Genomic DNA, 144,179 nt, shown 5'->3' on the forward strand with positions numbered 1-144,179 from the left:
GTTAGACTAAAAACACTTTCTAATAATGTAAGGTTAACAATATATGAGGTAACAGAATAAGTATTCCCAACCTGCCACTTAGGCAAGTCCTGGCTCCCAGAGTTCATCGAGAGTCTCTGGTTATTCGGAGTTTAAGCTCTCCTGTTGGTGTAGAGGTCCGTTTGTCCTGATCTCACTCTGGTGCCTTCTTTACTCTGGTGTAATGGATTCAAGAGTTGATCCCATTTAGCCTTACTTCAGCGTAGGTCTTTAGCAGCACAATATAAGGTCCTCTCCACCTTTCTTTCAGCGGTTCATCTTTCCAGGTTCGTATGTAGGCCTTTGACACGGTCCCCCACAACATCCTTCTCTCTAAGTTGGAGATACGGATTTGATGGGTGGACTGTTCGGTGGATAAGGAACTGGCATCCAGAGGTCAATGGCTCGATGTCCAGATGGAGAGGGGTGACAAGTGGTGTCCCTCAGGGATCCGTACTTGGACCACTGCTGTTCAATATCTTCATCAATGATATAGACAGTGGGATCAAGTGCACCCTCAGCAAGTTTGCAGATGACACCAAGCTGAGTGGTGTGGTTGACAGGCCAGAGGGACGGGTTGCCATCCAGAGGGACCTGGACAAGCTAGAGAGGTGGGCCCGTGCAAACCTCATGAAGTTCAACAAGGCCACGTGCAAGGTCCTGCACTTGGGTCAGGACAATCCTCATTATCAATACAGGCTGGGGGATGACGTGATAGAGAGCAGCCCTGAGGAAAAGGACTTGGGGGTACTGGTGGATGAAAAGCTGGACATGAGCCAACAATGTGCACTTGCAGCCCAGAAGGCAAATTGCATCCTGGGCTGCATCAAAAGAAGCGTGGCCAGCAGATCGAGGGAGGTGATTCTGCCCCTCTGCTCCTGGAGTTTTTCTGGTTTGTATCCTGAGGATAGGAGCCGTTTTTTGCCTAACAGACATGCAAATACCTTTATATAACTTTTTAGGAGTACTCCTATGAGGAAAGGCTGAGAGAGTTGGGGTTGTTCAGCCTGGAGAAGAGAAGGCTCCAGGGAGACCTTATAGCAGCCTTCCAGTACCTGAAGGGGTCCTACAAGAAAGCTGGGGAGGGACTGTTTGCAAGGGCATGTAGCAGTAGGGCGAGGGGCAATGGTTATAAACCAGAGCAGGGTAGGTTTAGATGAGACATTAGGAAGAAGCTCTTTACAATGAGGGTGGTGAGGCACTGGAACAGGTTGCCCAGAGAGGTGGTGGAGGCCCCATCCCTGGAGACATTCAAGGTCAGGCTTGATGAGGCTCTGAGCAATCTGATCTAGTTAAAGATGTCCCTGTTTACTGCAGGGGGGTTGGACTAGATGACCTTTAAAGGTCCCTTCCAACCCAACACATTCTATGATTCTATGAAGTTGATAATATGTTGCCTTCAACTACAATATAATAAACATCTCTAAGAGACTTCCCTTGATTTGCAGATGGACATAGAGCAATAGATATAATTTAGCCTAACTAATATTTTCTAAATGTTAAAACAACACTTTTCTTTATTTTCAAGGCAGAAGTAAATATAAACTGAAAGCACTCTATCCCTTTTCAATAAACCCACTTGTAGTGGTGACTGAAAGGATTAATCACCTGTGGGACCTCATGCCTTTAAAGTTCATAAGGCTGAGTTCAGAATTCTCCATACTACTCTGTAGTCTGTGTGAAACGCTCTGAAGTGTGGCCCCCTTTTCTTAATATCTCCACATAGATGTATGTGTTGGTATTATTGGTGTCTGTCAAAACAACATAAGAACTTAGCACTTAACTTAGAACTTAAGCTTTACAGAGTCAGTGTCATCAGTGCCCCAATCTTCCAGGTAGCCAGGTGATTTCCCCCCCCCAAGTATGATATGCCAGTTTGAAATTTGTATCTGAACATCTGATAATGAACATTTGATGAATTTCAAAAACATGGTCCAATGTAATGTCTCAAGTAGATCAGTCCTTATCTTCTTCCTTTTTTTTTTTTTAATGTTTTTCTGTTTTGTATCCTGAGGATAGGAGCCGTTTTTTGCCTAAGACATGCAAATACCTTTATATAACTTTTTAGGTAGGAGTAAAGTAAACACAGTGCTATAAGAAAGGGACAGATGTCACTCATGCAGCTGTTTTTTCCTGTTAAATGTGTATCTTTCATTTAATACTTTCCTAGATCAGGAGCAGATGAATTCAGCTAGCTTGCTTCCTTCCTTCCTTCCTTCCTTCCTCAGATTCCGCTATAATATTGCATTAGCTCATGCTATAACTCAGTGCACACTTCTACACTGTTCGTTGTATTTACTAGACATAACAGAATTGTTGCATAATGCTAGTCTTTTGCATGGCATTAGTCTAAAATGATAAGGGTAATTAAGGAGGCTTATATTAGTATGGTGAAGAGTTTGCACTATCTTTTGAAGTTCCTCTCTTATTCCCAGAATGTGAGTTTGACAGAATAAAATGGGCCTTGTTTTGGTATATAATTGCTGAACGTGTGCATTGCTGTTCTCAAGTTCAGGACTGTGCAGGCTGAGTCTGACTGTGCTTTGATTCTGTGCTTTTCTCCCACGTAGGTAATATTTGCAGAATTGTTTCAGCTTCCATCTCCACCACACATTGAGGTTATGTACACAGCACTCCTCATTGAACTGTGCAAACTCCAGCCTGGCTCTTTACCACAAGTTGTATCCTTTTCATGCTGCTAAAGAGCCTTTTTAAAATGGAGTATTTTTTTCTTTTGTTCTGTACAGGATGGAATAGCAGTAAATGTCAGCAGTAATAAATTTTCCTTCTTTCCCTATTTAGCTGCATGAAACTTTGCCAATAACACTGCTCACATGAAGGAATAACACAACTCAACAGTCATAAGTAAAGCCTGCATTCACATCTAAGCCTGTTCTTTAGCTTGCAGACCAGGCAAACTGAGGAACCTTGTTCTGATTCCTCTGCAGATCTTTTTGAGGAGCCCTCTTATAGCCAAGGGACAGAATAAATAACTTGCATGATTCTGAGCCCTGTGTTTACATTAGGGCAGCTTGTGGCATGGTTATAGTCACATTAAAACCTGGAAAAGGAAATTAATTTCTTAAATCTTTTGTTGTAACAGTGGTATGAGTGCTCCTAGTCCATTTCACTGAAAAGTGTAGTAGATAATTTGAATTAACCTGTTTGAGTTTGCACTGAAATGGACTAGGAGTATTAATAAAGTCAATAATAATCCCTCAGGTCAGAGAGTAGCTAATGATGAAGAAGGAAGTATCAGCTCCTAGCTAATTCTGAGTGTTGCATTTGGCCCCTTTTTAGATTTAGTTTTAGTAGGTTTAGATTGTGGCTAATGAGCTACGGTCACTGAGAATGGAGGACTGACAGACATACCTACTGGTAATTCCATTCCTAAATTTTTATTCTACTGCTTGAAATTACCCACCCAGTGATTCTAACCATGTAGTCTAAACTCTCACTAAGACTATCCCTAAAATTGTGGGGACCTGCTTGCAGTAAGTATCAATAGGGATACAGCAACAAAGGATCAGGGTTGTCTGGCCATGGCCTTTTGATCAGGCCAGTGTGGATGTACTTTCTTGAGCTGTTAACGATGAGCAAAGATGGTCTGTTGATTAGGCAGCAACAGGATCATATGAAGCTAAAACTGTGAGAATAAAAATGTGATCCATAACAAGGTTGATGTCCGTTCATATAATTAGTGTACAGTTTTTGTTGTCTCATAGGGGGGATTCTGGATTCCAGTAATAGCAGCTAATGGTCTCACTATAAGCAATGGAAGAAAACCAGACTTGGATTAGAGAATAGACGTTACTTATTGGGGAAAACTGCATGCTTCATTATTTATTTATTCCTGTGGCCTTTTCAAAATGGGGTAAGTCATGATATAGAGACAGGGAGCTGTCAGTAGAGAGTTGATGAAATCATCTCTGAAAAATGGAGAGAGTAACTCACAATTTCAGATGCTTCTCTGTTAACTTTAATAAGAAACTTTCAGCTTGCACAAGCCACAGAAATGCTTTACATGCACTTGGATACAATGAATACTACATGTATAGACAGGTAAGTATATATTTTGGGGACAACAGAAAATGTTTTTCATTTTTCTTGTGCATTGGATATTGATGCATTTTTGAAAAGGATCATCTAAAATCCTTGAATAAACGGTTTGATTCTGTACAAAATGTTTTTGGGGCGCTAGACTTGAGCCATCTGAAGAGAAGGTAAGGGACGGACTGACCGCTTGCCTTTCTTCCCCCAGAAACTCTTTCCTTCAAATCACTACTCTGATTAGCTATACAGTGCAGCTATAAAAACTATGACAACTCTTCCACTTCCATACTCCCTTCTGTTATGTACTACTTCCTCCTCCCTGTTGGCCTGAGGAACCAAAGGGTTGGAAGTAGGTTTATGGGAAGGTTGACTAGCTGGAAAGGAGCAGTGGCGTTTCTGTGGTTTGAGTGGTCTGCATTACGTAGAACTAAAATTACCATGCAGAAATGTGAAAACCTGTAGACTTGCAGTAAGTTTTTTTTTCACTGCTTATTTTAGTAAGTCATTAGTCTTGTATATGCACCAGAACAAGACAGATTGCACATTCATCCATAAAGACTGGCTTTTGACTCTCAATTCAGTCTTTTTGTATGAGTCAACACTGATATCTATTTAATGCATTAATGACTACAGATTAGAGAGTTTGGGTTTATCTTTGAGATTTTCTTATAGATGTATTCTACTTGTCAATTAGTAAGTTCGTTGGGATTTTCTTTGCAATTCTGGTATTTAATAGAGCTTTCTTTTTTAAAATGTTTATTAACTGGTTTTCCCACCACCTGAGTAACTTTCAGTTCTGTTGGAGCTGGGAAGATTGGTAAGTCAGTCTCTGTCTCCCATCAGAACTTAAATCTTCGAACTTATGCAGCAAATGTCACAATATAGTGGTTTTGTTAACTGCTTTCCACTAATGCTTTTGGCCCCTCCCTCCCACCTGTTTAATAGCATTCCTTGGTAGACAAGGTTGGTAATCTTTAGGCACTATATAAACAATCCCATTTTTCTGTAATGAATATCCAAGCAGTACTGTGTTCTACAAACAGTGGAAACCTGATTTGCTTGTGATTTTTGTCCTTATCACTTCAGTCAGTTGTTTGCAAGCTTTTCAGAAGGGTTCTCCTACTTATCAGTAGTTTGCCTTGACTCTCCTTCCCTTTGACCGCCTGCATTCATACGTGTAACCTCACTCTGAGTGCCATCCTAACATGACACCCCCCACCCTCCCCCTGAATCTTGATCTTTTTGCTTCTAGCAGGAGCTCCCTATACCCCCTCAGTGCCTAACCATAGCTTTCCCAAACCCTTGTATTCCAAGTACCATGCCTTCTGCTTACTCCCATCCTCTCCTGCTCCCACATATAAAGAAAGATTACTTGGGGGCTTAGTCCTCCCTACAGTCTAACTTCTGCAGCCTGCTCATGATCACGAGAAGACAGAGTTCAGGATTGTGGGTAATATGCACAAAACAACAACAAGTAGGATTGCAACCTTGGACTTCAGGAGGGCTGACTTTGACCTCTTCAAGAAACTGCTTGGAGAGATCCCGTGAGCTAGGGCTCTGGAAGGCAGGGGGGCTCAAGAGAGCTGGTTGGTATTCAAATAGCACTTTCTCCAAGCTCAGGATCGGTGCATCCCTGAGAGCAAGAAATCAGGCAAGGGACACAGGAGACATGCATGGCTGAGCAGGGAGCTTCAGAAAAAACTCAAGTGGAAGAAGGGACTGACCACTTGGGAAGAGTACAAGAATACTGTCAGAGTATGGAGGAATAAAATGAGGAAAGCCAAGGCCTCCTTGGAATTAAACCTGGCAAGGGATGTCAGGCTCAACAGGAAGGGTTTCTTCAAGCATATCAGAGGCAGAAGGAAAACTAGAGAAAATGTGGGCCTGCTGTTGAGTGAGACAGGAGCCATGGTGACAGAGGATGGGGAGAAGGCGGAGTTACTGAATGCCGCCTTTGCTTCAGTCTTTACTGCTCAGCCCAGCCCTCAGGAGTCCCAGACTCTGGAGAAAGTAACAGGGAAAGTCTGGACAAAGAAAGACTTCCCCTTACTTGAGGAGGATCAAGTGAGGGATCAATTAAGTAAACTGGATATCCACAAGTCCATGGGCCCCCATGGGATGCACCTGAGAGTGCTGAGGGAGCTGGTGGAAGTCATTGCTGGGCCACTCTCCATCATCTTTGAAAGGTCCTGGAGAACAGGTGAGGTGCCTGAGGACTGGAGGAAAGCCAATGTCACTCCAGCCTTCAAAAAAGGCAAGAAGGAGGAGCCAGGAAACTACAGACCTGTTAGTCTCACCTCCATCCCTGGAAAGATGATGGAACAGCTCATTCTGGGCATCATCTCAAGGCATGTGGAGGAAAAGAAAGCTATCACAAGTACTCAACATGGATTCACCAAGGGGAAATCATGTCTGACTAATCTGATAGCCTTCTATGATGGCATGACTGGATGGATAGATGAGGGGAGGGCAGTGGACATTGTCTACCTTGACTTAAGCAAGGCATTCAACAACTGTCTCCCACAGCATCCTCATAGGGAAGCTTAGGAAGTGTGGTGGATTGAAAACTGGTTGAAAGATAGAGCTCAGAGGGTCGTGATTAGGGGCACAGAGTCTAGTTGGAGGTCAGTGAGGAGCGGTGTTCCCCAAGGGGTCAGTACTGGGTCCAGTCCTCTTCAATATATTCATCAATGACCTGGATGAAGGGATAGAGTGCACCCTCAGCAAGTTTGCTGATGGTACAAAGCTGGGAGGGGTGGCTGACACACCAGAAGGCTGTGCCACCATACAGAGAGACCTGGACAGGCTAGAGAGTTGGGTGGAGAGAAACCTTATGAAATTCAATAAGGGCAAGTGTAGGGTGCTGCACCTGGGGAGGAATCACCCCATGCACCAGTACAGGTTGGGGGCTGACCTGCTGGAGAGCAGCTCTGTGGAAAGAGACCTGGGAGTCCTGGTGGACAACAGGATGACCATGAGGCAGCAAGGTGCCCTCATGGCCAAGAAGGCCAATGGCATCCTGGGGTTCATCAAGAAGAGCGTGGCCAGCAGGTCGAGGGAGGTCATCCTCCCCCTCTACTCTGCCCTGGTGAGGCCACACCTGGAGTACTGTGTCCAGTTCTGGACTCCCCAGTTCAAGAAGGACCAGGAACTGCAGGAGAGGGTGCAGCAAAGGGCTACCAAGATGATTAGGGGACTGGAACACCTCTCTCATGAAGAAAGGCTGAGGGACTTGGGTCTTTTTCACAGAATCTTCATGGTTGGAAAGGACCCTTAAGATCGAGTCCAACCAAGCAGCCTACAATCTCTGCCACTAGAGCATGCCCTGAAGTGCCACATCTAGACATTTCTTAAATACCTCTAGGGATGGTGACTCAACCACCTCCCTGGGCAGGCCTGACCACTCTTTCAGTAAAGTAATTCTCCCTAATATCTAATCTAAACCTCCCCTGCCGCAACTTCAGACCATTTCCTCTGGTCCTGTCATTATTCACCTGGGAGAAGAGGCCAACACCCACCTCTCTCCAACCTCCTTTCAGGTAGTTGTAGAGGGCAATGAGGTCTCCCCTCAGCCTCCTCTTCTCCAGGCTAAACAACCCCAGCTCCCTCAGCCTCTCCTCATATGACTTGGTCTCCAGACCCCTCACCAGCCTGGTAGCTCTCCTCTGGACATGCTCCAGCACCTCAATGTCCCTCTTGTACAGAGGGGCCCAGAACTGAACACAGTACTCGAGGTGAGGCCTCACCAGTGCCGAGTACAGAGGCACCATCACTTCCCTACTCCTGCTGGCCACACTATTCCCAATACAAGCCAGAATGCTGTTGGCCCTCTTGGCCACCTGGGCACACTGCTGGTTCATGTTAAGCTGGCCGTCCACCAGCACCCCCAGGTCCTTTTCTGCCGGGCAGCTTTCCAGCCACTCTTCCCCAAGCCTGTAGCGTTGCTTGGGGTTGTTGTGACCGAAATGCAGGACCCGGCACTTGGCCTTATTAAACCTCATACAGTTGGCCTTGGCCCATCGATCCAGCCTGTCCAGGTCCCTCTGTAGAGCCTTCCTACCCTCAAGCAGATCAACACTCCCACCTAGCTTGGTGTCATCTGCAAACTTACTGAGGGTGCACTCAATCTCCTCATCCAGATCATTGATAAAGATATTAAACAAAACTGGCCCCAGAACTGAGCCCTGAGGGACACCACTGGTGACCGGCCGCCAAGAGGATTTCACCCCATTAATCCCAACTCTCTGGGCACGGCCATCCAGCCAGTTTTTAACCCAGTGAAGAGTACATTTGTCTATGCCATGATTTGCCAGCTTCTCCAGGAGAATGCCGTGGGGGACGGTGTCAAAGGCCTTACCAAAGTCCAGATAGACAACATCCACAGCCTTCCCTGCATCCAGAAGGCGGGTCACATGGTCATAGAAAGAGATCAGGTTGGTTAAGCAGGACCTCCCTTTCCTAAACCCATGCTGGCTGGCCCTGATCCCTTGGCTGCCCTGCACTTGCCCTGAGAGCTCACTCAAGATGATCCTCTCCATGATCTTTCCTGGTACCGAGGTCAGGCTGACAGGCCTGTAGTTCCCCGGATCCTCCTTCCAACCCTTCTTGTAGATAGGCATCACATTAGCCACCCTCCAGTCATCTGGTACCTCCCCTGTTGACCAAGATTGTTGATAAATGATGGAGAGGGGCTTAGTGAGCTCTCCCTCCAGCTCCCTGAGTACTCTTGGGTGAATCCCATCTGGCCCCATAGACTTATGTGCCTCTAGGTGCAGAAGCAGATCATTGACTACTTCCTCCTGGATTATGGGTGGGTTGTTCTGCTCTCCATCCTTATCTTCCAGCTCAGGAGGCTGAACCCCCTGGGGATAGCTGGTCTGACTATTGAAGATGGAGGCAAAGAAGGCATTAAGTATCTCAGCCTTCTCCTCGTCCTTGGTTGCAACTTTCCCTCCCCCCCGCATCCAGTAAGGGATGGAGATTCTCCCTGGCTCTCTTTTTGTTGATGTATTTATAAAACCTTTTTTCTTGTCCTTAATGTTAGTGGCCAAGTTGAGCTCCAGCTGGGCTTTTGCCTTCCTAATTTTCTCTCTGCATAACCTAATGAGATCTCTGTACTCCTCCTGAGTTGCCTGTCCCTTCTTCCAAAGGTGGTAAACCCTCCTTTTTTTCCTAAGTAGTCCCATCAGAAGTTCCTTGCTCATCCAAACTGGCCATTTTCCCTGCCCTTTAGACTTGCGACACTTGGGGACAGCCTGCTCCTGGGCCTTTAAGATTTCCTTCTTGAAGAGCGTCCAGCCTTCCTGGACCCCTTTGCCCTTCAGGGCTGTCTCCCAAGGGACTCTCTCAACCAGTGTCCTGAACAAGCCAAAGTCCGCCCTCCGGAAGTCCAAGGTGGAGGTTTTGCTAACCCCCCTCCTTACATCACTACGAATTGAAAACTTGACCATTTCATGATCACTAAGCCCAAGACGGCCTCCGACCACCACATCTCCCACTAGTCCTTCACTGTTTGCGAACAGTAGGTCTAGCAAGGCACCTCCCCTGGTAGGCTCGCCTACCAGTTGTGTCAGGAAGTTATCCTCCATGCACTCGAGGAACCTCCTAGCCTGCCTGCTCTCTGCTGTGTTATATTTCCAGCAGATACCCGGCAGGTTGAAGACCAGAACAAGGGCTGGCGATTGCGAGACTTCAGCCAGCCGCTTATAGAATACTTCATCTGTCTCCTCATCCTGGTCGGGTGGTCTCTAGCATACTCCCAGCACAAGATCATCTCCCTTATTTGCCTTCCCCTTCATCCTTACCCATAAACACTCACCTTTATCATCACTGGAATCTAGCTCTATCCAATCAAAACACTCCCTAATGTACACAGCCACACCCCCGCCCCTCCTTCCTTGCCTGTCCCTTCTGAAGGGCTTATAGCCATTCATCACAGCATTCCAGTCATGACAGTCATCCCACCACGTTTCTGTGATGGCAACTACATGATAGCTGTCCTGCTGCACAATGGCTTCCAGCTCATCCCATTTGTTGCCCATGCTACGTGCATTCGTGTAGATACACTTGAGCTGGGCTACCGATTTCACCCCCATCCTTGGCCCTTTATCCCTAGGCTCAATACTAGTGGGCCTGGTTTTATCCCCTTCCCCCTTCATTTCTAGTTTAAAGCCCTGTCCATGAGCCTTAACTCTTGGCCTAGTACCCTTTTCCCCTTTTGGGATAGGGTTTCCCCATTCTTAGCAAGTAGCCCTGGTGTCCTGCAGATCAAACTATGATCACAGAACCCAAAGCCCTGCTCGTAGCACCAGTTTTGGAGCCAGGTGTTGATCTGTCTGATTTTCTTCTTCACCCATTCGTCAGTCCCCAAAACTGGAAGGGCAGAGGAGAACACAATTTGTGCTCCCAAACCCTTGACAAGCCATCCCAAGGCCCTGAAATCTTTCTTCATTGCCCTCAGACTTCTACTCTCCAGCTCCTCACTGTCTGCCTGTAAGATCAAAAGAGGGTAATAATCTGAGGGCCATATCAGGCCAGGAAGCTTCCTGGTTACATCCTTAACACGGGCCCCAGGGAGGCAGCAGACCTCCCTGTGGGAAGGGTCCAGCCTGCATATGGGACCCTCAGTTCCCCTCAGAATGGAACCCCCTATGACTATTGCCCTCCTCCTGCTCTTCACAGAGGCAGTCTTAATGTGTGGAGCTGGCTGCTTTGACAAGTCCCTGGATGAGGCTTTATCAATATCCTTAGTTCCCTCCTCATCTATCTCCAGAGGCCCATATCTGTTCTGTATGGGCACCTGGGGGGGTATCGGGGGTCTGGAGGGGGCTCTCCTGCTGCCCTGAGCAGGTACCTGCTTCCATTCCCCCCATCCTCTCCTAGTTCCCCTCCTTCTGCCTGGTGACAAGAGGGCAGGGGATCCTCTGCCTCTCGTGGAGCCTCCTCCTGCTGCTTTTTCCCTAAGGATGGCAGGGTGTGGCTCCACCAATCAATCTCCCTTTCACACTCCCGAATGCTCCTCAGTCTTTCCACTTCCTCCTTAAGCTCAGCAGATCATTTACCTGGTTGCAGCGCACACAGGCACTGTCTTTGCTGTCCTCCTGCCAGAGTGACAGACATTCCATGCAGCCCATCGCCTGGACAGCTGCATGTCTCTCCATCACATCCATTTGGGTTGCTTTATTCCTTCTGGCTTTGGCTACAGACCTGGTGGAGACCATGTCCGCCGCTAGTGTCGCCTCACCAACGTACACCCTTCTTTGGTACTCCCAGGTGATTCCGCGGGTGACACCCAGGGAACGCCCACTCGCTGCTTGTTTGCTCAGTGCGCTCCCGAAGGGCTGCTTTTGTGAGAGGGGGTGCTGGCTCCACCCCACTCCTCCTCAGCTGCTACCACCCCCGGAAGCGCCAGGCACCGGTTCTGGCTGGCCGCTTTTTCCCGGCTGGAAAAGCCTCAAAAACGAGCCCCTTTGCCGGCTTTTTTTGCCGCGATTCCCTTCCCCAGCACAAACTTACCTGCATTGGAGCTGGTCTTCTCGGCGAGTGACCGTTGGTGTGTTTACGCCTTGTTTAAATCTCCCGCTGGGGGTGCTGGCTCCGCCCCACTCCTCCTCAGCTGTTACCACCCCCGGAAGCGCCAGGTACCGGTTCTGGCTGGCCGCTTTCTCCTCCTCATCCTCCCATCTTAACTAACAAGCTCTCAATCAGCTTGTTGCCCATTTCATAGAAGTCCATGTATTCAATTTTGGTCGATGCTTATAAATACTTAAAGGGTGGGCGTCAGGAGGATGGGGCTAGTCTTTTTTCAATGGTGCCCAGTGACAGGATGAGAGGTAATGGGCACACAAACTTGAACATAGGCAGTTCCACCTAAACATGAGGAGGATCTTCTTTACTTTGAGGGTGGCAGAGCACTGGAACAGGCTGCCCAGAGAGGTGGTGGAGTCTCAGTCTCTGGAAAGAAAAGGATAAAGCAGGACAAAAGGGCCCCCTTCAAGTGCCTGTGCATAAATGCACACAGCCTGGGAAACACACAAAGTGCTAGAGCTCTGTGTGCGGATGAAGAACTGTGATGTGTAGCTGAGCTGTGGTGGGAGAGCTCATATAACCACAGTTCTTCAATGGATGGATTCAGACTCTTCAGGAAAGACAGGCAGGGAAGAAGAGGAGGGGCGTTGACCTCTATGTGAAGGACCAAATTGAATACATGGGCTTCTATGAAATGGGCAACAGACTGATTGAGAGCTTGTTGGTTAAGATGGGAGGAGAGGCCAGTGAGGGTGACATCATGGTGGGAGTTACAAACTACCTGATTAGGATTAGAAAGTGGTCAATTGTTGGAGTGGGAGACGGACACGGAGTAACGATGGAGTCTCAATATGAGTATGATCGTTCTCCCTTTATTCAAGTTTTCACAGAGTATATATAGTCAGGCAATAAGAGCACGCGCTAGCGGCAGCTATAGGATTGGCTTACAGTCTCTGTTCACGCACTGTCCATGCAGTTCATTCACAGATCAGATTGGTTACAAGAATTCACATAGTAAATTGCTTAGTCATTAGCACAACATGTTTTCTACCTTCTCAGTTCCCGTTTTTCCCATGTACTAATTCCATCTTCTACCACCTGTTTTGCCCTTAATCTAATCTCTCATAGTAGGGAGGCTGGCTCACGTGACCATTTTCTCTCAGACACATTCCTACAATCCCCCCTTTTTCTTCTTGAGCCAGCCAGACCTTATGCATGGCATTTTCTATCATGTCAGTCACTTTGCGGAGAACACACGAGGCTACCATAACCAATAATAATATAACCAACAATAGCATGAGCCCTTGCTTTAGTAAGTCTGATAACCATCCTGTTATACCCCATGAGTTTGACCAATCATCGAAACCATTTTTAACTGCTTTTAATTTGGACATGTTATCCTTGTTGTGACGCTCTTAGCAGGTCATATACTAAACACAATTAAAAACAGAATCAAAAAGAACCCTGCTAAGGCAATAAATACCCAGATTCCTAAATTTAGCCCAGAAAGCCAATTTCTTTGGATTTACCCACGAGAAATCCTTTTGTAATATTTCAAATACATTGCGGTTGCTGACAGCACAAGCGACCCTGGAAAAACAATTGTGGTAACATTTCGATCATCATAGTTACTGGTTTTGAAAAGGTACGTGGCAAAAATACCCACTCTAATGCAGTCAGGCTCTTTGCGAGTGCATCATCCCACTGTCCTATCAGGGCGTAAGGTTGAAATTCTTGTAGGAAGGTGTTCAATGCGTCTTGCAGCAGTAGTAGACTATATCTTATCTTTCAACATGCTGTGATGCCTTCTGAGCTGTTGGGGTTAATGAACATGGAACTTATGGGGGGGGCGGGGCCAGACACAGTGCTTCAGGGCATCCCCTGTATCTTCAAAGTGTGCTCATGTCTCTCTCCCCCTCTCTGACCCGAGACAGCCCCCCTTATATCCTGCACTGGATTGACTGGAGAAGTACAGGCTAGAGTTGCTGCATGCATGGCCAGTGCACGCAGCGAGTCCCACCAGACTCTCCTGCGCTGGATCGAGTAGAAAAGTACAGGCCAGAGTCGCTGCACACGTGGCCAGCGTATGCAGCGAGTCTCACCAAACTCATGATCCAGCTTTGCTAACAGCAGCTGTCTGATACGTGACTACATTGTTGTAATCCCTTCTTGTTATCTTCTTCTGTGAAGGTCGGGTTCTCATGGATACACACATAGTTTTGAGAGCAACATATTCTACAACTCGTACAAGGGTACGATGCAAAGCGGCATTTACAACTGATCGTATAATGCTTATTAAACACGGCAAACAGCATACTAAACATAACAGACAAATTCCTTCCCCACAGGCGATGAGTATAATTTGCTTCAACCAACCCCACCCCCAAGTCCATCCAGCAAAGACATTTCACCCAGTGGTCTCCACAAGTTGCTGGTTCGGTCGGTGCAGTTCCTGCAGCTGGGCATGGATGGATTTGGAGTGGTCACTTAGATTCACACAATACAGTCCTTTAAAATCATGACAACCATGTCTGTGAGCTGAAAGCAAAAAACCAGTAGCAGTTCTGTTTTGCAACATCGCATATCGAATACTATCTACATCTAGCAATAACTCAGAAATAGCGGTACTAGTAGCATTGTTAAACTTATCCTTGGCAGCAAGAGAGTCCTTGTTATCAAGAATCCTTGGCAGCAAAAGAGTCCTTGTTAGCAAGAGCGCATGCGGACTCCCTGTTCTTGCTGGTACTGTGCTTTGATCTTCTTCCACAACAGGCCAAGATTCTCAAGCAGCTGGATAAGGTGTCTGTGAGTCCATTACAGGCTTATGTCATCCAAATGTTTTTCTTGCAAGCACCCGAGACTGAATAACAATTGGTGTGATATCTGTGTTTTCCAGCACCCAGGTGCGAGTCCCTTGCGTGTATTTACAGTCCTCCTCACCGATCTTCCGTTGCTTTCCCATATTCCACTCCCTTGCTCAAGAGACCGCTTCTGCTGGGGTTCATTTTAGTCTCGCAGGGTATAACACAGAGCAATCTACTAAGGCATGCAATAACATAGACACATATAGGAAAACCCCAAAAAACATATCTCTATGGTACTGCTTTGAATCAGGTGTCCTATTTCTCTTTTTCTGATGCTTTCTCGTAATGCGTATGGCACACTTTTGTGCTAACGTGGCACATTTCCCATCTAATTGTTCCTGTTTGGTTTCTTTTTTTTTTTTCTTTTTTTTTCTTTTTTTTTCTTTTTTTTCTTTTTTCTTTTTTTTCTTTTTTCTTTTTTTTTTTTCTTTTTTTTTCCCATCACTTATGACTGACATAAAAGTCTGCCTTTGCAACAAGAGCTCAGTTTCTCATTTTTCCTTAAGTTTCTCATTTTCCTACAGAGCATCCTATAGATTTTGGCTCAACTCCTTTTCCCAATCAACCATGACCTTATAGACAAACAACAAACAACCTGCACGGGCGAGCTGTTCCCGAGAGTGTAAACGTGTCGGCTGGTGAAAACTCCCCCAATATTTCAGGACTTCCATCGGTTCTACAGCCCATGCTGGTCTATCTACTTGGGGCGCGCTCGCCTTACGTCTAAACACTGTGTATATACAAGCTTCTTCACTTGACGGAGTGTCAGCCCTAGATGCATACGAGAACAGTACCACACCGGGCAGAACACCTGCTCAAGTGGAGTCACCTAACGACACTGCACACAACAAAAAGCAAACAGTAGCACACATGCTGATCAGCAGGTATAAGCTGGCGCCCACACACACTTACACAGCAGACATACAAAACCAGCACTTCTGTCTCAGGGAGACGACTGGGGAGGGGAGGGGGCGAGGCGGGTGGGCAATGTCAGGAGCAAACAGCTCCGGCTCTGTCCTTCTCTGCTGACATTCTGCCTCCTCCATCAGCCTCAGGTGGAGCAGAGGGGATCAGCAGGGGATCGTCCCAGACCTTCGGACCTGGCCTGTTCGATCCCCCTCCCGTGGGTTTTAATGCTGCAAAAGCCCCGGCTGCTGTGGCTCGCTCCGCCTTCATATCTTGTAAGGTCGATAACACCAACCACCATGTCGTCGCTAACGGTGATGCCTCTTTGTCTCCTTTACTTATCACTTCCCACAGTTTTTTCCCAACAGCCTCCCATATTTCTGGTTTAAAAGCTGTCTGGGGCTCTGGTGCAAATCCGTTCTCTCTGCACCAGGTTAACAACCTTCGGAGCATACGCTCATTGTATTTCACCCCTCTCTTAGAGAGGATATGCAGGAGAAGTCTTAATATAGCCCCTTCTTCTTTTGTTACTTGTTGCCCCATCTCCTGCCCCGGCTTAATCAGTTTGAGCAACAGTTTCGCTGGTGTTTCAATCCCTCTCTTAGAGAGGATCCCAGCGAGTAGCGTGGCCGCAGCTTCTGTTTCCATAGCTGCGCCTGGGAGGTGAGGAGCGACCCCACGCCGTTGTCTGCTCCCGCTGATGCGCCCAAGCAGCACGTCTCCCAGCCGAAGTTTCCCACTCCCCTCCTCTGGCTGCTTACCGCAGTCTCGGAGAACTCAGTCGTGCTGAACCATCCTCTGCTACCAGATGTCGGAGGATGTCGGAGTGGGAGACGGACCCGGAGTAACGATGGAGTCTCAATATGAGTATGATCGTTCTCCCTTTATTCAAGTTTTCACAGAGTATATAGAGACAGGCCATAAGAGCACGCGCTAGCGGCAGCTATAGGATTGGCTTACAGTCTCTGTTCACGCACTGTCCATGCAGTTCATTCACAGATCAGATTGGTTACAAGAATTCACATAGTAAATTGCTTAGTCATTAGCACAACATGTTTTCTACCTTCTCAGTTCCTGTTTTTCCCATGTACTAATTCCATCTTCTACCACCTGTTTTGCCCTTAATCTAATCTCTCATAGTAGGGAGGCTGGCTCACGTGACCATTTTCTCTCAGACACATTCCTACAGTCAATCATCTTTAAACAACTGGAGGAATTTTCTGGATCACAGACCCTGTTCTTTATGGATGCTTAAGTGTCCCTGACATCTGCTGGAAGGGCAACACAGAGGGATGCAAGTAGTCAATGAAATTTCTGGAGGGTGTCAGGAATAACTTCTTGATGCAGGTACTGGATGGGCCAAACAGGAGTGACATACAGCTGAATCTGCTATTCACTAACAAGAAAGAACTGGTTGAGGATGTGATAATCAATGGCAGCCTTGGCTGCAGCAACCATGAAATAGTGGAGCTCAAGATCCTGAGGGGAGTGAGGAAGGAGAGTAGCAGAGTACAGACCCTAGACTTCAGGAGAACAGGTATCTTATTCAGGGGACTGGTAGGGAGGATCCCATGAGAGGCAGCTCTGAAGGGCAAAGGAACTCCAAAGAGCTGCCAGGTCTTTAAGGACACCCTCCTCCAAGTACGTGAATGGTCTATCCTGATACTCAGGAAACTAAGTAGGCCGGCTTAGCTAATCAGGGAGATCATAACTGAGGTCCAATGCAAAAGGATATGCACAGGAGGTGGAAGCAAGGACAGTCTACAAAGGAGGAATTTAGAAACATTGCCTGGGCATGCAGGGATGGTATTAGGAAAGACAAAGCTCAACTTAAATTGAGATTTACAAAGGACATAAAGGGCAATGAGAGCTTCTGCTGCTATGTTATCAGTAAAAGAATAAACAAGGAGAACGCAGGCCTGCAGCTGAATAGAGCAGGTGATTTAGTGACAGCAGAGATATTTAAGGTACTCAATGCCTTTTTTACCTCAGTCTTCACAAACATGGTCTCCCAAGTCTCTGTGCTTAGTGTTCAAGGAGGAGAAGAATTACCAGTAGTGGAAGAGGATCAAGTCGCGATTCTCTTGAGAAATCTCAATCCATACAAATTCATGGGATCAGATGGGATGCACCTGAGAGTGCTGGGAGAGCTGGCTGATTTTATTGTGCAGCTACTGTTTTTGAAAGGCTGTGTAGATCAGGAGAGGTCCCTGATAATTGTAGATAGGTAAATGTTACACCTATTTTCAAAAACGGCCAACAGAACAATCTGTGGAACTATAAGCCTGTCAGTCTCACTTTGGTCCCTGAGAAAATCATGGAGCGAGTCTTCTTGGAATGCATTTCTGAGCACAAGGGATAAGAAGGTGATTGGGAACAGCCAGTATGGGTTTACCAAGGGTAAATCATGCCTGACCAACCTCATTGCCTTGTATAATGAAAGGACTAAATTTGTGGATGAGGGGAGAGCAGTGAATGTCATCCACCTTGACTTTAGAAAAGGTTTTTATGTGGTCTCCTACAGAATCCTTGTATCCAAATTGGATTGTTATGGTCTAGATGGTTGAAAACCTGTCTGGTTTGTCAGGTTCAGAGAGTAGTGGTTAATGGTTTATACTCTACCTGGAGCCTGGTTACAAGTGGAGTACTGCTGGGGTCGATCTTGGGACCTGTCCTGTTTAAGATCTTTATCAATTACCTGGTGTCATGGTTTAGCCTCAGATGGCAACAAAGAACCACGTGGCCACTCTCTCAACCCCCCCCCCCATGGCTGGGGGAGAATCAGAAGAAAAAGGCAAAACTCATGAGTTGAGACAAAGGCAGTTTAACAGAACAGCAAAAGGAACAAGGAAACAACTACAATAACACTGAGAGAGGAATGTACAAACATGATTATGGTACCACCGCTCACTGACCAGACCCAGGACACCCCAGCCCACTCCCAGCGAGGACTTCCTGCCCCCTCCCCTGGCAGCTCCTGCCTACAGACTGGGCATGGTTCACATGGGATGGAATACCTGTGCCCCTGCCAGGGCCTGGGGAGAATTAACCCTATCCCCACTGGAACCAGGACACCTGGAGAGGCAGAATGCACCCTCATCAAGCTTGCAGACGTTACATATGGGGGTGTAGTTGATATGCTTGAGAATAGGGCTGTCATTCAGAGGGACCTACCTATTTCAGCTGGAGAAATGGCCTGAGAGGAACCTTCCAAAATTCTACAAGGACAAACACAGAGTCCTGTACTTAGAATGAACTAATCCCCTGCAATGGTGCAGGTAGGGGGCTGACTGGCTGGGGAGCAGCTCTGCTGAAAAGGACTTGGGGATCGTGCTGGAGAATAGGCTGAACAAAAGCCAGTAGTGTGCTTTGGCAGTGACAAAGGCCAAACAGTATCCTGGGCAGTGTCAACAGGAGTGCATCCAGTAGATTGAAGGAAGTGATTATTCCCCTTTACTTGGCAGTTGTTAGACCTCATCTAGAGTACTGTGTCTAGTTTTGCCCCCTCCAATACAAGACAGACATTGAGAAACTGGTAGGAGTTAATCAGAGGGCCACCAAGCTGCTACAGTGCTATGAGGAGAGGCTGAGGGAACTGTGCTTGTTCAGCCTGGAGAAAAGAAGGCTTCAGGGGGATGTAATAGCAGCCTTCTAATACCTATGAGGAGGTTACTGAGAGGATGGGGCCAGTCTCCTTACTGAGCCTCCTGAGATTCTTTTCAACCTGAATGATTTTATGAATTGTGATTATCCAGTGAATGTTCCCTACCTGTTGTATCAGACCAAAACAGATTAAAACACAAATACATGTGTTAAAAATTATCATGTGTGTGGTTTTTGGGTTGGGTTTTTTTTCTTTGATAGGTCAGACTGTCTTACTCAGGACCTTGAGAAGCCCAAATCCAAATTTGTGAGAGAGGTTTTGGAAAAATGCATGAGGTAAGTAAGACTTCTGAACATCTTGCTTTTGTAGTTACATTAAATTGGAGTTTGGCCATTGCTTCCAGGTAATGATGCATTCCTTTTAATGTGGCCCTTGTCTTAAGCATACATATTTTCTCAGTTAACTTTTTTAGCTGAAGTCTGTTCTGTTGACTTGCTCATTTTTGTTCTAGTGTATCTGTTGTAGGGCACCGCTTTTCTTAGTGGACTGGGAGACAAATAGGTGGAGCAAGTGGAGGTGACATCCTTCTAGGTACAAATTAAGAAGGCTTTTTCTGCTTGAGGATAGGTAAAAAGAGTTGATAATAGGTCAGGCAGGGAAGGAAAAATAGTTCAGGTAATTTGCTGGAAAACAGTGGTTATTCACAGAAATAGGGGGGTTTATTATATCCCTAGTTTAAGATAAATAAATATCTTGATTGTTCTGGGCATCTCTGATTCTCATAGACCTTAAAAAGAAGCTGCAAAAGCACAACAGCTGTCAAGATTGGGCTAATGATTGTGGAAATGGGGGGTATAGGAGAGTGCAAGAGCAAAATGTTCAAAGAACCTATGTAATTCAGTATTTTACATGGAAAAAGCTTACCTTTTGTTTTGTGAGAGTTTAATATATGAAGTGTAAAATTGTTGTGCTACAAAAAGTTTCACTTTGTCTGTGGCTCCTTTTAATTTTACTGAAAATTTATTAGAGGAATTCAGTGTTTGTAAGGTAAGTAAGATGGAAGGTAAAATGAAGCCATTTGGTTTAATCATATTTTTTTTTCTTCTTTTTCCTCTCCTCCCCCCACCTGCACTTTTAATACCAGTATTTTACCAGTTGTCCCCATAGCATCTTACACTTGTGCGAGGATGAAATTCTAGTATTAAGCATCTACTAGAAAGTGTTACGTTAGCTCTTACTATCTGTCAGGAACTCCCATTGCTTTGAATAAACGTTTTGATTTTTTTTTTTTTGCTCAGTCCAAATTAAAAAAATAAGAGAAATACTTTAAATCAGCGAGTTGAGTCAGCCCTGATGATGATATGCCATTATAATTCTACTGCTGTGAAATTTACTTTTGTAGGCTTTCCTACCATCAGCGAATAATAGACATTGTTCCTTCAAGCTTTTCTGTCCTCAGTCCTGCAAACCCAGCGTGTATTTACAAATATGGAGATGAAAGCAATAGTAAGTATTTAAGTTACTGAAACTTCATTTCTAAGCAAGGGAATGTCCTAGCTTTAGTGTCAAGTCACTTAACTTCATGAAGGAGAACTCAGCTGAAATAAATACATTTGATTTTGATCTAGTGCTATGTCTGGATCTTTCTAATCTAAACCTTTTTTTAAAAAAAAAAAAAAAAAGTCTAGCTGTATGAAGTTAAATCACGCTGAGGTGACTGCAGTCTAGGTGCTACAGCATTGCTTTGGTTTTCCAGGAGTCTAAAAAAAGAAAATTTCATATGTTTCCATCGTTCAGGCAGACTACTGTGCAGAAATGAATGCAGCAAAAGATAATATGAACTTGTTTTTGAATGAATGGGGCACTTAATAAAAGATTTACTAAACAGTTTTGGTGTAATGATGCAAGCAGAGAGGCAGCAAATCATGTGAAGGATCTGTTGTTATCAAAGGCAGAGATAAGTGAGAAAATGCAAGTACGTACTGTATTTTCAAGAAGCTGATGGAAATTAGAATGGAATTTTAATCAGGGGAGTTATTTCCCCCTCAACTCTGAAGGTGCTAGAAAAGGGCTTGAATTTGTGAAGAATAGGAAACCCACTGATGAATTTTATGGAATGGTCATATGGACAGTGGTATTGGGAGCAGCAAGTTTTGGGGGTAGCTGGGAAGTGTACATGCTTCTCTGAGAAACATGCTGATGTAAAAATATTCATTCCATCCTAGACTTGAAAAGGACTATATGAACTTTCTGTTTTCATTTAGGGTCTCTTCCTGGGTATACTGTAGCACTCTGTTTAACGATTGCAATTAAAAATAAGGCCAGTAATGATGAAATCTTCGACATTTTAAAAGATGTGCCTAATCCAAATAAGGATGACGATGATGGTAAGGACATCTGATAAAGCCATTGTAAGGTTTGCATCTAAACCATTTTGCTGTCCTGTAGTTATGGTTTCCGCTGCTAATTGAACTGCTTTCCTTTCTAATAGTTGGTTTCAGTTTAACAATAAATGGAAGTAACATACAGCTGTCAGTGTTTCTTCTGTTCTTGTCACGTACAGAGACAGGTCTGTTTTAGTTAATAGAAGAAACCTGGCCCTTGATGTGGGTTCTGCTAATTATCCACAGAGGTGGCATGAAGGATTTTTAACATTTTCCTTTGCCTTCAACATTAGAGCTCATTTCATGGTATCAGCTTTGTCCCAAAGATCTAGTGCCTTTACCCTACTTAAGAGCTTGCCTCCTGTTGATATAATCCCATAGCAGTTAAAGCTAGCACCATGGCTTTCTTAGCTTTCTCTAGATTTAAATGAAACTAGCGTTCTCACAATAGGACTTTGCTCAAGTTCTTTCCAGCTTTGCTGTTGGTCCAGCCACACCTAATGCTCGATTTCCAAAGCCATTGTGCTCTTGGGGTCTGAAAGGAGTGTGAGCTACAAGTTTGAGGAGTAATACTGCAATATTCTGCAAGTGTTATGCATGCACCAGAGCAGCTGTGAGCCTTTTTTTGCTTGAAAGCCAGTATTGTTTTCCTTGATTTGCTATAAACACCACATAGTAATCGATGTTCCTTTTCTTACCTGTTTGTTGCCAGCAGGTCTATAGCAGTGTCCAGGGGATTTAGAACCATTTACTTCAAGTGTCCCACATCCCCTATGCATAGTCAGTGCCCCCCTTCCTCATCCATTACAAATACCCAACCTCTGTATTATAATCATCTGCAGCTTCCTCTCTTCTCATCCATTCCCCCTTTCCCGTGCTCTGTGGCCTGCCTTGTCTCCAACCCAATGCAGACTTCTGCAGCGTCTTCAGCTGTTGTTCCCTGCTTCTCTCCATCAGTGCTGTGAGATGCGACTAGCATAGCTGTCCCTCTGCTGCTATTTCTCATTAACCTGGAACTATTTCTACATGTTTTCTCCATGACAGATGGAAGTCACAAGATCTGCACCTTTTAGAAGATATTTACTAACTTTCTGTTCAGCCTTACAAAATCCAGTTGCTGAAACTTAATTTATTGTTTTAATTCATTTTACAAAAAATTATCATTAAAGATTTTGGAGCAACTTAAAACCTCTACTTGAAGTACTTATTGTTTTAACTTTAAATAACTTGCAGATGAAGGATTTGCCTTCAGTCCTTTGAAAACAGAAGTTTTTGTACAGACTCTGCTCCATCTAGCTGCGAAGTCTTTCAGCCACTCCTTCAGTGCTCTGGCTAAGTAAGTGTGGTATGTGCATTATTTTGGGCTTACAGAACCATTTCATTCTGACAGTGAAGTGTCTGATAAAATAACTCATTTACAGGCTTCAGTAACATTTTAGATGCTACACGATGTGATGGTGTGTTTTGGGCAGAAGCGGTAACACTATTAAAAGGAAGGTAATGTGAAAACTAGGTTACATAGCTGAATGGAATTATTAACAAGACCATACACATCTTAAACATGTTGATTGCATTAGGCTGAGGGTTCTGTCTGCTTTAAGTCTCTTGCAAGTATAAAGGTACATATCAATTTGGGGTTTTCCTGTTGTCACATTTGGGCGTATCAGTGTTGTTCACCTGAGCATGACTCTGAGTACATCCTTGAATGTCTGTGATTCTACCAGTAACCCTGTAGGGGTTCTAAAATAGAGACTCTTTGGTACTCAGTCACTGCACAGTGAAGGTCTTTCCTGGACCAGAAGAAGGTCTTTCCTGGATTTTAATGTTGGTAGACAATGCGAGAGGGAACATACATCTGTGCAGTGGAGAATGTTGTAAATATCTGTTATTGAAATAAAAAAAACCAAAAATCTTTGTAGCTTTCTCAAATGCAAATGTTACTCCTGAAATTGAGCTGAAATAAATCCCTTTGTAGCCTACAAATATGTCCTTCAACCCAGCTCTCACCTTGTTTTTGTTACTAACAAAAGATATTGTGCTATGAGTTAGTTGCCTGCACAAGCATACTGCTCTTGGGTTGTGCTGTTGTGTTTAAATCAATCAATCAATCAATAGCATGCAAGTTAGTTAGTTGGTTTAAAAAAACAAACAAACAAAAAAACGGGGGGAGATTTATGTGGCAGTTCATCAACTCATTAAGTGTGTAGATATTTCTATATGTGACTCCTAATTATGAAAACTACCTAAAATATAAAGAGAGTTAATAGGAAGTCTTAAGTAATCTTTCTAACAAGTGTGGTGTGTTATGACTCTTTGTGCATACTATTGCAAAGTCTTGAGAAACACACACTGCGTAATGAAAAATATCCTAGCTAGTGTCTGGATTAGCTACTTGCAAATGTATTACATCCTCTTAATGATAGTTTCTAAATCAAAGAAATGAGGCACTCTGTCTATACTTTCCTTTGAAAGAGGAAAGTTATTGCTCAAGCCATGTGTTCTCTGTTTTCAGTTTCATTTGCACTACTGAACTTTATTTAGACTTGCAAAGTCCATGAGACAAAGAGCTGTTACCTGACTGGAAGAAAAGTTGGAGCTGAGAATGGTCACAGTGCAGCAGATAGCTTATTGCCTGTTCTGGACCTGCTTGCAAGTGCTTGACTGCTTTGTGAGGCTAATTAATTTTATGTTTAGAAGACCCCAAAGAATAATGGGAGAGGAGTACTGCTGCAGCTGGCTTTAAAATGTACTTACTGTAGTTTGCCCTGCTTTTTTTCTCTCACATCAAGCCTTACCTATTCTTCCTTAACTGTCCAACAGCACATTATGCTACTAGTATCTGAAGTGCTGGGAAGCCACCTTAGAGTAGATGAAAATAACTTATTTTTGACACTGCATGCTTGATGCTGTTAAACCGTCTCAGTATGAAAGAGGTGGTCATGTGTCTTACTGAACAGTTTTTCTATTTATACAACTTTATATACTTTACGAATGTAAAAGCTTGATTTTTGTCTGCACATGGAAGATTTACGATGACAGTTTATAAAAAACGATGGTCACTAGCCTACAGTCAGTAACATAAGGAGCAGGACTTTGTGTATTCAGAGCTATAGTGGTTTCACTGCTGCATATCAACAGTGATATCCATAAGGTCAAAAGGAGCCATTTAAACTTTATAGCTACATTACATAAACTGAGCTGCAAATACTGATATAGGAGTCAGCTTAACTCTACTGAAGTAGATGCTCTCAGTGCTTTCCTCAGTAGAGGGGAGATTGAATAATGGTCTACGGTTATGGAAACACCTATCAATAGACAAAGTCCAAGGCACAAAAAGCAGCAAATTTCACTCTGCCTGCATGTAGATAAGCACACCTAGCAGCAGGATTCTCTCCTGCATTTAAAAGCATGAGAACTGTAGCCTAGCTTTGAGTTTGCCCCTGAGGCAGGGTTACATTGTTTTTAGGAGTTGTCTTGTCTCTGCAATCTTTTAAACCCAGGACAGCTCTATTTTTCAGGGGGTAGCCTTTCCAGAATTGTTGCGGATTGGTCAAAAGAAAACGTTGGGACCATCTAAACCACTTACTATGTGCCTCTTGCTTCATTGCCCTGATCCTAACTGCTCCATTCACTACTTATATTTCTTTAAAGGTTTCATGAAGTCTTCAAAGTACTTGCTGAAAGTGATGAGGGGAAACTCCATGTCCTGAGAGTTGTATATGAGGTTTGGAAGAATCATCCCCAGGTAAGAGCATCAATGGCAGATATTTGTTGAAGTTTCCACTTGCAGAAAGTAATGTTAAAATATAAAGCATTGTAATTTCCTTTGTTTACTTAAAAATACTATCTATTGTCTACTTGTATTTAAAAGAATTGAAGTTGTGTTTACTGCTGTTAAGTGCCTTAAACTGGACATCAAATTTATTCTCTGTCAGTGAGACTTTCATGTTAAAAGTTCAGTGCAGAAGAATTTCAGCTTTGTGCTATGCTCTGGTTTACAAGAGAATAACTTAAAAACCAAACCCAACTCAACCCTGTTTTTCTTTGAAATGTCAATATTAGAACAGTGTTCTCATGCTTTATGCTTTTTAAGATGTAGATCTTGTAACACAGAAGTAGGCTGAAGAGATAACCTGGTTATTTAGCACTTGTGTGTTTTTTCACTAGCAGTCACGATGAGCCACAAAGACCAGGTTGGAATCACTGTTATGCACAGATAGAGCAAGTAAATCTGTTCTCAACCAACATTGAGAACAGATTTGTCTGTGACACTACCATGGTTAAAGTTCATTCCTGAGTCTGATGAAATAATGTGCTGAAAGAATTATAAAAAATACCTCAGTTGTTTAAAACATGCAATTTCTTCACAGCAGTTGTTATTTCCCTATGTTGTCGTCATTTTATAAATGGAGATCAGTAAAAAACTTGTGTTCAATTTTTCTGCATTAGTTATTTGGATATTTCTCCCTGGTGTGTTTGTAATATATGATATTATGTCTGGAAGTGATTGGTGCCTCAGTTGCATGAGCCAGACTTCCAAAAGTAATTTCATCGAGTGCTGGAGAATCCTTGCATCTCATCTGCTACTGGGCCTAAGGCCCATTTTCTAGGGTTACTAAAAAAATTGCTTTTAATATTCTTAAAAGTCAGGTCCTGAAAGAGAGGTAAGATATTGTAAAATAGTTTCTTAAATAAAAGAATTTAAAAAAACAGAAATACAAAATAGATATACATATAAAAAAAATTCCTACCTGAAATATCAACCTTTAAATTATGGATGTTCACAGCCTCAACTATTTTCTAGGGACACAACACAAAGGCTTTGATGTCATAAAGGAAAACTTTAACATCAAGATTGAATACTGTTATGGTTTGAGGAACCCACAACAATTTATTGTCATTTAGACAATTATTCTATCATCCGATGGTCCCTCCCCACCCAGGAAGGGGAATCAGGAAAAAAACAAGGAAACCCGAGGGTTGAAATATAAACAGATTTAATAGAATAAGACAAAATAATTAACGTTAATAATACTAAAGAACCAATATCGATACCGATACCAATATAAGATATACAAGGATTATACTCAGCCAATTATATCAGTAGGAAGCTGTGCACTCCCAGCAGTGGACAGAAAATGTTGGACACTGCAAGCGCTATGGCTTCGGGAAGAAGGGAAGGCCTCAGGAGTCCGGCACCAGGGCAAGAAGTTCTCAGGATCTCAGCCATCAAGGAAGAAAGATAACTCCTCATCAAACTTTCTAATTCATATTGAATGTGACGTTCATGGTATGAAATAATCCTGTTGGCCAGCTTGGGTCAAGTACCCAGGTCTCACTCCTCCTCATCCCCGCACCTGGCTAGCTTGAAAACACTGGGACCTTGAAACCCACATACCATAGCTGGCCATAAAGTAAATATTTTCACATATTCAGACACTAGAGTCTTCTAAAAATGTGGTTTTCCCTAGTATTAGAAGAGACCTTACCAAAAAGTAAAATTACTGAAAGAGAAATTAATCCTTTTTTGCTCAAACCAGGACACATACTTTTACAAATTCTTATGTCTGTGTTACATGAAGGCTCAAACTAGGCAGTCTGGATAATGCCAGGAAGAATTTCTTAAGACAAATGCATATAGGAAGCAATCTTGGAAACTGAGAAATGAGTCATGAGTTCTCTGATTTATTCTGTTAATTTAGTTTTCTACCTTAAATTGAGCTTTGTTACACTTCCCTATTCTATTTGAGAATGGATGATTATGAGAAAAAAATATGTTGCAGGTTAAGTTTCTTGGGTATTGCAGTATGGAGTACATGAATACTTAAGATGGGCCCTTTCTTCCGAATGGCACAAAGTTGTTCTAATCACAAGATAGTTTTTGTAGGTACCTGCTTGATTTTCTCACAAGCCTCATCAAGGTAGGGTCCTGTAGTAAATAATACAGTGCTGGTTTTATTCTAAAATGAAGAGGTACTGCAGGAAAGAGCATATGGTTGTGGTTGGGGACTGTTGCAGTCCAAGGAGAGTAGGCTAGCAGTTGCTGTTACCTTATGGTTATGTAACAGGAACATGTCTTCTGGTTGGATACTCTAATGTTGACTATTGGTACTTGCTTCTCTGATGCCTTGTCTCAAAATTCAGTTCTTGTATTTTTGCTCTTGGGAATAGTAGTAGTACTCACTTGAATGAAAAGTGAAGTCATCACTCTCATGAGGAGTAAAGACGACTTGTTAAAATGTGAATGCATACTTGGCATACAGATCCCCTAGTCTGAGCGTTTTTAGGTTCAGCAAATGAGATGTCTGCTTTTAGTAGTACTAGCTTACTGAAGTGTTTGAAATCACCCATTAGTTTGACTAATATATTTGCAAAGTTGCATAAAACCAAACTTGACTCTAATAGCTTTTCATACAACCCAGCACTGCTTGTACCTTAGCCCACAGTAATTTCACAGACTCCATGTTACAGCAGGTAAACTTGACCATTTCTTGTGGTAGGAATGACCATCTTCTCTTTCCCAAAATGTAAATGATTGCTGTTCTTGTGGATAAGATGATTCGAACACAGATTGTCGATTGCGCTGCAGTAGCAAACTGGATCTTCTCTTCAGAACTTGCACATGATTTTACTATGTAACAAGTGTGGAATTTCTGTCTTCAGTTGCTTTTTATTTGATTTTTTATTTTAAATGGTTAGAATCCATTTTTTAACTTAAAATAATTGTAGTTTTCACTTTCATTATTTTGCTTTAAACTGTACATAAAATTGCGTTGCTTCCCTAAAACACAAGCTTTACTATTTTCCTCTGAGCTGCAGTGTGCATTTCTATGTCCTGCAAAAAGCTATGCTAACAAGATTCATGCAAGTAGCCTGTAAGTTTGCCAAAGTGGAAGGAGAAGCTCTAGGACCATTTCTGGACATGAACTATTAACCGTGTTGTATAGCTGCTAGACTGGTTGAGTCTTGGCTTGCACCTAGGGCATGTATCCTGCATCACCCTCAGATATATTATTTACTGAGTGGGGGGAAAAATGCTCAGACCTGGCAGTTTGATGCTAATAGTGTTGCAGAATGATTCTGAAATAAAGCACTGGTTTGGTAATTCAGTGCAAAGTACAGGTAAGAAGTGAGTGATATGCTTTCTTAATATTGAATGCTCACTCCGGTAGATGTCCTAGGTAATAATGATGAAATGTTGTAAATGTCCCCCAGATCAGTGTTGTGCACTTGTTGAATTGTTTATTAGTTTAACTTGCTCTGTAGCAATAGAAAGTTGCCCTGTTTCTGATGGTTTGAATAAGAAGAATTGAGAATTATAGCGGACCCGTACATTTTCTGTCTTGGAACAGCATGCAATTTACTGGTTTGGGTTTTGCATCTTTCCTAGGTTCTATGTCTGGGAAATCTTACATTCCACAATTCGTAAAATGAACAAGCACGTACTGAAGATTCACAAAGAACTGGAGGAGACTAAGGCAAGATTGTCAAAACAGCACAAAAGAGTAATTTGTGTGTTTTTTGTTTTTTTTTTTATATACCTATATTTGACGCTAATCTGCAGGCTGGCACGTTTCAGACTGACATGCAATTGGTTCTTGGAGGGGATGAATAAAAATACTGTTAGGAGGCATGTCTACACATGTTGCCATCTCTAGTGCTAGGACACTAAAGTTGACACATTTTTCGTATCTAGACTACTATTTACAGTGAGATGACTATCAAATATTTTTAGACGCATTGTGTGGACTCTTAAGTCTTAAGTGATAGTAGAAGCTTGTTATTCCTGGATAACAGCAGCTGGTTTCCTGGATTTTGTACTGTAGGGAAAGAAGGTTCTTTCTGTGCCTTCCCTATTTGAATGTTTTATGGCACCAAATACTTCCAATGTCCCTAGCCAGACACTCCAATCTAATTAGTCCTTTTTTAATTCACTTTTGGCTATTTTGGGGCTTCAGGTCTAAAGGAATGATGCCATAAAGTACAGTGAGTGTGGTATCTCCTGTAGCAGCCCCAGAGGGCAGGACCCAAAACAGTTTGGCTGAGTACAATATTTAATCCTGATATCAAATGAAGCCAATTTATAGAAATTATCTTAGTTTCATAGAAAGAAGAGTATTTCCTTGTTGATCTATGGCCTTCCAGTACCTGCACAAAACACTAGGCTACTTCTAAATCTTTGGCCTAGGTTACCATCAGAATTTAGCACAACATGGAACACAGAATCATAGGGTTGGAAGGGATCTCTGGAGATCATCTAGTCCAACCCCTCTGCCAGAGCAGGGTCACCTAGAGCAGGTTGCACAGGAATGCATCCAGGAGGGTTTTGAATGTCTCCAGAGATGGAGACTCCACCACCTCTCTGGGCAGCCTGTTCCAGTGCTCTGCCACCCTCAAAGTAAAGAAGATCCTCCTCATGTTTAGGTGGAACTGCCTATGCTCAAGTTTGTGTGCCCATTACCTCTTGTCCTGTCCCCGGGCACCACTGAAAAGAGCCTGGCCCCATCCTCCTGACACCCACCCTTTAAGTATTTATAAGTGTTGATAAGATCCCCCCCTCAGCTGTCTTTTTTCCAGACTGAAGAGACCCAAATCCCTCAGCCTTTCTTCATGAGAGAGGTGTTCCAGTCCCCTAATCATCTTGGTAGCCCTTTGCTGCACCCTCTCCTGCAGTTCCCTGTCCTTCTTGAACTGGATAGCCCAGAACTGGACACAGTACTCCAGATGCGGCCTCACCAAGGCAGAGTAGAGGGGGAGGATGACCTCCCTCGACCTGCTGGCCACACTCTTCTTGATGCACCCCAGGATGCCATTGGCCTTCTTGTTATCTTCATTTTACTAAAACTAAAAACTAAATTATGTCATGACTTCAGATCAGCAAAACAGGAAAAATTAGTGATACTATTAGAATGTGGATGTGGACTTGTCCTTGAACTTCATTCCTGTACAAACAGGAATGTACTAACACAGAGAGAGGAACCAACATCTACTGAACAACTTATAAATTAGGCAACTCCCAAGTTAATAACAAATACACAGTTTTCTCCTTTCCTTTGTATGTGTATGCATTTCTACTAGCAATAACTTCAGACTTTTCCAAGGATATAGTTTAGTATTGAAAAAGGCATAGTAGACAAGTAAAACTGCATAAATGTGGGTTGCAGTTGGCATATTGATAATATATGTGTACTGTTACAGAAGGAGTTCAATTAACTGTTCTTCTCTCTGAATAGTCTTGTTTAGCATTAGTAGCTTAGCGCTAGTAGCTAAAGTAGTTGAAGCCTTAGGCTGCAAGAGCTGACCGAGAGTAAACGTTTTGATAAAATTAATGCTGCTAACAAAGAACTAGCTGAATTTGTCAGATGCGAGCAGAATGAAGAAGATAAGGACCAAGGAAACAATTCCAAGAGAATGAGGTAACTTCAGAAGGCGGCCATCCCAGCAACAAAGAAAACCAATAAGAAATCAAGAGACCACCAACCAGAATTAAGTGATTGGACTTGGGGATCGGGTGCTGGGTGGTACAGGTATAATTGAGGGGTGCAATCTGGTGTAGGGGTCCCTCTCCAGAGGCACCCAGCTCAAGCTGTAACCTGAGAACTAATAAAAGAGGAATTGGAAACCTTCACTAGAACCTTACATTAATCAGCAGAATCCTAGGGTCGGACCCTGTTACGGTGGATGGCATGCGTAAACCCATAACAATATCAGGGCATATCAACAATATTTAATGAATTATATACATTTATATGTGTAAGTATTACTCCATTGTACCTGTTAGCTTGTACTAGGGCCTTGATCAAGTCTCCAGGAGCCTCTGATACAGACACAGGCAGGCACGAATTCATGATAAAATCAGAGATAAGGAAGATTCCATTGTTACTTTTATCTGTGTTAATCTTATCTGCTTGACAGTGCTCAAAGACCAAAAGGAAGCAAAAACTTGATGGATGTGTTTTCAGAGACTCTCAAAGTAACACATTTCCTTGGAACTTCGCTCTGTCTGCTCAGATGCATTAGGGACAGAGGCTGAAGGCAAAGTAGATGATACAAGTCATGGCATTTAGTCATTCTCAAGGAAGGTAACAATCTTGGTAAGAACTCATTCCTTTCATTCTTTTTATTCTCTTGCCCCAACTAATGTTGAAACACTAGTGACTTTTTTTTTTAAAAAAAAATCTTTTAATTTGTCTGGACAGTCTCCTAAAATTTTGTTAACCAAGAGTGAATGGACTGCAAATCAGTTAAATAACAGGTACTGATCAGTCAGTAGCAACTGTCTACAATAGCATAATGTAATTTATCTGTAGTCTTTACTACAATTTTGGCAGAGTTTTGTGAGTATAAAACCCCAGAAGGATTTCAGGACTAGGGCTTAATTTGGTCCAGCCTCCCTTCTTCTTGGTACGCTGTACTCCTGAAGAGGTTTTTTTTCCCCTTCCTTTTTCTCCTCAGGCTATCCATCAAGAGCAGGGCTCCAACCACTTTTCACACCAAATTGCTTTTAAAAGGGAAATATCTCATGAGAAAATGCTGCACTCTGTACTAGATTCATACCCAAATTTTAAGTGCAGAGGTATAATTTTTATATGGACTTCTATTATACTGTTTTTAAAGCCTCTTCTTTTTTATCCTCTTCTCACTAGTATAGTTTAGTTTTGCAAAATAAACAGCCTATAAAACATTTAACCTTATTTACATGAGCCCTATCATGTATAGCTTCATCTTCATAAATGAAGAATAGAAAAAAAAAAAGGCAATTAAGGTCAGAGACATTATCATCATCTTTGGTATATAGCCAGTGTCGTGGTTTGGGCTGGGCTGGCCACTAAAACAAAGGACAGATGCTCTCTTTTACCTCTCTCCCCTTCAGAGTAGGGAGAGCATCGCCCTTCAGAGGTGAGGAGAGAAGAGAAAATGAGAGAGAGAGACTTATGAGTTGAAAAAAACCTAAACTAATGAAATATTAATAATAAAATAATAAAATGAAAAATATAATAATATTAATAAGAAAATAATGAAATATATACAATATATACAGCCAGCTGAACATGAGCCAGCAGCGTGGCCAAGGCGGCCAACAGCATCCTGGCCTGTATCAGGAATAGCGTGGCGAGCAGGACTGGGGAAGCGACTGTCCCCCTGTACTCAGCACCGCTGAGGCCGCACCTCGAATACTGTGTTCCGTTTTGGGCCTCTCACTACAAGACAGACACGGAGGTGCTGGAGCGTGTCCGGAGAAGGGCAACGGAGCTGGTGAGGGGTCTGGAGCACAAGGCTTATGAGGAGCGGCTGAGGGAACTGGGGTGGCTTAGCCTGGAGTAAAGGAGGCTGAGGGGAGACCTTATCGCTCTCTACAACTACCGGAAAGGAGGTTGTAGCGAGGCGGGGGTTGGTCTCTTCTCCCAAGTAACAGGCGATAGGACGAGAGGAAACGGCCTCGAGTTGCGCCAGGGGAGGTTTAGGACGGATATTAGGAAAAATTTCTTCGCGGAAAGGGTTATCGAACGTTGGACCAGGCTGCCCAGGGAAGTGGTTGAATCACCATCCCTGGAGGTATTTAAAAGATGGGTAGACGCGGCGCTTAGGGACGTGGTTTGGTGGTGGTTTTGGCAGCGTTAGGTTAATGGTTGGACTCGATGATCTTAAAGGTCCCTTCCAACCTAGATGATTCTATGATGACAATCACATCACCAGCAGGCACAGGAAAAGTCCCAGACTGGACTCAGCGACAGACGGGAGTTGAACTCAGGAACTGGATTCAGGAACACACGCATCAGGATCAAAGGCAGACAAAGTCCTCCTTGGACACCGGCCATTGAAGAAAGAGGGTAATCACTTTGATCCCTCAGCTTTTATACTGAGCATGGGGCAGATGGGATGGAATAACCTGTTGGTCAATTTTGGGTCACCTGTCCTGTCCGCTCCTCCCCGCAGGTGCAACCCCTCTACACTCTTCCTCTTCTGACTCTCCAACAGGGCAAATAACAAAGTTAGCTGACCTTGGTTATTATAGCAATAAGTCTAAGCAAGAGCCTCTCAGCATACCATTCCTTGGTATTCACTATAAACATCAAGGCCTTATCTCTGCTAGAAGCCGACACTGTCTGAAAAATATGCCATTAATTTCAGAGTGTGCAGTTAGTTAGAAGAGGCTTAGCTAAGAAGTAAAATTACTGAACAGAAAGTTGGTTCTGTTTTACCTCAAACCAGGACATTGGCACCACCTCTTGTCATTGGCGAGAGCCTGTCCAGAGCTTCACAGCTGGTCCACACATCCATTTCAAACAGCAGTAGATCTGAGCTTCTCGGCACTACCTGACCACATGAGAAAATCCAAGTGCTCAGATCACTCAAATGCTCTTCATGACCAGTAGTAGACAGCTGTGAGGATGGGACACAGGGGATGTAGTCAGAAAAATACCGGTATGAAGGCTGCTTAGGCACCTGAAGGACTGCAATGTGTGGGGAGATGCAGGCTGTGCGGAAACTGCATCCCTAGAAGGGATTCTACAGAGCGCAATGGGCAGCAGCCGCTCATTACTGCTACCTGTGCATCCCCCAGCAGCACTACAGGGAGAAGTGCTGGTCCTTCCCTGGTGTGGGAGAGAAAAGCGAGCTTTTGCAGTCAGGAAATCACATTTACATCCTGGACATTCAAAATTAAATGCAGGGAACAGTGCTGAATTTGGGCAGCTGTAACCCATTCCCAGAGTTTCACAGAATCATAGAATGTATTGGGTTGGAAGGGACCTTTAAAGGTCATCTAAGTCCAACCCCCCTGCAGTAAACAGGGACATCTTTAACTAGATCAGATTGCTCAGAGCCTCATCAAGCCTGGCCTTGAATGTCTCCAGGGATGGGGCCCCCACCACCTCTCTGGGCAACCTGTTCCAGTGCCTCACCACCCCCATTGTAAAGAACTTCCTAATGTCTCATCTAAACCTACCCTGCTCTAGTTTAAAACCATTGCCCCTCATCCTATCACTACATACCCTTGCAAACAGCCCCTCCCCAGCTTTCTTGTAGGCCCCCTTCAGGTACTGGAAGGCCTCTATAAGGTCTCCCCAGAGCCTTCACAGAATCACAGGGTTGGAAGGGACCTCTGGAGATCACCTAGTCCAACCCCCCTGCCAGAGCAGGGTCACCTAGAGCAGGTTGCACAGGAACGCATCCAGGAGGGTTTTCAATGTCTCCAGAGACAGAGACTCCACCACCTCTCTGGGCAGCCTGTTCCAGGGCTCTGCCACCCTCAAAGTAAAGAAGTTCCTCCTCACGTTTAGGTGGAACTTCCTATGCTCAAGTTTGTGCCCATTACCTCTTGTCTTGGTGCCAGGCACCACTGAAAAGAGCCTGTCCCCATCCTCCTGACACCCACCCTTTAAGTATTTATAAGCATTGATAAGATCCCTGCTCAGCCGTCTTTTTTCCAGACTGAAGAGACCCAAATCCCTCAGCCTTTCTTCATAAGAGAGGTGTTCCAGTCCCCTAATCATCTCGGTAGCCCTTTGCTGTACCTTCTCCAGCAGTTCCCTGTCCTTCTTGAACCAGGGAAGGTTGTCCTTCTCCTCTCCAGGCTGAACAACCCCAACTCTCTCAGCCTGTCTTCATAGGACACCCTCCTCTGGACCAGCTCCAACAGGTCCACGTCCTTCTTGTGCTGAGGGCTCCAGAGATGGACACAGTACTCCAGGTGGGGTCTCACAAGAGCAGAATAGAGGGGGAGAATCGCCTCCCTCAACCTGCTGGCCACGCTTCTCCTGATGCAGCCCAGGATGCAATTGGCCTTCTGGGCTGCAAGCACACATGGTCCTTTTCCACAGGGCTGCTCTCTATCACGTCAACTCACGGCCTGTATTGATAATGAGGATTGTCCTGACCCAAGTGCAGGACCTTGCACGTGGCCTTGTTGAACTTCATGAGGTTTGCTTGGGCCCACCTCTCTAGCTCATCCAGGTCCCTCTGGATGACATCCCATCCCTCTGGCCTGTCAACCACACCACTCAGCTTAGTGTCATTGGCAAACTTGCTGAGGGTGCACTTGATCCCACTGTCTGTATCATTGATGAAGATATTAAACAGCACCGGTCCCAGTACGGATCCCTGAGGGACACCACTTGTCACCCCTCTCCATCTGGACACTGAGCCATTGACCACCACCCTCTGGATGCGACCATCCAGCCAGTTCCTTATCCACCGAACAGTCCACCCATCAAATCCATATCTCTCCAACTTAGAGAGAAGGATGTTGGGGGGGCCATGTTAAAGGCCTTGCAGAAGTCCAGATAGACGATATCCGTTGCTCTCCCCTTGTCCACTGATGGAGTCACTTCATTGTAGAAAGCCACCAGGTTGGTCAGGCAGGACTTGCCCCTGATGAAGCCATGCTGGCTGTCTTGAATCATCTCCCTGTCCTCCATGTGCCTTGGCATAGCTTCTAGGAGGATTTGTTCCATGGTCTTCCCAGGCACAGAGGTGAGGCTGACAGGTCGGTAATTCCCAGGGTCCTCCTTTCTACCCTTTTTAAAAATGGGTGCGATGTTTCCCTTTTTCCAGTCACCAGGTTTAAGGCTTTATTTTGGAGATGTGACAAAGAGAAATTAATTGAATGGAAGTGAGGAAAAAAAAAAAAAAATCCCAAACAAGCCGATATTGTTTAAATAATACACTCTATTTTATTTTGTCTTAAAATAGTTTAACCTTTATGCTACACACTTTTTTCAAAAAACAGAAGGTCTCATCTTGCACCAAAAATATATATATTTTTATATATATATATAACACTCTTTTAATTTTTTTTTCTCCAAAGACCATTAAATACTAGACAGAAAATGAGAACTAAATAATGAGTGTCGAGAAGGATCAAATTTTTTAACTAGAGTCGCACATTTTAAACATTTATATTCTAAGCAATGATTTGTCTTCACTACAGAAGATTCCAAGTTCACACTCCAGCAATTCAGGAATTGCTAAACCATGAAGGGCTTGAGCCAATGCACACTGAAGTTGATGGAAAGCCCTGCATCAACTCCAATGGGTTCTGGATCAGGCCCCAAGTGCATTGGTTCTTAGCCATACAACGGCTAACATTTCTCTTTCCTGCTGAGAAGAGCAAAACCATCCAGGCACCTTTTGCTCTCTTAAAAAAAAAAAAAAAAAAAAAAAAGCCCCCAAAAAACCAACCCAAAAACCCCACAAACAACTCCCCGCCCAAACAAACAAAGATCTCCCCAAAATCCCCCAATACCAAAAAAATCCAAAAAACAACCCCCTCCTCCCCAAAAAATACCTCCCAAAACTCCAACAAAACAAAACCCAACAAAACACAAAACCCACAAAACCAAAAAAAAAAAAACCCCCAAAAAACAACCCAAAAAACCAAAACACAAACACTTCCTAGCTATCCAGTGATTGTGGTTTTCAGATCACTGAGAGAAAATATGTAGTGTTTTAAATAAAAGAAAAGAAAACCTGCATCAGACTACAATACATGAATTGTTTAAACAAACACAGTGCACAATTGGAGGAAGTTTGGTTAGGACACAGTCGTTTTTATATATACATGGAAGTCACATCATATACAAACTGAAAAACAAGAGAGTTAGTATGCATTTTTCATGGAAGGACTACAAATGGGTCCCTGCAGCTTTCTTCAAAACTGATCTTTAAAAGACTATGAAAAAGCAGACACACTAAATCACTGTTACAAAGTTACTTTTACAGCATGTGTGCTAACCCACTAAAACAATGGCTGAGTTGTGTGATTAAAATACGAGGAGAAAAGATCAACAGCCACTACTGATATAGTGCCCCAAATAGGACAGGGCTTTTCCCTACTGCAACGCGTACAGGCTCCGTCCACATGCCGCTCCCTCCCGCCCACCCCCAGAGAAAGAAATCGGTCACTAGAAGCACCACATACATTTTTCTGGCCATGCAATACACTTATGTTCAATGTTTTAAAAAGCTTGAAATTGGAATATCAATCCCTTACCTAGTTGTTCTGTAAAGTGCAGTCATAACCATTCTGCTTATTAGAGGAAAAGCTGTTTGTTACTAACTATACCACCACTGTTGGGTTTTTTTTTTTCCTTTGAGTTACGTGACAACATCGGTAATTTTTTTTTTTTAATATTTTTTTGCCCACAGATAAAATTATTGGAAGCCAAATAAATTTAGAAACCAGCCAACACAAAAAGAAAATAGAACTTCCCATGTCCTGACTACCCACTGTTCAGCCTTAAATGCCAAAAAAATCTGATAAGAGCTGTACAAAATTCCCACTAGAAATATTTTGAATAGAAAGGAATATTTTAATTGCACAATAGACATTTAAAGTTAATATAATCTTGTTAAAGTCTAATCTTTGGTTTTTGCCTTGAGAAAGGCTCAATATGACAGATGAGGGGCAGGAATTTCCATATACACTATAGAAACTACAGCCTGCTAAAGTAAATAGATCCACTGATTTTGGTAAATATTCTGGTAGAAAGTGTTTCTTGGATCATACCCTAAAAATAATTGCAAAACTAGGATGAGACATGACCTAAAGCCAGGAAAATGGTGCACATGTAGTTTAAAAAAAAAAAAAATAAAAAAAAAAATCACAGTCCTAAGCCCTGATCCTGCAACATCTTTTAGGACAGAGTTTTAAGCACTTGAATGGCCTCACGAGTTTCAGCGAACCATCCGAGCTGAATGCTATGCAGCTGCTAAAGTGCCATGCAAGGGTTTTTTTTTTTTTTTTTTTTTTTTTTTTTTTTTTTTGAGATGGTCAATGAAGCAAATAAGCAACAGTAGAAATGAGGATTAGGAGCAAAATTTTTCTTTTTTCTCCTTCTCCAGGCAAGACTCGGATATAGGTAAAAAAGTTCAGCTATATTTAAAAAGGAGAGGGATGCTGGGCCTTTTAATTACTTTTTCTTGTGCTTTTGTAATAATCAGCTGCGAGTAAGTCACTACTATTACTATTTTAAACTGTAACAAGCTGTGGGAAATGATCAGTGAAACACAGTAGTAAAGTAGACACAAGACTCAGCACTGAAAAGAGTGTAAACTATAAATTATATTGAAAATAAAAATCCTTTAATTAAAAGCTGTTCAGTGCATATGTTATGGGCCATTTGTATTAAAGACGGTACCTCCTGCTGGTAACGTAACCAAATCAGCCCAATTTTCAGAAGCATTGAATACCCTCAGTTCCACCGAAATCAGTGAGGACACAGCATTTCTCAAAATCACTGATGCTCACACAGCAAAACACTAACTTCTACTAACAAACTCAATACACCGATAAATTAAAAATGGTCTGAAGTTGGAGGTGGGAAAGGGCAGGAGGACATAAATCTGCACACTTCAGATTAACACACACACAAGTTAGTAACTGTAGATGTGTTTTAAAAATTTGGAGCCATTGGCTTTTAAATCTGGGAGGAATACTCCTTTGAGAAGGCAAAACCATTTTTAAATTATATTGAAATTGTACTACATTTTTATGGAAATGAAAAACTTGATGAGTTTGAATTTCGTAATGCCAGGAACAGGGCTTCTGAAGCTGAAGCCTTAACAACGAACTTCTGTGACACAAAGGGGAGAAGGGGTGGGGACAGAAACACAGTGACACTGTGTTACAGTAGATATTTGCGTCTGGTATCCTCATCCAAAGTGAGGTCTACTACTTCTGGGGGTGAAGACCAATTCTGCTGGGGAGTCACAGCTGTCCATGATTGCATTTGCTGAGCGTTAATGTACTGTGAGCCTGAGCCATGCTTCCAGGAAGACACACTCTGAATCACACCTCCCCTGGGATGCATACACCTGTAGCAAGGCAAAAAACCCACAAAGGATTAAAGCTACTATTGAATTCAGGCACAAGATTCTTAGCTGCAGTGGTTTATCACTTGGGTATCTTGTTAACATGTCCCTCTCCAAAATGTCCTCATGGATTTTCCATTTGTAGAGGCCATGACATCTTAAATACCCAGTAAACAAAGCTGAGACTAAAATGCGGGGGTGGTGGTAGGGGTGAAATTATTTTTAAGAAATGAATTCTGACAGTGGGTGTAAAGTGATATTCCTTACAAAAATATGTGCATGGATCCCAAGGATCTCAAAGGAGTCTGCCCCATCACATGTAGTACCATGCGTTATTCGGAAGCATAGTTTCCTGCTAGCGGTTTTACCCACTGGACTTTTAAAAAGAGAAAAATTTTAAGTGAGGCTTGATGAGACAAAGAGAAAAGCTATCTTTCTATATGAAATCAAAACCATGTTAAAATAAGGACATAACGATACTTTAATTACAATAATTACAAGAGACAGCTTGTAATTACGTTATTACAGCCATTACACTTGGTTTTTCTGTGGTCGTCTTAATTAAAAATTACAAACATGCTGGGAAATACTCATTGATAACAGTACAGCCCCACTTCAGCAAAACATTTAAGCTTTCAGTGATTATAGTCAATGAGACCAAATCATGTATTTAAAGATAAGCACACACTCAAGTGCCTTGCTGAAGTGAGGTATCTACTTATCTGCACAGTTTTTTTACCTATTATATTCATAATAGATACATGACAATTGAAGTACAAGCTAATAATAATTAGAAAAAAAAAACAGACAGACTAATTTTGTTATATGATGAAGTGATGACAGGAATTTACTGGAGTCTTTAACATGATCACTCCATTCCCAGCTGTAAATCTTAAACAAGTGCTAGTAAAACTTTATACCTAGTGCTCCAAAAGATGTTTTGCTCTTGTAAGCACTGGTGGTCCTGGCTGCATACTTAAGCAGGAGACGTTTGGCTGCTGGGATAACCTTTTCCTGTTTCTTTCTGAAGGTAGTGCAATTTGCTTTCTCCAGAACTACTTAGGTTATGCTCATCTCTCTTGTCTCTGGTTAGAGATAGGGTTTCATGAAACAGAATGAAAAATCTCACTCTCCAAGCTCTAACTTCTCTGAATATAAATGTCTCATTTCCTTCTCAGATATGCTATTTAGTTTTGGATGTGATGTTCAGAATGACTTTTTTTATTTTTCAGTCTTAAAAATACATACTTAAAGTACTTATTTACAAAGAATTAGTAATAAGAGAGTGGAACTCTAACAAATGTAAGGGATTTTTTTAAAAAAAACACCTTTCTTTTAAGAAGAAATATTTTTAAGCATAACTGTAAAGAAAAGATTGTAACCAAAGCAAACTAAATACGATGTTTGGTCTCAGGGATTATGGTCCATCGTTCTGATATAGAACAGTCCCCAATGCTTAGGCAAAGCTAATGCTAACTTTTCTCCCTGAAGATGACAAAAAGCAAAGCTGTAAATTATCTCATATAAATGACACCTTGCAAAAATAGAAGTGTTTATTGTCAAACAAATCACAAGCAGACAATAGCAAAATGTTCAATCAAACATTAGCTTAGGGAGCATGCTTTCCAATCTGTAGCTAAGGGAAGATACCAAGTAAAGGCAACCAAAAAAGGAGGGGGGGGAACCAACTAGGAAAAAACAGAGGAAGACTGTTTTATACACATGCATGATAAAAAAAATAAAATCTATTAGACAAAAATTAAACAAAGTGAAAAACATGGCATCTACTTAGGACACCAAGTCAAGTAATATTCCAATGATGAGCAACACCACCAATTCACTAGCAACCTGGAAAACTACAGATGATGGACAAATTCTAGGGTTTCATGACTCATGCCAGTTCAACAACAACATGGAATATGCAGCACAATAAAAAACAGTGTGAGCAAAAGAACTGAATCCAAACACCATAACCAAACTAAGCATGCAAAAAAATAAAAAAAAACTAAACCTTTTCCAAATAACAACCCTGTCGGTAGCCCATCAATAATTCATAACTGCAAGCCTAGACCTGCAAGAGAAATAAAACTCTCAATAGGATTTGAACAACTGTGAGTATTCAACGGAGCCAGTAAGAACTAGTCTTTGGGAGATGGTTACACAAACAAAGGAAAGCATAAAAGTGTGCTTTGTGTCTGTCTGCTGAATTTATTTTGGTCCATATCTACTAAAACCGATTTTAAACAGCAACTCTGCATTTACTTAACATTTCCATTCTTGTACATGGTAAATATACAAGGCAAGCAGCATCAAAAGCTTTTGAACAGGGGACCTCAAGCAGAAGAGTTGTGTGTACATAGTGCTAGACAGATTTACACGAACTAGTAGGGGAGGACAAGTCCACACTACTTATCATTAGGACAAAGATCCTCCAAGCCCTGGGTCTGCTGGATAAACAGCCAGGAGAGCTACTTACTAAGGAATTAGTATCTTCCAAAAGAGTTAGCCATGCAAGGACTTTCACTATTCTAAAAGCGAAGACTAAATCTCTCTTCCTTTAGCACCTTAACATTTCCTTTTTCCCATCCAACCACACTGGACTGTGCACACACTATCTGTACAGTTCCCAGCCTGGGAAACTGAGTCCTGCACACCTTCCTTCTTCCTCAAGGAAGATGCGGTGAAGGGACAACAAGGAACAGCTCTTGTTCCTTGTCCCTCACATCCCTTTTCTGCCTCCAAGCATCCTCCAGGCAGCAGACTAGTTTTAAAAAGAGCTTGTCTGTATACAGTTTTAACTTGGTTTTATTCCAGCAAATTAACCCTCCGCACTATATGAAAATGCCAGTCTTGTTCAACTGCTTTGTAATACCTTAAGCCACGGAAAGATCATAGACTAAAGATGAAAAGTAACATCAAAAAAATGCCTGTCAAGAATAACAGCTGAAGCACAGCTGGATAGCTTCCTATCTGAGCTTGAGAGAAACCTCTGGCTTCCTTACCTTCATCTTCTTTGGGGGTTTGAACTATCTTGAAATAAAACCAAGATTCATAAGGATCCAATTTTTAATCTAAAGGGGCTGTCTTATGACATTAGCCATTGAAAAGTTGATAGTATTTTTACTACTACTGATTAATTAAACAAACTGGAAGCTGATTAAATGCTTAAAGTGAATATTTTGAAAGGAAACAAGAACCCACATAAGTATTTTTGTTTATGTATTTGCATATTCACACTACACCCTTAAAATATGAATTCCTAACAATGGTTCCTGATGTATATAAATTTGGTATCTCAATATTTGGTATTTTAATACTACATATGTTTAGCCTGTTAATGTTTGACATCGAATCACAAGCTTAATCTGATTATCAAGTTGATAATGTTCTAAAGAAAAACACATTCTGATATCGCTGTGACCAGTAGACTAGAAAAAGCAAGTGCAATGTTTGCTACCAGCCATGGATGGGTAACTACAGAAGTGGGAGTCAGCAGGCTTTTTTCTCTATTAATTTTGGCAATACAGATATTCTGATAAGATGAAATAAATATTAGAGCAAGAAAAAGGAATTAATACCTGGCATGTTCCTGAACTCCAACAATCTCTACTTCGCTATCAGAAGAGGCGATATTAATTTCTTCATTGATCTGTGCATTAACAGGAGAGGTTTTGTCGCTTGCAAGGAAGCCTGGATCCAAATGACCTACAGATGGGCAAAATGCAAGTACAGACAATGTTTAACAGCTTACACAACTCAGAAATCAGCTGGAAAAGGCATTTCCCAAGCTAACAAAACAAGACAAACATTGAGATCAGAAAATCTTATTAAATCAATTTATCCAACTTTCAGTTCATCACCTGATACGAGATGATCACTGGATTTATCCAGTCTCAATAATTGATGGTGTTATCACACAAATGTGAACAAAGCTCGACTATTGCATCAAAAACACTTGATGTAATTAGGCTTTCCAACTGTCATTTTACAAAAATGCTAAGAGACTGTGCCTAAACCTCTTTGAAATAAAGAAACAAGACAATCTATTGTCAGTAAATCAAACTCAATACTGTGGTTGATACTGTGGCAAACAAAGCCTATAGGCTGGACAGAAACATCACACACACCAAGGAAAATGAATTTATTTTCTTTTTTTAAAAAAATAGGGGAAGCTGGTCAATGAAAAAAAACCCAACAAACCCATCATTTTCTGGTCACACTGCTTTACACATCTGCTCTAACATTATTTACTTGAAAAAAAAAAAATCTGTTTTTCATAAGTTCCATATACAGCAGTGTTATTTTTTTTATTACAGTTCCTCAGTTCATCGGTCAGTCAAACAAGTCCTCTCTAAATACTCACAACAAGGGTGGCAGGTTTTGCCTTTTCTGCAAAGAAGGTCCTTCACCACAATTAGTGAAGCTGTGTTGTGACATATTAAATAATATTTGTATGGAAAACTCAAAACAGCCAAAATAATGATTTGTTTTACAGAAAATAAATTATTAAAAAAAAATAAATAAAAAAATTCAATAAAAAAGGATAACTTCTACTTTTTTTTTTTCACCTAAAAAAAAAAAAAAAAGATTACTTCTACTGTCTCTAGCAGTAACCTGGTGGATGCTGGGCAGCCCTGAAGCAGATGAGACTACCTACTTCTCAGAAACCACTCACTCAGCTGTATTACAGAGGGGAAGAATCATTTGTCAAATAGGAAGTCTGAGATTAGATGAATATATTACGTATATCTAGTTTGAATGGACAACTCTTCAAAGATGAGAGGAGGATGCAATAATGATCCACCAAATTTCAAAGGCATGTGAACATGCAGAACTGATTATACCCCCAGGTAGATCAAGAGGACACAGAGAGAAGAAATTAAACTTAAAACAAGTGCCAGGGAAACCTTCTAATGACTGCTTAAAGTACTCTGAAAAGATGCAAGCAAATAGAGGGGCAGAGACCATACTGGATGTTCAGTTTTTGGAAAGCGAAGACCCTTGGTGCAACATCTGATCAGGGTTAGCCAGGGAAGGAAACCTGCGTGCTACCATGTACCCAAAGGAGGAGTTTCCACCTCAAAAAACAAAGATTTGTCAGTTGAACTTAAACCAAATCAATAGCCCTGGCACACTTTTCCTAACATTACAGTTCAGCTGAACATTTCTTGGCAAATATCACTGACTGACAGAAAGTCCCAAAATGGGTCACGAATATTTGTTTAATAGAAGCGGCTGGGCACACCATGTAACATGAAATGGAAGTGCTCAGAGGCTTTGATACATGTGCTGGTGATGCAAACCGGGAGCTTTCTGTGATCACCACCCCGGTGATTGACATCGCCCCGCTCCTGAATGTCACTGCTGCTACAGCACAGGCAGCAGCAGAGTAACACAGTCACGGATTCATGCAAACTGGTATGGATATCAACCTGCCTTAATATGTTGTATTAATGATGTAGTTTATAAATATATACATATTTCTATCCATATAAATATACAAATATAGATAATGACACCAAGCTGCGTGGAGGGGTCGACACACTAGAGGAAGGGATGCCATCCAGAGGGACCTGGACAGGCTTGAGAAGGTGGGCCTGTACGAACCTGATGAAGTTCAACCAGGCCAAGTGCAAGGTCCTGCATGTGGGTCGGGGCAATCCCATGCACAAATACAGGCTGGGCAGAGAATGGCTTGAGAGCAGCCCTGAGGAGAAGGACTTGGGGGTATTGGTGGACGAGAAGCTCAACATGAGCCGGCAATGTCCACTCACAGCCCAGAAAGCCAACCGCATCCTGGGCTGCATCAAAAGCAGAGTGGCTGGAAGGTCGAGGGAAGTGATTCTGCCCCTCTACTCCGCTCTGGTGAGACCCCACCTGGAGTACTACATCCAGTTCTGGGGTCCCCAGTACAAGAAGGACACGGACCTGTTGGAGGGGGTCCAGCAGAGGGCCATGAAGATGATCAGAGGGCTGGAGTACCTCTCCTATGAGGACAGGCTGAGAGAGTTGGGGTTGTTCAGCCTGGAGAAGAGAAGGCTCCAGGGAGACCTTATAGCAGCTTTCCAGTATCTGAAGGGCACCTACAAGAAAGCTGGAGAGGGACTTTTTACAAAGGCATGTAGCAATAGGATGAGGGGTAATGGCTTCAAACTGGAAGAGGGTAGATTTAGATTAAGTATCAGGAAGAAATTTTTCACTATGAGGGTGGTGAGGCACTGGAACAGGCTGCCCAGGGAAGTTGTGGATGCCCCATCCCTGGAGGTGTTCAAGACCAGGCTGGATGGGGCTTTGAGCAACATGGTCTAGTGGGAGGTGTCCCTGCCCATGGCAGGGGGGTTGGAACTAGATGATCTTTAAGGTCCCTTCCAACCTAAACCATTCTATGATTCTATATTTTTACTGGGACTCCATCTTGTATTTCTCAGCATCAGTGTTTCTCCTTGATTCATAGAATCATAGAATTTTTTTGGTTGGAAGGGACCTTTAAGATCATTGAGTCCAACCATTAACATAATGCTGCCATTATGGTAGTATATGCAATTATGGTAGTATATTACCATAGCTTTAAGTTTAGACAACAAAAAGGTAATTAGCAGTAAGAAAGCATGATTAGCAGAGTAAATATTGCAACAGTAGATGAGTAAATCAGGATTATAGCATACAGATAGATTTACAGCCTCTGGCCATACTAATTTCATGCCTAATGACATGCCTACGCTGTTAATTTCTTTGCATGAACATTAGGATGATGCCCAAAGGAGATGTTTTATTTGCCCTACAACATCAGGGCTTGCAAAACAGCCCCAAATATTTGCCCATGCAAAAAGATGTGATAGTGTGTCCTAATAAGATTTTTCACTTAGATAAAAGCTTGTGTTGTTATTTTCCCATGGGAACGCATCATTTAATGTCTGTTAAACTAGATACTGGCTGAAGATTAAATTTGGGAACAAGATATAAGATTTGAAAACTCTGCTTTCCAAATGCACAATCCTAGACATGGTAAGAAAAGGCCAGTGCTGACAAATGTGCAGTCAGAGGCGTACGGAGGCTACAGGGCTCTGAGGCAAGGTGCACGCAGGAAGAAAGAGATTCATCCTTGCAGACATTGAAATGGCCATAGCACCAGGAGCAAATTTGTCTGGACACGTTCCCATAGGGTCAGGGAGGAAGAAGTTTCTTGAAGTTTTTTAGTTTTCTTTTACCTGGTAACCTCTTCCTTGCAAGTCCCCTTGGATATAGGTGGAGGAAGGAAGACAAATTTCTACCTGCATCACAGCATTGTACTCGTAAGCAGAACATGGAAGAAAGCTTGGTAAGAAACATTACTTTTTATTTCCTTACACTCCTTTGAAGTACCAATCCATTAGTGCTATATAATAAAGTTAATTTCAGCTGTTCTAATCATTTAATAAATCACTTTATAAAGGAGTGGGCTTGTTAGGGGTCAAATAGCTAACTATCAGTCAGCTGCTATCCTGAGAGTTTGGAAAACACCAGCTAGCTTCAAAAAAGCTGGAACAACATCCAGCCACAGACCACAGTGAAAATAATGCAACAAAGATTTGCACAGTCAACTTGTCCACTATATAACAGTGGAACATTTCTTCCAAAATCTGCCACATACTTGTATATCTTTAAGCCTTCTAAACATTGAGAAGCAGCTCAGAGCTACCAGGACACTTCCAATGTAGGTGCCCTTTTGCAGGCTTACGTTTGGAAAACACAGCATGAAACAGAAATCTGCTTGTGCTCCACCACTGCAGGCAAGGCTCCTTATCTTATGCAGCTAAAAGTCTTAACATGGGTATTAAAAAAAATGAGTGGAAAGGAAGGCAATACGTTGGCATACAAGGGTACAGGATGAAGTCGATAGGAAATATTCCGTTAGCTCTCTGCATCCAAAACACAGTCGCATTTCACACTGTTGTTTAACTCTTTTGTTAGTGAAGAGTTGCAAGCACTTGGTGAAGCTGAACAATTTTTAATGAGCTGCATTCTTCCACAGTATTCCTGCTCTTGCTTTATTGAAGGAAATTTCTTTGCCGTCTCTTGATGCTAAACCCACTTACCAGCACCTTTTCACCCTTCATCTTTATCTGCTTCTGCTCTGTCCAATTTTCTAAGGTACGTTAGAAATGCAGATGGAATATGGGAATAATTAATGCTTGTATTTTAAAGAAATAAAGAAACAAACAAAACAGACATACACAAATTATTACAATACTTAAAATGAGATTATGATTGGTTTACTAGCTGGTGGCATGGGTCATCATAATCAACCATTCAGTAACAAGCTTAGCTCACTCTCATTTAAAAAAAAATATCAACACCAAAACCCCAGACCTAAGTTCCAAGAAGTAATTAGAGAGAAAAGGAGGAGAAAAAATAATTAAGAAAATTAGTGTCAGAAATACATTGCAGTTGTATTTTGGAATAAATGTCAGACCTTTTTAATAAGCACCTGTACTGTTTTATTGCAAAATCCACACAGGGAGCTTTTAAAGCTGTATAAACTACAAAAATACTGAAAGCAAGAAAGGGAGATGCTGGAACAAATGTCAGAGGAAGAGAATTTAAAACAAACCTGTATCAGCACTCAGTTCATCTAACACCCCTCTGGTTCTCCAGGTAGATCCTGAGTCTTGATTTCCTAAAGAATTACTGCGCTCTTGAACTACTGCGGCTGCCAACAGACTGTCCACATTTACCACTTCTGGGTCTGAGTTTGTGTCCGATATATCATAACGAGCTACAACTGAAGTTCCATCTGCAGGAGAGAAAAGCAATGCGTATTAGAAGTCAGCATACTATGAAAGACACCTTCAGAAGTACAAATATTATACTTGAGTTAATGAACACTGTCTGAGATTACAGAGATATTTTAACCTTTGCATACACAGAAAACACAAATGTAAAAAAACCACATTTATCAATGTATCAGTTACTGGTGTATTATCTTTTACGTTAACACATAAACATCTCCATATCTGACAACTCTACATTTACAATGTTAAAAGGATAAAACCTTCAGTTTAAAATAAAAAGTAATAAGTTTCAGGACATTAAATTTGGCAAGACAAGATATTTAACTAGAAAATTTAAAAAAACTCAAGTGACAGCTTACATTGCTTAAATAAAACTAACTTTCTGATATAACTGATCCAGTAATAATAAATTTAACGTTAGGCAACTTTCCTTACATAACATTTACCTGTCAAGGACAGGAGAATTTTTCAAAATGGCAACGTTTTTTGCTGTTGTTTTTTTAAGATCGAGAATAACAAGAAACAAAACTATAATGTACAGTGATAAATATGCTTTTAATTCAATATGATTACCATATGCATCTTTGGCCACCAAAGTGAATGGGGAAAGAGGGAGAGAAAATTGCTTACGTGATTCTGAAATCTATTCTTGAGGAATAACAAAAAACTATTTTTTGTCTATTTAGTTAGGATGGACTATTTTCTTTGTGAGGAATGAAAATCATTTATAATTGGAAAACATGCTACAAACAGAAGAGGCTCAGAAAAAAGTCAAATTCAAGACAAGGACTAACGTGGAAGCAAAGAAAGAATGGATAAATACTGTAATTCCGAAAGGATGCACGTTTTAACTCAAATGCCTCATCTCAGCTTATAGCTTATCGACTCAGAGTGGATGAAAGCAGTTGGAGTTCCTACTCCCCAAATGGCAGAATCAAAACTTACTTTGGGCCAAGACTTCATCCACAAAAACAAGTATGAAATAGAAAAACTGGTTGGGCTAAAGCTAAGCTGCAGTTCTTTAACTCCAAGGAAATTCTGGCAGCTGAGTGTCTGCAGGACTTTTTTGTTATGGGTATAATATAGAGAGGGTATAATTTCTATGGGATAATATAAAATAATCATAAACTAATAATGTGTTTAGGAAGATAGGACCTTCAGAATTACAAAATGACTAAAGAAATCTTTAGAAGTCACAAAGAATAAAATGAAAACACTTTTCAGGAAAGATTGGCTTCTTTTAGGAGTGTTAAGTGGCTGTTAAAGACAGAAAGAACACAATGAACTAAAAGTTTCAAATTTAGTTCTCTGAAAAGCTGTATCTACTGAGGTTTTTTAGGGTGCTTTTTTTTTTTTAACTTGGTCCCTGAAACATAATTCAACCCACTGTTTTAAGAAATGCCTATTTTGTGATTAGCAACACGCTTCATTAAAGAGTGACCATATTGCTTAAGTCATACTAAAGATCAGTTTTGCAACAAGGTATGAAGAAATTCACAAAATATTTCCGATCAGACCTGCCTCCAAAACAACAATTTCATAAAACAATGTTACATTACAAACTGAAAACAGACACAACAAAAATAAATGGGTAGTTAAATGCCAAAGTATTAAAGACCAAACTGTTCGCAACATGAAATACTAATGATTATGACTGGAAAAGAAGTCCTGATAATTAACTGAAAGGAAATCTTTGTCTTTTTAAAAGGCAATTACAAAGTAATGGAATAGAGTTCAAAATTAAGCTGGCTGATGTTCAGTTAATTATTTGTGAAAGCCGGTGATCAAATTACATGCAGAAGCTACAACTGGACTGAATCATGAGAGGCATGTTTTCTTTCAGTCTTATCATCAGAGTTCAGCGTGAATGTATATAATGTGATCTATAAAAATAAACAGTTGAGTGCAGAAGATACGAGGGTCAAGTACAATATTGACTATTTGACCATTTTTTCAATATGTTATCTAAAATTTCAGGAACTATGTACTATTCCTTCAGGTCTTTGCTTCTCTCGCTTCTTACTAAGGTCTCCAAAAGGAGAAGCGAAATTTGATTTTAGATAGACGTGTCTACACAAGTAAAATTATATTTGGACAAAAGGTACCAATAGTCTCAAGTCAAAATTGTACCACTCCTACATGTATAATCATGCAAAAACGTATAATAAATATATATACATGCAGAGTGATATTCTCAACACCTACCCATAGAAATAACTTGTATGAAAGTCTTCATCAGTAGGAAATACAAGCATAAACTTGTTATCTGTAGCTCCACTCTTGTATCTTCCACACTTCCAAACAGCACACCTTATAACTTAGCTTAAATTTAGTATACATCAAACAGACAAAAATATTTTCAATATAATTTACATACTGTAATTATATTTGTCAGTGTAATAGCCACCAATTTAACAATCTGGAAAAAACAAGCTGCCTATTTACAAAGCAATTACAGCAGAGATTTATTTTTTGCTTTTCTCAGACTTGCCTTTCAGAATCAGATTTGGAAATGAAAGGCCCCTGACACCAGGGTGTCCGAAATCTCCAGAGGACTATCCTGATTAAAATAATTTCAAAATTAAAAGCCTAATTTCGGTGGGCTGAATTGCCCTCTGGAGTCATCGGTGTCTTTGCAATGAGGAGACATGGAGCCATATTTAGGTGTGAACATCATCCTAAGCTTTGAAACATACAGAACAGGTACAATAATAATAGCAATAATAATTACAGAACTTTAGTCTTACAAAAAGCTTTCCATTAGTTGATCTCAAAGAGCTCTGAGGTGGTTATTAACCTCCTTATGCCTATAGGGGAAACTGAGGCAAGCAGAGATTTGCTCAAGGCTGACAAGCAGAGAAGCTCAGCTTTGCTGAAAACAACCCTCCCCTCAAATTACTGAGCTATTTTTAACTGGTAAATTATTGAGTTGTTTAAAAATAGCGTGTAGAAATGCTTTTGTGAAACATGCAAAAGCTAAAAAGGCAACACACAGAGGCACCCAGGTACGTGCAAGCCCAAGGAGACAAGGCTTCTTCCAGCCTCACTGATGCACCTTCACTGTGAATACAGGCACTGCTTTGTCTTCATCTCAGTACTCTAAGCTAAATTGCATTTATTTTTATAACAGAAGAAAATACTGAGACATTTTAAAATAATAAAAGATCTAAGGATTGCCCTCATTTACATTTGACACTTAAATTTAAGAGAGAACTCCATTTACTTCAAGATTAAGCAAAACTTAGAATGGACTTTAACACCTATATTAATTTTAAGATCAGATGATCATTACACTAATCAAAATAATCATATATTGTGTGCCAAAACTAGAGGATTAATCTTAAGTGACTTGCCAAAATAGTTTTACATCAGTAACTTTAATCCAAACAGAAAGGCTTCATATACAAAACTACAGGCTGAAGTGACAGACTTTTTGTTTTAGATAAACAATACAAACCCGGTATTATTTAAAACCTGGTCCAGAGCTGTGGTTTCATAAAATACGTTCATAAAGTATGTGGCATAAACTAGCTGAACCCTAAAACAATTCCCAAAGGGGGAGGGGGGCAGGAGATCTGTGCTTTTTTGTGTTGTTTAGCAACATGAAACACTTAATTACTATTTATATTTATTTATTTCGGGTCACAGTAGTTACATTTCAAAGTTTACAGGGTTAGGCAAAGAATACATTGTAAATACAATAAAAAACCAATAGTAGTATAACAACATTCTCTCTAAAATCATAAAGTGAACAAGAAGTTATCGATGAATCCACTTTTCTCACGTTTTCCTTCATTTCACACAGTAAAGCTTTTGTGGGTTTTTTTACCATAATAATAAAATAATAAAATCCAAACAACATGACCAAATGAGTACGTGTTCTCAGACTGGATCAATTTTAAATCTATCACATCAAAAGAGATCTCAAAAATTCAAGTCTTGCTGATCAACATTCATTCTTTCAGGCTTCTTTGATGACTAGATGGAAAATATCTTGGATTTGTTTTATGAAATTATACAGAAATCTATAAAAAAGTCTTTTTTGTTGTGCATTAAGCAAAGGCACATGGAACATGGCTGTGTATTGAAAATATCAAGAAGTGGCATGCACTCTATATCTCACAATAGGATTTATTTTCCCTGATGCCACCTAATGATTCATTAATTATGGAAGCAGATATATTAGCCAGATCTCTTCTCCAGTTTTACTTGCAAAAGCGTATCAGGAGGGTTTTGGAAACCATCACACCCTACTCTTACATAGCTATAACAGTTAAAAAAACCAAACAAAACAAAACAAACAAAAAAATCCCTATGTAATTACAACTTACATTAGGAAAAGGCAAACATGCACCCCATATGCATCCCTCCAGAAAACATCACATTTTTGCAAGTAAAAAACGCATCTTCCCATGGAAGGACTGGTACAGCCTTAATATAAAACTTTTGCTGGCCCCGCTTGATCAGTCTGCGAGATTCTGAAATAGCACCTAACTTAATAAGCCTATTTTCCATGTGCCTTCATTTTGCTGATCTAACACTATGAGACTAATAAAATTTGTGAGAAAGACCTGGTTTCTAGCTTCATGTTTTGCAAGGTACTGTCCATCTCTATCAATCAGCCTGAATATTTTAGCTTCTACAGTACAAATTACACAGCGGATTTGTTCTAATGCTTCCAAATGTAAATGCAGTGGTCACAGTGTAGACCTTGATTATTTTAAAAACATCTACTCAACTGGCCTGATTTACACATGCTCATCAGGCAGAGACTCCCCTTAAAGCCAGCTGAAGGATTCACTGACCAAAAACTGCAGAATAAGTTCAATTTTAACGAGGTGAAATGCTAGCCCCATTGAAATTAGTAGCAATTTTCTACTGGTTTTAATAGGGCTAGGATTTAATATCTTAATGCCCTTGAAATATTATTTTTAAGAGATTTACAGTATGTGGATACAGGAAGAGACAAAATTATTAACAAGAGAAATCAGTGATAAATGTTTCAATTTATAAAATAACTCCCAAATATAATCCCATTTCATTGAAGTTAAGATTGGTCCTCCAGTCTTAACTCTAGCAGCTCAGATAAAATAACCTAACAATCCTGCAAAAACACTAAAAGACACTGAGAACTTAAAAAAACCCCAGAGATGTATATTTCTGCCTGAATTATTTTGTCCTAATACTATTAAAAATAACACTGAATAGCAGTACACGAGTACTGTGTCCAGTTCTGGGCCCCCCAGTTCAAGAAGGACAGGGAACTGCTGGAGAGAGTCCAGCAGAGGGCTACAAAGATGATCAAGGGACTGGAGCCCCTCTCTTATGAGAAAAGGCTGAGAGACCTGGGTCTGTTTAGCCTGGAGAAGAGAAGACTGAGAGGGGATCTTATCAATGCTTATAAAATATCTAAAGGGCAGGTATCAAGAGGATGGGGACAGGCTCTTTTCAGTGGTGCCTGGCAACAAGACAAGAGGTAATGGGCACAAACTTGAGCATAGGAAGTTCCACCTAAACGTGAGGAGGAACTTCTTTACTTTGAGGGTGGCAGAGCCCTGGAACAGGCTGCCCAGAGAGGTGGTGGAGTCTCCTTCTCTGGAGACATTCAAAACCGCCTGGATGTGTTTCTGTCCAGCCTGCTCTAGGTAAACCTGCTTTGGTTGGACTAGATGATCTCCAGAGGCCCCTTCCAACCCCTACCATTCTGTGATTCTGTGATATCTGAAAGGTTTAAGATTTTGCTCTTTTTTTTTTCCTCCCCTGCTCAGTTATTTTTTGCAAGAGAAACACTGAATAAAGTTTCACTGCCTTTACTTGAATTTGGTTTATGTTGTAAATATTTAAGATTATTAATTTTCTAAATTATTTTTTAATTTTTTTTCCTAAATAAAACCTGAAAAATTATGATTTATTTTTTTTTTTAGAAGCACGTGAAGCAAAACCCCAAAACCCTCAGATAAAATGATGTGTGAAGGGTGGAATTTCCTGTAGACCTTCCTTACCAAACCCCACTCAAGTGAGGGAAGCAGCACAAATGCCTGGGGAAGAACCTGCAGCCAAAGCCTGCAAAACTACTGCACACTAAATAAAGCCCCTGGACTTCCAAGGGCTCCTACAGAGGGTCCAATTCTGGGAGCAGATCCTTCATTTTTTCATTTATTGAATTGTCAGTTTGACATTAGTGACATTTAAATTGAGCCTTTATATAAAGACTTATTTCTTTTGCACTTGCACAAAAAAATGCTAACAAATAGCTGTGTTTCACCTGCTACTAAATCCCAACTTTGCAGTCCCACAGGTGTTCAATTACCCAAACAGCTGCCACATTGAAAACATATAATTTGATATTAAAAATGGCAATATAGAAACTTGAATAAGCCAGCTGGGTTTAAATCAGCACCATCTTCCCTGGAATTACACGAGTTTACATCAGCTGATCTGACTTGATGCATTTAACTCTTTCAAACCATAAAATAAGTAAAATTCTTTAAAGAAACTAAAGTGTTTCTTTACTCGAGTCTGAAGTATAAAACCTAGGGTAAGAAGTCTAAATTATTGTCTGTGATTCTCCACATCAGTGCAAAACTCCTACTGATTTCTCTACTTGTTGAATTTGGTGGTTTTGAAGTAATTTGTTGAGATGTGGCATAAACATACATTCAAAATGTATCTCTGGGTTAGAAAGTAGAAGAGTTTCCTTCCGATAACCTTAAAATTAGTCTTAAATAAGGCCAGATTGCTTTAATAAAATATGGAATGGGTGAGATTAAAATTTATGTTAAAATTTCAGCTGAAGAAATTTTAACTCCCTGAAAGCATCTTTCAAATTCGCAATACAAAGCAAGAAGAGAGATGCTCCTGGTTTAATTGCCCAGCCTGCCAAATCCTTTATCAGGCAGGTTATACTACATCTGAATAACAGGAAAGCGGGGTTCCCCTTTCAGGTCAGAGAAGGAGAAACAAGATAATGGGCCAGATATTCAACCATGTAAATCAAATCAGCTCCTTTGAAATGAATTATGACAGCTTAATATCTGGCTCCAGTTTTGAGGCAAATGAAAAGAGCAACCCAACAAAATAATATTTCCCATTTACAACCATTGGTCTCGCACACGCAGGTGTTCTTAACACTAGATAGCTTTGGTGGGGAAATTAAGTTAAAATTATATCTAATATGAACTATTCCCTCAGTCTTCTGGGTGCCTTGGAATAATTTTATCCTAGAAAGAGTACAGCTTTAATGTCTCTATGCTCAACTGCTATAATCCTCTGTTCTTTCACGTTCACAGCTACTTGCACTAAAAAAACCCAATTAACATAAATGAATAAACATGTTTGACAGTTTTTCATTTTTGCCTATAGTAACCATTTTTTTATCTATTAATATAGTGAATAATTTAAATTTTTAAATAGACTACCTAATCTAGACATTGAAAGCTGGCAGAAATTTCACTGGCTAGATCCCTAACAAATTTTTCATCCATTTATAAGATCAGTACACAAAAGTCTGTTTCAGTCTGAGAGATAAATAAATTCAACTGATCTCCTTACACAATTTTTTTTTTTAAATACCTAATTGCTCCATATATATGCTATTTTATAAAAAAGGTTAAGGGCATGCTTACAGACATACTGAGTTAAGTGACTCTTACACATTAAAAGAAACCAGTCGCTGCAAAAAGCTGCTTCTGCATGCATGGGAAGACTTGTCATGCTTTAAAATATGCTGCTCGTCATAAAGGGGGGTGTGTGTGTATCTCTCAAATCTATGAGCACCAGAAGGATTTGTGGGTTTTTTTTTTATATCAGCAAATAATCTTCCCTGAAGGATCTTAAGTTTTAAACAGATGAGGACAAGTTTATTAAATTGCAACCAAACATAAAATAACTCATTTAACTTTTACCTGTAGTTAGGTTAAAAATGCACACAATGTCAGACGAGGGAGTTTTCTTACTCATTCATATCAAAATCTTTGTATCAAAATTACGCATGAAGGTGATCTGTAAAGAATTTATTCCAGTAGTTAAAAATTATCTCCTGCATAGTATTTCAAACAGTTACTCTGTAAACAACACAGCTCTCTAACCCCCCTTTTCTTTTTTTTAAATGAAGGCATCACATACTTAAAAAAAGTAAGTCTGGGCCAAGAATAATGTTAAAACACCAGTGGTAGTATTATATTGATAACAAAAAGCATTTCTTGAGTTACTGTTACAAGTTTGATCCACACCTCCATATAAATTGATGGAAGAGATCCCACTGACTTCAGGGAATACAAAAAAAATAAAATCAGACCTACAGAAGATAGTGATTATTTCCAACAGGAAGAAGAGGAATTACACTAAAATAATTAGGAAAAAAAGTGACTGTGGTTTAAACTGCAAAATAACAGAGCTAAGAGAGACCTGTAGTGTTCTCTTTACTTAAACTATGCCTATACAAAGACTTTCCATTTCCATTATTAGAATTTTAATTTGAATTAGAAACTTTTAGCAAGTTCTAACTGATGATAAATATACATTTTTGGTAGCTACAGAGAAGTTAACTTCACTTGAAGAAAGGCCTTAACGAAGAGGTGACCAAAAAATCCCTGCGTGTAATAATAGTAAGAATTAAATAGAGATTTCTAATATATAGTTTAAATTAATCCTACTAATCCTACATCACAGTTTCAAGCCTGCCTATTCAGGATAACTATCAGTATAAAAAAAAAATCCACACAATAGCAAGTTATTGTATTATTTAAATGAAACTAACATTCTGGCATTCCCCATCACAAGTAAATAAGGACTGGAGTGGCATTCAAATGTGGTTCAGAAGCTCTTGCTGGCTGACCCAGACCAGCAACTCATACCTTCAGACCACCACAGTGTTTATTAATCTGACCGTCAAACCTTCCTTTAAATTCCTGTGCCAAGGCTCAATCCTTCTACTGACGGCTGCTTATCTTTGGACTGACACAACTATTTTTATTCCAGCATGAAGGATGCTGTTTGGTCATATATACAGAAGGAAGCAGCAGCGCTTTGTACGTACAGGTCATGCATGCACACACAGTTGGGTGTGATTCACCTCACCTAACTTTAGCCAAAAGCTATCTATTCTAAACTGTTTATAAGGGAGGTTTAGACAACTAATAAAAGAGAAAGACACTGCCAGGAGGTATCCTCTGTAGGGGCTTATCTCTTCCCATTGACTCAGAAAGATCCACAGAACAGCAAACTAGACATCTAAAATTAGAGGAGATTACTTCCACCCAAACCGAACACACACACACACATATATGTATACATGTGTGTATTTGCGCACACAATGTAAGACAGCTGCTTCCATAAATATGCCATGTGCAACACAGCAGTGACATTAATAAAAACTCTGAACAGAAAATGAACTACTAAATGGAAGACAAAAAAAATAATCAGTTGTGCACATTTGTTATACATAGTTAAATCTTTAGGGTAAGCTTATTTATTACTTCTGCCTAAAAAGGAAGAAGAAAAAACCTAATGTGTGACATGTTCAAGCTGCTAAAATTTGGAAGTAAACAGATAGTTAAGGAAATATTATGGGTCTGTATCTAGTCTGAATCTCTAGGGTACTTTACATCTTTAAATATAAAACTTATTTCCTTATATAAATGTTTTAACATGCAAAAAGAGCATTTGGATGAATATTCTGAATGCTCCTATTGTAACAAACATAGCTCTACCGATTTCAGGGTATCTAAACAAGGATTCTAAGTTATATTTTCCCAAGTTTAGTAATGAAAGCTTAGGGTGGTTCCCCTGCACACCTTTAAAGGTGTTTGTATGTGTGTGCTGGCACATGGGTACACTGTGGGATTTTTTTAAACTACATATATATTCTCTATAAATTAAAAAAATATATCATGGTAATAAAACCCAAAAGAGAAAAAACAAAACAAACATATAGGAAGAGAAAAGCAAACCTTGTTTTTAGCATAATCCAAAGTAACATCAAGATTGCAAAGATAGGATTTTTTTTGAAGTTTATGACTTATTCAGATCAGGCTCTGCAACATTCCCATTCTCTGGAAAGATAGGTGGAAAATTGTTATTAAAAGTCGCTGGAAATTCTAGCATAGCATTGACATTTTGATAGCCCACGTAAGAATTAAATGACTGCTGTGGAAGTACTTGGCTATCAGGCATCTGTATGAAAGCCCCTGACTGGGTGGTAGGGGGGATTCTTTGGCCAACTAGTTGAATTTTAGGTTCCCTGGGCTCCAGTTGTTGCTTGCTTTCTTCATCCGTGTCAAGATGGGTTAGCTTTTCTATCCACATGCGAAATTTCTCCTCTGTCTGCCTCTGCATCTCGGCAAAGCAGTTCATGGCCTCTTCCAGGACACTGCCTATGCAGTTCCTATCCCACACGGTGCCCCTGTCAAGCAATCCTGGAATTTCCCTGGTCGCTCCTCCAGATCCCCCAGCACGACTGAAGCCAGCTTTAAAGACATTGAGGCCATTTGATAAGACATCATTAAGTAAGAACATAATATTGTTTAAGGCATGTTAACTCAGGAAAACAGACTTTTCTCATTGTGTCCCTTGGATATGACAACCGGTGAGGAATTAGCAAATATTAACCAACAGTATTATTGTCAAAAATAACATTTTACACTAACTGAGGTTATAATAGGAATTTTGGCTTCGAAATAATTTTTATTCTAGAATTCTCAGACAATTCTGTCACAAAGGTCTTTTTGTTTAATAAATAAACCAAATTAGTCCAATTCCCTTGCAATTCCCGTTTTAAATTCAACTGAAGGTGTCAAAAACATTATACAATAACATGTTTAGTTCTGTTAAGCTGTGATCCAAAATATTACTGTTTAATTAATAAACCTGAATAATTACGTGTATTTTACTTACATACTTGAACCCTTTTATAATGGCTGTTAAACACAGACAAAATTGTACACAAGATAACAGAGATAAAGGCTGATATAGTGATTGCAGCATCTAAAGGAGCCAAGCCTAAAGCTCTTGGTCTAATTTTGGAAAACACACTAACCACCAAAGAAGAGAATACATGACACAAACACAAAATGATATGTGAATACTGTGCTAATATACGAGGTGGAAGCACCCTCCGTTAGGTCTGATGGACACAGCTACATCACAGGGGTAATCCCCAAGAGATGTAGGAGTTGATCAACCTCACACCAACTACCATCACACAAGCCACCGGCTGGGCAACATTTCTAATGTTAATTCTAGACAAGGCAAAAACCAGACAGGGCATAGTTGGAAGGAAATTTTTCTCCTCCCTTCTATCCATCAAAAAGATGGTTAAAATGACTGGCTTTGGGATTATCAGGAAGAACTTTAGCAGCAAGAAGAGAAGACCATCCTCATTATCTTACTCTATCAATAAGAAAAGGCAGTAGTGTCTATATTTTTAAGTTTAGAGTTTGCTCAGGAATCCTCTAGGAAGCAATAAAACCCCAAGAAAATGAGGCTCTGTACCTGTTTGAGGAATAATAAACAATGTGTGCATGCTCTCCAAACACACAAACATGACCCAAGGTAATTCCAAAACGAGACAAGCATCACATTAAACTACACAAAGCAGCTACAGAACCTGACGATTTAATATATAAACGTGAAACTTGTGGGATCCTCTAGTTTAAGAATAATATAAAATATCCTAAGAGTGAGAGAAACCATTGCACAACCTAAGGAAATTTTTAATAATAAAAAACATAAGGCACTAAATCTTTACTGGGATTTCACTGTGCACATGAAGTTACAGTATTACTTAAACAATACATTCTTTTGGAATTTAGGAGCTATTTAAATGAGGTATACATAAGTCCTTCAGTAACAGCTAAACGGAGCCTAGGATTATTCTCTTATTTCTGAGCAGTAGCAATGCTACCCATCAGGGGCCAAAACCCTTCTATTATAACCCCTACTTTTTAAGTCTTCTCTCCCATCTGTTTACCTATCAGACAGGCTAGAAATTCAGCATTCGGGTCCTCTGCTCAAAAATAAATTACTTTACAGCAACTGATTTACAGCCCTCCAACTGCATTTTAACTAAAAGTAATTAAGTAAAATGGTACCTTTTTCCTAAAACGTGGTTCCTTTTGTATATTCAATGTCTTTTTCCTCCCTGAAAAAAATATTCCTTCTGTTCATATACTCCTAGTGTTGAACATCCAATATAATTATGTTTATTTGTCTTTAGTCAGGGATCTTATCCTAAGATCAAGTAACTAAATGGCAGTCTTTCTGATTTCCACAGGCTTATGGTCAGACACCTTTAAGTAATGTTGAGTAAGTTTTAATTGCAATTTAAATAAAAACTATTGATGTCGATATGCGAGAGACAATCTAGCTAGGCTTTTAAAGTTAAGAATGAACTAGCATGGTCAAAGTTGACAAAACTGTTCTGTAAACTGAAGAGACTACATATTGAAATATATATTACCCTGCGATGCTATTTTTAAAAGGCATCATTCATAGTAGATCTACAATTCACAGTAGCAGCAAATCAATGCTTCAAGTGCTTCCCTTACAGTTTTTATAACAAGCCTTATTCAATCTCTTCTTTCCTGGTGGTCTTCAGGGTTAAAAAGAAAATCAAGCCTAAAAATGCATTTTTATTATATTAAATGCTTATTTATTATATTATCTAACTATTTCCTTTGCTATCTATGAACTTACAGCTCTATAGTTTTTGAAGTTACGCCAAATTAAAAGGCAAAGAAATTTGCAATCGAAGAGGTCAGAAGCCAAGACTCGTATCTTATTTTCAAGACAATGCCTCCTGCAAAACAGCACCTAAGAAATGCTCCAATGCTGTCTCTTTTTGGGATCTATTAAGTACTATCTAAATAACAACCAAATCCAAAGTCATTTAACTTAGGAAGTCTGACAGCATAACAATTTAAGATAGGCTGCATCTTCATTGTTATTAGCAATGGTGGATTCCTCCATGTTGTTATGCTACCCGACATTTCCAAATGAGTATCTTACTGGAAATCACTCAGGATTCCCCCTCCCCGTTCTTATATAATTCTCATTCTGAGTTACTTCAACCAAATTCATCCCTTTCAAGATGCTTCATCCAAGGCTTACGCACAATTCTTAGGAGGAAGTAACCTGGCTGAGAGTCCCTCACACACATTGTTCCCTTCTCTTTGGATTTCCACGTATGAAAAACACTTTTCTTTTTTAAAAACATGAGCTGCAACACCTTTTTTTAACATCAATACTAAAACTTTTTAACAGATCTTTTGAAAGCCTAAAATACAAGTCATTCCTATTTCAATTCATATTTTCTGAGTTGTAGAAAGCACAATGGTGGTGAAATGCCAATATTTTATTATATTTGAATTTTTAAAAACCCTTTCCTTCTCCCAAGTGTTTACAAAGAAATAAACATTGATTCCCAGACTTGCTCTCATGCCAATTTAATTCAGAGTTAATTTAAAATAATTTCAAATTTGACCACGCAAAGGAAAAAACTTTCAACAGCAGCAGGTCTAGCAGAACCAATTTCAGTACTCAAAGATCATCCCTTGTGCCATGAATGCTATCTGGTGTTTAAGAATGGTAAAATCAAATGCCAACAGAGAGGCTCAATCATTAAAAGATAAGAAATTATTCCTCGTTTGCAATAATTAAAAAATCATGGCATCCCCTGAATTAAAAAGCCCAAGATTATGACTGCTCAGGTCAGTGTAAAGATTCCCAGTAAGTACCCATGAAGTTTAGATTGAACCTGTATTTTCAGGTGTAAATTAACACTCCACTCCGATGAGACCCCACCTGCAGTACTGCGTCCAGCTTTGGAGTCCCCAGCATAAGAAGGACATGGACCTGTTGGAGGGGGTCCAGCGGAGGGCCACAAAAACGATCAGAGGGCTGGAGCACCTATGCTATGAGGACAGGCTGAGAGAGTTGGGGTTGTTCAGCCTGGAGAAGAGAAGGCTCCAGGGAGACCTTATAGCAGCCTTCCAGTATCTGAAGGGGGCCTACAGGAAGGATGGGGAGGGACTTTTTACAAGGGTGTGTAGTGACAGGACAAGGGGTAATGGCTTCAAACTGGAAGAGGGTAGATTTCAATTAGATATCAGGAAGAAATTTTTCACTATGAGGGTGGTGAGGCACTGGAACAGGCTGCCCAGGGAAGTTGTGGATGCCCCATCCCTGGAGGTGTTCAAAGCCAGCCTGGATGGGGCTTTGAGCAGCCTGGTCTAGTGGGAGGTGTCCCTGCCCAGGGCAGGGGGGTTGGAACTAGATGATCTTTAAGGTCCCTTCCAACCCAAACCATTCTATATTCAGAATAACATAACATATTGTGCTTTGCTCCTACTGAGCTCACAGTATTTGTATTGAAGTATCACCAGTAAGATCTCAACTCTTTACTCTGCAGTCTTTCTTGAGAAGAAAAACAAGCCTGCCAGTATTTTAATCCATATTACATTTGAGTTCAGCAGAGAACTGACTCTCTATTGCACAACTGCTCAGTTCACAACTTGGGTGTATGCACAAAATGAAGCTAATAGCACTACACATGTTCATGGCATTATTTTGTATTTCATTGAACATTTTCCTTATCCCTACTAATTTAGCCAAACATATTTTGGAACCAGTCATGTGGATGGTTTGAAAAAACATAAGCGCACTATTAAAATGGAAGAGGTTTAGTAACGTGACACAAAAGGCTACTACTGTATTCTCAAATGTGGCACTTCAATTTTCAGACCACACACAAGAGAGCTGTCTTCTGTAATGCTACATATATCAATAGAAGGTTGAGAGCCAGAGTATGTACAGCCTTTGTACACAATTCCCACCTTAAATTAACTGTCACTAAAAATTTTAGAGCATCTCTGTTGGCAAAGCTATTTTTCAGACAGTAGATATTTGAAAATCAGTCACAATAATAAGCTACATTTAGACAGTAACCAACATTACAGCTGAAGAGTCCCAATACAATAAGACTAAGGGGAACATAGGCTACCTGTAAAACTCTCCTGCGTCCATGTGTGCAGACTTTTGCAAAAGTCTTTGCATGCTTATGTCCTTTTGACAGGTGCATTGTAGTTTCTTGATGTTCAAGTATCAAGTTAAACCTGAAGTTTTCTCTTAGCTTTTGACTGCATGCAGAGGACACTCATGGCCTGAATTTACAGTAATGCTTTTTGATAACCTGTATTATTTTCTAACTACATGGTCAATCCCTAAATTTGGGGGATATTCACAGTGTAACGCTAAGTGCACTAAAATGGCTTTCTAGTAGAAAAAAAATAATTATTAAGTTAAGCACTTTGCCAGTTTCAAGAAGAGGGATCACAGATGGCATGTGAATCTACCATTGAACCTACTCAGACTCACAGCTCCACCACATCTGTTAAAACCATATGTTTCATTAACCCATAAGTAGCACAGGATGCATTTTTGGCCAACCTTGTCCTTATCTCTATAGAGAATATTTTTCTCTTGTACTTAGGGACTGTTTCCCACAAGCCAAAGTCACTTCTATTTAAAGGAAAACCACAATGTGGCAGGTACGCATTGCGCCTAATTCCAAAAGGACAGCTCAAAAGTTTTAATGCCTTAAATGTAATTTAGTATCAAGCAGGTGATACTTGCTATGAAATAAGAATAAACGTCATTATTCCTCAGGATGGTTTTTGCACTCCCACATCTTGCATCGCAGGTAAAAATACGGCCTTGATGTAAATCATCACTAAACAATCAAATTATTTCGTACACTACAATGGGACCTTTTCACAGTTAAGACTGAGAGCTCAAATGCAGAAGAGCCTAGTGACACAGAAAAAGTGCCCTAAAGTGGTTTCAGATCTCTGCAATGGAAGTCAGAAATCTAGGCAGATCTGAAAATACCATGTGGTGCCTTTCTGGGTCAAAAGGTAGTTTTGTGACTTAAAAAAAAGAATATAACTTGAGGGATTTATTGTGTGTGTGTGTGCGTGCGTGTGTGTTGGGGTTTTTTAGGAATCCATCCCAAAACCTCAATGAAATAGTGTTTTTCAACAGGCTTTAAATCAGGCTTTAATTACCCAGCAAAGTGTAAATATAGTAAATAAAAAGGCACAAAACTATGAAAGCTAGAAGTTTAATTGACTAAATTGGTAAAAATAATTTTAGATCGCTATTAAAAGTTTACTACACAATAATTATAGGAAGACTATGCCTTTCCCAGACTTTCTAATAGTAAACATTAACTTCCTTTGTGCAACCTGCTTCCTAGCAATACGTGGGGGAAAAAAGCCAGTTCTCATGGTGACAGAATCATTCACCATAATCAAGCCAGTTAAAACACAGTTATTTGTAAAATCTGCTGAAAATATTTTAAATAATTCATCTAGCAAACATTAGTTCAGCAACTTAAGACTATTGCAGTTTTCTTTTAAGTGTTCTTGCCCCATGTAAGCTGATATTTATCTCCAAAAAAAACTTCTAGCACAAGAGGCAAAAAGGCATGTAACCCAGTAGAAATTGGCAAGTGAAAGAGTTTATTTTTATGTGATTTTTATTTTTGATTACTATATGACGACGGTTCTATGGTATAACATGCTGCAAGAAGAATTCACACAAAATCCTGTCCGCAGCACTTGGGCTAATAAAATAACAAAGACTCAGCAGACAAAAAGCTTGAAGAATTAATCTTTCTTTTGCTAATAAAATCATGAGAAGGCCCCTATAATTTGCTGCCTCCAATCTTAACACAGATGTGTCAGAAAATTAAAAGTATAGAAATTATAGATTATGACACAGGGAAATGGTAACAGCTTTGTCTAAAATGTTGAAAATTTAGGTGTGGATACACCTTGGGTACCTGCATAAACAAATTCATATTTGTGTCCTAAAATAGGTGATCAGCTGCAATCTGCAAGAATTTACAATAAGGCCAAGTAGATTGGTCATGCACTGAAATGTAGAGCTGAAAGTACAGCATAAGTGCAATAGTGAACAGGGCCTTACTGTAACACAGGTAAGAGATATGCCATCTTATTTTTAACACAGCTGTCGATATATTATAATATATATTTAATATAATATATATTTAATATATTATATAATATATTAAAGCAAAGTTGGCCACTTATCTTAAGAATGTATTTATTAGATTATCACCATCTAACGGGATCTGACAGCACTGATAGGAGTTCACATAGGCTTACAAAGGAAAAGATCTGAAAATTTCAGAATTCAGAGATAGTCCTTCCTCCAATTTCCCATTTCTATGCTTTGTTGGTGTGCTAAAGTGCACTGAAACCTCAGAACAGATTTTAAAAATTGCCCATGTCTTGTTAATATACTGCAGTCTTCCAATTTACACAGAGCTGCAGTTCTCCTGGTTTTTCTCAAGTGTCACTCATCTAATTTAGCATGACAGCTGAGAAATGATGTCAGATGTGTTACAGTTCAGTTTAAAAAACATCCTCTACCTGGTATCTCTGCAGTGATTGTCTTGCTGCTCCCTGAAACCTCTTCATCATCATCTGAACTCGTGCTTGAGTCACATGTCAGGTCACTATCACTGGTACTGCTGTCCTGCAGCAGGTTGTACTTCTTGCGAGCAGCTGCCTCCCGTTTCTGTCTTAACAGCCGAATTCTTTCTTTGTGCTTTTGACTTCGATGACCTTTTACCTTGGTAACTCGACCATTCTGCTTATCACTAGACTGTCGGTTTTTCTTGGCAGCCATTGTTGAAGTTTCACTTTCGGACCTGGATCGCCTGGATTTCCTCCCAACTGCAGCCCCAGACACTGCAGAAGGGTCTCCTTCTACAGCAGCTTCAGCTTGACAGGGCTCATTCTCTTCTGTGGAAGACAATGTATCCGAGTCAGCCAAATGCCCACTGGAAGAAGGGGAAAGCATGCAATGATTAGAAGAGTCACTCTCATAAACTCGACCACCTGTTGGCTTATCGCTCTCTGTAGATTCTAGCTGAGACTCCAAGGAGTCTCGCCTCAGTTCCATCAGTAAGCAAGGCATGGCAGAGTGCATCACAGAGTCTGTTGCAGTGGGCAAGTTGTCTTTCTGAGTTTGTGTCTCAAGTTCTATAGGTTTGTCTTTATCAGGAGCAGTCTCTTGCTTTTCAGAAGTCTTTGGTAGAACTTCTGAATCAACAAGTTCTTCTGCTTTTCCCACTGCCTCCATCTTCATTTCAAAACACCAAGGTCTTCCCGGTCTCAAAGCATGGAGAACGTGGTCTGGAAGACTGGGTGGACTAGATATCGACTTCAGCAATACAGCAGCCTGCACAAGAACAGAACAGTAAGAATAATTTACCTAAATAACTCAATCCTGCTCTTCACAGTATTACCTAAACAACTCATTGCTTTCAATTACAGACAGTGTTTCAGTATCGTATTAGTTTTCTTTATTTACTTTTTCCTAGTGAACTCATCCTGTTACACCAAACTATTCTTCCTTTTACACACCCATGAAAGATGGTATTGAAGTCACATTAAATGTGATTCACCTTACGAGAATAATAAAAATATTTCTAAACTCTTACTTTATAAAATTTAAATCAATATATTATAACAAACATATGCTAAACTTCTTTACCTAGAACTTTAAACATATTTTAATGGGGAATTTTAACCCTTATATACCATGCCAGCCTGAAAATTCACAGATTTGGTAGTCATCTACCTGGACAGACCAGAAAATAGTTCAGTTTCCATATCTATGAGAAATCTACTTTCAGTTGAACAGAACCTCAACCTTATAAAATTACAATGGTTTTATGGTAATTTGCAAACTTACAGTACCAACATGACGTAGGAGAAATCCAGTCACTTTGAGCAGAAACCGAGCGGCTGCTGAACATTACAGAGCACAACTACAAACACCTCTTCCAGTGAAACCACTCAGCCAGTAGATCTCACATAACAAATATGTATTTACAAGAAGCGTCATGAAGTGATACTAAGTCGTCAAGGACATGGGGTTTATGACATCTACAGGCAAGATCTTTAGAAGCATTAGCTATGTGTAACACAGATTTGTTCTCAGCAGAGAACCACCATGCTGGTGAGTCACGTAAAGACTTTTTAGGAGTATCTAATATATCATTCAAGTGCTCCTTGAATGTCTCCCATATAAGCCCTGGTTGTATGGGAACCTACAGGCTGACCTAGTTTCTCTCAAATCTGCCAGGAAAACAGCACCAAGTAGTATGGGCTACAAGCAAGAAACAGTATCCACCCACAAGCAGTAACCTACGTTTTACTTCAAGTTATAATTTAATAAATGGCATTGCTTCAGTGCAAACACAAAAAACCAAGCTATTTATTTGGTTGATAACTTACATGCTATCAACCCAAAAGCACCTGAAGCACCTTCAGGGAAACTTTGTTCGAGAGATCAATATTTACCATATTATCTTCATTATTCACACTCTGCCATCCACCTAAATTTTCACTTGGAATTCAACATAAAGATCTTTCATTTACCACATTCACTTACAGATAAGTGATATGGAACAAATCATTCATGGGTTTAGAAGTATAGTAAACGATAAATTTATGGCACTTCAAAAAAGTGTAGACAAGAAAAGATTTGATCTACTGTTTTTTAAAAACACATTTCTGCAGACAAGGGCAATTAGTACTTGAGCAGCCTGAGAAAGCACGGATGGTTCAGAGATTTTTCTGTACCCTGACAATCCTTCTTCAGTTCCCTGATCCATCCCGAGCTGCCTGCAATTCTATATATGTAATTGTATACTGCTTCCCCCCCTCCATCTGCGGAACAGAATAAGGCTACTTCCCTGCTTCTAAAAGGTGCTGTGAAAAGCTCAATGTTGTCCTATCTGCCCTAACCCACTTTGAAACATAATTTTTAAAGAATACTAAAATAGAGTTCATGCTTCCTTCAGGCTAATGAATTAAATGCTGTATGGTGCAAGGGAATTATGAAGATATTTATAGGAGAGAGACACCAATTAAGGAAAGAAAGCTAGTTAATATCAGACAACACAAGAAAGATGGAGATAACTCCAGGTCTGCTAAATATGAAAAGGGAAAAAGAAACCAGTAAAACCAGCATTTTACTTACAAAAACACCCCACCATATTGTAAAATATAGGAACATACACATAAAGAAAAATGTTTGCCAATACTTGCACTGAATAAAACTCTCTTGAAAGCAACTTAAAAGAAGAATTTCTGGAGATGCTAATTTAACGTAGGCAATAACTACTGCGAAAGAACCAGTTTATTTCCAAGGCCGCAGCACAGCATCAAACCCAAGTGATGAATACACACATTGAGACATAAATGCATCCCAACATTGTAATAAAAATCAGTACTTCTACATATTTCATCTGCAAATCTACATTATCAAATAATTCTCCTATTATACAGGTAAGTAAAACACAGATTTGATGATTAAATGACTGGCCAAGAGTTATACACAGTGAGATATGTATTATGCCTGCTAGTCCAACTCCCAGCTTTGCTCTGGCCATGTACTCCCATATGGCCATGCACTCCCACTTTTCTAAGAGTTTTGAAATGTATACGCAAGGAAAAATTTGGTCGCTCAAACACATACCAGAAGAATATTAGCCTGGCCAAAAGAAATGTATTTAAATATTCATACTAACAACTGCAGAACAGCTTCTGCACTATTTATTCTTTTAGCCTAGGGAGCACAAATAACAGAGCTCGACACAAAGATAAAGGGCAGCCAAAATGAACTAGAGACTTTTTTCACAAATGTCCAACTTGGGAACATCATCTATCTCACAGCTCACAAAGAGACTCTAAAAACACCTGTACTTGTCTTTCCGCCTCTCTGGCCTATCAGCCAGAAAAAAAAAAAAAAAAAAAAATTATGTTTCATCTACATGTTGCTACCTTCCTAACAGTCTAATTCAATGACTTAATAATAAAAAAATTTTCTTAAGTAGGATCTTACTTTAACTACTCAAACCACGCTAGTTTGATCCCTCACACAGGGATCAATGAATTTTATTTTCAGTAATAAGGTAACAACACACGGACTGGTAACTTCACAAAAGTATAGCTGGTTGACACTGAATTGCGTTTCTGTGTGCATGGAAAAAATATTTGCTCTGATGAGGTTTGTACTCTCCAGGTCCCTTGAACTGGCTATTTAAAAAGTCAACAATTTGACTATTAGTACGTCTATAAAAAAGAACTTCATATTTATTGTTCTGGTTTGAGATAAAACAGAACCAACTTTCTGATTTGTAATTTTACTTTTTAGCTGGGCCTCTTCTAACTGACCAAAGTCTGAAATTAACAGCATATTGTTCAGACACTGTTCACTCTCAGAGTGATAAGACCTGATTATACCAAGGAATGGTATGCACAAAGGCTCTTGCTTAGACTTCTTGCTATAACAACCAAGGTCAGCTCACTTCGCTGTTTTGCCCTGTTGGAGGGTCGGAAGCGGAGAAGCATAGAGGGGTCCCACCTGCAGTTTAGTTCTTTTTTCTAAACTCATAAGTCTCCTTATCTCTTCCTCACCTCTCTTGGTGGGGGGCATCTGTTGTTCTGATTGGCCAATCCAGCCAAAACCACAACATTTATCTTGGTGGAAAAAAACCCCAACCATCTGTTATGGCTCAAACAGACTTTGCTGCAGGGAAGAACAGAAAAAGTCCAGGGGAAAATATCTATGCCAAGGAAAGCCTTGTCTCAAAAAAAAAGAAAAAAAATAACGTACTGATTTAGTTCTACTTGAGAAATGTATAGATCAGAGAGAGAAAGAGACTATCGTGAAAAACTCCCATTCCTTTCTTGACCCTCACTTTTCTAGTAACAGTACTAGAAAAGGTAATCTCAAGGTGATGCTAGAGAAAGTTTATTTTTCAGTCCTATGTTGTTCTAATTTAATAAGTAAGAAAGTAGTCTGTGATGCTTACAGACACAGATGGATACTTAATTAGACATTGCTCAGAAGTGTCATTCTCCTTTTTCTGATGCAGATATCGCACTGATGATTTTAAAAGGCGGTTCTGTAAAAATTTCTGTGCTAGATTTTTTCCAACGGAAATTATTGTATTTTCCAGCCATACCTAGAACATACCAATATGTAGAAGCCATTAAATATCTAACTGTACCTTTACCTGGGAAATATTTTCAAATTGTGGAGTTATTTGTAAAGACACATAATTTGTACACTATGAAAACAGCACTTTAGTGAAGAAATCCAGAAGGATTTTGAAGTTCAGATTAGCAGAGGCAGCCCATCTGGTCTAACAGCTCACTGCCACTATCAGGGACGGGTTTTACCCCCTATTCTTTTACCACCTAATCGTGACCGTGCGGTCATATTCCCTCCTTTGCACCAGAACTGGCTCATCCTTTCTTGGGTAGATTCACTTCATTAAGCCAGCAGAAAACAAAACCAGAAAATAAGTGAAGTTTTCTGCCAGAGCTGGCAGGAAGGAGGGAAGGGAGGGCAAGCAAGCCATCCCTTTAGAAAAAAAAACAAATCTGATGAAAAACTACCTGCTGTTTGGTCTCATCACACATTGAACTCAGGTTCCAACTAGACACAGGAGAGGGTACTGAATGTTTCTTTCATAGCACTGTTTGCTCTGAGAAGATATTTTTGAAGATAAAAAAATTATTAAAAAGCAAAAAATTAAATTAAGTTCAGAGGTGTTAGTAGCTTCCTAAAGAAAAACTATCATGGAATATATACTATTAAGTAATATATGCTTCTGCACAAAGAGTTATATCGAAGATGGCATGCATGCCCTTTATCAATCAATAACTGGCCACTCATGCATACTTCATAATATTTTTCTTTGATTTGCTCTCAGTAAATGTTCTTCTTCATAATTGTATATCCTGCAATGTCAGAAGGAAATGAGTATCACCCAAACAAGCAATAACGCCTGAAATACTTAATAAACACCATGATACAATTAAGGTTAGGGTATGTTATCATTTTAGGTGTTATTGAACTGATTAATGATAAAGAATGCCTGGCTTATATCATAGAATCATAGGGTTGGAAGGGACCTCTGTAGATCATCTAGTCCAACCCCCCTGCCAGAGCAGGGTCACCTAGAGCAGGTTGTCCAGGTGGGTTTTGAATGTCTCCAGAGATGGAGACTCCACAACCTCTCTGGGCAGCCTGTTCCAGTGCTCTGCCACCCTCAAAGTAAAGAAGTTCCTCCTCATGTTTAGGTGGAACTGCCTATGCTCAAGTTTGTGTGCCCATTACCCCTTGTCCTGTCCCCAGGCACCACTGAAAAGAGCCTGGCCCCATCCTCCTGACACCCACCCTTTAAGTATTTATAAGCGTTGATAAGGTCCCCCCTCAGCCGCCTTTTTTCCAGACTGAAGAGACCCAAATCCCTCAGCCTTTCTTCATGAGAGAGGTGTTCCAGTCCCCTAATCATCTTGGTAGCCCTTTGCTGCACCCTCTCCAGCAGTTCCCTGTCCTTCTTGAACTGGATAGCCCAGAACTGGACACAGTACTCCAGATGCAGCCTCACCAGGGCAGAGTAGAGGGGGAGGATGACCTCCCTCGACCTGCTGGCCACACTCTTCTTGATGAACCCCAGGCTGCCATTGGCCTTCTTGGCCATGAGGGCACCTTGCTGCCTCATGGTCATCCTGGTGTCCACCAGGACTCCCAGGTCTCTTTCCACAGAGCTGCTCTCCAGCAGGTCAGCCCCCAACCTGTACTGGTGCATGGGGTGATTCCTCCCCAGGTGCAGCACCCTACACTTGCCCTTATTGAATTTCATAAGGTTCCTCTTTGCCCAAATCTCCAACCTGTCCAGGTCTCTCTGGATGGCAGCACAGCCTTCTGGTGTGTCAGCCACCCCTCCCAGCTTTGTACCATCAGCAAACTTGCTGAGGGTGCACTCTATCCCTTCATCCAGGTCATTGATGAATATATGGAACAGGACTGGACCCAGTACTGACCCCTGGGGAACACCACTCGTCACTGACCTCCAACTAGACTCTGTGCCCCTAATCACAACCCTCTGAGCTCTGTCTTTCAACCAGTTATCTATCCACCCCACTGTCCATTCATCTAGCCCACTCTTCCTAAGCTTCCCTATGAGGATGCTGTGGGAGACCATAGCAAACGCCTTGCTTAAGTCAAGGTAGACCACATCCACTGCCCTCCCCTCATCTATCCATCCAGTCATGCCATCATAGAAGGCTATCAGATTAGTCAGACATGATTTCCCCTTGGTGAATCCATGTTGAGAACTTCTGATAGCTTTCTTTTCCTCCACATGCCTTGAGATGACGCCCAGAATGAGCTGTTCCATCATCTTTCCAGGAACGGAGGTGAGGCTGACCGGCCTGAAGTTCCCCAGCGCCTCCTTCTTGCCCTTTTTGAAGACTGGAGTGACTTTCCTCCAGTCCTCAGGCACCTCGCCTGTTCTCCAGGACCTTTCAAAGATGATGGAGAGCGGCCCAGCAATGACTTCTGCCAGCTCCCTCAGCACTCTCGGGTGCATCCCATCAGGACCCATGGACTTGTGAATATCTAATTGACCTAACTGATCCCTCACTCGATCCTCCTCAACCCAGGGGCAGTCTTCTTCTTTCCCCGTTACTTCCCCCAAAGCCTGGGACTCCTGAGGGCTGGGCCGAGCAGTAAAGACCGAAGCAAAGAAGGCCTTCAGTAACTCTGCCTTCCCCCCATCCTCCGTCACCATGGCTCCTGTCTCATTCAACAGTGGGCCCACAACTTCTCTGGTCTTCCTTTTGCTTCCAATATACCAGCTCTTTTTCTCAGCAGCTGTGGACGTGACAGATTCTTAGTTCAAAAATACTAAGTTTTTCATAGCAACTTGCTGTTAGAAGTCACTTTAGTTTATTACTGACACATTTCCTCTTATTCAGACTCCAACAGACCACTGCTTTCCCCTGCTTACAACGGTATCACGTTCTTATGCCAGTCCAAGCAATTATTTAAATGAAAAGAATTATCTAGCAGAACGATATCTTTTAACGCCATTTCAGCACTGAAAGAAAACAGTGTGAATAACCTAACTCCATGCACCACTAGCCATTCATTTGCAAGCTGAAATTTGAAAAAAAATAAAATATGAGAAACTGTACCTACGTTTTTGCAGAAAACAACATCAAGTATGTTCTTTAAGCTTTTGTGACTAAGTAAATGAAAAGTTAAACTGCAGTGCTGCATATGAGTTACTTGTTCAGAATACACAGCTAATTACAGAGATCCTTCCAGAGCATTGTGGAATAAATACTAAATTGGCTAAAAAAATACAAAAGTACAGCACTGTTCACACATTAAGGAAAAGTATAAAATCAAGAGGCTTCTGAGGTAGAAAACAGCCGCAGCTGGCATGAAGGACACAACATCTGTGGTTCCCTGATAAGCTACATAAGGTACGGGACGGGATGCAATTATTCCACGGCTTTACCTTATGATGTATAGCGGATATGGGAATGGGATGATACCATGAAACAGATAAGCTGCCAATTAGCTGCCCCCTCGATGCTCAGAGCCAACATTTTGTCAAATTTTGATGAAATGCTGTCCTTTGTGCGAACTTTGCTCATTATTATGTCATTATAATACCAAAACACACCTCCATCCCGAAGGCTACCCGCCTCCAAGGTGCGACCACTCCTTCTTGAGTCTGTGCCCTGAATTTCTCGTAAACTATACCTTTAATTGTGAAGCGAGAGAAATTTACACCAATCGTGATAAAAGTATGTATGACTAAAGTCACTCAAACTCCACCTTGAAGATAACAAATAGTATAAAAATAGCCCGAGAGAGGGGGGATACCCAGGGAAGACACCATCTCAAAGAATTACATCACTGACTTCTGGGATCAGTCGACGGGCTGAGCCTCTCTTCCCCCCTCATAGGGACGCCTTTGGGTAAGACTTAGATTATACCGAGTGCTTCCTCGGGAAACTTAGAAATTTCTCTAGAGACTCTCTTTGCTACATTTAGAGCCAGGCTGTATCGTTTATAACTTTGTCACGCGTTTTGTATATGTAACAATACTTCCATTTGCACGTGCTTTGCAGACAGTGTATTTATCACCGGCAATCCTAAGAACCTATATATCTGTTGTTTAAATAAACTGCACTTTAAGTAGCTAGTCGTTTTGGTTTCTCACTGAACGCGACCAAAGACTCGAGAGTGGCCGTGCTAGTTCATGAGCACGACTAGACTGAAGGTGCAGTCCACTATTAGTGTATCCAAATCGTAATAGTTTAATACATATTAAACGCGATTGGACTGATAGTGCTGAATTGGGCATCACTCAGAATTTAAACCTAGCCGCACCTGGCCTCCCACCTCAGTGAGGAGTGTTAGAATGCAAGGGGGTTTATTTTCTGCCAAAACTGCTTTGCCCCTTTTCACGCAACAAGCATGTACTACCTTACAGCTCCAGCATCACAGAAGTCAGTATTTTTTCATCTAAATCTGAATATGGCTTCGCATATATACGGAGCTAAAGACTATAATGGCTCATACTTACACATAAACAATTATTTCCATCACTAGTAGATTAGATTATCTCACATTTATCCGACGTAACCGAGCATAGATGGAATAAATCAGAGATGCAAGAGAGGTAGTGACAAAGGTATACAACTGAGGCTAATAAAATTATGTAAAACAGTTGACTTTTTTTTTTTTTTAAGTTAACACTCAGGCAAGCCCATCAAGAATTCTGAATCAAACACTTGACAGACTATGTGTCTAAGGACAGTGGGATGGGAAAGGACAGAAGCAGCACATGACCCCGGTACTGAAGAGTTGACTGTAATGCACAAGTCCACTTCATAATACAGGAGAAACTTTTAGCAAAGACCAAAGTTATGTCCTCTTCTGACAGACACACACATCACTGAAGATGTGAAGTGCTAATGACTCTGACCACTTCTGAAGCTTCACCAAAAACCTTTGTAGGTGTATCTGTGTGTTGGTCATGCTTTTTTTCTACTCTAATCACCTTCCTTTCCATTAAAAGCCAACAGAATTCTGCAAATTCACCAGTGATATTCTAGTACGAATAACACATACAGACATGTCCAACAACAAAACGTCTAAGTAACTAAAAACTAATCAATCCAAATGATTAGACCTCTATCAGAAAAAACTAATATGCATCCAGACAAACATAGATGTACCAATGCTTTCTGCACTTCCCAACTGCTGTCTTTCAGACTTGTTCATCTCCTCCCCAAGATACCATACATTCTTTTTTATTTTCTTATAAGCGTCTCACATACCCATGCACTTAAAACAACAGAAGTGTGACCAGCACTCAATTTAAGACAGTTGACTCAGCTCTGCGTGGATGCGTGTGCACAATGCTCGAGAACAGATTTTTCATAATACTAAGCCACCCCCACACGGATACCACGTAATTTATATAGTGTTCCTTTGAAAATGCTGCCCTAAAGCTGACTCACTGGCATACAATTCTACCTAAGGCACATTTCTGGGAGTGGAACTGGCTCTTTATCAGATAATTCATAAATTAGGCCTGGTAGCAATCCTAAAGAACAGGAGTCTGGTAAGAGAACTGCAGTGTGAAACAAAAGAAGAAAAGATTAAACTAATGCCATGTTTCAACTGGTTTTGCATAAACAAATGAAGGTTAAAAATAGGCTGCTCCTACTGAGGGCTCAACAGCCTGCATATACAGATTATCCAAGACTGAATAAAAATTACAAGTATATGTGTTAAAACAAAGGTTTGCAGAGTATCCTTTGCAACCTTGAAAAGCAACATTTTTCATCATAAATAAGAAGCAAGACTTTACATTTAAATACAGGTTTTTGCACTGTAATGCTTAATGCATATATTTTATCTCTTTCAAATGAAAGGTAACTACCAGTTTTGGGTTAGTTCTCAAGCCTGCACACAGGCTTCCAGAAACATTCACCAGCTGCACTAGAAACCCACAAAAAAAAAAAAAACCAACCACACCACACCAAACATAGTCCTTGTAAAAATAAAATTCATTAGCATACAGGTAAAGGCACACAGGATTGGCTGCACTTAGCCTTCTAAAATCTCATTTCTTTCTCAGAGTGAAACCATTTTTCTGAAGTGTGCAACAATTTAAAGCCTAAGATGTTCTCTACTCTAAAAATTAGAGGGTTCCTAAAAATTTAAGCAACTTGCCCTTAGATTTTTCATTATTCTTTCAACAAAATGAGTAGCAGAAATCAATGCTAGGATAGCCATGCTTCATTTCTTATTTCTGTCTCCCATATATTAGCTTGCAGAAGATCACCCTACCGAGGATCATCATACAGATGTACCATCTTTTTCTAAGACTGAGTTTAACAAGTTTTCCCACTTTACCTATCCATTTCTATTACTCAGAAGAAACGTATTCTGTACTTCCTCTGCTAGTTCATGCCATTCTATATAGACAGACCTTCTCTTCTCTAGAAATATTGGTCTATTGTTCTACCGTGCTCAATAAAGTAACGCTGACAGAAAACCTACAGTTTTTAATTGCTTGGGAATAACAGTAACAAATTAATCCTGATCTTCAGAGCATGGATTTTTTTTCCATTAAGAAAATTTATATGAAATATTCTTAAAGTAATCACACATTGCATTATCCGCTAATAGCCCCAATTGGCAGATCGGGACAACTTCAATGTAACTTCAAAGCAGTAAAGTCATCTCAGTAGTACAGTATTCATTTGAGAAGGGCTTGTGCTGTGTCCTGCAAAAGTCAAAGTTGATCCAGCACAGGCAAGCACACATGAACACTCTGTACCTCGCTATTGCTATTATTTGGAAATCGCAAAGCAGCAATGAGTGCTGTGGGACATAGACTGCAGTTCCAGGAGCCCTTAAGGCCATCCCACAGTCCACTGCCACTGTAAAAAGGTAGAACTGCCTACCTGCTGGGCCAGTTAGCACCCATCAAGCCCTTCTGTAATTCAACTTTCCAGAGGAAAGCTATGCACCTTATTGTAGGGCTAGCTGGCTGAATGAGATCAGAGTCAGGGTCCAGAAGGATAGCAAGGTGAGCATCTTGCACAACAGAAAACAGGGACAGGCCTGGAGCAAGGGAGAGCATTGGACGATTCATCCGATCTTGCAAAACACCACTCCAAAATTGCACAACCCTTGATGTCAGGACAACAGATACTCTCAGCAGATAAGAGAGCTGTTTTGTCATGTTCTGGGTAACGTTCCTTTCCACTAACAGTGCTGCCTACCTAACCCATGCTGCTACAACCACCCAGGCTGTCTTGTGGGTACTTCTGTAGCTCATGCAGCAACTCACCAGCATCTCCTCATCTCTTACAGCTATCTACGAGCTCAATCTGAACTAGAAGTGGTATGGATTTATGATAGCCATTTAACAAAGATAAATAAAGCGATATTAAGCGACTTTACAGTTTGTAAGTATTTTACAATCAGACCTTTTTACACATCTTTGCCACAGGAAATAAACAAAACCAACCATCAAGTATTTTAAAGCTTCAAATACTTTAATTCAATACCAGTGCTGTGTATTCGCCTTAAGCCAGGATCTTCCTACTACAGGGCAGTAACATCCCCATTTTATGGTCTGGCCAACTGAAGAAGAAAGATCAGGTGACATGCCCAAATTCTACAGAAAGGCTGGAAAGGAACTGTAAGCCAAACCCTGATCTCCAGTCATTTTCTCATCCACAAGCCACTAAGATTATTCATTTGTTGCTTTAATTAAGTTAGTAGTATAAAATCTAAGTATTGCAACATGAATTTGCAGTAGGTAATTACTGAAAAATAAATGGTATCAATACACTAAAGGCAAAGTCATGTTGCATTCAAATTATGAAAATTTTAGTAACAGTAAGACACCATCTGCTGTTGGGCTGTTCCTGACGCCAACCCTTTATCGGTTTTTGACCGGTAATAAGAGCTGCCAATTGATTTCAGCATCCACCAGGTTACTAACAATTGATACCATTGTTTTTACATGTCCAAAGTGCTCCTAAAGAAGAAAACATTCATGACACTGGTCTGTCATGACCTAATTGAGACTCAGTAAGTAACAGGCATAGCTTCACTGGAAACAACCCACTACCTTCTCACCAAGAAAGCTCACTCATGCCACTGAACCATACTCAAGAGCACAGCTAACTCAAGATAGCTAACCTTTGAGTCTAAATCTTTACAAATCCTAATGCTTTCCTAAGAAACTAACACAACCAAAAAGTTAAATTCTCATAGGACGCCACAGCCATAGACAAACATCTGTGGACACTGGCAGAATTAGAGGGACTGTGGCATGATCTGTTATAGAAGGAGAACAAAGCCTGTTAAAGAGAAGGGATGGTGCAGGAGAGTGTTGGTTTACAATAAGCTTTTGACAAACAACAGATGAAAAAAAAAGTATGAAGTACTGTATTTGTAGGACCACAGGTTGGTCCTACAAATGAACAAAAACTACTTTGGATATTTCCAAAACCAGAACTGACTCGGTCAAAAGCCAGTTACATGTGTGTTATTAATAATGCCTCTAACACAGGTTTTACTATCAGATACTTCCTACAGTGTTTACTCCCAGTTGGCAGAGATGAAGAAATTTGACCTCTACTGTGACAGGATAACAGACAGACCAGGAAACAGACATTTCTTTCCCACAACATACAGAAGACTGCATATATTTGGCTACAGAAATTAAATAACAGCATGTAAGAAGATACCAAGTTACCAGCTGTAAAAAGAGCAAAAGAAGATTAAAGGATAGTTTTCCTCAGTTCCATGCAAGTACTGACAGGAGAAAAAAAAAAACAAACAAAAAACAACAAAAACACCCCCCCCCAAAAAAAACCCCCTTACTTACCCTTAAATAAAAGCACTATTTACCCAAAAATGATTTGTTGCATTACTGTTCTTGATTTAGGAAGAAGTGGCTCAGCTGCCAGAACTTTCTTAAGAATAAAACTAACGATTAGCAACAGGAGACATAAACAATATATACAACTTCCCCAGCAAAAGGGGAGATAAAAAAAAAAAAAAAGAGCATCAAGTCTGGAGTATTAATTCAACCCCATTCAGCACAGCCTTACTACTGCTGTAGCTTGATGAGTTCCATACAGACAAACAGGGAAATCCACTACAGGTGTTAAAAAGTAGAAAAAATATTTTGATCTTATAAAGCAGAAGAGGGAGATCAAGTGTCTGTTATCAAACCAACTTTAAATTGAGGTGAGGTCTGTAACTTCATAAGCAATAATTAGCTAACTCTGGCAAGATACTCACTAAATTTCCCTAGCTTAATTTTATGGTATTCAGCTATTTCTGGATTTTCTTTATTACAGTGAGCAGATCCAAAGCCTGTGAATTACCTTTAAGATGACTTATTAATATTAGTAACTGGAACCATGGAAAATAAAACTTCACCTTAAAGGCTTTTTAAATACAATACTCAAGATGTTTGTGGGGTTGGGTTTTTTTTTTTTTTTTTTTTTTTTTTTTTTAATAATTCCTCACAGATTCTGCATATTGTTGATCAAGAGGTATTACCAGCTCTGGAGGAACCATAGCTATTGACAACTCAAATTATATTTATCGGTAATTCAGCTCATGGGCACTGGTGCCCACAAGCCCATTCTTTCCCACAATGATAACTTCATTTCCAAATGACATCTTATTAAACACAAGGCCTCAAGCTACCAGTGTTTCATCCAACTTACTTCATTAGGAGACAGCCTCTAAACCCCCCTTATCTTACATTGTATTTCCAACCACAAGCACATGGAATTAGTAGATAGCTTCCTGACCTACTCTTTACCTACCTTTTTCCCTATTTTTTTTTCTTTTGACAGATTACATAGAACTGTCTCTCTAGCAAGAGTTAGCATTTCCAGAGAGCAAGAACCAGGAGAATGAGCCGAGGAGTCAGGAGATTACCAGCTGATGAGAAAGCCACGGTACAAGAGAACAGTACTGTCTTAACCTTACCTGGCTATCAGGTTAAGTTGCTTCTTTTTACTTCAGAAAGTTTGACAATACTATTGGAACATACAGCACCAACCTCAAACTGCTATCATGGAAATGTAATATTCCCAATGAAAAAGAAATTACTGAAATGGTAATAACTGCATCACCACACAGACAACTGGTATTATTAAGTCTGGCTCTTAGTTATTTCCAGCTCTGCTATTGTGAGTCACTTAGTCTCTACCCATTTTGGACAAATGGAAGTGAAATCTGCCTTCTCTAAAATAAGTCTTGAAAGGCTAATGACCAAGAACCATGAAACAAGACATTACAGCAGAAACATAGTAAGAACAACACTTATCCAATCACGGTCTGGTTCTGCCTGCTCATTTCCAGGAAATTTTGAAGCATCAAAGCAGAAGAGCACTGTGCAGGACACTACAGGAATCTCACTATAAAGTCAAATCCACGATCCAAGTATATTGAAACAAAAACGCTAGCTTGAAAGAGTCTTAAATACTTGCATTTAATTAAAAAGTGACCACCTGTTCTACTTATGATTAAAAAGCTGTCAGACTGAGCCCTAACAGCTTTTAACCTGTCTTCTTGGAGACCAAATATCACAAGGCATGATATGGCTGAAGCCAGTACACTATTCTGCTACTTACATCAATTTCTGAGCATTCAAGAGACGGATTACACGGTCAAATTGATATAAAAACCTAAATATCTTTTTAAGTAGAGATACTAGGTTGGATCATTCTGAATCTAAAGCTGACTCACCACATGACCACAGGTGTGTTACTTGACCTCCCTTGTGCATTCAGTAATGCATCTGCAACAGTGTAACAGCAACACCTCAGCCACATCTCATTTTCAGTCCTGAATGAGTAATCAACATGCACCCAAATGGCAGAAAGCAAGTCATATCCATGGAGAAATTGCTATTCTGTACAGGCTCCATTCACACTGATCAGACGTGTGAAGAGGGAACACTAACAAGTGGGAATTGGCAATCATAAATTTAAATTCAAACCCTTAGCAGTAACACTGAGTAAGTGACAAGGTATCAGTCACTCCAGTCTAGCTCAGAGATGTATTATTATGATAAACCAACCACAGAGGCTAATATTTACACTATATGCACATTTTCATTTACAGTCCCTTTCATCCAGTTTTTCTTTTTTGCTCAGAATTGCACATTTGTAGACATTGCGTTCTAGACCTCAAGTCGCAGACTCATAACTGCATTATGCATTAAAAACCTGTAACAAAGATGTGACAGAAAGACAACACAAATCACCATGAAAATCATACTAAGTTCCCTGCAATATTTGCTGCCAGAGATTCTGCTGTCATAACAGTTCAGCTGCTCCTGAGTTACAGTGCTAAAGTTAAAGGCACAAGCGTCAGTTCTCTGCTGAACTTTGATTCACTGGAAAAACGAGACAAAAGTGGTTTCCTTGCCACGTAAGCCTCAGGTTATCTCAGAGCTGTTAACTGCATACAACGTTATTTCAGAGCTCTTTCCCAGCACTATGCCTGTCCCTCTCTCCCACTGCTGCTTAGTTTTTGGTTCCCCATTGCTACCAATAATGTTGAAGCTAGCAAAAATTTTCAAGTTTTTGTACTTTTCCAGGGTGCTTGTTCTGAATTGCAAGTTATACGCTTGCAACTATGGTATTTAAATCTTTCACTCTGATCTAGTAAATGTGTTATTAAATCTGCTGCTCACTTTCTGTCAGTGTTTACAGTTTTGTAAGTCATTTAGTCAACTGCAGATAAAAAACACAGAAGCTGAGATTGACCATAGACCCAATTCTGTCAAAAACTACCATCGACACACTAACTTTGAGATGTTACAGAAAATGAAATACAGGTTGCTTGAAACAAATTACTCATTTAAAAAGTTTCTAAAGCTTTCGCATATCTAGTGGTGACATTTCAGTCAGAGGGCAACCAGTCAGTCATGAATGCTCAGTCTGCAGCCACTTTCACGGCATGGTATGTAGAGAGTCCTGTCTCATTAACAGATGGTTAAGCAAGATGTAGATATACAGGTGGATCATAGATGGCACATACATTCTTGGTGGAGCAGGGAGTTGATATGATAATATACAAGAGGTGGAGAAGAAAGTGAAAAAAATCAAGGCAAGGCAAAGAAGCCTGCATTTTAAAGGTAAATATACAGCAAGGAGATGGGGGGGGGGGGGGTGTCAGGACAACCAAGGCAATTATTTCTCATTTCTCCAATCAAGTTACACCAGCTTATGTCCCTAATGCTTAGCGTTCAAAGCCCCTCATGATTCTCCATATTTACTCTTTGTTCATCCAATCTTACCTTACCTCATTAATCCCCACCTCCCCCACACTGTCAGCTGCCAGCGTGATCTGCCCATTTGTCAAATGCACACAAACATCCTTCCTACCTCTCTTTTATCAGTTAGAGCAGTGCTTGGTTTGTGCGTATTGTGACCACTCGGTATCAACCACTCTCAACTGTCTTGTGGTTGGCTTCAGGTTCCTTCCCTTTTCCCCTCCCTCCACAATACCCAGTTTAATTATCCACTCATTTCCCAACTTGTTTGTGCACTTTAATTCCTACTGAGCAGGCAGCCTTTGTGCACTTATCAAGTGCAAGTATAGATGGCCAAGCTGTACTGCAATACACATGTGTAAGATCACAGTCCTTTCCTCTTCCTGATTTCTCAAGAATTTTTCATCATACCTCTTCATGATGCCAACTAGCAATTAGGCTGAAGAGCAAACAGAAATAGTCAACACATTATAATTAAAAATTCAAGTGTTTAAAAATGAGTCAGAACTGTTATCCTCATACTTGAGCATAAATACCAGCTGCCCAAACTCATGTACTACCTTCCATCACCCTCACTGTCCTTCCCCCTAATCCCCTAGACAAAACACCAGTGTTACTGGTATACCAGAACCCCAGAAAGCAGTATTTTATTTGCTTTTAGTAACCACATAACCACCCCCTTTGGATCTTCTTTTGCCAGCACCAGACTGCTCTAGATCACTAGATATGAGAAATACTCGGAAAACGAGGCTTAAAAGTGATTGCTATTGAACAGCCAAGTTCTCCATTCTTCATCTCACTGCTTTTGTATCGTTCATGTATATGGGGGGGATGTTTGGGTTTAACAAACACACAACAAGCAACTTACTGTTCTCCTTAGAGCTTGTTACAAACCTATTCGCTCCACAAAGGCACTGTTTCCCTCCTCCAGGGCGGGGGAAGCTGCACTGTTGTGACTGCCTGACTTTCAGCTCTCATATCACAGAAACAGCAATTACAGGTGTTAACTAGGGCAGGAGAATGACAAGATGAACACCTCAAAAGAGCACCATCACCAATTTCCACCTCAAGGTCAAACATTAAGGTTTTTTTTAATAGGCTTAAGCAACACAAGATACTTTAAGAGAAACACTTTAAATGTAATGTTTGTTTGCTGTTCTAAGGAGAGAGCTATTACTATTTGTACTTAAAATTTTAGCTTGAAAACTGGAAATACAAAAACTTGCCTACAAGTGAAACTATTATTTGGTCTTATGCTTAACACGTACCAGAGAAGACTTAAAACCAAATAAAGTCTATTGAGAGGCGATTAAGAGAAGTTTTACATTTTTGAAGAGATGCTCAAGGGTTCAAAGTCTTACTACCCATTCATTTTTAAAAGCTAGAATTACTTGGCGGTGAAAAGAAAACCAATACCAAACAGGATTGGCTTATGTCATAACATCTCTACACACAAGCCTTTTCAGCCTTTGAAATGCTGTTAGGTACTTCGTGCTAGTTTAAAGTGTACAACTAGCTACAACCAAGATCTTGTTTAACTAAGTTATTGCAGTTAGGGATTCATAAAGGTACCTACAAACTTTAATACAAGTAGCTTTGTTCCACCACTAACAAACTAAGACATAAATACAATTAGGTGCTACTTAACAGAGGGGGAAGCTCTCCCTACCAGCTACACAATGTAAGCCTAAAAAAAAAATCACCAAGTCTTTCAAAAAATGGCCTTTTTAGTAATTGCTTGATAATCTCAATGCAAAGAAAGTTACAATACTGGAATATGGAAAATAGTTAAAATATTACAAGTCTGCTCAGACTGTCTTTTTCCTTTTTAAAAAAGAAAAAGTAACACAGTTAAATTTTAGATTCTCCTCAGATAGATGTGTCGCTCAGTGCCACATCTGCAACCCATTAGATGTTAGGAGCTCAAGGGGAACTCAGGCTAGATAAGCAACGAACAACTTGAACTCTTCTCCCCCACGTAAAATATACATTCCCACATCACCCAAGCTAAACAAAGAAGTTAAAAAAAAAAAAAACAAAAAACTAGAGAAGCGTAAAACTAGGGCAATCACACTCCTTGGTTTTCAAAGGGGTTTTCTCCCAACAGCTCCTACCATCCCACAACACATTACAGAAGTCCTAGGAGACACAAAGCAGACAAAATTTGCTTCCAGGAGCTGCGGCAAGGCTTTCATCCGCCGATTCCGTGCAAGGTTAGGACGAAATAAAAATATAAGCAGCGGTTAGGCTGGTCTCCCACGTTCCAGGCACCCTGATGGAGGTGGGCACTCACCCACCGGCCACCCACCTTTGCCCGAACTCCCCCGCTGGCCCCGGGGAAGGGGGGGAGGTAATGCGAGGCCAGTACCCGCCTCGCCCACCCGCAGCAGGGCTAACGGCGACGGTTCCGCCGCCCGCCGAGGCAGCCCGGCCCCACCGGAGGCGAGCCCCAGCCGCGCCGTCCCCACTCACCTGGAGGACACGCAGAGCCTCTCCTAGGGGGCAGCAGCTGGAGCATGAGCCGAGCCGAGCCGAGCCGAGCCGAGCCGAGCCGAGCCGAGCCGAGCCGAGCCTCAATCCGCCGACCCCCTGTCCTCCCCTCAGACCCTGACGCCAGAGAAAATGTCACCGGAGGCCGCGGGGCACAGCTGCGTGGCGTCACTTCCTCCCGCCGCCGGAGCAGCCGAGTACCGCCCAGAGCGGCCGCCGCACCCGACAGCGCCACCCCGCGGCGCCGCCCGGCGCCACCTCCCGCTCCCCTTTCCCTGAGACAGACACACACAGAGACATACCCACACACCCATCCCCCGCCCGACACCCGCGGGTGTCCCGCACACCCTCCGGTGTGCCCACCCATGACACACACACAGTCCGACACCCGCGGGAGAGGCCTCTGGGCCCGGCGGGGCATCATCTGAGGGGAGGCACCCGGCCTGCTGAGGTGCCCGCGCCCATGGCAGCAGAGCAGGGCAGAGGTGTGAGAGGCCTGACATCGCCTGAGGGGAAAGGCGGCAGGCAGCCAACGCCCAAGTTGTTCACGGCAGCAGGCGCCATGGGTTGCCCACCACAGAGGCAAGCTGAGGTAGCCGGTGGCTGGTAAATCAGCTGTGAGGGAGACCGTGAGAAAGGCACACCACTTCCTTTGGTTTCCCAGAAGCAGAAGTGTGCAAACCCAGCACGGCGGTTGGAACCGACTCACCAAAGGAAAAGAGCAGAGGAGGATGCAGAAGAAAACCAGGAAACAAGAAGAAAGAAGTAGCACAGGCTGGGATGTACCCTGCTGGGGAGCATCTCTGTGGAAAGGGACCTGGGGGTCCCAGTGGACAAGCTTGATATGAGTGAACAGTGTGCTGCTGCAGCAAAGCAAGCCAGCAGGATGTTGGGTTGCATCAACAAGGGCATCACCAGCAGAAATAAAGAAATCATTATCCCACTCTACTCAGTGCTTGTCAAGCCACACCTGGAATACTGTGTTCAGTTTTGGTCCCCGCCATACAAGAAAGATGTGGACAGGCTGGAGAGGGTCTGGAGAAGGGCCACCAGGATGATCAAAGGACTGGGAAGCCTGCCATATGAGGAAAGGCTGAGACAACTGGGTTTGTTCAGCCTTGAGAAAAGAAGGGTTAGGGGAGACCTTATCACCACGTTCCAGTATTTAAAGGGTGGGTACAAAGAAGAGGGAGACTCTCTTTTTACAAGGAGTCACATGGAAAAGACGAGGGGTAATGGGTACAAGTTACTCCAGGGGAGATTCCGATTGGACACAAGAGGAAAATTTTTCACAATGAGAACAGTCAGCCATTGGAATAATTTCCCCAGGGAAGTGGTGGATTCCCCATCATTGGACACTTTTAAGATTCAGCTGGACAGGGTGCTGGGCCATCTTGTCTAGACTGTGCTTTTTGCCAAGAAAGGTTGGACCAGATGATCCCTGAGGTCCCAGCAGGCACAGGGAAAGTCCCAGACTGGAGTCAGTGACAGACAGGAGCTGGATTCCGGATCTGGAGTCAGGAATGCTCAAATCGGGAACAAAAGCAGACGAACAGACAGGATCCTCCTCAGACATCGGCCATTGAAGAGAGAGAGTTGACCTTTTGATCCCTCAGCTTTTATACTGAGCATGGGGCAGATGGGATGGAATACCCTGTTGGTCAGTTTGGGGTCACTTGTCCTGTCCACTCCTCCCTGCAGGTGGGACCCCTCTACGCTTTTCCACTTCCGACCCTCTAATGGGGAAAATAACAAAGTTAGCTGACCTTGGTTGTTATAGCAAGAAGTATAAGCAAGAGCCTCTGTGCATACCATTCCTTGGTATAATCAGGTTTTATCACTTTGAGAGTGAACAGTGTCTGAACAATATGCTGTTAATTTCAGACTTTGGTCAGTTAGAAGAGGCCCAGCTAAAAAGTAAAATTACAAATCAGAAAATTGGTTCTGTTTTACCTCAAACCAGAACAACACAGTGTAGGTAGCACTCTGTAATTTGAAAATATGTGGCAGCAGCCATTTTAGTATAGTCTCTAAATCCTGATCAGGGCCTACAAACGCCTGGAAAATTCCAGTGTTAAACATGGATCATACAGCAGAGGCACCCTTGGAGGATCCCACTCTTCCACAGCCACTGCTCGTGGCACTGAATCAGTTATAGGGTTGATCATACAGAAATGTGCATATGTACCTACCCTCACCACCACCCAAATCATGTACATGGACTTGGGAAACAAAGACAGATGCCACATACTGCCTTGGAACAATTTATCACATTGAGGAGAAATAAGAATAAGAGAGAGATTCAGGTAGAAGTAGAGCTACGTCTTCAAGAATTCATTATTCTCTTTTAAAACAGTACTTTGCAAGATATTTCTCACCAAACACTTAAAAAACTTCCTTTGCAAGAGCACCAGCCTCGTTGGCGCATCCAATATTGGCGGTGTCAGCAGAAGAGGGAACAAGCAGGGTGCTAACAAAATCCGTACTTAAGAGAAGATGAAACCTGCCCTGCATGGGGCTGCTGGGGGCTCTAATCCAGAATCAGCTCTAATTTCCTACATGGCTCGAGCCATGCCCTCCTACCAACTAAAATCAACCTCCACAACCCGGCCAGCTACTTCTGGGAAAATAATCCAGAATCAGTATTTACAGGGAATGACATGCTTTGGAGGCACGACTCCTGAAAGACACCTGGAGGACGGCACACTGTTGCACGGGTGTTAGGACATGGCAGCGAGGAACAGGAAATGCAGTTTTGGACGGTGTACAGAAAAGAATAACGACACAGGCGTGGGCAGTGAGCATCAGCCTCGCATTTGCAAGAAGAGTGATAAATGGAAAGGAGCTCAAAGAGCCATGACTGAAGGAATCGGCAGCCTGGAAGCATTATGAAAGAAAAAAAAAAAAGAAATTCCGACTATCATAGGTAAAATGGAATTAGTAAACTAAGCAGGGAGACATTAGTGATCTCTAAATATTTGAATGAAGTGGTGTGACGGGAGAAGACTGGTGATACATTAATGATTTTAATGGGGTGAAATTAAGAAAGGGCATTTTTAAGCTGAGAATCAGGGTGGAAAGCTTTTGAATGGAGAACCGTAGGCTAGAAAATTGTCTCTTTAAGGGAAGTGGTGAAAGATTTATTGCCTGAGATTTTAAATGCCAGATTAGGAGAAATAACCAGAGAACTCATTCTGAATTTTCAAGGAGATGGGCTTTCAGGAATTAGGAACTTCAGGAATTAGGAAGGGAGGAGGAAAGGCAAGAGGTGGTGCTGGTTCCAGGAATTTAGGGAGGACAGCCCAGCGCCTCTTCTAGGCTCCTTTGGCTCCATTTTATCACTCTTCGACCACCTTTGCCAAGAGTGAAATGATTTCAGCATTAGTTACCTCCACGAGGAAGTGATAAGAACTCCTCCACCACAAAGAAATGCAGTTTGAAAAATGGGAGTCTCAGTGGGACATCTCTAGAAAGGATCACTGGGGAAGGGGGCGGCAGAGGTTCTTCCAGGGGACCATCACCACCACTACCACCTTCCCTCTGTGGCACTTGCGCTTCCCCAAAGACAATGGGAGGAAATTAGCTCAGCACTGGAGCAGATGGGCAGGAGCGACCCCAAGCCACGCTCCCCTGTAAAAGTAAAAGCTAGTTGTGAAAGCACTTTGGCTTCCAGGATGACTTCCCTCACCCGGCTCTGTGGAATTTGGATAATGAGGTGAAGTCTCTGTGCTCAAAGAGCAATTAAGGCTGGCTTTGCTATCTATCACAGGATATATAAATAACGGGGTAGTCTTAGGGAGCCAGGACAGCCCTGCTTTTTGTCAGCAGAGACAGTAAAATCAAGATAACAGAGACTTTGTGTAGCGCTCTGTTTCCTTGAGAGGCTGCCATGCCCGATAATTGACCTTTGCCTTGTTACCTGTGAAATGCACATTAAAGTTGACACCCCTGTATATGCTAATGAAGATTTTAGTCATGCTAAACATATATGACTATAGCACTCGTCTCTCCACCCAAATCATACTACACGTCACCTAGGGGAGGGAAACCTCGTAATTTGGGGGATAGAAAGACAGAGAAAATGACTGTTAAATTGGGAGAGAAGAAACTTGATACCTGACGGACCAGTCCATGGGCTGTGTTCTCTTCCTCCACCCCAGGCAGGGACGCCTTTCTGGGTAAGCACTGAGCTTTTCACCCTCTGGTGAATGTTACCCCGGTTTGTTGTACTATCATTATTTTTGCTAGCAATATTAACCTTAAGTAATTAGCGCTATTGTAGTTAGTGAATTTATCAATGGCAATCTCGAATCTGTTCTGTCGCTCTCAATAAAATAACTAATTTCAATTATTTGTGAATCTGATTCAGTGAAAGTCCTTTGCTGGGACTCCGATAGCAAATCAGTGAGAGTCCTGGGACTCTGACAGACAAATATTGAAACTACATTCCTTTTAACACGACAGGCTCTTGGCAGGGGGAGCGGAGCTTTCCATCCCAGCTCCCATCTCTTCCCCGGCCCCATGCCAAAAGCTTCCCTCCAGCTCCAGACTGGGAGAATGACTTTTCAAGAGCCCATCCCCATGCACCCGACGGCGGCATCTGTAGGCACGTTACTAAGCATCCTCTGCAGAAGGAATATATAGAAACTTCACTTCCGAGTGACATTTAAACAATGCCCATTTTCCAAGCTGGGCTGCAGGCTGCCAAGCATCTGAAATCACAAACATGCCACTGAAACCCAGCCAAGCCATCCCCTCGCTGTGCTCCTGCTCCTTCCCAAAGTCACACAGGCTCCTCCACAGCCACCATCAGCAGCCCAATGGGGACCACGAGAAAGGGGCCTGGGACACCAAGGGGTTCACCCACCTCAAGCTACAGCCCACGTCTCCTGGAGAAGGAAGAGAGACAAAACCTTTCCTTGCTGCTGAGTTTTACCAGACAATATTGACTAATTAAGCAGCTGTGCTGCTTAATTAGCATTAAAGGAATCTTTAGCAAGAGGCTAGAGGAAGCATTTATTAGATTAGGTGGTACTTTTGGAGTTGTTGGCTGTTTGGTTTTTTTTACTGGATATTACATGGTTCAGGAAGGACGGTGTAATCCTGAATGCCTTCAAGGAGATGGAGGCAGTGCTGTATCTTCCCACGTATGTAGTACCCAGCAAAGACAGAAGGAACCAAAAGTTTTACTTTAAACACATGCTTGATTTCGGCGCGTGTTTCACAATCGTGGATAACCTGAGCAATAGCATCCATGGTTAAATCCACCCCTTGGTCACGAGCCCATTTATATGTTGCATCCCTTCCTTGATGACCTGAAGTGTCATGGGCCCACCAAGCTAAATATAGTTCACCTTTATGTTCCCAGTCCAAATCTGTCTGGAAAATCTTAGCAGCCTGGTCCGCTTCCTGATTGTTTTGATGTTCCTCAGTGGCTCGACTCATGGGTACATGGGCATATACATGACGTACCTTTACGACTAGTTTCCCTATCCGGTCAGCAATGTCTTGCCTTAATTCAGCAGCCCAGATGGGTTTACCTTTGTGCTGCCAGTTGCTCTGCTTCCACTGCTTTAACCACCCCTACAGAGCATTTTGCCACCATCCATGAGTCAGTATAGAGATAGAGTATTGGCCACTTTCCTCCTTCAGCAACGTGTAAGGCCAGCTGGATGGCTTTTACCTCTGCAAATTGACTTGATTCACCTTCTCCTTCAGTTGCTTCTGCAACTCGTCGTGTAGGACTCCATACAGCAGCTTTCCACTTTCGATGTTTCCCTACAATACGACAAGATCCATCAGTGAACAGAACATACTGTTTCTCATTATCTGAGAGGTCATTATATGGTGGGGCCTCCTCAGCACGAGTCACCACCTCCTCTGGTGGCATTGTGAAGTCTTTGCCTTCGGGCCAGTTTGTGATCACTTCCACAATTCCTGGATGATTGGGGTTTCCTATTCGAGCTCGCTGCGTAATTAAGGCAACCCACTTAGTCCAGGTAGCATCAGTGGCACGATGAGTAGAAGGAACTTTACCCTTGAACATCCAGCCCAGCAATGGTAATCGGGGCGCCAGGAGGAGCTGTGCTTCAGTACCAATTACTTCTGAAGGAGCTCTAACTCCTTCATATGCTGCCAAGATTTCTTTCTCAGTTGGAGTATAGCTGGCCTCAGAGCGTTTGTATCCTTGACTCAACAGAATCCTAGGGGTCAACCTCGAGTCTCCCCTGGTGCTTTCTGCCAGAGATTCCAGGGACATTGTCTCCGGCTGCAGTGTAGAGCACATTTATTAATGTCCTGTCCTGTTCGGACTGGTCCAAGGGCTACTGCATGCACAATCTCTTGTTTCATTTGCTCAAAGGCTTGTCATTGCTCAGGACCCCACGTAAACTCATTTTTCTTTTGAGTCCCTTCATAGAGAGGTCTCACAATCTGACTATAACCTGGAATATGCAGTCTCCAGAAACCCACAACGCCTAAGAAGGCTTGTGTTTCCTTTTTGTTAGTAGGTGGGGACATAGATGTTATTTTGTTAATCACATCCATTGGGATCTGGCGACGCCCATCTTGCCACTTAATTCCCAAGAACTGGATGTCTCCTGCAGGTCCCTTGACCTTACCTCTTTTTGCAGCAAAACCTGCTTTCAGAAGAATCTTGATTATTTTCTTACCTTTCTTGAAAACTTCTGCTGTATTACCCCACCCAATGATGCCATCAATGTATTGCAGGTGTTCTGGAGCTCCACCCTTCTCCAGTGCAGTCTGGATCAGTCCATGGCAGATAGCAGGGCTGTGTTTCCACCCCTGGGGCAGTCCATTCCAGGTGTACTGGATGCCTCTCCAGGTGAAAGAAAACTGTGGCCTGCACTCTGCTGCTAAAGGAATAGAGGAAAAATGCATGAGCAATGTCAGTTGTAGCATACCACTTGGCTGCCTTTGACTCCAGTTCATATTGGAGTTCTAGCATGTCTGGCACAGCAGCACTCAGTGGTGGTGTGACTTCATTCAGGCCACGATACTCTACTGTTAGCCACCAATCTCCATCAGACTTTCACACTGGCCATATAGGGCTGTTAAAGGGTGAGGGAGTCTTGCTGATCACTCCTTGGGTCTCCAGCCGACGAATCAGGTTGCGGATGGGAATCAGGGAGTCTTGGTTGGTGTGATGCTGTCATCAATGCACCATGGCAGCAGCAATTGGCACCTGCTGTTCTTTAACCTTCAGCAGTCCCACCACAGAAGGGTCATCTGAAAGGACAGCTGTGTAATATCCTCAGTCTCTACAGCTGCTATACCAAAAGCCCACTGATACCCTTTTGGGCCTTTGAAATACCCTCTCTTGAGGAAGTCTATGCCAAGGATGCACGGAGCATTTGGGCCAGTGATAATGGGATGCTTCTCCCATTTATTCCCATTCAGGCTCACTTCGGCCTCTAATACAGTCAGTTCTTGAGACTACCTGTCACTCCAGAAATAGTCACAGATTCTGTCCCTTTATGATTCAATGGCAATAGGGTACACTGTGCACCAGTGTCCACCAGGGCTCTATACTTCTGTGTCTCTAATGTTCCAGACCATCAAATCCACACAGTCCAATAAACTCGGTTGTCCCTCTCCTCCTCCTGGCTGGAGGCAGGGCAACCCTAATGTTGAGAGCAACATCTGCAATTAGAAGATGAGCTCCTGCAAGGACTGGAACATCGCTTTCCATGGACTGGAGCAGCCACCCTCCTTCAAAAATTCTTTCTTCCATCTGCTTTACCTTGCAACTCAAGCACTCGTGCCTGCAGGGCCGGAGTAGGTTTTTTTATCCCGCTTACTCATGTCCTCTCCATAGTTGCAGAGGCAAAGCCACAGGAAATCTCTGAGCAGGTCCTGTTTCCCTTGAGTTGGTTTTGTAGGAGGGCGTTTTTTCTTAATGACTGCAACCTGGGTCTGTTCAGGGGAGGAGTGGGATTCTTTCCCCTTCTCAGACAGTTTTTCAAGCAGTTCATGCAGCAGTTTATCAGTTTTCTCATTTTGCTCAGCTATTGTCTTAGTCACTTTCTCCACTGTCTCAGCAATGGTCTTAGTTTGCTCAGCCATTTTCTCCACAGCTGCTACATGAAGGGGACAAGAGAAACTGTCTTCATACTGTTGCACCTTGTTAGCCACCTCATTTACAGTCGGTGTATCAGTATCAGATCCTCCCCAGACCATTGTTGACAATGTGTGGGAATAATTTGATGGTGCGCTCTGCACAAACTTCCTCAACAAAGATCGTTTGCATGGCATGTCATCAGGGTCTATATTCACTTGCCAGTTGCTATAAATCACCTCTCACACAGCCAGTTCTCTCAGGTACTTAATACCTTTTTCCATGCTGGTCCATTTGGTTGGACAGCATTCTATACCATCTTTAAAAGGGTAACTGCCCTTCACAGCTGCTAGCAGTCGCCTCCAGAGACTGAGGACATCTGCCTTTCTCCCAGTCGCTTTATCAATCCCTCCATCTTTGGACAGGTTTCCCAACTGCTTAGCTTCTCTGCCATCTAAATCTATGGTATCAGCTCCATTGTCCCAGCATCGGAGCAACCAGGAGACAAGTGTCTCCCCTTCATGACAACTAAAGTCCTTCCTCATATTTCGCAAATCCTTCATGGAAAAAGATTTAATGATTATCTCTGCATCTGAGTCCTCATCCTGTGTTAATGCTGCCTGAGAAGGACCCTCTCCTGAATCTTCCTCAGAGGAACCCTCTCCTACGCTGTCTGGCTTGGGCTGGTCTTTGTCGTCAGAGGCAAGGGAACGAGCTAACTTCTGTTTCCTGGTCACCGGGGCAACCTCTGACGGTTCTGCTGGAGTTTGGGTAGTAGCAGCAGCGCTCGTTGTCGGAGCAGCCGGAGCAGTGACCGTGCTCCTCGTCGGGGCTGGAGCAGCCGGTGACGCTGCGGGCGGGGCCTGCGACACAGGCGTGGGGGGGGGGCAGGCGGCGGGGTGATTTTGACCGCAGGATGCGGAGTGACTGCTGCCGGCATGGGCCGGGCCGGGGCCGGTGTTGGTGCCGGTGCTGTGGCTTTTGCCGGGGCCTGTGGGGGGACAGCCGATGTGGGCTGGGGCCGGGGCTTTCGCCGGAGCCGGTGGGGGAGCAGCCGGTGTGGGCCTGGCCGATGCCGGGGCCTGTCGGGGGACAGACGATGCGGCTCGGGCTGGTGTCGGGGCCGGTGGCGTTGTTTGTGTCTGTGTTGTGGCTTGGACAGTAATCTGAGTTGTTTGAGTTTCTGCTGTAGTTTTCAGTGGGGGGTTGTCTGAATTTCTGCTATCTTTGACTCTGGCTGTAGGGTTTGAGTAGCAACATCAAATATCACACAATACTCACTCCTGCACTGATATTTAACAACAAACCACCCCTGCAACACATTCAGGAAACCCAACAACAAAATCACATATGAATGAAAGTAACATTCACTCTCTAAAGAGCCCTAAGGTTTTTCATCCCCTAATTCTGTTACTGTCACTTTGGCATAATCATCCATGGGCAAAGTAAACTTTCCCCATGTAAGACTAAGAGTGTAATTAGTAAAAGACTCCATCACGTGATGCCCAAGATATGCAGGTAGAACCGTTATCCAAGCAATTATTTTATACATCTGAGGGCAAATCTGTACCAACATAGCATGCTTAGACCACCGCATCCAGACACAAAGAATAAATGAACCATGCAATATATTCGACCAGTTAATCCCCACTGCATCAATTAATTTCATACAAAGCTCTCTAAAGGTACAATATAACATTTCATATAAGAACGACATGATGTGAACTGTCTGTTCTCTCTGAACAAGCTGGAATTCAAACTATTCAGGCAACATATCAGAGCTCCGTTTGTGCCCCACGTTGGGCGCCAATAAATCTGTCGTGGTTTTGGCCAAATTGGCCAATGACAGATGCTCCCCCCCAGCCTCTCATGCACGGAGAGGAGGAGGAGAGATAAAGAGATTTACGAGTTTAGAAGGAACTAAACTACTTTAATGAAATATTAAGAATAAAATAGATAGATACAGTATATACAAAACTGTATTAAGCTCCCAGGATGACGATCACGTCACCGGCAGGCACTGGGGAAGTCCCAGGCTGGACTCAGCAACGGGTGGGAACCAGGTTCCACAGATGGAGTCAGGAACACATGGATCGGGATCAAAGGCAGATGAACAGACAGGGTCCTCCTTGGATGTCGGCCATTGAAGGAAGAGAGTTGCTCCTTTGATCCCTCAGCTTTTATACTGAGCATGGGCAGATGGGATGGAATACCCCTGTTGGTCAATTTTTGGGTCACCTGTCCTGTCTGCTCCTCCCTGCAGGTGGGACCCCTCTACGCTTTTCCACTTCCAACCCTCCAACGGGGCAAATAACGAAATTAGCTGACCTTGGTTGTTATAGCAAGAAGTATAAGCAAGAGCCTCTCTGCATACCATTCCTTGGCACAAACTGTTTTATCACTCTGAACGAACTGCTTTAGACACAACATGCTGTTAATTTCAGAGAGTTAATAAAGGCTTAGCTAAGAAATAAAATTACTGAACAGAAAGTTGGTTCTGTTTTACTTCAAACCAGGACAGTAAAGCCTCCACTTACTCGCTTGTGGGTTGTTTTTTTTCAGAAGAAATATTTCTGAATTGGAGAAGCAGAAATCCTTCCAGCCTGGTACTGAATTTTTTGAATGAATTGAGCTTATAAGAAAACAAAAAATGTTTCTAAAGCCACCTGAAGTTATTAAGAGCAACTGCATGCTCAAAGTGAAGGATTTCCTGCAACATTCAAGGCCACACAGACCACGATTACTATTGTTTCACTGCTGACCCTGTAATTTAAAAATGTAAAGAATAACTCAGAAATACAAAATCTTTCCCAGACCTGTAAGACCTACTCAGTACCAGATGTAATTAAAAAAATCTTAAGTACACTTACAATTTGACACATCACATTTTTTTGCTTATAAGTACCCAAAACAGAATTGAATAAGAATATTTGGAGTGTTTTACTGGAGATGGTACAAAATGCATCCAACTTACTTTAAAAAAAAATCCTGAAACTATTTTAATATTTTTTAAAATTGTATTTAATTACAAAGTCCCATATTAATATTCTATATCTACTAAAGGATTGAGATGAAAAAAAATTTTGAATACTTTCAAAGGAAGATTGAAAAGCGACCATGTGGATGCTGAAGAACCTGCGGACGTGGCACCCGGAATGAGCCCTGGAGATCTCATCGCTCTCACTGGCGGCAAACTTGTCACGCAAAAAGTTGCGCCACCTTAATCAGCTAGTTGAAGAATAGCTCCAAGAAGGCCATATAGTCCCAACGACCAGTCCATGGAATTCGCCTGTGTTTGTAATCCAGAAAAAAAGTGGCAAATGGCGACTTTTACATGATCTAAGAAAAATTAATGCCGCAATGGAAGATATGGGTACTCTACAACCCGGTATGCCTTCACCCACTATGGTCCCCTGAAATTGGTGCCTCACCATCATTGATTTGAAAGATTGTTTTTTCACAATCCCTTTGCATCCTGAGGATGCCCCAAAATTTGCATCTTCTGTGCCATCTATCAATGTAAGTGAACCTTGTAAACGCTATCATTGGACAGTTCTCCCACAGGGGATGAAAAATAGCCCCACAATGTGCCAATGGTTTGTAGCAAAGCCCTATCTCCCGTTCGGCAAAGGTTTACTGATGTTATAATATACCATTATATGGACGATATCCTTGTGGCAGCAGAGTCACAAGAGACTATGCAAGCAGCTCTGCAGTTTACATATCATCAAGTAAAACTTGCCGGGTTACAAATTGCGCCTGAAAAAATACAACAGAAGGAGCTGTGGCAGTACTTGGGATGGAGGATCACAGAACAAAAAATTATCCCGCAACAAGTGAAAATTCAAGCAGATATTAAAACCCTTAATGATTTACAGAAGCTCTTAGGGGCCATTAATTGGGTTCGTCCACTATTGGGGATACCAAATCACGAGTTAAGTCCATTATTTTCTTTGTTAAAAGGGAACTCAGACCTTTTGTCACCTAGGAGTCTAACCCCAGAAGCGCAGTTGGCCTTGGCAAAGGTTTCAAAAGCAATAGCCTCACATCAAGCGGATTGCATGTGTCCGAGCCTACCTTTCCAAATGGTGATATTAAATCCCGCTGTGCAACCATATGCATTAATATATCAGTGGGATGAGACTTGTTCTGACCCTTTGATTATTATTGAATGGGTCTTCCTTCCTTTCTCACCAGCTGTATAAGACAGTGGTAACTCACCCAGAATGTTTTGCTATGTTGATCACAAAAGGAAGACAACGGCTTATGCTATTAGCTGGGCAGGAGTTTTCCTGTATTATCTTACCAATATCCACGCAAGTGCTGCAATGGCTTCTACAAACCTCAGTGATGTTTCAAACAGCAACTATTGACCATCCGGGACAAGTAGATATTCATGGCCCTAGCCACAGACTCTTACAAAAAGATTTTATTTTGTATGTAGCCCTGAAAGCAAGTCATGTACCTTTACAAGCTTTGACTGTCTTTACTGATGGTTCTGGACGAACCGGCCGCTCAATCATAGTATGGCAAGACCCACAGACTAAATTGTGGGATTCTGATGTACGCCGAACTAGCGGGTCCCCACAAATCGTAGAGCTCGCCGCTGTTGTACGAGTGTTCCAGAAATGGGACGCTCCTGTCATTATAATAACTGATTCTGCCTATGTTGCGGGACTTGTACCCCGTATAGAAAATGCTTGTTTAACCCCTTACTTTTTACTCTACTGTCAACACTTTTGCATTTGCTGAACAATAGACAGCGTCCTTATTTTATCATGCACATCAGAGTTCACACCGCCCTTCCAGGGCCCCTAGTTGAAGGCAGTCGACGAGCTGATGCATTAACTCTCACAGCTCAAGTAGTGCCCCAGGTAATAGAGCAAGCCTGAATCTCTCGTGCATTTTTCCATCAAAATGCAAAAGCGTTGCAAAAAACCTTTTCCTTGATGCCCTCGCAGGCAAGAAATGTCGTTGCTGCCTGTCCAGATTGTCAGCGGTCATACACAAGTTCATCACCCTTCGGCGTTAACCCACGAGGCCTTGCTGCTCTTGAGCTGTGGCAAACTGATGTAACTCACTTTTCCAAATTTGGATGCCTTAAATACATCCATGTTTCTATAGATACCTTCTCCGGAGCCATACATGCCACTTGTCATACTGGTGAAAAAGCTCGCGATGTTATCAAACATTTTACTCTAGCTTTTGCAGCTCTAGGTGTCCCCCATACGGTTAAGATGGATAATGGCCCGGCTTACGTCTCCCTCTGCCTTCAAAAATTCTTTCAAGATTGGGGGTCAAACACCTTACAGGCATTCCGCACTCCCCTACTGGCCAAGCCATTGTAGAACAATCACATAGTTCATTAAAATGCATGCTGTTGTGCCAAAAAGGGGGAGTTGAGTCTCTCTCACCACAGGAACGCTTGGCTAAAGCATTGTATGTACTCAATTTTTTTGAATTTATCTGACAGTGCAGAGTCAACAATTAGCTGACATTATTCATCTTTGTGAGTGGACAAACACAATATCGAGGGTAAAGCTCAAGTGCTAGTACGTAATTTAGAATCAGGAATTATGGAAGGTCCATACCAGTTGATAACTTGGGGGAGAGGTTATGCTTGTGTCTCCACAGGAACAGGACCTCGGTGGGTTCCAGCCCGGTGTGTGCGCCCTTACAGGCAACAACAAAGCCAAAAGGATTGAATGAGTCTGCTATCCTGGTTCAGTCTACAGAGTCCCGACGAGCAGGCATGGACGCAGTTGTGGAAGAAGATCAAAGCACAGTGAGAAAACTATACCAGCAAGAACAGGGAGTCCACACGCGCTCTTGCTAACAAGGACTCTTTTGCTGCCAAGGATAAGTTTAGCAATGCTACTAGTACAGCTATTTCTGAGTTATTGCTAGATGTAGATAGTATTCGACATGCGACGCTGCAAAACAGAGCTGCTACTGATTTTTTGCTTTCAGCTCACAGACATGGTTGTCAAGATTTTAAAGGACTGTATTGTATGAATCTAAGTGACCACTCCAAATCCATCCACGCCCAGTTGCAAGAACTGCACCAACCGAACCAGCAACTTGTGGAGACCACTGGGTGAAATCTCTTTGCTGGATGGACTTGGGGGTGGGGTTGGTTGAAGCAAATTATACTCATCGCCTGCGTGGAAGGAATTTATCTGTTATGTTTAGTATGCTGTTTGCCGTGTTTAATAAGCATTATACGATCAGTTGTAAATGCCGCTTTGCATCATACCCTTGTACGAGTTGTAGAATATCGTCGTGTCCAAAGTACAGACCACGGGGTGGCATGTGTAAGGGATAATAGAGGATGTTCCGAGTCAGACACGACAGAAAATTACTAGTTGAACCAAACCCAGTATACATGTTGGGAAAAAGGGACTCAGTACTGTTGCTGTAAAAACTATGTGCATACCCATGAGAACCTGACCTTCACAGAAGAAGATAACAAGAAGGGATTACAACAATGTAGTCACGTATCAGACAGCCACTGTTAGCAAAGCTGGATCATGAGTCTGATGAGACTTGCTGCATTCGCTGGCCATGCATGCAGCGACTCTAGCCTGTACTTCTCCACTCAGTCCAGTGCAGGATATAGGGGGGCTGTCTCAGGTCAGAGAGGGGGAGAGAGACATGAGCGCACTTTGAAGATACAGGGGATGCCCTGAAGCACTGTGTCTGGCCCCCCCTCCCCCCCATAAGTTCCATGTTCATTAACCCCAACAGTTCAGAAGGCATTACAGCATGTTGCAGATAAGATATAGTCTACTACTGCTGCAAGACACATTGAACACCTTCCTACAAGAATTTCAACTTTATGCCCTGATAGGACAGTGGGATGATGCACTCGCAAAGAGCCTGACTGCATTAGAGTGGGTATTTTTGCCACGTACCTTTTCAAAACCAGTAACTACGATGATTGAAATGTTACCGCGATTGTTTTCCCAGGGTCGTTTGTGCTGTCACCAGCTTTCTGGAATGGATCCAAGCCACATACATGTCCCCATCAAAAAGGATGACCTTGACCCTTGGTTATCACAAAGTCTTAACCTACAAATTGCCTTAGTACATTATATTGGGCAAATAAATTATTCTTTCCCCTGCCTTTAGAGCCACAAGAGATTGATATTCTAAGCTCAATTCGGATGGATGCTTGTAAGTATTTTAACTTTACCAAATACCCTTGAAATGCAACATATCTCCAAAAGGTCATCCCTCTTGATTACCAGGTACACTTTTTGCAACCGCCTGTGGTTGCCATTTCTTCTTTCTTTGCTCCTGGTGTGGCTTCTGCAAAAGTGCTAATGCTCTTAAAAAAGCTAGGTTGTTGGCTTGTGAAACAAAGTAATGCTACTTCATTAGCTCTTTCTGGCCTCTTATTAGACGTAGATTCAGTACGCCATGCAACTTTGCAAAATAGAGCAGCCATCGATTTTCTGTTATTAGCGCATGGCCATGGATGTGAAGATTTTGATGGCATGTGCTGTATGAATTTATCAGACCACTCTGAATCAATCCATAAAAGTATACAAGAGTTAGAGCAAAATGTGCAGAAATTACAAATGGGGGGAAGTTGGGGATGGCTGGATAACCTTTTTAACAGTTGGGGCTTAACTGGATGGTTGCAATCAGCTCTAAATTTCTTGCTTTTTTGCATAAGCATATTCTTGTGCATTATGCTTTGTATTCCCTGTATGCTACAGTGTACGCAGCATCTTATAGATAAAACCTTAGCCACTGTTTTTGTAGTAAATAAAGAAGGGGGAATTGTAGATGCAGAAGGACCTGCAGACGTGTGTCGTGGTTTAGCCTCAGATGGCAACAAAGAACCACGTGCCGCTCGCACGTGCCTTCCTAATACAGGAAGAATCGTAAGAAAAGGCAAGACTCTTGGGTTGAGACAAAGGCAGTTTAACAGAACAGCAAAGGGAACAGGCAAACAACAACAACACGGATAGGGGAATATACAAACGCGATTACGGAACCACCGCTCCCCTCCGCTCGCCGGCCGGCCGGACCCGGGACGCCCCAGCCCGCTTTTAAGCAGCAACTTCCTGCCCCCTCCCCCGGCAGCTCAGGGTGGGCGTGGCTCACATGGCATGGAATACCAGGAAAAGTTAACCCTATCCCCACCGGAACCAGGACATTATCCACCCCTTATTCCATACCATCTATGCCATGCCCAGCAGGTTCCAATGAACTGCCACCACTTTCCCCTGTTATATATATATATATACACACATATAATGCCCTTAGTTTATGGGTCATCCCTCCAAAGTGTCCGTTGAGTTCTTTTAATCCACGGCTTTGGGCTCCATCTGTTAGAACAGTCTCTCAGGGCAGGTGAGATGCTGGGTGGTGCTGGTCTGTTGCATGCTGTATTTTTCGGAGCTTGTGACTGGTGCACCTGGTGTGGCTCATGCATGCAGTCCGTGGGCTGAAGATGTAGATCTTGAGGAAACTGCTGGGCGCCAGCTGCTGAGATCAGTTCTTATCCCATCATCCCTGTGCCTTACTTGTAGTACAACTGATAGCAATTATAGCAATGAGGACATACAGTGACAGTGTTACTTATCAATTAACAGCACACAATCTGATTCATTGGCTATTCTCGCCCAAAATCAGATCCCCATGAGGTACACATCGGACTTCCCCATCCTGCCGCATCACCCACCAAGTGCACCCAGGTCCTTGGGCAAAAGCAATCCCACGGATGGGTTTGCCTTTGCCTGAGGCAGGACTAACCCAGACTGTCTTCCCTAGCATATTCTTCATATGCACTACGGGGACTTTATCCCCTTCTACAGTACGTGGAAGTTTTGATTGGGCAGGGCCAGCCCAATTGTTAGATCCCCTGGTGTTAACTAGCCAGGTAGCTTTTGCTAAATGTGTATCCCAATGTTTTAAAGTCCCACCACCCATTGCTCTCAGTGTAGTTTTTAACAGTCCATTGTATCGTTCTATCTTCCCAGAGGCTGGTGCGTGATAGGGGATGTGATACACCCACTCGATACCATGCTCTTTGGCCCAGGTGTCTATGAGGCTGTTTCGGAAATGAGTCCCGTTGTCCGACTCAATTCTCTCTGGGGTACCACGTCGCCACAGGACTTGCTTTTCAAGGCCCAGGATAGTGTTCCGGGCAGTGGCATGGGGCACAGGGTATGTTTCCAGCCATCCAGTGGTTGCTTCCACCATTGTGAGCACATAGCGCTTGCCTTGACGGGTTTGTGGCAGTGTGATATAATCAATCTGCCAGGCCTCCCCATATTTGTATTTCAGCCATCGCCCTCCATACCAAAGAGGCTTCAAACGCTTGGCTTGTTTGATCGCAGCGCATGTCTCACATTCATGGATGACCTGTGCAATAGTGTCCATGGTCAAGTCCACCCCTCGGTCACGAGCCCATCTATATGTCGCATCTCTCCCTTGATGGCCTGAGGAGTCATGGGCCCACCGAGCTATGAATAGTTCACCCTTATGTTGCCAGTCCAGATCCACCTGAGCCACTTCAATCCTAGCAGCCCGATCCACCTGCTGGTTGTTCTGATGTTCCTCCGTGGCCCGATTCTTCGGTACGTGGGCATCTACATGGCGTACTTTCACAACCAGATTCTCTATCCGGGCAGCAATATCTTGCCATAGGTCAGCAGCCCAGATGGGTTTGCCTCTGCGCTGCCAGTTGCCCTGCTTCCACTGCTGTAACCACCCCCACAGAGCATTTGCCACCATCCATGAGTCAGTGTAGAGATAAAGTACTGGCCATTTTTCTTGCTCAGCAATGTCCAAAGCCAGCTGAATAGCCTTCACCTCTGCAAACTGGCTCGATTCACCCTGTCCCTCACTGGCTTCTGCAACCCGTCGTGTAGGACTCCACACAGCAGCCTTCCACTTTCGATGCTTTCCCACAATACGGCAGGACCCATCAGTGAACAGGGCATATTTCTTCTCATTTTCTGGCAGTTTATTATATGGTGGGGCCTCTTCTGCACGCGTCACCTCCTCCTCTGGTGACATTCTGAAATCCTTGCCTTCTGGCCAGTCCATGATCACTTCCAGAATTCCTGGGCGACTGGGGTTTCCCATTCGAGTTCGCTGCGTGATCAGTGCAATCCACTTACTCCATGTAGCATCGGTTGCATGATGTGTGGTGGGGACCCTTTCTTTGAACATCCAACCCAGCACCGGCAGTCGAGGTGCTAAGAGGAGCTGGGCTTCTGTACCAACTACTTCCGAAGCAGCTCGAACCCCTTCATATGCTGCCAAGATCTCTTTTTCTGTTGGAGTGTAGCGGGCTTCGGATCCTCTGTATCCCTGACTCCAAAACCCTAGGGGTCGACCTCGAGTCTCCCCTGGTGCTTTCTGCCAGAGGCTCCAGGTAGGGCCGTTCTCCCCGGCTGCGGTATAGAGCACATTTTTAACATCTTGTCCTGCCCGGACTGGCCCCAGGGCCACTGCATGGACTATTTCCTGTTTGATTTGTTCAAAAGCTTGTCGTTGCTCAGGACCCCATTTAAAATCATTCTTCTTCCGGGTTACTTGATACAGAGGGTTTACAATTTGACTGTAATCTGGGATATGCATTCTCCAAAAACCCACAATACCTAAGAAAGCCTGTGTTTCCTTTTTACTAGTTGGTGGAGACATAGCTGCTATTTTGTTGATCACATCCATTGGGATCTGACGGCGTCCATCTTACCATTTCATTCCTAAAAACTGGATCTCCTGCGCAGGTCCCTTGACCTTACTTCGCTTTATAGCAAAACCAGCGTTCAGAAGGATTTGGACTATTTTATTCCCTTTCTCAAAAACTTCTTCTGCTGTGTTTCCCCATACAATGATGTCATCAATGTACTGCAGATGTTCTGGAGCTTCACCCTGTTCCAGTGCAGTCTGGATCAGTCCATGGCAAATGGTGGGGCTGTGTTTCCACCCCTGGGGCAGTCGATTCCAGGTGTATTGGACGCCCCTCCAAGTGAAAGCAAACTGTGGCCTGCACTCTGCTGCCAAAGGGATTGAGAAGAATGCATTCGCTATATCAATCGTGGCATACCACTTGGCTGCCTTGGACTCCAGTTCGTACTGGAGTTCTAGCATGTCCGGCACGGCAGCACTCAGCGGTGGCGTGACTTCATTCAGACCACGATAGTCTACAGTTAGCCTCCACTCTCCATTAGATTTTTGCACCGGCCATATGGGACTGTTAAAGGGTGAGTGTGTCTTGCTGATCACTCCTTGAACCTCTAGTTGACGAATCAGCTCATGGATGGGAATCAGAGAGTCTCGGTTAGTGCGATACTGCCGCCGATGCACCGTTGTGGTAGCAATCGGCACCTGTTGTTCTTTGACCCTCAACAACCCCACAACAGAAGAATCCTCCGAGAGACCAGGCAAGGCAGACAACTGTTTAACTTCCTCTGTCTCCAAAGCAGCTATGCCAAAGGCCCAGCGGTACCCTTTTGGGTCCTTAAAATACCCTCTCCTGAGGTAATCTATACCAAGGATGCATGGAGCCTCTGGGCCAGTCACAATGGGATGCTTTTGCCACTCATTCCCAGTTAGGCTCACTTCTGCCTCCAGTACAGTCAACTCTTGGGATCCCCCTGTCACCCCAGAAATACAAATGGGTTCTGACCCTCTATAGCTTGATGGTATTAAAGTACACTGCGCACCCATGTCCACTAGAGCCTTATACTCCTGTGGGTCTGATGTGCCAGGCCATCGAATCCACGCAGTCCAATAAACCCGGTTGTCCCTTTCCTCCACCTGGCCGGAGGCAGGGCCCCCCTAATACTCGTCATAGTATCCATTACTCACTTCTTGCATAAATGACTTGGAAGTTCCTTCAAGAGGATCAGAAGCAAGATCAGGCCTTCTGCTTTGTCTGGGGAACTGCCTGCTGGAAACTGGGGCGGCACTTTTCCTGGAGGGATCCCCTTTTGTGGTTGTCCTTCCTTGCAACTCCTGTACCCGTGTCCACAGGATCCAAGTAGGTTGTCCATCCCACTTCCTCATGTCCTCTCCGTGGTCCCGCAGGTAGAACTACAGGGTGCCTCGTGGTGTGTACCCTCTGTACTCTCTCTCTTGAGTGGGGAAATGCCTGCTTCTAATAGCTGAGATGCTGGCCCGTGCAGGTGGGGAGTAGGACATATTCTCTTCAAGTTGCTGGACCTTCCGCGACAGTTTCTCCACAGCTGAGACAAGGGGGGAAGAGAGACTTTCTTCATATCGCCGGAGCCGGCCAGCCACCTCATCCACCGTTGGTCCCTCTTCACCTTTCCATTCCATTACTGCCAGGGAGTTGGCATATGACGATGGTGCGCTCCGTACAAACTTCCGCCACATGGGCCTTGTGCATCGCACCTCATCAGGGTCTGTGGGTAAGTCTGCATTGTCCAAGTCATAATAAATCATCTCCCGCACGGCTAATTCTCTCAGGTACTGGATATCTCTTTCCATGGTAATCCACTTGCTTGGCTGACATACAACATCCTCACTGAAGGGGTACCTCTCCCTCACGCCTAACAGGAGTCGTTTCCAGAGGCTGAGGGCTTGGGTCTTCTTCCCAATCGCCTTGTCAATGCCGCCTTCCCTAGACAGGGATCCCAGCTGCCTGGCCTCCCTACCCTCTAATTCCAGGCTACTGGCCCCATTATCCCAGCACCGGAGCAGCCAGGTGACAATGTGCTCGCCTGAAAGTCGGCTGAAATCTTTTCGCATATCCCGCAGCTCACTCAAGGATAGGGATCGAGTAATTATCTCCGGTTCTGCCTCTTCCTCCTGCTCTCGTGATGGCCCTGGTTCATCATCATCTCTTACTAAGCGAACTGATTTCTTTGTGTACTTCTTCTTCTGTATGGGGGCAACTGATACCGGCACGGGTTGGTTCCCTGGTTCAGTGGCAGTGGCTACCACGGCGGTTGCAGTAGCCGCAGGGGCCGCCGCAGGGGCTGCAGCAGCCGCAGGGGCCGCCGGTCTGGTTTCCATCTCTTCCCCTTGAGGGTGCTGCATAATTCTGAGCAGTGCCTGGTAGATACTGGCCAGGGCCCAGCACAGCGCGGTGAGTTGTGCCTCTCTAGAATAGCCACAGCATTTTCCCTTCAAATATTCTACCACTTTATCAGGGTCCTGTAATTGTTCAGGGGTGAAGTCCCAGACCATTGGAGGTGAGTAGTTCTCTAGGTACCTGCCCATGCTCTCCCACATGCCATGCCACCCCTGACTATCCAGCCTCGGAGCAGATCTCCGGGTGGTAGTCTTAAATAATCGCTTAACCCTAAACAAGACCTGGAACGTATTCAGGAGACATAGCACTAGGAACACGCTGGTTTGAGTATCCCAAGGATATTCAAAATTCTCAAAAGCTGTCATACCTGACCCGAAGGAAAAAAGGGAGGCAAAAGTGCTGGGGAAATTATTAACAAATTCTGAGAGACGGTGTCCAATGTACGGACAGGACAACAAAACCACTTAAACACCCCAAAATAGCCGTCTGAACAGTGATGTTATCATATCATAAACAGATATCGCACAGGACAGCAGAATGACAATCCTCATCCCTCTTCCAGACATGGTAAACAGCATCGCAGGGAGTACATAAGTCATATAGGAATTTATGTAACACAGCCATGAGAACAAACCAAGCAACATGATGACCAGTGACTACTTACCTAATAAAATAAATGCATACAAAAAAAAAAAACCAAAACCGTTTTTTTTTCCACGTTCTAGTTGGATTCTGTCGTTATCTCAACCCTTCAAGCCCCACGTTGGGCGCCAAAAAGGACTGTCCTGGTTTAGCCTCAGACGGCAACAAAGAACCACATGCCGCTCGCACGTGCCTTCCTAATACAGGAAGGATCGTAAGAAAAGGCAAGACTCTTGGGTTGGGACAAAGGCAGTTTAACAGAACAGCAAAGGGAACAGGCAAACAACGACGACGACGACGACGACGACGACGACGACGACAGGGGAATATACAAACGCGATTACGGAACCGCCGCTCCCCGCCGCTCGCCGACCGGCCGGACAGTCGACCGACCGGCTGCCCCCTCCCCCGGCAGCTCAGGGTGGGCATGGCTCACATGGCATGGAATACCAGGAAAAGTTAACCCTATTCCCACCGGAACCAGGACAACGTGGCACCCAGAACGAGCCCTGGAGATCTCATCATCTCACTGATCTCACTGGCGGCAAACTGTGGGATAAGTAAACAAGCCCTAGCTGCACAGCACCTGGGCCATGATAAGAGGAAGAAAAGGAGAGAGTGCTGATGGCGGCCAGGTTGCTAAAGATGAATAGCTTGACTTGGTTTACACCATGTATGGTATGTGGTATGTGTGGTATGTGCTGTGTAATCACATGATAAGGATGTAGCAGGGGGAAATTGCTAGTTCTGTAGCAGAAGGTATTTAAGGAGGCTGTTGCCTAAAATAAAGTGATTTCGTTTGTGCACTGAACGGAGTCTGTGCCTAATTGCCACACAACCACAATGAAATGTTTGCAACAAATAGAGTATATCCATAGTACCAGCCAAAATATATAGCCAAAAGAGATTCCATCCACATCATTTGATTCAATGCATTTTGAGCAAATAGATACATATTTCAGCTCAGTAGCCTTAAATTTGCCTCATGTATTTTGCATTTCTCTAGCGTTTTATTTTTATTATTCTGGGTTTAGCACCTAAATGTTTTCTTTTCAATAAATCCCTATCACTTAGCTAGTTTGGGGATGAATTTTAAATTATTTTTCTAAAGCAATTATTATTTTGCATATTGGCCTGATAAGAACAGTATGACACTGTGATAAAATGTATTGTCCTGGTTCCGGCGGGGATAGGGTTAATTTTTCCTGGTATTCCATGCCATGTGAGCCATGCCCACCCTGAGCTGCCGCGGGAGGGGGCAGGAAGTCGCCGCTTGGAGCGGGCTGGGGCGTCCCGGGTCCAGTCGGTGAGCGGCGGTTCCGTAATCGTGTTTGTATATTCCTCTGTCCGTGTTATTGTTGTTGTTTGCTTGTTCCCTTTGCTGTTCTGTTAAACTGCCTTTGTCTCAACCCAAGAGTCTTGCCTTTTTCTTCTGATTCTTCCTGTATTGGGAAGGCCCGAACGAGCGGCATGTGGTTCTTTGTTGCCGTCTGAGGCTAAACCAGGACAGTCCTTTTTGGCACCCAACGTGGGGCTCGAAGGGTTGAGATAACGACAGAATCCAACTAGAACGTGGAAAACCGGATTTTTTTGTATGCATTTATTGTATTAGGTAAATAGTCGCTGGTCATCATGTTGCTTGGTTTGTTCTCATGGCTGTGTTATGTGAATTTCTATATGGCATATGTACTCCCTGCAACGCTGTTTATCGTGTCTGGAAGAGGGATGAGGATTGTCATTCTGCTGTCCTGTGCGATATCTGTTTATGATATGATAACATCACTGTTCAGACGGCTATTTTGGGGTGTTTATGTGGTTTTGCTGTCCTGTCCGTACATTGGGCACCGTCTCTCAGAATTTATTAATAATTACACCCAGTCTGTAGGGGAAACAGGGGGGGCACTTTCCCCAGCTCTTTTGTCTCCCTTTTCTCCTTCGGGTCAGGTATGACAACTTTTGAGAATTTTGAATATCCTTGGGATACTCAAACCAGCATGTTCCTAGTGTTATGTCTGCTGAATGTGTTCCAGATCTTGTTTAGGGTTAAGCGACTATTTAAGACTACCACCCAGAGATCTGCTCCGAGGCTGGATAGTCAGGGGTGGCATGGCATGTGGGAGAGCATGGGCAGGTACCTAGAGAACTACTCACCTCCAATGGTCTGGGACTTCACCCCTGAACAATTACAGGACCCTGATAAAGTGGTAGAATATCTGAAGGGAAAATGCTGTGGCTATTCCAGAGAGGCACAACTCACCGCACTGTGCTGGGCCCTGGCCAGTATCTACCAGGCACTGCTCAGAATTATGCATCACCCTCAGGGGGAAGAGATGGAGACCAGACCAGCAGCCACTGCGGCTACTGCAACCCGTGCGGCAGCCACTGTGGCTACTGCAACCCCTGTGACGGACACTGTGGCTACTGCAACCCCTGTGGCAGCCACTGCGGCTACTCCAACCCCCATAGCAGCCACTGCCACTGAACCAGGGAACCAACCTGTGCCAGTATCAGTTGCCCCCATACAGAAGAAGAAGTACACAAAGAAATCAGTTCGCTTAGTAAGAGATGATGATGAACCAGGGTCATCACGAGAGCAGGAGGAAGAGGCAGAACCGGAGATAATTACTCGATCCCTATCCTTGAGTGAGCTGCGGGATATGCGAAAAGATTTCAGCCGACTTTCAGGCGAGCACATTGTCACCTGGCTGCTCCAGTGTTGGGATAACGGGGCCAGTAGCCTGGAATTAGAGGGTAGGGAGGCCAGGCAGCTGGGATCCCTGTCTAGGGAAGGCAGCATTGACAAGGCAATTGGGAAAAAGACCCAAGCCCTCAGCCTCTGGAAACGACTCCTGTCAGGCGTGAGGGAGAGGTACCCCTTCAGTGAGGATGTTGTATGTCAACCAAGCAAGTGGACTACTGTAGGAATGTGTCTGAGAGAAAATGGTCACGTGAGCCAGCCTCCCTACTATGAGAGATTAGATTAAGGGCAAAACAGGTGGTAGAAGATGGAATTAGTATATGGGAAAAATGAGAACTGAGAAAGTAGAAAACGTTGTGCTAATGACTAAGCAATTTACTATGTGAATTCTTGTAACCAATCTGATCTGTGAATGAACTGCATGGACAGCGCGTGGACAGTGTAACTAGCTAATCAGAAATAAGCAAGTGGCATGTACGGCTACAACGCAGGGTATAAAAGATGATGATCTGTGCTTAATAAACGGCTTCTGTTGATTCACATTGGATCGTCTGGAGTCCAGTTATTTCTCCTCAGATGGTGACCCCGACGTGATACCGATCGGCGCTTGGCTTGAGCAACGGAACGCGAGGGGCGGAAGACCCAGAAGGAGATCCACCGGCTGGAGGACGGCTCAGCTGGACTGAGACCAGGCGGATTGGGTGGCAATCCGGAATAGAGGAAACAGATGACGTGGCCACGGACACCCAGAGAGAGGTGAGCAGCCGGGGCAGGAGATGGGGCAACAAGTAACAAAAGAAGAAGGGGCTATATTAAGACTTCTCCTGCATATCCTCTCTAAGAGAGGGGTGAAATACGATGAGCGTATGCTCCGAAGGTTGTTAACCTGGTGCAGAGAGAACGGATTCGCACCAGAGCCCCAGACAGCTTTTAAACCAGAAATATGGGAGGCTGTTGGGAAAAGACTGTGGGAAGTGATAAGTAAAGGAGACAAAGAGGCATCACCGTTAGCGACGACATGGTGGTTGGTGTTATCGACCTTACAAGATACGAAGGCGGAGCGAGCCACGGCAGCCGGGGCTTTTGCAGCATTACAACCCATGGGAGGGGGATTGAACAGGCCAGGTCCAAAGGTCTGGGACAATCCCCTGCTGAGCCCCTCTGCTCCACCTGAGGCCGAGGGAGGAGGCAGAATGTCAGCAGAGAAGGACAGAGCCGGAGCTGTTTGCTCCTGCCATGGCCCGCCTCGCCCCCTCCCTTCCCCAGTCGTCTCCCTGAGATAGAAGTGCTGGTTTTGTATGTCTGCTGTGTAAGTGTGTGTGGGCGCCAGCTTATACCTGCTGATCAGCATGTGTGCTACTGTTTGCTTTTTGTTGTGTGCAGTGTCGTTAGGTGACTCCACTTGAGCAGGTGTTCTGCCCGGTGTGGTACTGTTCTCGTATGCAACTAGGGCTGACACTCCGTCAAGTGAAGAAGTTTGTATATACACAATGTTTAGACGTAAGGTGAGCACGCCCCAGGCAGATAGACCAGGATGGGCTGTAGAACCGATGGAAGTCCTGAAATATTGGGGGAGTTTTCACCAGCCGACACGTTTACACACTCGGGAACGGCTCGCCCGTGCAGGGCGTATCGCTGGTTGTTTGTTGTTTGTCTATAAGATCATGGTTGATTGGGAAAAGGAGTTGAGCCAAAATCTATAGGATGCTCTGTAGGAAAATGAGAAACTGAGCTCTTGTTGCAAAGGCAGACTTTTATGTCAGTCGTAAGTGATGGGGAAAAAAAACAAAAGAAAGAAAAAAAAGAGAAAAAAAAAGAAAAAATGAAAAAGAGAAAAAAAGAGAAAAAAGAGAAAAAAAAGAAAAAAAAAGAAAAAAAAAAGAAAGCAAACAAGAACAATTAGATGGGAAATGTGCCACTTCAGCACAAAAGTATGCCATACGCATTACGAGAAAGCATCAGAAAAAGAGAAATAGGACACCTGATTCAAAGCAGTACCATAGAGATATGTTTTTGGGTTTTTCCTATATGTGTCTATGTTATCGCATGCCTTAGTAGATTGCTCTGTGTTATACCCTGCGAGACTAAAATGAACCCCAGCAGAAGCAGTCTCTTGAGCAAGGGGGTGGAATATGGGAAAGCAATGGAAGATCGGTGAGGAGGATTGTAAATACACTCAAGGGACTCGCACCTGGGTGCTGGAAAACACATATATCACACCAATTGTTATTCAGTCTCGGGTGCTGGCAAGAAAAACATTTGGATGACATAAGCCTGTAATGGACTCACAGACACCTTATCCAGCTGCTTGAGAATCTTGGCCTGTTGTGGAAGAAGATCAAAGCACAGTACCAGCAAGAACAGGGAGTCCGCATGCGCTCTTGCTAACAAGGACTCTTTTGCTGCCAAGGATTCTTGATAACAAGGACTCTCTTGCTGCCAAGGATAAGTTTAACAATGCTACTAGTACCGCTATTTCTGAGTTATTGCTAGATGTAGATAGTATTCGATATGCGATGTTGCAAAACAGAACTGCTACTGGTTTTTTGCTTTCAGCTCACAGACATGGTTGTCAAGATTTTAAAGGACTGTATTGTATGAATCTAAGTGACCACTCCAAATCCATCCATGCCCAGCTGCAGGAACTGCACCAACCGAACCAGCAACCTGTGGAGACCACTTTTGAAAATCTTTTTGCTGGATGGACTTGGGGGTGGGGTTGGTTGAAGCAAATTATACTCATTGCCTGTGTGGAAGGAATTTGTCTGTTATGTTTAGTATGCTGTTTGCCGTGTTTAATAAGCATTATACAATCAGCTGTAAATGCTGCTTTGCATCGTACCCTTGTACAAGTTGTAGAATATGTTGCTCTAAAAACTATGTGTGTATCCATGAGAACCCGACCTTCACAGAAGAAGATAACAAGAAGGGATTACAACAATGTAGTCACGTATCAGACAGCTGCTGTTAGCAAAGCTGGATCATGAGTTTGGTGAGACTCGCTGCATAGGCTGGCCACGCGTGCAGCGACTCTAGCCTGTACTTTTCTACTCAGTCCAGTGCAGGAGAGTCTGGTGGGACTCGCTGCGTGCACTGGCCATGCGTGCAGTGACTCTAGCCTGTACTTCTCCAGTCAATGCAGTGCAGGATATAAGGGGGGCTGTCTCGGGTCAGAGAGGGGGAGAGAGACATGAGCGCACTTTGAAGATACAGGGGATGCCCTGAAGCACTGTGTCTGGCCCCCCCTCCCCCCCCCCATAAGTTCCATGTTCATTAACCCCAACAGTTCAGAAGGCATTACAGCATGTTGCAGATAAGATATAGTCTACTACTGCTGCAAGACACATTGAACACCTTCCTACAAGAATTTCAACTTTATGCCCTGATAGGACAGTGGGATGATGCACTCGCAAAGAGCCTGACTGCATTAGAGTGGGTATTTTTGCCACATACCTTTTCAAAACCAGTAACTACGATGATTGAAATGTTACCACGATTGTTTTCCCAGGGTCGTTTGTGCTGTCAGCAGCTTTCTGGAATGGATCCAAGCCACATACATGTCCCCATCAAAAAGGATGACCTTGACCCTTGGTTATCACAAAGTCTTAACCTTCTTAGTACATTATATTGGGCAAATAAATTATTCTTTCCCCTAGCACAGACTATTACAGTCACTTTCACAAATTCCTTTACAGCCGCGCATCCTGCTAGCGCCAAAGCCTCTTGATGGCACCCGTACAGTGTTTGTAGATGGTTCAGGGACACAGTAAAGGCTTTTGACTTATTTCAACAGGAACTGTTAAATGTAGGCAGAATCTCAATATGTTACTGGTACTGTTCAAAGACTTGAAGGAGCATTTATAAAGCAAGTAGAGAACCAATTGTTATTTAGTCTCTTACTGCAATTAATGTTGCTTTTATGAAAAAGACAGTTTCCTTATTTTATTGTCCACATACGCTCTCATAGCTGTTTACTTGGTCCTTTAACTGAGGGAAACACAGTTGCAGATTATCACACACTGTTGGTAACAACTCCGAACATTATGCAGCCAGCTGAAATTTTTTCATCAAAATGCGAAGGCATTGAGGAAGCTTTTCTTTAACACAACAACAAGCACATGATATTGTGTGAACTTGTGCTGATTGTCAACCATTTATACCTAACTTCAACCCAGGCGTCAGTCCCCGAGGGCATGGACCTTTGGAGTTCTGGCAGACTGATGTAACCCATGTGTCAGAGTTTGGAAAACTGAAATTTATACACCTGAGCGTAGACTGTTATTCAACTGCAATTTGGGCAACTGCGCAGACTGGTGAATCTAGTAAACATGTACGAAAGCATTTGCGATCCACGTTTGCAGCCTTAGGTGTACCGCGTGTGATAAAGACTGATAATGGCCCAGGGTATGTAGCCCGTTCAACACAGGTATTTCTACAGCTGTGGGGCATTACACATGTGACTGGCACACCACATTCTCTGACGGCTCAAGCCATAGTGGAACGCATGAACCAGTCTTTAAAAAATTTTTTTTCAAAAACAAAAAGGGGGAGAGCAAGGGCTGAGTCCTGTAGATCGACTGAACAAGGCCGTTTACGTCCTGAACTTCCTACGCCTTCCTCAACACTGCCTTGTACCTCCAATCGTGCGGCACGGCGCAGGCCTGCAGAGAGACCTGGGAGATTTTAGGCAGGAAAATGGCACGGTAGCAGTTAAAAACAGTGTGACGGGGAAGTGGGAAGGACTGTGTAGACTATTAACCTGGGGTCGAGGATATGCCTGTGTCGTTACAGATGCCGGAACCAGATGGGTACCAGCCAAGTGGATAAAGCCCTGGTTTGAGCAGACGGATTCGAATGAGTTACCCCACAATACCAACAACGACGATGAGGGCTGAAGAAGTGCAGTGCCCTAGGTGTGGAACTGTGACCCATAGATCCTTGTGCCTTGTGAGGATTGTTGAGGCTGGTGGTGGTTTGAAAGACCATGTGCTGCAGCCCGGTGTGCTGTGTGTTTTAAATCCAGTGTGCTGTGTATTTTAATTCTAGTGTGCTGTGTATTTTAATAAGGAATTAGGTAAAGTGACGGGGTATGCTGTCTGTTTTTAATCCGGTGTGCTGTGTATTTTAATTCCGGTGTGCTGTGTGTTTTAATAAGGAGTTAAGTAAGGTGACAGGGTGTGCTGTGTGTTTTAAATCCGGTGTGCTGTGTGTTTTAAATCCGGTGTGCTGTGTGTTTTAATAAGGAACTAAGTAAGGTGACGGGTTTAATTCGTTTAGCTATTGCAATAGAGTATATAGAGTCAGGTTCACCTCAACACGAGCTGGCTGAGCGACAGGAGATTAGGGAAGTCTACCATTCACAAGGATTGGTCAAGGTGTGGCATAGAGTACTGTTACACAGTGCTACTGCCAGAGGTTTGGTCGGTTCCGGAGGACTAGTGGGAACAGGTAGTACGTCACTGTAGCAACAGGTTCGGTCATCTACAGCGCAGAAAGAAGGGCAAGGGTACTGATATTTGAAGATGATACTGGGAATTAGTGTCGGGCTTATCCTTGTGATTGGAAGTTGCAGCTGAGCACAAAATTGAGAACCCTTGGTATTTTGGCTTCTTTTAATACAGCAGGATTCAATTCAGTTTACCCAACATTTAACATGACCCTAGTGAACTTTTGTGGAGACACCACAGGGGTGATGACTGATTTTTGCTGTTGGCTCAGGGTCATGGATGTGAAGATTTTGAAGGTATGTGTTGTATGAACCTTTCTGACCACTCACCATCCATTCATAAGCAGTTACGGGATCTGAAGGATAACATGTCCAAATTAGAAGCGGTCAAAAATGGTTTCGATGATTGGTCAAACTCATGGGGTATAACGGGATGGTTATCAGACTTCCTAAAGCAAGGGCTCATGCTATTCTTGGTTATATTATTATTGGTTATGGTAGCCTCGTGTGTTCTCCGCAAAATGACTGACATGATAGAAAATGCCATGCATAAGGTCTGGCTGGCTCAAGAAGAAAAAGGGGGTATTGTAGGAATGTGTCTGAGAGAAAACGGCCATGTGAGCCAGCCTCCCTACTATGAGAGATTAGATTAAGGGCAAAACAGGTGGTAGAAGATGGAATTAGTACATGGGGAAAATGAGAACTGAGAAAGTAGAAAACATGTTGTGCTAATGACTAAGCAATTTACTATGTGAATTCTTGTAACTAATCTGATCTGTGAATGAACTGCATGGACAGCGCGTGGACAGTGTAACTAGCTAATCAGAAATAAGCAAGTGGCATGTACGGCTACAACACAGGGTATAAAAGATGATGATCTGTGCTTAATAAACGGCTTCTGTTGATTCACATTGGATCGTCTGGAGTCCAGTTATTTCTCCTCAGACTACCATGGAAAGAGGTATCCAGTACCTGAGAGAATTAGCCATGCGGGAGATGATTTATTATGACTTGGACAATGCAGACTTACCCACAGACCCTGATGAGGTGCAGTGCACAAGGCCCATGTGGCGGAAGTTTGTACGGAGCGCACCATCGTCATATGCCAACTCCCTGGCAGTAATGGAATGGAAAGGTGAAGAGGGACCAACGGTGGATGAGGTGGCTGGCCGGCTCCGGCGATATGAAGAAAGTCTCTCTTCCCCCCTTGTCTCAGCTGTGGAGAAACTGTCCTGGAAGGTCCAGCAACTTGAAGAGAATATGTCCTACTCCCCACCTGCACGGGCCAGCATCTCAGCTATTAGAAGCAGGCATTTCCCCACTCAAGAGAGAGAGTACAGAGGGTACACACCACGAGGCACCCTGTGGTTCTACCTGCGGGACCACGGAGAGGACATGAGGAAGTGGGATGGACAACCTACTTGGATCCTGTGGACACGGGTACAGGAGTTGCAAGGAAGGACAACCACAAAAGGGGATCCCTCCAGGAAAAGTGCCGCCCCAGTTTCCAGTGGGCAGTTCCCCAGACAGAGCAGAAGGCCTGATCTTGCTTCTGATCCTCTTGAAGGAACTTCCAAGTCATTTCTGCAAGAAGTGAGTAATGGATACTATGACCAGGATTAGAGGGGCCCTGCCTCCGGCCAGGTGGAGGAAAGGGACAACCGGGTTTATTGGACTGCGTGGATTCGATGGCCTGGCACATCAGACCCACAGGAGTATAAGGCTCTAGTGGACACGGGTGCGCAGTGTACTTTAATACCATCAAGCTATAGAGGGGCAGAACCCATTTGTATTTCTGGGGTGACAGGGGGATCCCAAGAGTTGACTGTACTGGAGGCGGAAGTGAGCCTAACTGGGAATGAGTGGCAAAAGCATCCCATTGTGACTGGCCCAGAGGCTCCATGCATCCTTGGTATAGATTACCTCAGGAGAGGGTATTTTAAGGACCCAAAAGGGTACCGCTGGGCTTTTGGCATAGCTGCCTTGGAGACAGAGGAAGTTAAATAGTTGTCTGCCTTGCCTGGTCTCTTGCAGGACCCTTCTGTTGTGGGGTTGTTGAGGGTCGAAGAACAGCAGGTGCCAATTGCTACCACAACGGTGCATCGGTGGCAATATCGCACTAACCAAGACTCTCTGATTCCCATCCATGAGCTGATTCGTCAACTAGAGGTTCAAGGAGTGATCAGCAAGACTCGCTCACCCTTTAACAGTCCCATATGGCCGGTGCGAAAATCTAATGGAGAGTGGAGGCTAACTGTAGACTATCGTGGTCTGAATGAAGTCACGCCACCACTGAGTGCTGCCGTGCCGGACATGCTAGAACTCCAGTACGAACTGGAGTCCAAGGCAGCCAAGTGGTATGCCACAACTGATATAGCGAATGCATTCTTCTCAATCCCTTTGGCAGCAGAGTGCAGGCCACAGTTTGCTTTCACTTGGAGGGGCGTCCAATACACCTGGAATCGACTGCCCCAGGGGTGGAAACACAGCCCCACCATTTGCCATGGACTGGTCCAGACTGCACTGGAACAGGGTGAAGCTCCAGAACATCTGCAATACATTGATGACATCATTGTGTGGGGAAACACAGCAGAAGAAGTTTTTGAGAAAGGGAGTAAAATAGTCCGAATCCTTCTGAAAGATGGTTTTGCCATAAAACAAAGTAAGGTCAAGGGACCTGCGCAGGAGATCCAGTTTTTAGGAATAAAATGGCAAGATGGATGCCGTCAGATCCCAATGGATGTGATCAACAAAATAGCAGCTATGTCTCCACCAACTAGTAAAAAGGAAACACAAGCTTTCTTAGGCATTGTGGGTTTTTGGAGAATGCATATCCCAGATTACAGTCAAATTGCAAGCCCTCTGTATCAAGTAACCCGGAAGAAGAATGATTTTAAATGGGGTCCTGAGCAACGACAAGCTTTTGAACAAATCAAACAGGAAATAGTCCATGCAGTGGCCCTGGGGCCAGTCCGGGCAGGACAAGATGTTAAAAATGTGCGCTACACTGCAGCCGGGGAGAACGGCCCTACCTGGAGCCTCTGGCAGAAAGCACCAGGGGAGACTCGAGGTCGACCCCTAGGGTTTTGGAGTCAGGGATACAGAGGATCCGAAGCCCGCTACACTCCAACAGAAAAAGAGATCTTGGCAGCATATGAAGGGGTTCGAGCTGCTTCGGAAGTAGTTGGTACAGAAGCCCAGCTCCTCTTAGCACCTCGACTGCCGGTGCTGGGTTGGATGTTCAAAGAAAGGGTCCCCACGACACATCATGCAACCGATGCTACATGGAGTAAGTGGATTGCACTGATCACACAGCGAACTCGAATGGGAAACCCCATTCGCCCAGGAATTCTGGAAGTGATCATGGACTGGCCAGAAGGCAAGGATTTCGGAATGTCACCAGAGGAGGAGGTGACGCGTGCAGAAGAGGCCCCACCATATAATAAACTGCCAGAAAATGAGAAGAAATATGCCCTGTTCACTGATGGGTCCTGCCGGATTGTGGGAAAGCATCGAAAGTGGAAGGCTGCTGTGTGGAGTCCTACACGACAAGTTGCAGAAGCCAGTGAAGGACAAGGTGAATCGAGCCGGTTTGCAGAGGTGGAAGCCATTCAGCTGGCTTTGGACATTGCCGAGCAAGAAAAATGGCCAGTACTTTATCTCTACACTGACTCATGGATGGTGGCAAATGCTCTGTGGGGGTGGCTACAGCAATGGAAGCAGGGCAACTGGCAGCGCAGAGGCAAACCCATCTGGGCTGCTGACCTATGGCAAGATATTGCTGCCTGTCGGAGGATGTCGGAGGGGGCGAGGCGGGCAATGTCAGGAGCAAACAGCTCCGGCTCTGTCCTTCTCTGCTGACATTCTGCCTCCTCCATCAGCCTCAGGTGGAGCAGAGGGGATCAGCAGGGGATCGTCCCAGACCTTCGGACCTGGCCTGTTCGATCCCCCTCCCGTGGGTTGTAACGCTGCAAAAGCCCCGGCTGCTGTGGCTTGCTCCGCGTTCATATCTTGTAAGGTCGATAACACCAACCACCATGTCGTCGCTAACGGTGATGCCTCTTTGTCTCCTTTACTTATCACTTCCCACAGTCTTTTCCCAACAGCCTCCCATATTGCTGATTTAAAAGCTGTCTGGGCCTCTGGTGCGAATCCGTTCTCTCTGCACCAGGTTAACAACCTTCGGAGCATACGCTCATCATATTTCACCCCTCTCTTAGAGAGGATATGCAGGAGAAGTCTTAATATAGCCCCTTCTTCTTTTGTTACTTGTTGCCCCATCTCCTGCCCCGGCTTAATCAGTTTGAGCAACAGTTTCGCTGGTGTTTCAATCCCTCTCTTAGAGAGGATCCCAGCGAGTAGCGTGGCCGCAGCTTCTGTTTCCATAGCTGCGCCTGGGAGGTGAGGAGCGACCCCACGCCGTTGTCTGCTCCCGCTGATGCGCCCAAGCAGCACGTCTCCCAGCCGAAGTTTCCCACTCCCCTCCTCTAGCTGCTTACCGCAGTCTCGGAGAACTCAGTCGTGCTGAACCATCCTCTGCTACCAGATGTCGGAGGATGTCGGAGTGGGAGACGGACCCGGAGTAACGATGGAGTCTCAATATGAGTATGATCGTTCTCCCTTTATTCAAGTTTTCACAGAGTATATATAGTCAGGCAATAAGAGCACGCGCTAGCGGCAGCTATAGGATTGGCTTACAGTCTCTGTTCACGCACTGTCCATGCAGTTCATTCACAGATCAGATTGGTTACAAGAATTCACATAGTAAATTACTTAGTCATTAGCACAACATGTTTTCTACCTTCTCAGTTCCCGTTTTTCCCATGTACTAATTCCATCTTCTACCACCTGTTTTGCCCTTAATCTAATCTCTCATAGTAGGGAGGCTGGCTCACGTGACCATTTTCTCTCAGACACATTCCTACAGCTGCCTGGATAGAGAATCTGGTTGTGAAAGTACGCCACGTAGATGCCCACTTACCAAAGAATCGGGCCACGGAGGAACATCAGAACAACCAGCAGGTGGATCGGGCTGCTAGGATTGAAGTGGCTCAGGTGGATCTGGACTGGCAACATAAGGGTGAACTATTCATAGCTCGATGGGCCCATGACTCCTCAGGCCATCAAGGGAGAGATGCGACATATAGATGGGCTCGTGACCGAGGGGTGGACTTGACCATGGACACTATTGCACAGGTCATCCATGAATGTGAGACATTCGCTGCAATCCAGCAAGCCAAGCGTTTGAAGCCTCTTTGGTATGGAGGGCGATGGCTGAAATATAAATATGGGGAGGCCTGGCAGATTGATTATATCACACTGCCACAAACCCGTCAAGGCAAGCGCCATGTGCTCACAATGGTGGAAGCAGCCACCGGATGGCTGGAAACATACCCTGTGCCCCATGCCACTGCCCGGAACACTATCCTGGGCCTTGAAAAGCAAGTCCTGTGGCGACGTGGTACCCCAGAGAGAATTGAGTCGGACAACGGGACTCATTTCCGAAACAGCCTCATAGACACCTGGGCCAAAGAGCATGGCATTGAGTGGGTATATCACATCCCCTATCACGCACCAGCCTCTGGGAAGATAGAACGATACAATGGATTGTTAAAAACTACACTGAGAGCAATGGGTGGTGGGACTTTAAAACATTGGGATACACATTTAGCAAAAGCTACCTGGCTAGTTAACACCAGGGGATCTAACAATTGGGCTGGCCCTGCCCAATCAAAACTTCCACGTACTGCAGGAGGGGATAAAGTCCCCGTAGTGCACATGAAGAATATGCTAGGGAAGACAGTCTGGGTTAGTCCTGCCTCAGGCAAAGGCAAACCCATCTGTGGGATTGCTTTTGCCCAAGGACCTGGGTGCACTTGGTGGGTGATGCGGAAGGATGGGGAAGTCCGATGTGTACCTCATGGGGATCTGATTTTGGGTGAGTATAGCCAATGAATCAAATTGTGTGTTGTTAATTGCTAAGTAACCCTGTCACTGTATGTCCTCATTGCTATAATTGCTATCAGTTGTACTACAAGTAAGGCACAGGGATGATGGGATCAGAACTGACCTCAGCAGCTGGCGCCCAGCAACTTCCTCAAGATCTACATCTTCAGCCCACGGACTGTGAGCATGAGCCACACCGGGTGCACCAGTCACAACCTCCGAAAAATACAGCATGCAACAGACCAGCACCACCCAGCATCTCACCTGCCCTGAGAGACTGTTCTAACAGATGGAGCCCAAAGCCGTGGATTAAAAGAACTCAACGGACACTTTGGAGGGATGACCCATAAACTAAGGGCATTATATCTGCATGAATATATATGTGTATATATATATATATATGACAGGGGAAAGTGGTGGCAATTCATTGGAACCTGCTGGGCATGGCATAGATGGTATGGAATAAGGGGTGGATAATGTCCTGGTTCCGGTGGGGATAGGGTTAACTTTTCCTGGTATTCCATGCCATGTGAGCCATGCCCACCCTGAGCTGCCGGGGGAGGGGGCAGGAAGTCGCCACTTGGAGCGGGCTGGGGCATCCCGGGTCTGGTCGGTGAGCGGTGAGCGGCGGTTCCGTAATTGTGTTTGTATATTCCTCTGTCCGTGTTATTGTTGTTGTTTTCTTGTTCCCTTTGCTGTTCTGTTAAACTGCCTTTGTCTCAACCCAAGAGTCTTGCCTTTTTCTTCTGATTCTTCCTGTATTGGGAAGGCCCGAACGAGTGGCACGTGGTTCTTTGGTGCCGTCTGAGGCTAAACCACGACATGTATACAAGTTTACACTTGAGGTTGACCACTGGTTTTCACATCTAGTGTATAATTTTAATTCCTTTTTTTTTTGTTCAGGTGGAATTTGGATCCTCACATTTTTCAGGAGGAGGAATTGAGTGCACAGTGATAAAGCGCACACATTTTTTGCACTTCGTCTTTAAAACCAAGGGATCTGCAGCTCAGCCTGGGCCTGGATCCGGGTCTGGGTCCGGCCCCAGCCCTACAGCATCCCAAGCTGAGGGAAGCTACCCAGGAGCCCCACATGAACCTCACAGTGAGCACAACTACTCTCAGCCTGCAGGTGTTAATAGACTGGTGTCTCCAAAAATCAAGCTGGGAGTTTAGAGTGGAGCAGCTGATGTAATCTGAAGTGAGGCTGAAGCAGCAGAGGCCTCTCTAGGCATTTGTGTCATTCTCAATTGGGTGATTTCATAATATACAACAGGCAAGGCAGACGGAGCTCCTCACCACCCACTGTGACCTCCCTGGAAACACTCAACAGCTGCCAGGGCAGAGGGTGAAGCCCAAAAATCAAACATTTTTCTCAGCCAAGCACTCAGGCTGGCATGCTCCTGTCTCCGCAGGACCTCTGCGAGGTGCTCCTGCGCCAGCATCCCATCCCCATGCTGGAAAAGCTGGACAGCCCCAAAACACCAACAGCAACAAAGGACGTCTCCGCTTGCCCTGCAAGGCACTCTGCCCATGCAAATGCGAAACTGAAGAGCTGAGAAATCTTACTGGCTGCATAAATCTCGTTTATTTGACTTTTCCCTGTTTCCATCAAAAGCTGAGCTGTCAGACCTGACAACTGGCTGATGATTTATGTTGCACGTGCTGCAGATGGCTCAGCTGTGGCACACAGCTCAAATGCAGCTGCTGGGTATTTTTTTTTCTCCTTGCATTTCCAATGCTAGAAAGCAACACGTGGCTATCTTTGTACAGCTTTTGTCTGACCCTGCCGCTGTCTATATTTGGGCTCTTTGCCAGTGAATGGGACAGAGCACATGCTGTGAAGTAGCAGCAGCCAGGGAGCAGTGCAGCTGCCCTGCGGGCGCAGGGGGAAGAACACCCCCCAGGTTTCACAACTGTTGCAGTGTTACGTGATGAAGTGGTGCTAAGGGAGTGCCACAGTCCTGGACAATCCTCCCAAGCCTTGAGTCATGGTTACACCTGTGCGATAAAAAGCCTTCATCTAATGTTAGCTGAGTAAGTCTTGAGGCTCTCATTGAAAAGCATCCTCAAGCCCTAATCCATCTTCCTACCCCAAAGCACAATCAACACTCCTTCACATTGTAAATACTTAAGCAAAGCATTTCTGATCTGCTCTTAAAAGCCTACAGTGATTAAGATTCCTTAATTGTCAGGCCATGACCTCCAGTGCCTTACAATGGCTTTCTTGTTAAATCATTCTCTGCTGTCTACCCAGCTATGTTCTGATGCCTTTCAAGACTGTAACTTCTTTCCCTTTCCACAACAGGAAACATCAGATTATTTTTCTTGCTCTTTCCAGATTCAAAGACTTGCCTTCTTTCAGTGTTTGTTTTAGTAAGCAGCAGTTGTACCTGTAGCCATCTCTGCACTACTACGCCTGCTCTAGATTTCACATCAGTTAGTTACCTCTAAGGTAATTTCCCCTTAGCCACATTAGCCCACATGTACAAAAGATGGCTTGTCCACTTGCTTTTGCCATCTTGATTTCGAGCCCAGAAGAAACTGAAGATAAATAGGCATGAAACTAAGGCAACTAACCCTTTCTTGATTTAAAAACGTGAAACTAACTAGCAACTCCCTCTGGCATATGGAAGATGAGACCAAAGATTCTCACGAGCAGTGGCTCTCTGAACATCCTTTGATTCTTCCCCCTCAAGATGAAAGAAACGAGGTGAAGAAGGTCACAGGGTGAGGAGGCTGTGTCACTTTACAGACACCAGCGTCATTCTGAGCTTGCAGCTTCTTAGCAATCAGAGCTACGCCCTAAGCATAATCAGATAGAGATCTCATGATCCTCTTGCTTCAAGCAATAGAAAGAATCTCTCTTCCTGCAGATCAGTGAAATCAATTTCTGCAGTGAAGTAACAGCTCCTGGGAACAGGCACACCATGCTAAATCATTACCATAATCTTTTGCAACTCTAATTGCAAACAGATGTAGCTATAAATTGTCCCCAAGAGCACCACTGCTCTTTGGACATTGCCCAGTACAAATGGGCCCTAGTCCATGCTTTATGTCTAGGTGCTGCCACTATTTCTAGATTTTCACTTTTCCCCATCCACAGGAGATTTTCAAGTTTTTGGCTTTAGTACAAAACAACTTTTAAAAGCTGGGGTGTTTAAGGCTGGTGTGGTGATGGCATGGAAATAAGAGAAGGGCTCTGGGGAACCTTTTGGAAGATGACATTTGAGGTAGAATTGGAAAAGACAATCTAGCTTCAAAATGATCACATCCTACAGTGGTTCTGCAAAAATATCCATGTATTTTTAGACCTAGAAAGGTCTTACTACAAAGCCCTTTTTTGTTTTTAAAGCTATCACTTCACTATCCATAAAGCTATTTATCTACTTTCATTTGCTTAGCTCTATTTATAATGTAAGGAGAAACAAAGAGTAGTAAACAGTAGACTGGTATTTCTCAAAGCCTTGAACATGGGCAAACCTTACAGGTTAGTGCCATAGGCTTCCATTTTCTCAGATGAAAAAGAGACAACAGAACTTTAGGAGGTTTATACTGCTACATCTCATCTCAGCTCTTACCTGTAAGCAGTAGTTTGCCAGTGAAGCCAGCACTATTAAGTACTGAGGTCAAGATTAAAGGGAATGCAGGAGCAGGTGATGTTACAGTGGGGGTCTGCTGCAGGCCACCTGACCAGGATGATGGGGCCAGGCTCTTTTCAGTGGTGCCTGGGGACAGGACAAGAGGTAATGGGCACAAACTTGAACATAGGAAGTTCCACCTAAACATGAGGAGGATCTTCTTTACTTTGAGGGTGGCAGAGCCCTGGAACAGGCTGCCCAGAGAGGTGGTGGAGTCTCCATCTCTGGAGACATTCAAAACCTGCCTGGACTCATTCCTGTGTAACCTGCTCTAGGTGACCCTGCTCTGGCAGAGGGGTTGGACTAGATGATCTCCAGAGGCCCCTTCCAACCCCTATCATTCTGTGATTCTGTGAAGCTGCTTAGTATTCAAGGATCACCTCCTCCAAGCTCAGGAGCGGTGTATCCCAACAAAGAAGTCAGGCAAAAAAGCCAGGAGGCCAGCATGGATGGACAAGGAGCTCCTGGACAAGCTCAAAAGCAAAAAGGAGGCCTACAGAGGGTGGAAGCAAGGACAAGTAGGCTGGGAGGAATACAGAGAAACCATCTGAGTGGCCAGGAACCAGATTAGGCAAGCTAAAGCCCAGATAGAATTAAATCTAACCAGGGATGTCAAGGACAACAAGAAAACTGTCCCACATGACATCCTGCTCTGTAAATTGGAAAGGCATGGATTTGATGGATGGACCACTCGGTGGATAAGGAACTGGCTGGCTGTCCGCACTCAGAGGGTTGCAGTCAACAGCTCCATGTCCAAGTGGAAACCAGTGACGAGTGGCGTTCATTAGGGGTCGGTATTGGGACCGTAACTGTTTAACATCTTTCTCAGTGACATGGACAGTGGGATTGAGTGCACTTGTAACCGGTTCTTTTTTAAAGATTCTGACATACAAACCAGAGCTCACACAAAGGAAAATAAAAGTTAACTCAGCTTTATTGTGAAGCCTTGCTAAGCAGTTCCCAAATGTCCCAAAAGTTACTTCAGAGAGTTTTACCACTCCATAGATCGTAGTAGTAACGCTGAGCAGCAGGATAACGAGGAGACACATCAGTACGGCAGAGGAAGGCAAGGCACAGTGCGGTCAGGGCGTCCCTTGTATCTTCAAAGTGCACTCACGTCTCTTTCTCTCTCCACCCCAAGACAGCCCCCTTATATCCTGCACCAGATTGAGTGGAAAAGTACAGGCTAGAGTCGCTGCAGGCGTGGCCAGCGCCTGCAGTGAGCCTCACCAGACTCATGATCCAGCTTTGCTAACAGCGGCTGTCTGACACGTGACTACACTGTTGCACTCCCTTCTTGTTTTCTTCTTCAAAGGTCATGTTCTCACAGATACACACATAGTTTTTGCAGCAACAGTACTGAGTTCCTTTTTCTTGGCACGTATACTGGGTTTGGTTCAAGTAATTCAGTAATTTTCCATCGTGTCTCACTCGGACCATCCTCTGTTATCCCTTACACAGCACCCTCAGCACGTTTGCTGATGACACCAAGCTGTGTGGAGCGGTTGACACACTGGAGGGAAAGAATGCCATCCAGAGGGACCTGGACAGGCTTGAGAGGTGGGCCCGTGCAAACCTCATGAAGTTCAACCAGACCAAGTGCAAGGTCCTGCACCTGGGTCATGGCAATCCCAGGCTGCCCAGGCTGGGCAGAGAATGGCTTGAGAGCAGCCCTGAGGAGAAGGACTTGGGGGTGTTGGTAGATGAAAAGCTCAACATGAGCAGGCCATGTGCACTTGCAGCCCAGAAAGCCAACCACATCCTGGGTTGCATCAAGAGAAGCATGGCCAGCAGGTCAAGGGAGGTGATTCTGCCCCTCTACTCCACTCTCATTTAGACCCCACCTGGAGTACTGTGTCCAGCTTTGGAGTCCTCAGCACAAGAAGGATAGGGACCTGTTGGAACAGGTCCAGCGGAGGGCCACAAAGATGATCAGAGGACTTGAGCACTTCTATGAAGACAGTCTGAGAGAGTTGGGGTTGTTCAGCCTGGAGAAGAGAAGGCTCTGGGAAGAGCTTATAGCAGCCTTCCAGTATCTAAAGGGGGCTTACAGGAAAGATGGGGAGGGACTCTTTATGAGGGAATTTAGCAATAGGATGAGGGGTAATGGCTTCAAACTGAAGGAGGGTAGATCTAGATTGGATACTAGGAAGAAATTCTTTACTGTGAGGGTGGTGAGGCACTGGAACAGGCTGCCCAGGGAAGTTGTGGATGCCCCATCCCTGGAGGTGTTCAAGGCCAGGCTGGATGAGGCTTTGAGCAATGAGGTCTAGTGGGAGGTGTCCCTGCCTATGGCAGGGGAGTTGGAACTAGATGATCTTTAAGGTCCCCTTCCAACCCAAACCATTCTATGACCCACATAAAATAAGTCAGAGCTCAACCTGTTTCCATGAAGGTAGACAGCCATCATATACACAAGGAAACCCCCTTTGTGGGTTCAGATGCTGCACAATCCAGCAGGGAAAAAACATAATCCAGAGCCCAGACAGGGAAAAGAGGAAAACCAGACACTCTGATCAGTTCAATTCTAAGTGGTAATGGTCAACCAGATCCTGACAGGGACATCTCCTGGTGAAGGTGCCATCTGGAAGCCAGTTACAGGTGTGTATCACATATGGAAAAATAACTGCTAAGGAAAACAGTAACTTTGGGGGTTATTTTATGAAAAATAGGTGATGTTTTACAAATGCAATGCTACATGAACCCCTAAAAAAGAGCATGCTTGCTGGAAGGTCACAAGTGTGCCATCCAACAGCAAGAAGAGTAAGGCGGAAAGCTGCAGAAGTACAGTAAGAAGTCCAAAATGCTTTACTAGTGCAAATAAATAGACAATAGAAGGGAAATTTTCTTCCACGCAGGCCACTTCAGGTGAACTGGAGTTTGCTGGGCTCTGGCATCTCAAAAGTCAACATATCAATCTGCTTTGAGAACCTTGCCTCCAAGGTGCTCTAGTGGGAGAGAAAAACCAAGAAAAATCAGTGACCATGAAACAGTTTTCTTACATTCTTGTTAGACAAACATTATCTACAATGATCAAACCTTGGAATATTATTAGCACTGATTAACCCAAGTATTGAACTGGAAGGTTCAAACTACTGCAAACGGCAGTAGTCTCTGTAGACAACTACAGAGAAATCACCAAATGAAGGGCTAAACAAGCTCAGTGCCCTTTACACTGTGCCCCAACATGATATTAGACACCTTCAAGCTGAAGAGGTACACTCCAGAGGTGAGTATTCTGACCTGATAAAAGCCTCAGACTGCTAAGGTGAGCTTGTATTTCTGGATCAAAACCAAGTGGCTTACAAACCCAAGCAGTCCTATCTGAAAATGTACAAAATACTCTCAAATAGCTGTGATTTTTGATCACAGCTTTAAGGCTTATCATGGAATACCTTGTGCTTTATCCATGAGCAAGCAGACAGCACCCCAAAGAAATAAAGACAGGTTTTATGTTCAAATGTGGACCAGCTCACTCAGGAAAGCTACATATGAACTTCCCAAACAGCTTTATGAATGTTTCCCAACAACCATACCTGCAGATTACACAAGCATGGATTAGATGGGCGTTATGTTTTATAGGAGAAGGTCCCCATTGCAGTCTACAAGGCAGATGTTAAATAAAATATGGGCCCTAGAGCCCTCCCAGAGTTCAGGAGCAGCAAAGACGGTTGTGAGACCAATAAACTGCAACACAGATGAGTGAATAAACATTCTGACAAGCGAAGCAGACAAAATCCAGAGGGATATAGATACCTAATCCCCACCGATACCATTATGCCCATCTACCTTTGTAGCTTAGAGATCATTCCTCCACCAGTTCCTCCTACCAATATGCATGGCTTCTCCCTTACCAGAGCAAAATTTCCCTCTAGAGGTCATTAAGACTACAATCTGAGGTAGATAAATCCGCAACCAATTAATATATATAGCTTATTTTGGAACATCAGCACTCATTTAAATGTGTGAAAGATAAAAAACTCTTACCAGTTCTCATTTTACTTCTTCAATCTTCGCTTGTGCAAGGGAAGGATTCTAGGGAGAGAAAAATGGCATTAAAAAAAATAAATCAATATTTCAGCTGGCAACACAGAGCCCCTGCATCATTGCAATAGTCTAATGATGTGCCACAGGGAAATTCAGGGATAATGAAATCAGTTTTGTGTGCACCCTTCACATGCAAAAGGTACTGACATTAAAAGCCTAGTATCAGTTTGGTTTGGACAATCACATATTTTTCAAAAGTCTGGTATGGCCTAAAGTCTAAAAAACAACCCCATTTTTAGCAATTTTCCAAACTTACCAATTGAGGAACTGAATTTTAAACATATCCGTGTATGAATTTTCCAAAACACAATAAGCTTGCAAGGATAAACCTTCCTCCCTCCTTCTGCCTGCACCAGAAGTGAGGCATTGGGGCTCTCCCTGTCTCCACTGACAGCAAGATGGGAGGGAGGGAGAAATTGGAGAACCTAATCCAATTTGAACATCCTGTTTCACTCAAGGAAAGGAGGCAGCTGCCTCTTGCAGCAAAATGGATTTAAAAGAGAAGTAATCCCACCCTCTCCCTTCATCCTTTTCTTCTAGGAGGGAAACAGCAGTAGTTGTATGAGGGAGGTGTGCTGAGAGGCAGGAACTCGATGGAGAGGCTAAGGAGGTGAAGAGAGAAGTGTGGCCCAGCAGACCAGTCCCTAGTTCATAATACAAGACACATGATAAATTGCAGAGTTTCTAGGTGATTTTGGACAAGTCTCTGTTTCTCTGGACCTTTGTGCCCCGTTTAGAAGAACAGGAATAAATCTTTTTCACCTCTTACACAGAAAGGTCTGAGGTTAGCTCTATTAAAAGCTGTGGGGTGCTTAGATGAGGAGGTAACAGGAGCTATATCAGGTAACTCAAATACAAAACTGTAAACTAGACAGTTGCAATTGTATTTAATAAACCCAAAACCCATTCAACTATTCACACTCCAGTTTTTGCTACTTCTCCCTGAATGACAAAGAGAAAAGTCCTTAATACTTATCTGTAAAAGCAATGGCAATCTTCCAAAGGAGACTGGAAATACTTGGGTTTAGTGCTCCCAAATATCACAGACAGTGATGTACAGAAGTCACACAAAGCCAAGGCTTTCCGTTTCATGGACTAAAGCCCTGTTTACCCATGACTTCCTTCAGCCACTATGAAGTTGTTCACAAAATTACCCTTAACTGAAACAGTCTTTTGTAACAAGCGTTCTAATTTGAAAAGAGTAAAATCCTTTTTATAAAAGACCCTTCACACAGCAGTCTGATAGTAACTCCTAGCACAGGGACCAACAGTAACAAGAGCCAAAATATAAAATGAAAAACAGATACACAGACAGGGCTTTCAAAACTGCAATTTAGTCACCTAAATGAGAACCCTGTGATTTCAGAGAGCTGAGTACCCAGCACCCTCAAGAGAAATCAAAGAAAATGATGGAGCAGCCAGTACTCATGCAAGCTAGAGTACTTGTTTAGGAGACAACGCCTACATTTGGCTATTTCTTCATAATTGTTAAAATCTTGCTTAGAGCTCCAACCTCTGCACAATGTGCTATTGTCCACCATACTGACAACATGATGACATGCATAGCTAACATATTGGTAAATCTCAAAAAAAAAAAAAAAGGAAGTTATACTAATACATGTTTTCTTCCCCATTTCTTTGTCTAATTTCTAGCTAACACACCGTGATACTGAGCTCACCCAGCAAATCTGTGCATTTTGTTAGAACAAAGTCTGCCTGGTAAGCATACTTTATTTCTTGGCTTTGATTAATAAACAGATAGCCTTCTGTTTAAGTAAAGTATTCTGTTTACACCATTAGTAGACCTGTAAGACATCTACCTGTCCACTGAAACCATCACAATATCCTTTACATTCTGAAATCTATTAAAATTAATCTGATGGTAAATACAATAGAACATTGGAAAAAAAATTACAGGAGTTAAATCTAGGTAGGACTCCAGTTTCTTCTTCAAAGGTACAATTTCTTCCTGCAGTCTAGCCAGTTGCTGTGAAGAGAGCAAGGCAGATTATATTCTATAGTCTTACTTTTAGGAGTGATGTAAATCAGTGAAAGGTGAAATAGATCAACAATTACCTACAGCATTTCAGAATTCACAGATATTGGTGAGAGCTTTCATGATCCTTCTTAAAACCCATAGAATACTAAAGATCTGCTATACATTCAGTTATCAGTCAGTCAAACCCAGCTCAAATTTTACACAGAGGTATCAATTGATTTTTCTTTGCTCTGAAAACAACTTCAGATATCTTTTCTTACATTATAACCACCTGACCTCACCTCCCTGAAACAAGAGGGGATTTCCAATGAGAATCCACCAGACAGAGGACTTCTGCTGTCAAGCTCACTACAGGGCAGAGAGAGAACTGAGCCCCAAGGAAGGGGATACATTCTCATGCCTATGGCTTCTGCGTGAAAAGTTTTGCACAAGCAGCAGCAAAAAGACTCCCCTTACACTTGCACTGCTTTGCTCATTCTGTTAACGAGGGGAAATAATTTGTTTGGGGCTGAAAATTGAGCACCTTCCACAGCCCTCAACTCCTTTCGAATAACCAACTTAAAGCAAAAAAATGTACTCTGAAGATAACATCATTTGTGCTCCCAATTCACTGAGCTCTCGGCAAAGCAGATATAGAAATGCCAGGGAGTCTGCGGGAAGGTAAAGAGGATCAGCGAGAAGGACTGTAAACATGCTCAAGTGACTCCCATGTGGGGTGCTGGAAAACAGATACATCACACTAATTGTTGTTTAGTCTTGTCCTGGTTTGGGGTGGAGCAGAATCAACTTTCTGTTCAGTGAGAGGCTCTTGCTTATACTAGTTACTGTAGCAACCAGGGGCAGCTGACTTGGTTGTTTACCCTGTGGAAGGGTTACACCTGTAGGGGGGAGAGTGGACAGGTCAGATGACACAAAACTGACCAATAGGGTATTCCATCCCATCTGTCATGCTCAGTATAAAAGCTGAGGGATCAAAGATGTCAGGTTGGTTGCTTTTTTGATGGTTCTCTTTCTTCAGTGATTGGCATATGAGGAAGAACCTGTCAGTTCATCTGCCTTTGGTTCTGCTCTGTTTCCACACAGCAACTTTCCATCTTTGATGCTTTCCTACAAGACCCATCAGTGAACAGAGCATACTGTTTCTTGTTATCTGAGAGTTCATTATACAGTGGGGCTTCCTCAGCATGAGCCACCACCTCCTCTGGTGACGTTCCAAAGTCTTTGCCTTCAGGCCAGTTTGTGATTGCTTCTACAATTCCTGGATGATTGGGATTTCCTATTTGAGCTTGCTGTGTGATTACCTTACTCCAGGTAGCATCAGTGGCATGATGAGTAGAAGGAACTTTATCCTCGAGCATTCAGCCCAGTACTGGTAAATGGGGGCACCAGGAGGAGCTGTGCCTCAGTACCAATTACTTCTGAAACAGCCCTAACTCCTTCATATGCTGAAAGTCTCTCTTCCCCCTCATCTCAGCTGTTGAGAAACTGTCCCAGAAGGTCCAGCAACTTGAAGAGAATATGTCCTACTCCTCACCTGTACAGGCCAGCATCTCAGCTATTAGGAGCAGGCATTTCCCAACTCAAGAGAGAGAGTACAGAGGGTACACACCACGAGGCACCCTGTGGTTCTACCTGCGGGACCACGGAGAGGACATGAGGAAGTGGGATGGACAACGTACTTGGATCCTGTGGGTGCGGGAGTTGCAAGGAAGGACAACCACAAAAGGGGATCCCTCCAGGAAAAGTGCTGCCCCAGTTTCCAGCGGGCAGTTCCCCAGACAGAGCAGAAGGCCTGATCTTGCTTCTGATCCTCTTGAAGGAACTTCCAAGTCATTTATGCAAGAAGTGAGTAATGGATACTATGACCAGGTGGAGGAAAGGAACAACCGGGTTTATTGGACGGTGTGGATTCGATGGCCTGGCACATCAGACCCACAGGAGTATAAGGCTCTAGTGGACATGGGTGCACAGTGTACTTTAATACCATCAAGCTATAGAGGGTCAGAACCCATTTGTATTTCTGGGGTGACAGGGGGATCCCAAGAGTTGACTGTACTGGAGGCAGAAGTGAGCCTAACTGGGAATGAGTGGCAAAAGCATCCCATTGTGACTGGCCCAGAGGCTCCATGCATCCTTGGTATAGATTACCTCAGGAGAGGGTATTTTAAGGACCCAAAAGGGTACTGGTGGGCCTTTGGCATAGCTGCCTTGGAGATGGAGGAAGTTAAACAGTTGTCTGCCTTGCCTGGTCTCTCGGAGGATTCTTCTGTTGTGGGGTTGTTGAGGGTCAAAGAACAACGGGTGCTGATTGCTACCACAACGGTGCATCTTCGGCAATATTGTACTAAACAAGACTCTCTGATTCCCATCCATAAGCTGATTCATCAAGGAGTGATCAGCAAGACACACTCACCCTTTAACAGTCCCATATGGCCAGTGCAAAAATCTAATGGAGAGTGGAGGCTAACTGTAGACTATCGTGGTCTGAATGAAGTCACGCCACCGCTGAGTGCTGCCGTGCCGGACATGCTAGAACTGCAGTATGAACTGGAGTCCAAGGCAGCCAAGTGGTATGCCACGATTGATATAACTAATGCATTCTTCTCAATCCCTTTGGCAGCAGAGTGCAGGCCACAGTTTGCTTTCACCTGGAGAGGCGTCCAATACACCTGGAATCGACTGCCCCAGGGGTGGAAACACAGCCCTACCACTTGACCATGGACAGTATTGCATAGGTCATCCATGAATGTGAGACATGCGCTGCAATCAAGCAAGCCAAGTGGTTAAAGCCTCTTTGGTGTGGAGCATGGATTCACGGACTCTGGCGAGGTACAGACCAAAGACCTTTATTGCAACAATCTGACAGGCTTTATGGCTATACACACTCTCCACGCGCAAGTTGTGTCCTGCTGATAGGTTGAAGGTTGACTGCCACGCGCTTCTCTACTTCTTCAGATTGGTTTCTGCTGTCTGTCCACGAGGAGCAACAACTTCATTCTCTATTCCCACAATTCCCCCTTTTTGTTTTTCTATTACAAAAGCTTGATTAATCATTCTTTGCATTATTTTCTGTAGGCAGCCTAAGATACAGGGCACAAAAAGCATTAAGGCACACATAAAGAATAGCAACAACAATCCAGCTTTTACAATTGATGATAGCCATCCAGAAATACCCCAACTGCACAGCAGGTTGTTTAACCAGTCCCATTCATTACCAATCTGTAGCTGATTAAACCCTTCTTTCAATTGCTGGATATTTTTATGGATAGACTCAGAGTGGTCAGAAAGATTCATACAACACATACCCTCAAAATCTTCACACCCGTGGCCTTGCGCTAAAAGCAAAAAATCAATGACAGCTCTATTTTGAAGCATAGCATGCCGAATACAGTCTACATTTGCTAATAACCCACTTAACGCTAACGACGTGGCATTGGTCTGTTTAGCCAGCCAACACCCTATTTTATTCAGCATCTTTAATGCCGCTGCTGTTCCTAGCGAAGGGAGACTACTTAGCCCTATTCTTTGTCCGAGATTCGGGAATGTTCTATGGTCGTCACAGGATGGAGTGAAGGTATGAACTGTTCTCTTGGCTCTGTGTTTACTGTGTGCTCTGCTCACTGTGTCCTTGGCCGTACGCAGGCCTCTGCTCGTAGATCTGCCACATCTCCCCCTTTTTTGTTTAACACCAGACCATTTATTAACAAGGTCGCCATGACTTGTGCTTCTACTCGTTGTGACGCTCTTAGCAGGTTATATACTAAACGCAATTGAAAACAGAATCAAAAAGAACCCTGCTAAGGCAATAAATACCCAGATTCCTAAATTTAGCCCAGAGAGCCAATTTCTTTGGATTTACCCACGAGAAATCCTTTTCTAATGTTTCAAATGCATTGCGGTTCATTAAGTCTTGAATCTTTAGTATTTGAGCTTTTAGCTGATCATGTAAAGGACGAATATTTTGTTGCAACGACATGTCAAAAGCACCTTGGAGATGGTATTTAACCATTTCCCAGCCATGTAGCGACGTATTCCGGGGGAGAGATGTAACACAAAGTCTTCAAGAGTTGTACTCCCAATCACAATACAGAGAAAGATGTGTTTTTAATGCATTTTGCCGATCCCCTATCCATATTACTGCTGCTTCTAAGGCTTGTAATTTGGTTAATATTTCTTCATCTATGCGTTCTTGCGTATCAGTGTCATACCTATGGGAGCGGGAGGCAGTCACAGAGCTTCAGGGCGTCCCTTGTATCTTCAAAGTGCGCTCATGTCTCTCTCTCTCTCTCCAGCCCGAGACAGCCCCCTCATACCATGCATCGGATTGAGTGGAAAAGTACATACTAGAGTCACTGCATGCGTGGCCAGCGCATGCAGCGAGTCTCACCAGACTAACAGTGGCTGTCTGATACGTGACTACATTGTTGTAATCCCTTCTTGTTATTTTATTCTTTGAAGGTCAGGTTCTCATGGATACACACATAGTTTTTACAGCAACATATTCTACAACTTGTACAAGGGTACGATGCAAAGCAGCATCTACGACTGATCGGATAATGCTTATTAAACACAGCAAACAGTATACTAAACATAACTAATTCTTCAGTTACATTAGATAAAGTTTCTCCTACAACCTTAGCAGTCTGGACAGATTCAGTAAGCGCAACAACGGCTACAAAAGCTGAAGTTAAAATAACAATTGCAGATACTATCACAAAAATCATCTGCAAGATGAATCTTGCTGCATAATGTTCGGAGTTGTTACCAACAGTGTGTGATAATCTGCAACTGTGTTTCCCTCAGTTAAAGGACCAAGTAAACAGCTATGAGAGCGTATGTGGACAATAAAATAAGGAAACTGTCTTTTTCATAAAAGCAACATTAATTGCAGTAAGAGACTAAATAACAATTGGTTCTCTACTTGCTTTATAAATGCTCCTTCAAGTCTTTGAACAATACCAGTAACATATTGAGATTCTGTTCTGCCTACATTTAACAGTTCCTGTTGAAATAAGTCAAAAGCCTTTACTGTGTCCCTGAACCATCTACAAACACCATATGGGTGCCATCAAGAGGCTTTGGCGCTAGCAGGATGCGCGGCTGTAAAGGAATTTGTGAAAGTGACTGTAATAGTCTGTGCTAGGGGAAAGAATAATTTATTTGCCCAATATAATGTACTAAGGCAATTTGTAGGTTAAGACATTGTGATAACCAAGGGTCAAGGTCATCCTTTTTGATGGGGACATGTATGTGGCTTGGATCCATTCCAGAAAGCTGGTGACAGCACAAACGACCCTGGGAAAACAATCGCGGTAACATTTCAATCATCGTAGTTACTGGTTTTGAAAAGGTATGTGGCAAAAATACCCACTCTAATGCAGTCAGGCTCTTTGCGAGTGCATCATCCCACTGTCCTATCAGGGCATAAAGTTGAAATTCTTGTAGGAAGGTGTTCAATGTGTCTTGCAGCAGTAGTAGACTATATCTTATCTGCAACATGCTGTAATGCCTTCTGAACTGTTGGGGTTAATGAACATGGAACTTATGGGGGGGGGGAGGGGGGGCCAGACACAGTGCTTCAGGGCATCCCCTGTATCTTCAAAGTGCGCTCATGTCTCTCTCCCCCTCTCTGACCTGAGACAGCCCCCCTATATCCTGCACTGGATTGAGTGGAGAAGTACAGGCTAGAGTCGCTGCATGCATGGCCAGCGAATGCAGCGAGTCTCATCAGACTCATGATCCAGCTTTGCTAACAGTGGCTGTCTGATACGTGACTACATTGTTGTAATCCCTTCTTGTTATCTTCTTCTGTGAAGGTCAGGTTCTCATGGGTATGCACATAGTTTTTACAGCAACAGTACTGAGTCCCTTTTTCCCAACATGTATACTGGGTTTGGTTCAACTAGTAATTTTCTGTCGTGTCTGACTCGGAACATCCTCTATTATCCCTTACACATGCCACCCCGTGGTCTGTACTTTGGACACAATGATATTCTACAACTCGTACAAGGGTATGATGCAAAGCAGTATCTACAACTGATCGTATAATGCGTATTAAACATGGCAAACAGCATACTAAACATAACAGACAAATTCCTTCCACACAGGCAATGAGTATAATTTGCTTCAACCAACCCCACCCCCAAGTCCATCCAGCAAAGAGATTTCACCCAGTGGTCTCCACAAGTTGCTGGTTCGGTCGGTGCAGTTCTTGCAACTGGGCGTGGATGGATTTGGAGTGGTCACTTAGATTCATACAATACAGTCCTTTAAAATCTTGACAACCATGTCTGTGAGCTGAAAGCAAAAAATCAGTAGCAGCTCTGTTTTGCAGCGTCGCATATCGAATACTATCTACATCTAGCAATAACTCAGAAATAGCTGGACTAGTAGCATTACTAAACTTATCCTTGGCAGCAAGAGAGTCCTTGTTATCAAGAATCCTTGGCAGCAAAAGAGTCCTTGTTAGCAAGAGTGCATGCGGACTCCCTGTTCTTGCTGGTACTGTGCTTTGATCTTCTTCCACAACAGGCCAAGATTCTCAAGCAGCTGGATAAGGTGTCTGTGAGTCCATTACAGGCTTATGTCCTCCAAATGTTTTTCTTGCCAGCACCCGAGACTGAATAACAATTGGTGTGATATCTGTGTTTTCCAGCACCCAGGTGCGAGTCCCTTGAGTGTATTTACAATCCTCCTCACCGATCTTCCATTGCTTTCCCATATTCCACCCCCTTGCTCAAGAGACTGCTTCTGCTGGGGTTCATTTTAGTCTCGCAGGGTATAACACAGAGCAATCTACTAAGGCATGCAATAACATATACACATATAGGAAAAACCCAAAAAACATATCTCTATGGTACTGCTTTGAATCAGGTGCCCTATTTCTCTTTTTCTGACGCTTTCTCGTAGCGCGTATGGCATACTTTTGTGCTGAAGTGGCACATTTCCCATCTAATTGTTCCTGTTTGGTTTTTTTCTTTTTTTTTCTTCTTTTTTTTCTCTTCTTTTTTTCTTTTTTTCTTTTTCCTTTTTTTTTTTTCCCCATCATTTACGACTGACATAAAAGTCTGCCTTTGCAACAAGAGCTCGGTTTCTCATTTTTCCTTAAGTTTCTCATTTTCCTACAGAGCATCCTATAGATTTTGGCTCAACTCCTTTTCCCAATCAACCATGACCTTATAGACAAACAACTAACAACTAGCCATACGCCCCGCGTGGGCAAGCCGTTCCTGAGAGCGTAAGCGTGTCGACTGGTGAAAACTCCCCCAATATTTCAGGACTTCCATCGGTTCTACAGCCCATCCTGGTCTATCTACCTGGGGCACGCTCACCTTACGTCTAAACATTGTGTATATACAAACGTCTTCACTTGACGGAGTGTCAGCCCTAGTTGCATACGAGAACAGTACCACACCGGGCAGAACACCTGCTCATATGGAGTCACTTAACAACACTGCACACAACAAAAAACAAACAGTAGCACACATGCTGATCAGCAGGTATAAGCTGGTGCCCACACACACTTACACAGCAGACATACAAAAACAGCACTTCTATCTCAGGGAGACGACTGGGGAGGGGAGGGGGCGAGGCGGGCAGTGGCAGGAGCGAAGCGGCTCCGGCTCCGTCCTTCTCTGCTGACGTTCTGACAATACACCACAATACCCCAATTCCAGCTGTGCACGTATAAAAGTGGTTGATAAGGAGGAACAGGTGCAGTACCTGGCGCAAATGGAGAAGGGTTAAGAACGGAGGAGTGCAATAACGACTATCGTTGCTGTTGCTGTAAAATCTCCTCCGCAGTTGGAGCAGATGCAGGCATAGCTTTAACTGGGGTTAAAGGTGGATATAAATCAGGTTCAGTCTCTCTATTTATTGGACCAGGATCAAAGGGGTCCCCAGGATCATCCTCAGGGCTTTTACAGAATAGGGTAGAGTGAACTTGAGTGCCTCCTTTCCCTTCGGCTTGTTCTGATCTCGGGAAGACCGGGGGGCAATTGTCTGCTTTAAAATTAGAAGGTGCGGCGGTTGCCCCAGATGGAGCAGCATCGTTATTGCTCGCGGCTTGTCCGATGTCCTCCTGTTTCCGTATCATCTCTAGAATTTGCCACCAAGGGGTTAATAATTCAGCGGCAACCTTGTGAGCCTTCGTGGCTCTGTCCCAGAGTTTAACCCCTCCTGCGTCCCACGTTTTTATACTAAAAATAGTGATTGCATCGACACCATCGCAATTAACGGAGACTCATTTCAGTATCTTTTTTAAGGTCTGGAGGCTCATATCTACATGATGTTTCCGCAAGTGTCCTTCCATTAGCCCTAGCACTGATTTTTCTTCCGAAGATATGTTACTCCCCATCGTTCCCCACAGCTCACCTCTCTTGACGAGATGATTAAAGCCGGCTCCTGCTTCCTTTCAGCAGCACTTCAATTCTGTGGAGCTTGCCACTGGTCAGACCTCGTTAGCCTGGATAATCACTCCGCCTCACACGGGGCACCATTTGTGGCAATTAGTCACGGACTCTGTTTGTGATAAGCACGAAATCGTTTCTTGCTTCTCAGGCCTCGGCTTTTATACCCAAGCTCTAAAACTTTCCATGCACCTGCTAGGCAAGTAAACACATATTTCAGATCACTAACCCAGTCGCCTTATTCAGTTCCCACCAAGATAAGCATGCAAAGCTTTTTTCTTGTTCCATGTTTATATTGAACCAGTTCCTCTTCGTTCCATCCATATCGATATCTGCGTTCCTGTTTCTGTGTGCTCTGCTCACTGTGTCCTTGGCCATACACAGGCCTCTGCTCGTAGATCTGCCACAGATTCCTATATATTTTATTTATCCATAAACTAACCTGCCAGAGAAGGGGAAAAAAAGAGTAAAAAGTCAAGTGAAACAACAGAAAATAGCTGATAGATGTGAAAAAACGAAAGTGCTGCAAGCTTTACATTCCTGAAGAGTAACTTCTACTACACCAGTCAAGGCATGGGTAGAAAAAGGGGAGAGCTTCCTTTGTCTCTTTTTCAAACACCCTCTGTAGTTTAGAAAACAATTTCCCTTTTAATCTCCCTCATTTCTTTGGACACCTGCTTATCTCCAGGTGATGGTGGAAGCAAGGACAGGTTGACTGGATGGAGTACAGAGAAACTGTCCGAGCAACGAGGAACTAGATTAGGCAAGCTAAAGCCCAGATAGAATTAAATCTGGCCAGGGACATCAAGAACAACAAGAAAAACTTCTATAAGTACGTCAGGGGTAAAGGAAGACTAGGGAAGATGTGGGCCCTCTCCGGAAGGAGACAGGAGACCTGGTCACCCAGGATATGGAGAAGGCTGAGGTGCTGAATGACTTTATCGCCTCAGTCTTCACCGGTAAGGGCTCCAACCACACCACCCAAGTTGCAGAAGGCAAAGGCAGGGGCTATGAGAATGAAGAACCGCCCACTGTAGGAGAAGATCAGGTTCGGGACCACCTGAGGAACCTGAAGGTGCATAAGTCCATAGGACTGGATGAAATCCATCCACGGGTCCTGAGGGAGCTGGCAGATGAAGTCGTCAAGATGCTTTCAATTATATTTGAAAAGCTGTGGCAGTCTGGTGAAGTTCCCACTGATTGGAAAAGGGGAAACATAACCCCCCTTTTCAAAAAGGGAAAAAAGGATGACCCAGGGAACTACAGACCAGTCAGTCTCACCTCTGTGCCCAGCAAGATCATGGAGCGGATCCTCCTGGAATCTCTGCTAAGGCACACGGAAAATAAGGAGGTGATTGGTGACAGCCAACATGGCTTCACCAAAGGCAAATCGTGCCTGATAAATTTGGTGACCTTCTATGATGTTGCCACAGCAATGGTAGATAAGGGGAGAGCAACAGACATCATTTACTTGGACTTATGCAAAGCGTTTGACACTGTCACGCATGACATCCTGGTCTCTAAATCGGAAAGACATGGATTTGATGGATGGGCCACTTGGTGGATAAGGAACTGGCTAGATGGCCACACTCAAAGGGTTGCAGTCAATGGCTCAATGTCCACATGGAAACCAGTGATGAGTGGCATTCCTCAGGGGTCAGTACTGGGACCAGTGCTGTTTAACATCTTTGCCAGTGACATGGACAGTGGGACTGAGTGCACCCTCAGCAAGTTTGCCAATGACACCAAGCTGTGTGGGGCGGCTGACACGCTGGAGGGAAGGGATGCCATCCAGAGGGACCTGGACAGGCTTGAGAGGTGGGCCCGTGCAAACCTCATGAAGTTCAACCAGACCAAGTGCAAGGTCCTGCACCTGGGTCATGGCAATCCCAGGCACAAATAGAGGTTGGGCGGAGAATGGCTTGAGAGCAGCCCTGAGGAGAAGGACTTGGGGGTGCTGGTGGATGAGAAGCTCAACATGAGCTGGCAGTGCACACCTGCAGCCCAGAAAGCCAACCGCATCCTGGGCTGCATCAAGAGAAGCATGGCCAGCAGGTCAAGGGAGGTGATTCTGCCCCTCTGCTCTGCTCTGGTGAGACCCCACCTGGAGTATTGTGTCCAGCTCTGGAGCCCGCAGCACAAGAAGGACATGGACCTGTTGGATTGGGTCCAGCAGAGGGCCATGAAGATGATCAGAGGGCTGGAGCACCTATGCTATGAGGACAGTCTGAGAGAGTTGGGGTTGTTCAGCCTGGAGAAGAGAAGGCTCCAGGGAGACCTTATAGCAGCCTTCCAGTACCTAAAGGGGGCCTACAGGAAGAATGGGGAGGGACTCTTTATCAGGGAATGTAATGATAGGACACGGGGTAATGGCCTCAAACTGAAAGAGGGTAGATTTAGATTGGATATCAGGAAGAAATTAGTTAATGTAAGGGTGGTGAGGCACTGGAACAGGTTGCCCAGGGAAGTTGTGGATGCCCCATCCCTGGAAGTGTTCAAGGCCAGGCTGGATGGGGCTTTGAGCAGCCTGGTCTAGTGGGAGGTGTCCCTGCTCGTGACAGGGGGGTTGGAACTAGATGATCTTTAAGGTCCCTTCCAACCTGAACCATTCTATGATTCTGTGTGATTCTGTGATAAAATTTTATTTTTTATTCATGATCTGTTTGCTACAGACACACTAATGGTCCAAGAGATGTTAAACGGGTATTTGGGCATATGGTGAAAAATGCATTAAAGCAGCGTGGGATAAAACTGCCCAAACCACGATCATGGGGTAGGGTACAGTCTCTACATGCTAGTGGGGGAGAAAGAGTTACTACAGCGTGCAGGCATGAGCCCTGCAGAGCACAATTTCTACCACTGAAAAGGTCAGAAATCAATGAGACCTCATTGAGGTCAGAATCAATGAAACCAATGAGAGAGATCAACGCAGTGCTCTCAGGTGGCATGGAAATATTAGATTATGACTGGTAATAATTGAACACATGGAAGTTTAACACTGAGGAAACATAAATTCTTGTCTAAGGCAACCTGATGGAAAAGGACATAGCCTTATAACTTAAAAAGACATTTCTTTCTAGAGTGTCCTTCTTTTTGCTTCTACCATACCAGCATCTCTTCTCAGCTACATACACTGCACACAGCAAACATCACCCTGAACTATGCTCGGGAGAAAACCATCAAGGCCTTAGAAGCAAACAGCACTAATTATGTGTAGATGAAAACTCTAATACTGCAAAAATGCCAAGTTCATGAACAAAGGATGAATTGAATCTTTCTGCCACTTTCTATAGGGGCAATGATTTGAAACACAAAAACTTCAGGCACCCAAGATCTTCATAACCTAGCGTTTTAAACCAGCAAAGGATAAAGTGGATGAACAGCGCTGCAAAACCCACCCAGCAACCACATCTTGCCTGTCCCCCAATGCTCAAAGTGGCAAGAAAAAGACACAGGCTCTTTTCTACTCTTAAACCGCGGAGGTCTGAGCTACAGCCAAGCAGAGCGACAACAGCCAGAGCCCAGCAAAACCTCCAGCGCAACCACTCGAGTGCCTCGATCGTAAGGACAGAAAGAGACGCTCTCGGGATAAGCGGGAGGAGGGCTCCGATAACGTGCCTCTGCCTCCTCCTTCTGTGCCCCGTCCCCACCGTTACCCGCTGAAACTTCTCCTCCAGGACGGCCTCCGTCTGGCGTCCCCTACGCGCAGCCTCCGCGCCGCGAGGCCTGATAGGAATTGTAGTTCGGGGGGGGAGGGGGCGCCGCGCCATTTCGCCTGGCAGGACCCGGCTTCTAGTTTCAAATTCTTGAAACACACAGAAAATAATAAAAAATCATTAGTTCCATTCACTAGCTGCAGTGAACGCTTTTACCAAAATGGATTTAAATGCTTTAAATGTTTTGAAATAATTTGCTTTTCCCCTACACCAATTTTAAGAAAATAGTTTTAAATCAGTAAAATAATTTGAGGTGATTTTGGTTTTTGATGGAATTGTATGTTTCATGTATATCATAAGGCAAATTACAAATAAAGGCATATAAACCCCTTAATCAAAAGGGCATGAATTATATTTTAAATTCAAGGGTAAAAATTGAAATCTAAATAGCTTGCATATTATTGCTTATATAAATTCATATTAAAAATGTACTCCTTGTTGGAAAATACACTGTAAAAACACATCTGCTGAGTCAAACTCTTAAGACAATTACCAAGGAACCACCTTTCTTTTGTAGCACTGATGTACTTTAAAAAGGTAGAATGTACTTTAAAAGGCAGAATCTCTCACTAAGCAAGAGCAGAGAGCTGTAAAAAGGTTACAAGGCCTTGTGAAACTGGACACTTGGTATGAACAATACATGCCTTGCTAATTAGTATACCCTTGAAGAAGAACAGAAGGCTGATAACAAGGGAACATCCCTCCACAGGAGGCACCAAAACCAGCTGAAAACCAGACAGCTGCTGGAAGAAACATAAAGTCAACAAAGATCTGCAGTAATTGGGGGAAAGGTAAAGGCAACAATGGGAGATCGAAACCACCGACTCAATTAGAGACTGGACTACCCCCCCCACACACACACACAGTACCGGAGCATGCGCACATCAGTGAAAAGACCTTGTAACTTTAAATGAAAGCGAGAAACTGTACTAACCAATAGAAATTGTTAAGATAAGGTACTAACCAATAATTATAATTAGGGGTCTGTATTTCTGTGTTTTGAACCATATAAATATTCTGAGGAGTTTGTAGGCCAGCGTGCTAGCTTTGTGGATTACCACCTAGCACCCATCTCTGCGCAGAAATGATTTCAATAAACACCTCTACTATGTGTGTATATTGGCATAATGCACGCCGGGTAAATGATCCTGCTTTGGGACAACAGCATAACAAAAGGAAGAATTTAAAGTGGTTCATGAAATAATCAGCATGAGAAACTTTGCTTCTTGACAAAACACATGCCAAAATGCTTGAGGGCTTTTCCCTTAACCTTTCCAATTCCCAGAAAGGCCTGCTGGGATCTGCGCTTTACTAACCTCTCTGGATTACCACCTGGACACCATCACACTATGCCTGCCCGAGTTTTGGTACTTTCTCCCCGGCAGACTTAATCCTACGTCTCACACATGGGATTTGTTGCCAAGTGCACAGGATGAGGCCTTAGCAGACGGATCACGACATGCCATAAGCACGACTGCCTCTCGCAGCAAGGGTCTCCTCAGCTTGCGATGCTGCTGCCCTGTCACTGTCACCTCTGATGGCACCTGTGGGGTCAGCTTTTAAGTTTCACGTATTATCAGCAGACTGGCTAAAAAATTTAAGCTCCTCTTTAGTACCGGTACGAAAACCAGCACACCCCATACTGATACCGTAAGGTGGCAATTAAGGACCCTCTAAGACTCGATTTTGGAGCATTAGAAAGCAGGCATTCTTTATTGCAGTGCTGGGCGTACAGGGAATCACTTTGCCTAGTGTGCGCACCAAGTTGCTCAACTACAAAGGTTATAAGCGATCAGAATATACATATTAATTACATTTTCAAGAAATGATTAACATATTCACATTATCACCTAGAACT

The 144,179-nt window shown here is 43.2% G+C and overlaps 2 protein-coding genes across 5 annotated transcripts; one reads left to right on the forward strand and one right to left on the reverse strand.

Moving 5' to 3' along the window:
• Nucleotides 1-2,639: 2,639 nt before the first annotated feature.
• Nucleotides 2,640-31,198, forward strand: LOC141735503 (nuclear cap-binding protein subunit 1-like). The gene is made up of 10 exons (XM_074568392.1): nt 2,640-2,699; nt 4,016-4,080; nt 4,808-4,888; nt 19,233-19,307; nt 20,375-20,478; nt 21,237-21,359; nt 22,590-22,692; nt 25,008-25,099; nt 27,886-27,991; nt 28,747-31,198. The coding sequence occupies exons 1-10, from the start codon at nt 2,640-2,642 to the stop codon at nt 29,012-29,014; spliced, it is 1,077 nt and encodes a 358-aa protein (XP_074424493.1). The 3' UTR covers nt 29,015-31,198.
• A 4,810-nt stretch (nt 31,199-36,008) lies between these two features.
• On the reverse strand, nt 36,009-84,891 carry LOC141735505 (protein ARK2N-like). Of its 4 annotated transcripts, none has more exons than XM_074568403.1 (6): nt 84,663-84,891; nt 65,395-66,208; nt 47,761-47,943; nt 42,749-42,875; nt 41,182-41,241; nt 36,009-39,173 (listed from the first exon to the last, which is right to left on the reverse strand). In XM_074568403.1, the coding sequence occupies exons 2-5, from the start codon at nt 66,113-66,115 to the stop codon at nt 41,214-41,216; spliced, it is 1,059 nt and encodes a 352-aa protein (XP_074424504.1). In that variant the 5' UTR covers nt 66,116-66,208; nt 84,663-84,891; the 3' UTR covers nt 36,009-39,173; nt 41,182-41,213. The 4 variants fall into 4 exon arrangements, with proteins under 4 accessions (XP_074424504.1, XP_074424501.1, XP_074424500.1 ...); XM_074568400.1 differs by lacking the exon at nt 41,182-41,241 and having other exon boundaries at nt 65,395-65,769; nt 65,866-66,208; nt 84,663-84,827; XM_074568399.1 differs by lacking the exon at nt 41,182-41,241 and having other exon boundaries at nt 84,663-84,829.
• Nucleotides 84,892-144,179: the final 59,288 nt, after the last annotated feature.

Source organism: Larus michahellis, chromosome W (assembly GCF_964199755.1).
Source record: "Larus michahellis chromosome W, bLarMic1.1, whole genome shotgun sequence".
In the NCBI taxonomy this organism is placed as follows: domain Eukaryota; kingdom Metazoa; phylum Chordata; class Aves; order Charadriiformes; family Laridae; genus Larus; species Larus michahellis.

Coding starts and splice junctions, on each gene's coding strand:
- LOC141735503 (XM_074568392.1), top strand. CDS start 2,640: ATGTACACAGCACTCCTCATTGAACTGTGCAAACTCCAGCCTGGCTCT. Junction 19,308..20,374: donor GTTTTGGAAAAATGCATGAG/GTAAGTAAGACT, acceptor TTACTTTTGTAG/GCTTTCCTACCATCAGCGAA. Junction 25,100..27,885: donor GGTTTGGAAGAATCATCCCC/AGGTAAGAGCAT, acceptor TTCCCAAAATGT/AAATGATTGCTGTTCTTGTG.
- LOC141735505 (XM_074568399.1), bottom strand. CDS start 66,115: ATGAAGATGGAGGCAGTGGGAAAAGCAGAAGAACTTGTTGATTCAGAA. Junction 42,876..47,760: donor TGAACTGAGTGCTGATACAG/GTTTGTTTTAAA, acceptor GCCCATCTGTAG/GTCATTTGGATCCAGGCTTC. Junction 39,174..42,748: donor GGAGTTCAGGAACATGCCAG/GTATTAATTCCT, acceptor GCCTTGCTACAG/GTGTATGCATCCCAGGGGAG.